The sequence below is a fragment of the Ammodytes marinus genome (assembly GCF_949987685.1).
Source record: "Ammodytes marinus genome assembly, chromosome: 2".
Lineage (NCBI taxonomy): Eukaryota > Metazoa > Chordata > Actinopteri > Uranoscopiformes > Ammodytidae > Ammodytes > Ammodytes marinus.
This window is the reverse complement of record NC_137231.1, coordinates 30,554,909-30,699,087: the sequence shown is the minus strand read 5'-3', so window position 1 is coordinate 30,699,087 and position 144,179 is coordinate 30,554,909. Positions and strand designations below refer to the sequence as shown.

Sequence of the window (144,179 nt, the reverse complement as noted above, 5' to 3'; positions counted from 1 at the left end):
ATCCACTGCATGTTAGCACTTGGATGTGTGGCTACAGGCTGGAGAGCTGCATCCAGCACTGCTGCTATCTTGTGGTGGAGAAGCGAGATTCGCCTTTGGTGGTCTGAAGCGAGGATGGCAGCTCCTTAACAACCCTGCTAGGCTCTGTGTATGTGTATGTGAGTGTGTGTGTCTGTGTGTGTCTGTGCGTGTGTGTGAGGGGTGGGGGTGCCATCTCCTTGATTACCCTGCTAGGCCCTGTGTATGTTTGTTTGTGTGCATTTAAGTGTGTGTGTGTGTGTGTGTGTGTGTGTGTGTGTTTGTGTGTGTGTGTGCATATAAGTGTGTGTGTGTGTGTGTCTGTTTGGCCTGCTCCTCCAGTTTATCACTTTCCAGCAGGACTGCACTGATAGAGGAGTTCATATACAGTACAAGAAGCTGCTCATTTGACTCTTGATATTCGACCCCGGGTTACAAAATCCAGTTGCATCCTCACCGGACCATTTGGCAATATTGATTATTTTAAACATTCATGTTGTTGAGCAGCTAGCGCTCATTAAAGAATCGGGTCTTCGTATCAGTTATTTATTCGCTAGGCACTTTGTTTCTGTTTAGCTGCTCCCTTGAAGACGGAACAAAAGTTATATAAATCATCTGTTTCGGAGACCAGCGTGTGAGCTTCTGAATACGTTTTCCACACTGAAACATTATTTTCTTCGCGCCAAATAGGCTGCAGTATACTCGGATACTCCTCCTCTGCTTCTACAGGTCCCAGTTCAAATGCTCCCATATGAAACTGGAGCAAACAATTTGAGAGAAGCTTGACACCAGCTACCATCTTACGCTAGTGATGTGCACAGATTTGTGTTGTTTAATGCATGGATCTGGTCCAAGAACACCCTATTAAAACACAGTTTGGAAGAAGAATGTGATCCCTACTTTGAAAAGCAAGGAAAAGTTAAGCTTGTACAAATTAAACTTCTGTGTGAGTGTTTCTTGCTGCCCTCTCTCAACTCTTATGCCAATTCAAAGGGAATTGACTGAAAAAGAGGAAGTTCTCTTTTAAACAGTGTCATTGTTTAGCACTAGAGCTTGTCTTGCGGCCTCTCACACAAAGTTTTAAGGGATGCAGCGGTATCACAGCTCACTTATATATTTCATTTCATTTTCATTTAACTTTTATTTATCCTCGAGAGACCAATTGAGGGGTGACCCTCATTTTCAATGACGTCGAGTCAAAACAAATTCAAAACAACAATACAAACAAAATATTCAATGCAAAAACATCAAATACACATGCAAAAACATCAAATACACATCTTTATAACACACCCACACTGTCATTATCACCTACATGTATGTTTGAACACTATGAGAGCAATGACTGAAATGAAAGTTGTAGTAACTTAGCATATTTCCAATTCTGAGGCATTTAAACACACAAAAAATAAATAAAATAATTAAACTAACAGCATGACCAGGTTGCCTTGTGAACAATTTGATCATATTATATTTTAGTTAAATTTTTCCCTGCAAGTTTTTTGCTTCAAAGAGAAATAGGACATAACAGCTGATCCAATATCATTCATACTCATACTATAGTCCACTACTTTAAGCACATTTAGCTATTGTGGTATTTCTTTTACTTGTGTAAATGATCGGAATACTTTAATGAATAAATCCACCGTTGGTTTTTTTCTCGCCCGTAGGAACAGCCCCGTGAGTGCTTCGTTCTCTTAATGAAAAAGCCACCATGATGTAGCCCTTGTGATTTGTTCTGCCATAAAACATCATAGAGCGCCTTAAAATGTAATAAAGCCGGGACTATAATATTCAGCCATCCACTATAACTGGAGGCAGTCCCGCACGCACTGTTCACTGTTCACTCCGTCCATATCCCATATATATATATAGTACTATAGCCTTGGATGTGAGACAGATGCCAAGGCCAGTGTGATTATGTCCTTGACACACAGAACTGGTGGTTTCTATGAGGGATGGACAAAGAATGGCAGGAAATTTCAAAGCAAAGATCCCCAAGAGGGAGTTTTTCACTCACTGTCATTAATGACACTACCTGCTATGTGTAAACCACTCCCTCATGGGCAATATGTTTCCCATACCTCATGCCATGTCTAAACAATGAGAAAATGAGAAAGATAGAAAAAGTAGCTCCCTGGATACGACTGGATTCGGGTACGGCAGCCAGACATGATTTAGTCTGTGGGAATTGTCAGTGTGTCTTTAAAGCAGTCAGCTGTCTGTCCTTGCTATAATTACCCAAAGAATGATTGAAAAGGAACATCACGTTGACACGAATCATGCAACAGGAGAGAAGATAACAAAGAGATTTGGTGTCAAAAGGGACGAAAAAGCATCAAGATAATTCATACCCCCATGACTTGAAAGTGCATGTGTGAAGTGATATATTCCATTTGCATGAATACCAGCACTTATGTTGGTTTAGCACATTGTGCCATGCCATTTGAATTGCTATTCTGAAAGGGACACCTTGCCTGAGAACACAACAACACGCTTTTTACGACCATCCAACCGTTCTAAGATGACCTTGGCTTTTTTTGTTTCTTCGAGGTCACATAGATTAATTTCACTCATTAGAAACTATTGTATGAATCTGAATTCATTTTTAGACAACCCCCCCCCCCAGCCCCCTCCTGACACCAATTGCCTTATTATATTTTTCTTATCGCACCACAACCTTTGAAAACAGCGAATGAATTCCAATGCGATTTTGCCATTTCAGAGAGCTATACTAATTATCCTTTCTGCTCTGAGTAACAACCTTCACACTGACTTTGGCGACCAGCTGGAAAAAGAGATCACTCTTCCGCCGATAAGATTTTTGCTCCGATAAGAAGAGAAGAGAATCTAGAAAAGGCATCTCGGTCCGTGCGCACAAGGTCCCCGAAGGAGCCAAAACGTTTGCTTCCTCTATAACCTCTCTACAGACGTCTCCACTTTCTGCATATTTTATTCATACAGGCCTTGAAGAGAAAAATGAGGAAAAGCTGGAAAGGGCTCTGGTGGATTGAAAGATGGACCATGCAGTCATCTGTTAATAGCTATTCAGAACAAGTTTCTGCATTCATGGGGGTTCCGTGGAGGTGCTCCATCACAGCAGGAGAGGCCCTTACCTTGAAAAGACAGATTGCGTCTTGCCTTGTTAGAGGCAGGCTGGCATATGGAATATGCCGCTTACATACAATTCATCTCTCTCCGTCGACCGGCGCTATACACTTTGGTGGAGCGACCTTAAAGCGACTTAACCTGAATTAAAAAAAAAAAGAAGAATAAAAAGATCCTTCTTGACTTTTCTGAGCTGAATCTGAATTTGATTAACACAACAACAATAACACACAAAAGATGATCAGTCAAGACTTTAGCTTGATGCCTGCATTTCCGACGAGGGAAGACCTGCATAGTGTGAAGATGCACTTTAAGGATGTTCCTATTACACTCTCACACATTACAAACAAACCCACCCCAAAGTTCATTGGGTGCTAGCTCAGTCAAAGTGTTGTTCTCACCAAATGAGAGGTGTGATTGCTCCACGGTTAAGATAAATAGCTTCAAATGTGCCAGATGTGAATCTACTGAGGGAACTCTACTCCCAATGTTGTACAATGCAATGCAACCAGTCAGGGATATCGGAAAAGATGAAGCTTCATTATTGAATTCACAAATTAATTATAATCAATTGCAACCCCAGTGACTGAGGAGAGCAGATTAAAAATGAATAAGATGAATGCAATTTAATGAATAACATAATTGAGCTTTGCCTCAGCAGCATTGCTTTAAAAAGAAGCGAGTGTGATTGTGTCGGACGGATATTTGTTGAAGGCTAAGGCAGAGGGTTGTTGTCGTCTCTCTTTTATTTTCCTTTACATATTGGCAATATGTTCTGCCTAGGCTCTGTAAACTGGTATGTAATCAAAGGGTATGTCAATCTAGGGGGCCCACCATAGCTAGCAACATTCCTGTTTACAGAGCCTAGGCTGTGTATCAACACTTGATTCTTTTTCAGCGTGGCCGGACAGGTATAGCTGATCGGGAGGAGATATTCACTGTTTCTACAAAAAGTGAAAGCATTTCTCCAGCATCGCTGATTCCACCTTTAACATTTTGACAGCAAAAAACTTTCAAAGGCGACATATGGTCACATTTAAAGGAGTGATGTAATATTGCAAAATCTATTTGGTGGAGCTCTTCTGTTCCAATCAATGGCAGCCTCTCACTTCTATCCCAACCTTACAATCTGTGCATGGCTCACACAGACCCTGTTCTAATGACCACATTGTAAGAAGTGACGGGTCATAAGTTCATCGTATTCTGCACTGTTCCCCAAATGCTGCCTGGCCCACTTACATGAACATCTTGCTCGCTTTCTGTGCTATTAGTGTCGATTGAGACATTTTCTCCTCTTTATTGCGGAGGGCGAAAAAAGGAGGAAAAATGGACATGATTAAAGCCCATTGATTGTGAGATGTCTTCACGAGGCATTGAGGAGAAGCTCTGAGTGCTTGCCGACGCCTCATTTGGAGCGGAGAGGAGGGGATAATGGATTCTATCTGGCCATTCTTGCCTTCTTTATGGTTCGTGACTGAGTCGGGGTGTCAGTGGTTTGATGGCACCGTCGTCGGTCAGTTGTGACTCTTTGGGAGCCTTTCTCAGTGCGCCACATTCAGTAACAAAGAGACACTCCAGCCTCCAGAAAGTCAAGCTAATAAAAGGATCAAATGTGCTAGACCATGATATGATCCCTCCGCGTCCATTAGCTTTATTAGAACTGAGTGCAAAATTACTTCCAATTAGAGTTTCCTAGACAACGTACTGGCTATGCATAGTAATAACATTCTTTGTCTCTCAACCCCCCTCCTCCCCCATCCCCCTACCCCCGCGCTTTTCACAACCCACTGTTTTTGCACTTGTCAAGAAATTGTTTTGCCTCTCCTCTGGCCTTTCAGAGGTAATTTTGTGTGCTGCTATGTCTGGGCTATTGAGAAAGGCAATTTAGTTTATTTTTTTCTTCCTTCTTCAGTTTTCTTGCATTTGCAGAGCAGAGAAACAGAAAAACGCACGACACCAATTTGTGTGCGTGTGTGTAGTTGTGATGTATTTGTGGATCTTTTCTTGTTTTGCACTTTGCCTCTGTTAGGGAGGAAGAACGTTATTTTTGACATCGTGCACAAAAAGGATTATTACTGATTGTAAAGTGAGTTTGGGGATGGGAAAAAGCAGCAAGATGTCTCTCCCGAACCAAGCACCTTGCAGTCAGCACGCTGTGCCAGAGATGCCATGTCCCATGGAACACAACATCTGTTTCCATTAGGTCCTATTATAGCAACACCACAGCCTCAGAATACATCAGCCCAGTTCAGGCGTTATGGGCGTCGCATGCTGATGACTTCACTTCCCATCTGCCGCGGTTTGAGTAATGGTAAAGGAAAAATGTCCAATTCATTGGAGAGTGAAATGCAATCACATAACCACTCTCACAGTGGAAGCACATCAGGCTGCAGTGCTTAATCTAAGATTTTTCTGTGGATTGCAAGCTACAGGGACACCAGCAGCCTCAAGTTCCCTGTTGGAGGAGTTTACAGTTGCCTAGATAAGCTTTTACACGACACATAAGTGTGGTTAGGAGCTGAGGGCGGAGAGTTGCTAAAGAAAATAAAACCTTGAACAAGCAACAACATCATGTGATATGAAAAGAAGTGGTATAGCGTATTTTCTGTGAATTTAAACGACTGCAGGTCTGTCAAGGTTCACATTTCTGCAGAGATGGTGTGAATTGGATTGTGAGTCCGGAGCATGATGTCCAAATGAAACCAAATATCAATAGTGTAAAAATAGATTAAACAATGTTTCTGACAAATTTCAATCGTAAACTCACAAGCTTACCATCTACATCTGCCATAGGCTATTTTTAAAGCCAAGTGCATATCATTAAGGGACACATCTGCATAGAAGTCATGATATGTCAAAATGAAAACCATTTAGTACATTGTGTGGGAGAAGGTCATAAATATAGCAGTGTTTAGTGAAAAGTTTTAGCAGCTTTGCCAGCTCTTTACTGGATAACCAATGGACATGTGTCCTAAAAGCCTTTTCTATTGTACTGTCAATAGTGGAAACATACACAGGCTGAGCGGCTGTAAAGTAAGCTACAGTAGTATTTTCTTTAAACTTGTCAAGCTACCGTTAGCTTGATTAGCTACAGTACCTACAGCTTATACAATGTGCTAGCGACAATTATAATTCCAGCTTCCAAAATGAACACGTCTACAAATGGGATTACATATCATTTTAAATGTTCCATTCAAGAACAATGCATAGGTGACTCACTCTTACTCTAACAGCAGATATTCTGTCTGTGTTTACAAAGGTATATTTCTAATTTCCGAATGGATATTTTTTTTTTATTATCTGTTGGATCCTTCCAATCATTATCATGCTGAAAAACTGTAGCTATAACCTTTGAACATGATGATGATATTATTTTGTAGGACAAAATGAACATTGCCCAGTTGTCTTTTTATAATATCTATAAAACCACATTACAGCCATGCAAAGGACAAACATATCAACAGTAGACCTCACAGACAGCTGCAGGCTTGAGAGTGTAAACCGCTGTGGCATTACGAGCACTGGCCAGAGGCTCTCTGTGGAGGTCTGATTGACCGAGCCAATGTTTAATGATTCTGCTGTGTAATGACGGTTGGCATGAAATTATGCTATTTATATGCAGCAGAGGCACTGAAAATACCAGGCATATTTTATCTCCCCAATATTTGGTCTGCTGCGTCATATAGGAGGACACAACAAAGACCCATCCATAGAGAGAAACAGCTACTAGAAATAACAACTGAATTTCAAGGGTTGTTTTGTAGAATGATGGTAAGGTAAGGTAATTTAATGACACATATTGCATTAAGACATTTCCAATGAAATTACCTCATTTGAATTCACCTCGGTCAGCAGTTGAAGCTGAAATCCGTACATTTGGAGCATAGAGCCACATCAAATGAAATCAAATAATTTTTATTTGTATAGCCCAATATCACAAAGACATTTGCCTCAGTGAGCTTCACATTCCATACAATATGACAGTATAAAGTAAAATAAGAATAGGGAATAGTGTGGATGCAGGTGGACTTCAGATGCTGCCAGAGGGGGCATCATTGTCTCACATTAGTCCCTTTTACACAGCCAGTGAAAGCCGGGAATATGCCTGAATTTCGGCCCTCCGCCCTGCTGTATAAATGCGACCGTTGCGGAACGGGGGAAGAAAGGTGCGAGAGATTGTTTCCGGGAATTTTACTACCTCGGGGGGTAGTAAGATTGCCGACACAATCAGTTCCGCCTCACTTTATAAATGCGGCCATTAACACTGTCTGAAGAGAAGTGTCTAACTGAATGAAACTTCAGATTCAGCAACTTTCTTCCTTTTAAACAATGTGTAGACTGGCTGGAAGAAGGCATTGCTCAGCACCATTAGGCTTCGAGAGGGCGAGTGAGACCAGCTATGAATGCACAAAGCGAGTATGTTAAGAGAGCAGGGACACGGAATCCTCGAACTATTAACAGTCTTATTGCTTGTTCTTGTTATGTATGGGCAGTGAAAAATACCACGCAGAAAGCAGAAAGTTAGCATACTATACTCTCCGTAAATGAACAACAAAAAGTGTGTGTGTGTCTACTTCAAACTGTCAGAGCTTCCCCATGTATAATATACAAGTGTAATCGTTGTGCTTCTCTCCTGTGACCCATGACAGCTTAACATCGATTACTGTCCATTGGTATTTATATGCCTGTTCAACGTCAATGCATTCGCCCATAATAGCTGCTTGCTGGTGTGTCCTTCTACTCACTCTGATGTAAAATATTTGTTTTATTGCTTTTTGGCTGAAGAGAACTGACCTGACACCAACTTAAAAAAAATCCCCATCTCCACACACACACAATACTTTGTTTCATCTTAAGCGATCAGACCTACAATCGCTGTATCATCAGCATCTTTAACATAGAAACCATCGGATGAGTCGGCTTTACATTTGTTTGTATAAAGAGGAATTACAACCGGAGAGATTTGAATTCCTTGTGGGGCCCCAGCATATACTGGTGATCTGATGATTCTGTTATTCACCTGGAGCTGTAACAGTCTCTCCCATTAAGATGTGTGGTCCCATTGTATTAAATGCAGACGGAAAGTCCATAAACATAACACGTTATTCTGGCTTTGGTTGATCAAGATTACTATAAAACACATTTAACTGTGTGCAACACATACAAAGGACCATCTACTGTGCTACTCCCCCTTCTACTGTATATGCAAATGGAAGTGCATGGGTCAAGTTTGTTTTGCACCTCAATGAAAACACAATTGAGCACCATTCTCTCAAGACTCTTCACAACAATAGACAGTTAAAGGCTACTGCACGGACAGGCACAGGCACTATAAGTAAAGATTTACAGGCTTTTGAAATTTGTGTGTTTTGGAACAATTGACCATGAACAAAACTGAGCTCTAAACTCCATCAGTACCATTCCAGTTAATCTACCAGGACCAGACGCCTTTCTTGTGGTAATCCTTTCAAAAGTTTGACAAACTCCCTCTATCTGTTAAAATAAAGTCCAGGCCTGTATTTGAATACAGCAATGTCTACATTTGTATTCATTAGGAGTGTACAGGAAGCGAAGTCAAACTACCATTAAAACCTCTCATGTTGGTGTCCTCAAAAATAAAGTCCTTTGCTTTGAAACCTTTTCTCAAGCATTGTAGACATAAAAGGTTACAGTGAAAAAGGGTTAATTGTGCGTGGGAGTGGATCAAGCCCTGATTTTCTTTAAACGATTCTCAACATTTACTTGCTTTTACCAAGTAGCAGTCAGTGCACGCAGCCAGACGACATAGAGCTTTTAATTAAAAAGACAGTTTCCTGGTAATGAACTGTTATGGTGTCAAGACAGATGGCACTCGAGGACTCATGTAAGTGTTCTTGTCAAAAACATATGGTAAAACTGTAAAAGTAAAACATTCTCACAAATAATAAACTCAGAATCTGCACATGATATGTTGGACTAATTGGGACATTAATAAGAGCTGTATGTGATATGTGTCAATCGCGTACCACCAGTGGCGGCTCGCCCATAGAGGGCGATAGGGCGCCGCCCTCCTTGAGCCATATCAGCAAAAAACGAAAATATAATAATGAATAATAATGATGTTTTTTTTTTTTTTTTTGTATTAATAATCATAATTTATGATTTCAATACAGTTTTTACCTGCATCTAAGTCTGAATATCATTGTACAATCAGCGTCTGTGCTCTGTACCGTCACTCTGGGGCGATGTCGGGCTGGTTGAGAATCGCCCCCAGCGCTCTCATAGACATCAATGTAAAACTTTTTTTTTTCAAACTGCAAGCCTCGCAATGCAATCTCTATGGGTTCCAGGGGTGCTCGCCCTAACGTGTTGTCGTCATACGTACAGTAAACAATAAACCAATTACAGTGACTGATACAGTCACATGTCCAGTATGCAGCCCAGAGCGGTCATATTCAAGACCAACACAACTTTATATCAACTCAGGCTAGGCTGGCAAGCTACTTACTTGATCGGACTCGGACTAGGTCTTTCCCAGACAAAATGTAACCATCAAGCAAGTATCTACCAAGATGGATTGGGGGATCTTATAAACGCGGATTTTCACGGGGCTCGTTTGAACGGCTAACGAGACTAGCAGGATGCTAATGCGCTAACGCTCTGTCCTGCTGCCGCTGCATGATGATATGGACTGTATACTGGCTTTTTATCCATCCTGATGGCAGCACAGAGACCGCATGGATAACTTTGGGTGTCACCCCTATGCATCATCTCTCAGAAAAGGTAAAACAAACATTAAACATCAATCTGCATATACGAGCCAGCGCCGTTCAACAGCTGATCGGCTATTGAACGGCGATCAGCTGTTGATCGTCGTTTAGCTGACAGCTGCTTTCACCGTCCGACATAAACCCGCCTACCAAGTGCTGTAGACAGTAGTAACCCAAACCAATGTGATGATTAGCACTGTTAATGTTGCACATGCTATGCCAGCATCCATTTTTGTCTCCTAACTTTTAAAGGAAGCCTATCTGAGGAGCACACTGGTAGATGACAAGTTATCTGTGATGGCCACAGCCGGATAATTAAATCATTTTAGAGCTAAAATAATTTTATTCAAGAAATTAACTAACTTAATTTCCAAAAATACTGTACAGTGCAATGCTTGTCTAATGTTGCCAGAGTGGTTATGCCAGATGAACAGGAAAAACAAACAGTTAAATGCAATATGACATTGTCATATGCTATCTGATTTAGGTTAATTTTGGGTCATATTTCCCATCATGGCAACAATTGCCCCCCCTGAGATTATTGTCAGGAGCCGCCACTGCGTACCACTTTACGTTACCATGACACCGCACATTCAGGGTAAATTCAATTGTCAAAACTTTGCTGATTCTTAGGCTTTCCATACATTAACATTTTATTTGGTCAAATGTATCACCAAACACCTATACAATTTCAACGTTCCCATGAGCCAAGACAAAGCCTCACCTGTACTTTGTGTTTTAGTCTTGGTTTAAATTGAACCTTCCTTCACCAGCCAATAGTTCTTGTTTGGGAAGTAAATGCATGCTGTTTAGACTAATGAACTTAGTTCCTAAAGAATTTTCAATAGAAAGTTTTCACTGGTAGAATAATGACTAAAGTAATGCTGATTGCCAAACTGCAAACCCACTAACTTTGAGTCAGATGATGCTGAGAGGAGGCAGAGCAGAATATATATCAATTCAAAGGTTGGAAAGCCGCCTGATAGGAGGAAGTTCATCATTGATGGAAGAATGGCCGCTATAAAACCCAGTCTAGTTGTAATGCATTAACTGTCGCTCGCCTAAAAATGATTATATTGTAAAAAAATGGGGGTTATTTTTCAATATGGATTTGTTTCCAGCACATTCATGAAAACTGCATGAAAAACGACCGGCAAACCCTTTCCACACGAGGCATTGATATTCAGCCTGATAATTAGGTTCATAGACCAGGCCGTAAAGTCTTCACAGGCAGTAAAAATGAAAATGATGCAACAGTAAAAATGCCATCCCTCCCTATGAATGATACAAGCTATTGTTCAGGTCCGTTAACAACAACATACATCATCTCTCTCCGATTGGAGCCATGGTGTGACAGTGGAGGCCTTCAAAAGGTTTCACATATTGGCCTTTCATTAAATTCCGTGAGGCTGATCACAGTAAAATATTGAAATGCTGGGTCACAGTTCATAGATAAACCATCTGAAAACTGCATTGAAATTGCAAGGAAAAAAAGTTGAACCAGAAAAATTTCACCTTGTTCTACATTCATGAGGAAACTCAGAAAAAGGAAGACTTTGTATGCCAGGTAACTTTTTATATTCTGAAGGTCACATGCCCTCAGACACATTTCTAAAAGCAGCAAAACTGCGAAAAAAAGCACAGACTTCAGGGAAGCCAATGTGAGCGGCCATTGGATTCCATGAAATGTATAGGGTTAGATGTTATTTGACAGCATGGTTTAACTCCAAACAGAAAAAAAGATTAACACACATGCACACACACACACACACACACACACACACACACACACACACACACACACACACACACACACAATCTCTCTCCTTTTACTTTCAAGACCTTTGAGTAACTTTTGTGTTTTGTTCCCACATAAGTCCCATGTGAGTATAGGCTACAATAACGGATCTTTGTCTTGGCTTTAGCAAGACTGATAGCATCTCAGAGAGTCGCCAAAGGTCTCCCTAATCACAGCTGCTGCGATATTGGAACATTTCTCACCTATCTGTGAAAAGAAAATCCTTTGTCAGCACAATCCCCCTTTGTGTTCCTTTTGTTCAGGTCTACAGGAGATTGAGATAGCTGCGAAGCTTGAGAAAAGCTTTTTTTTTTCAAGAAGGACAGACATGTTCTGGAAAGCACAATAACTGTATTGTATTACTATTGTCAGTTTTGTTGTGGGGAAGAAAAAATATAGTGTGTTACCCAAGGGAGCTATAAAGGTACTGGTAAATAACAGTTTTACTTAAAGTTAGCTTCATTCAATAAACTCCACTAAGCTCCAATGTCCTTCTATTGTGTATAGTATGTGTTACTCACACCTCTCCATCCAGGATCTTAGCCTTAGTTTTGGATATACAGTATGCTTGAATTTTATATATTTTTTTAGCTCAAGACAGTGGCCTATTGGATACATGATTGAAGTAGCTAGTTAAAAAGAATATCAGTTCAAACCATTAATGGATACATGGTTAATATAGACAGGTTAAAATAATGGATAAACAGTTGAAAGAGTTATCTAAAAGGTATCGGATAAATGGCTGAAATATAATAAGCTCAAAGTGAGGAATAAATTATAATGGATGCACAGCTTTAGCAACTTGCCTCAGCATTGTAAATTCAACTGAATCCATCCACATTTGTGAAAACGTTTGTAACACATGAAGGGTGTTAATGAAAGAGCTAGTTCATCTCCTGCACAATATACTTAGTCAGTATGATGATCAGATATTTAGAACACATTAATTAATTAAAATGATTTCTGGAAATATCTGCATGCATTATCCACGCTCAGACAGAGGCAATCCACAAGCCGATCATTAATCAAAGACGTTCGTTGCATATGGTAATTCTAGTGAAATAATGTGCGGTGTGTTACATGATTAAAGCAAATAACTTTACATGTTTGATAAGGACAATTAGTGCTGTGGGGCCCACCTGCTGCGCTGCCCAGAGGGGATGAATACTTCAGGAATACATAACGAGGTAAATCACATCCACCATTTTCTATTCTCCGCAATTGCCGAAACTGATCTTTGTATTGTGGAAATCCGCAGATTGACAATATCTGGAAGGAATATGACCCGATTTTAAAAGTGTACAATGCAATGAATGTTGGCATTATTTCTATGAATATTTCATTGAATTGATGAACACAGTAGGGGGCAGTGTCTGGGACTACTCTTTGTATGTGTGGCAGGATTTTTCATACTACCTGACTGACACTGCTTCTTCGTCACTTTTTTCCATTTGCATCTACACATCTGCCAATCCTCTGGAGAACTTATTTGAATAACATCTGTATTACGTCTGGCTCTGTTTTGGACTGGTGTGCTAAGCCAATTATACAGCTTGAGGCTCTGGTAAGTTTCAAATGCTCTTTCATTGCGACATTTTACCTTTGTTTAACTACTGTAGGATAACTCTGCCTGACTTGATTAAAGCGTTTAGCCAGGTCAAATCTGGGTCATCTTTAGGCCACCAGGATGAACCAGACTCAAGTTAGAATGATGCATAAAGACAATCTTATACTTTCTGGGTTCAGATCTCATTTTAACACCCATGGAGTTGTAGACCTGATCAGGGAAGCTACCATGCTGTAAAATGTGTCTTCAACCGTAATTAATTTGTCTGTTCACCCATATACTTAGTCTCCTAACGTTATAATTTGGCACGGAAGATAATGGTGTGTTTTACATCTCCAACTGCCGTATGAGCGTAAGTATGAAATTAACAAAAAGCAAACTTTTAACATGAGCGGTAATGGGTGAAGAAAAAAGAAAAGATGACCCCATATGCAAATTTAAATTGCTATGTAGCAGAAATAGGCCAGAAAACGGCAATTAAATACTCAAGTACTCTTACCATACAATTGTCTTAAAGCACATCACTCGAACAACTCCCCCACCTCTTCTGATAAAAGACTGTGCCACATCATCCGTGATAACATATGACTTTAGAAATGACAAATTTGTTCAATCTTAATTTTAGGATTGTTGGTAGATTCATACAGCAGGAACTACTTTTTAAGAAGATTTTGGTTAAAATGGATGTTCAGTGCACTGCCAGGAGGAAAGGTCTCACTTGTATTTCCACCCTTAAAACAAGAGCTGTGCGTAGTTTGAGTTGTACATTAGGACCGGGAGGCAGAGAGGAGAGCTTCACCCCACTCCAAGCCGAAGCTTTCAAAGTAATTGCAGCACCTTGGACAGTGACAAGGGTCCGCTCTCGGCAGACACTTGTGTAAATGCATTTTCTGCTTTGTGTTTTCACCCTGCTTTCATAAGTGCCTGGCTGCTTTCATGTCTCCAACTCCTCCACACAACAACAGCGCGTCAACTTCACAGCACCAGATGCTGCTGCAAAGCCTTGAAAACGTGTTTGAGGTGCAGATCAGTATGTACTTTTAATTTAAAAAGATCTCCGTGCACAAAGATTCTTCTGCCTTCAGTGGCCTCTCTTTCTTTTCTTAATTTACCCTTGAGTGTTTATCATTTTAATTATTAGTACCATGACAGTTTTGAAGATAAAGTTGTTTGCCCGCGGCTAAATGTAATTATCTCGAGGTTAAGGCTTCCCGTTCTGTTTTGTTGGTTTTATTAACGGGTTTGACTATTATAAATTAGTGCAACAGTCGCCTTATTAATAAACATATGTAGGACAATGATTCCCACACACGCAATTTGTATACATTTGAACCCACTTGTAATACAAAATGTATTAAACACATTACGGTAATGAAGATACAGTGCTCCGCCCGCCGTACATTGCAGATATGTTCCCCGCATAATAAATGAATCATCAGCCGTTGCTTTGGGCTAATTCCTCTGCCGTGCTCTCCATTATCCTCGGGGTTTCCATCAGAGGATTTGTATTCATAATGAGTTTGCAGTGAATTAACACGTGTTGTAGAGTTTATGATTGCCTTCTAGACTTAATGAGCACAGAGCCAACCCCTCGTGAAATGCAAACACTTTTCTTGTTGCCTAAGTAAAAGTTACAAGAAATTAATGTAAAAGTACTCTAATAGAACTTATACAATACAGTATTATCAGCTAAATGTTACAGAAAGATTTGGGTGTTATTTAGGTACTTTATACGAATGGTGTACTTTGTAAGCAGTATGCTACTGAATTGATGCAAAGCTAGGGTACTTTTAACTACTTTATAAAGAGTTGGGTGTATTCCAGTGGTTTCCCAAGCTAGGGCTCCCGCCCCCTATTAAGGGTCAATAGATAAACCTATAGATGCGATTAATGTGTAAGGGAAGTGATACAAGTTCTGCCACACAAATCTTCACTTGTTTTTTGGCCTGACTAAAATTGACTGAGTTTTTCTTACTTTTTACCCACGATTGTCAAAGATAAAATGACTGCAGCTATGATGGGTTTGTAGGGCAGTAGAATCAAAACACCAATGTGTAATCTCATGGATCTATTTCTCAAACTGGACTTCCTGGATCGTATTTCATCTACCCACCGGGCCTTTTGAAGCAACAAGCCCTTAAAGCAGCCACCTTTAGTTTGTGTGTGTCACAGGAGTGTTGTAACATGTTTTTTTTTATTGTTTCAATTAAAGGCACTGTGTGGCCCCCGTAGAGAAATGTTTGTGTACACCGAAGGGATCCTGTGTTGTTTTTTATGACTTGTTCTACCAGCACATGCACAAAGGATATGCTGCACACCATGAGTCCAGAGGGAACACAATCCACAATTTTCCTTACTTCAGAGGTGCCTCTAATGCAAATGGACATATGATGCTATAACACACAAAGAATAGATATAATACAACTTCAATGGATGAAGCAAAACAGCTTATGCATATTATGTGAAACATCTGTAGGACCTCACTCGATTTCACCCAGTTCCACATATCAGCTGTTGGTGGCAGTAATATTCCACATCATGTATACTGTAGGTAAAGAGGAGAGGAAGAAGAGAATACACACACACACACACACACACACACAACACACACACACACACACACACACACACACACACACACACACACACACACACACACACACACACACACACACACACACACACACACACACACACACACACACACACACACACACACACACAGAAAATAATTGCAGTAAATATATGATAAGCAACTTTACTGAGACAGATTTTCCTTAAAGAGGAAACTAAGCTTACATTAGCAACAGAATATATTTTTGTCATGCAATCCATGACAAATATTACATGAGAAAAATATAAGAAATACAAATGTTTTACACTCAGCCATTTAGGGTTTTGTGTGACCATTGTGAGGACTATTTCCGAAATGTCACTTCAACGATACTAATGCTGCTTCTCATGCTGTCAAGTATAACACTACCTGGCTTACAGAGGGTTTTTTGTGGGGAACTTGGACAGGATTTAGTCCGTATAGAATCCACCTGAAGCGTCATTACTGGAGCTGGCGTGTGAAAGGTTCATTGATTTGATCGCTCGTCTGACACTGGCCGACACCCAAGCCCTGTGATCACTGACTGTGATCAGCAGGGCACATCATTTATTCCCTGGCAGACTTGCTTGCACTGCACCTGCATGTCTCCTCCCTCCCGTCCTCCTGAACAAACTGCTCTGCCCCTTCACAGCTGTTTTACAATGCAAAGGCCAGACAAAGGGGAACGTTTTCCTCCATAAATTATGAAGCCGAACTCTCGTCTCATAATTTAGGACTAGGACGGTGACAGTGTGTATATTATTATTGTGAAGGAACTCATGAAATGATCCTACTGACAAGTGTTGTGTGTATATCAGAAGGATGTTATATAACTTTACATTCCATATTACTTAGCTGATGTTTTTATCCAAAACATCTTCCAATAAGTGTAAACAACCATGAGGTTACAAACCCAGAACATCAAGAATATTTTAAGTAGCTTTAAACTATAAAGTTCTACCAATAAGTGCCGTTTTCAAACATGTCCCCTACCACATGGACACTGCAGTTAATCTTGATTAAATTCCACATACAATACATAACATCCTTTTGCTGTCAATATTATCTGGAGCACCAAAAGTGTTAGTACGCAGCTGAAAGTAGTCCACAACAAGTGTACTTTATCTTTATCCTCTTTGTTTGGGGGGGGGGGGGGGGGGGGGGGGTGCCTGGAAATGGAACCACATCTAGAACGATACAGTGTCTGGCCATGATCGATAGACCTTCCCAACTCTTGGGGCGGCATCTACGTGTGCATTTCGAATACCACTGCGCGCAATTCGATAGCAATACAACCAATCAGAGCAATGAACAAGGGGACATCAGGAAAACAATCTTCTGGAAATGTAGCCAGCCATATGTGACATTGTGATGTGCTGTCCAGAATGACGACGTGCAAATGATTTTCCTTCCCTGTCTCTGCATGCAGTAATAGTCTTTATTTTGGAGATATGAAAATGGTCACACACAGTCCACATGTTATCACTCAAAGATGGCGCCATTTTAAGAAGAACCATGCTAGAAGAATAGTATAAAAGTGATGTTCTGAATGGTGCCTATGTTTTCTCCTAGGTCTTTCACTTCAGTATTTTTCTCTTGTATGTTTTAGTTGCTGTAGCTTTCACTTGCACCCACGGACACCACTTTGTTATCGAACCAACACTGATTTGATGGCCCGCACCGAAATTGAAAACCATGAAAATGGAACGGCGAAAACATGTAAGCTGACAATTGCTTTTTTTTTGTATCGTTTTGTGAGATCGTTGCAGTTTCAATTGTGTTCGTGTACTGTCTCTACATTATCTTTACATTATCTTTACCACTGATGCTCGACCATGTCACTTCCCACCAAAATGTACGCTGGGTAAAAAAAAATAACTGCTAACATTTATTTAGTTATTTTAGTTATTTTCACCCTGCTTCAAACTTCTAAAATAACCATTGGAGTGGCTTTTACTTAGCAGGTATCAAATGACTGCTGGCCTTGCAGGGACCTTTAAGTCCTCTGATGAAGTCTTAAGAAGTGACAGTGTGAAGCCGCAGAAAAGATATCCTGTTATAACAGCTAAGGTGCCTGGTTTGGAAGAAAGTTTTGAGCTTGTCTCTCTCAAAGAGGTGGAAAGATCGAGATAGGATAAAACTCTCTCTCTCTCTCTCTCACTGTGTCTGTCTGTTCTTGCTAAATAAGGAAACATCATCCATGCACAGACATAATCACTGTTTACCTTAAGGCGGAATACACGTCTATGCAATGATTTTGGTTGCCATTTTGTGAAATTCTCCCCACTAACCACTTCTGAACTTAATCAGTAAATGGCACCCTCCCATTGGATGTTTACACACTTCCTGACACAAATTCTGATCAGTCAGCTGATTGTTGAAAAATTGTTGATTAGGTATCAATTGTCTGGGATTTGATTTGTTTATCCTCATTGTGACATAAGAGAGAAGTTTTTTAATATGCTCCACATCTTCAAATGCCTCAATAGGATTATAATGAAGGCAAATAGCTTTGACAGCAATGACTTGTATAGCAGTAATACTTCTATTGTTTTTATTCTTTAATGTGACTTTTCTATTCTGTCATGTACTTAAATAGTCTGTGTTAAGGTAAATTATGAGAATCTTAATTTCTCTCTTGATTTATAATCAACTTTTTAATTTAGTCTATTTAAAATGTAGACAAACCTGGTGGGAATTAAACTAGTGTCATGTACGTTTTAGAGAATGGCTGTAATGACACTCTTCACAAACAGTAAGCTAAGTAGCCATAGCACCCACAATTTTTCATTCTTCGGTAAATGAATGTTGGGATACAAAAGCAAAATGTCTAATGCTGTATATACTGAGGGAATGTCTGTACATGGCAATTGTAATGTCTGTACACATTTTTTTCTGTTGCAGCCACTTAGAAGGATGTGATTAGTGTTTATATCTGGCCTGCGCTGTAGCATTACATGACACACGACCACATGCTGTTGTAATAGAACAGAATGTACCAGCTTTCTTCTCTCTCTCTGCATTTGATGAAGGGAAACAAAGTGGTGTCTAAAATACAATAAAAATGAACACGTATAGGTTTCTGTCACATCTCTAATGGCTGCATCGTGTCACAGCAGTTGTGTGTGTGTGTGTGTGTGTGTGTGTGTGTGTGTGTGTGTGTGTGTGTGTGTGTGTGTGTGTAGGAGGAGGACAGGGGGCTGGTAGCAGGTGAGGAGCAGCAGCGGGTGTAAGTGAGTTGCTGTGTAAGAGTCTAAACAGGCCACTTACTTGGTGTGAAAAAAACCTTATTGCCAGCGATTGGGAGCAGGAGACTTGTTTGTACCTTCTGGAGCTCTGCGGTGTTTTTTTTTCCACTCATGTCACTTTGCTTTTATGATTATTTTAAAGCTTGTGGATTGCTGCAGGCGCTGCTGTTGCCGTCAAGCTGTGGAGCAGAACGTGTAAATATTGTATTTGATCTGATATGCTGTCATCTTGCCTTTGTGTCAGTGGGTGTTTCATGTGGTTTTTGGTCTGTAATTCACAGCTTGGTCACAACGTTTTTCATCAGTTTGACTTAACAAAATGTTTTGTTCTAAAAACTTGGCGAAACAGTGACAGGACTGAGGCTAGTCGGTGAATCAGCTTAAGAAGCTAACACAGCTATAGTCCCAATATTAAAGCAATATCACACAAGAGGGAGTGATGTTGTGCATTATATCAGCAGCGGCTGTGATATGGTCGTATAGGCACGAGGCTGCAGGCGTCATAATATCAAACTGGATTTGGTATTCAGAGCAACGGATGTGTTGAGTAACATAATCTTTTGCCAGAAAAATGTATGAAACCTAATTTCTTTGTTTTGTCTTTCATTAAAAAAGTACGGCAGTTGTCCCACAGGTACTTGGTATTCAATGAAACTGCATGTATCGAAAAATGAAATTCATTCTGTTTCTGAAAAACAATAAAGCTGTCAGAGAAGAGAGGCAGGTACAGAACCTCTACTTAACTCCCTGTTTATATTTTGGGCAAGAACAAGAAAAACATCATTTATGTGTCGGATTTTCTTTGTAGCGCCGCTCCAGTTTCACTCAGAGCAGTCTGAACCTGTCTTCACTGTGAGCTATTTGTCCAAGAGAGACCAAGAAAACGTTTCCGCTCTTGTATATTGTCATGACTTTCTTCCATTTATTTTCTGAAATTTGTGGCAGAGGAAGACCCTTTAATGTTTTTTAAGAAACTTGCTCATTAAAAAACAGTGCCTATGGGGGGCGCCCTTAGCTCAGTTGGTAGGGCGTCCCCCCCATGGGCCTCGGCCAGCAGCGGACCCGGGTTCGATTCCAGCCCGTGGTCGTTCTCTGCATGTCGCTCCCCTCTCTGCCCCATTTCAACTCTGTCTCTACACTATCAATAAAGCATAAAAATGCCCAAAAAATATCTTAAAAAAAAAAGAAAAGACCTAGCTTTTTCTTTTTTTTTCTCTTCTTTTGCCTCTCTAAAACGCAGCACACAGACACACGCAGCTCTTTTTGGCTCACAGACGGATTCCTTTTGAATATTTTCCCAAAGTGAGTTCTTATGAAAGCCATAAGCAATCATATTCACTTTTAAGATTGTACTTTTTTACAGTTAATTCATCTCTTAAGGGGGGTAAAACACATTAACTCCAGCTAATCAGTTGAATGCCCTCACTGTATAGTTTAAATGCCCTGTGATATCTTTATGCAGGGGGTTTTGCTGATTGAGGCCATTGCTCTTAAATTCACCCACAAGAAACAGAAAAAAATTGTTCTCCTTTTGTACTTTGTGATGGTCTCATTTGCACACAAAAGCCCTTTCAAATTCCACAAATGAAAAAAATAGTCCTCGAAAAGGTAGAAATGTGAGCTTTTGCTGTGTGTTTGAGCTGTCATGTCAGCATCAGGCTTCTGACTGTGAGTGAGGACGGGTTGTCTTAATAATGTATTATATATGGCAACGCCTGATTATAAAAGACCATTATTTGTTGAAGGAAAGATCTGTCTCCCTGTCTACAGAAAAACAATCCCCTTTGTGGTTGTCAAACACATACTGTATGCCACCTTAAGTCATGTAAACAAAACCCTTTTTTGTTATAGGCACAAGAAAAGAGAACATGTCTGCACATTGTAATCATAACCAGTGCGCAGCAGCAAGTTTTGCACGGATATGATAAATTGACAGAATGAATACAAGATGAATTGCCACACCATGACATTTCTAATAGAAGAACAAATCAGGGAAGAAGATGATTTTTAGATGTGTGTCTAATACAATAAGGTCACATTACGCTCATAGCATCTTGAGTCATCGTGCAGAAATAGGTGAAACAACACAATCACATTAGCGACAACAAGGGAATGACAGGCGGCTGCACTGCAAATGGAAAACAAAGGATGAATTCTATCTCTCTGATTTAGGTGGAGCAAAGAAAAGAGAAGAAAGCTATATAGAGTTTTTCCTTCGTCTGCATGAATCATTCATCAAGGCGGTAACACGTGCGCTGGAGCGTGTATATTGGTAGAGGAGAATATCCTGAGCCAGATAAGAACAGGAACATGTCGAAGAGGATTTCTTTGAGCAGTATTGACTTCAGTCAAAACATTAATTTCATTTTTTTTTTCTAATTTTTTTTTTTTGAAAGTCAGAGTTGCCGGGACAATTATGGATTAATCCTAATTCAGTAACATTATAACACTGAATATTAAAAGTACCATTTGGAGTTATTGACCACTAATCGAGTGATGGAATTGTTTCCATAAAAGGATTTCCATTTTGGTTTTTATCCAGTGTTCTATGTGAATAGTTCCTCCTACCTCCTTTCGAGCATGTCTGTCTGTTTTTTTAATAAATATTTTTGCCTTTTGTTTTTTAATTATTCATCTATTACTATTTAAACTTGTTTTTTATTGCTTGCATGTTCGAAATAAAGACAATCAATCAATCAATCAATCAATCAATGCATCTAAGCAGTCTTATCAGCTACCAGCACAGAGGTTTATAATATCACAAGGAGGGATTTTACGACCCTGGAACAGTTATCACACTGTCAATACTTTGTAATTAAAAAACGATCGCAAGTTTAGCAGTAGAAATACAGCGTTGCTACTCAGTCATTTACCAGGAAAGTGTGCTTGCACATAAATAATGGCCACTGCAGAACCTTGTCCAATGTTGTTGGGCTACATAGCAGCAAAAGTTCTTCTTGTATGAACAAATAGTGGCCATGTAAATTATGGCTTTTGCCTTTCAAAAGACAGAGGGCGAGTGATGTTCACATAGTGCAGCAAAACCTCTTAACCTCTCAACAGTCAATGTTGTCTTGACCACGAATGTTACCAAGCCGACCTTAACCATGGTAGAAGACGAACATCTGATCGGAGGAATTACAGTCATATTGGTCATTTTAGAAGCATGAGACCAAAGCTACATATTGACATGGAGGGCTAATGGACCGTGATACGATGTAAACAATGATGGTTTCGGAACATTGAGAAGGTTGTTCTTTGTATAGATGTAATACCTACTGTATGTTTGCTTACAAGAGAACTCCACAGGTTGCATTTGAACTGGATTCATAACTGATTTGATTGTTTGTTCTATATAAAAGGTGCCTGATTGCAAGGTGAAACTCAAGAAGCCTGGAGCATGGAACATGTTGTTGACTATTCATACAAGCCTCCCGGTGTGTGGTGATTTGTGGTATGATTCTGCTTCCGTCAGCACCCACCAGGGACGTCTTGCACAAAGCTGTACTTATTATTTATTTCATGTCATTAATTAAACAATTTAAACGTTTTTTTCAATGTATATTTTGTAGTGTTTGTTCATCCTACCTAAACCCCATTACAGTGACTATAAGGCCAAGCACTCCACTACACCACCAAGTAAACACATTTCTTCAGTCACAGTTAAGAGTCTCGGATGCAAAGCAGAGGGTTTGAAAGTGGAGCGCGAAAAGGATTCCCCGCAAACATCCTTCACAAACAAACTTCTCTCCCCCTCCAGCCTTTTTTTCTCGCTCCCCCCTGCTGGGAGCCTTGGTAGGATGAAGACATTGCCTGAGCCCGGCTGTGGACCTCTGATAGATGCTCGGCTAATTCCTCATTCCAGCTCAAACTGTGTGACAAACACAGCCACGGACGGCCGGGGAGAAAAACAAGAATTTGACAAAACTCAGTTGGAGGAGTTTGAGTCCCATACACCAGTTGTGGCTTAAGAAATGTTTTTTTTAAAGAATTCTGGTAGTTCTTGGTGCCCCTTTTCAAAAAAAAAAAAATCCTGCAGCTGAATCGCACAGTTCCTCAGGAGAAAGACTTTATTCAGAATAGTCAAACAGCTTTTGGGTTTGAATGAGGTCAAGTGAAAAAAGATTTAACCTCTCCTTACAGTATGACGTCAACAATTAAAGCAATTCTGGAGAACACTTTTGTCAAAATCACTTTTTGTGAAATGAACTGAACATTTCCTCACAATCCGTTACCTGTCCATCCATACTACATGTGTGTGCCTGCTGAAAAAATAAACTGGTGTTATTACACAACGTTTCAGCTCAAACACACAGGTGGGTGCGTTACTCCTTGATGAAAAGAGAGGAGGTGAGTGGTGTTAGTGAACATACCAAGGGAAAGGTCAAAATGTTCATCTGAATTGAAGGGTCATACAAGAAAACAGAATACAGAGTGAAATTCTTCTTTTGTGTGCGTGTTTTATAACCTTGGTTGTTGTTGGATTCAAACATTTTCCGAAGAGAGGTTTGACATCATCCACTGGAATGTTTTTTATCACCAATGAAACCTGCAAACCAAAGCAGGGGGGCTGAGTGAAGGTTAGACTGACTGCGCAATGCAGTACAGAGTGGAGAACACATTAGACGTCGACTTCTTTCGGATTGACAGTTTTCCTCTTGAAATCACAGAGTTTATTTCCTTCCTGTGAGGGACAAGGGAAAATCTGAACAGTATAGTTTCTCTTTATATATATACTGTTTATTATATAATATTTTTCTTTAATGAACACAGCACAACTATGATTAGGCTTTTTTTTCTATATACCTTAGAAATGTGGGATCGCAGAAAGTCGCAAACCACAGTGTGACTCTGTATTTTAGTTTGCGTTGCTTGTTTTTCTTCGCTGTTCTTCTATTGGTCACAGTATATAAACAGTTTGATAAAAAAATAGCTTTGTGACGTCCCAATGTCCTAAGGAGCAGAGCTAATTGAACACACCTGTGGGTGATTGACTGACTCGGCACACCTGAGCTCACTCAATCCATCGGTGGCATATATGCCTGTGTTTGCTCATATATATGCAACCTTGGAGAAACACAGAATATAAAGCCTGTTGTCACCAATCATCTTTCAATGAAGTGAGACAGTGAAATGCTTTCAGCCATGTTTCACGTTTGTTCCCTTCATCCGGCTGAATGAATAAACATTAAAAAGTGACAGACATTTCGATCTTTTAGTGGCGGGGAGAAAAAAAATGTCCACTCTTCTACCATGTACTTTTCCTGTCATGCCTTTCTGGGTGTCTGCTGCAAAAAGGGAATCTGCTGGAAATAATAGGTGCAAGTTTGAAAAGTTGATAATGGCAATCTGAAAGGATGTCAAAGGGGTCGGGGAGCGTGTGCAGCCTTGATGGGCTAAATGCCACACATCCAGTGGTTTCATGACTAATAGTGCGACACGGAAGGCTTTTAAGATCCCTCTCATACGACCATTTGTCAAAAACAGTTCACATGAACAACCACAGAACGTGTGCTGTTTGGTTGAACCAACACAGATCCATAATTTTTCTAATATATAAAAGCAATTATAAAAAAAACATTCTCATTAAAAACTCCAAATGCTAATTTGGAACAAACCCATGAAATCTAGACTACTGCCTGTTTTTTTTCTCATTGCCAAAAAATTAAAATTGCGTGATTTTTGAAGAAAATTTGTTCGTATACCCATTCAACATGTATGGTGATTTAAGGCCAAGTAGCACAGCTCAGATAATTTGTAGGCTATTTGTTGAATTACTCAGAGCATCTGTTTTTCATATGAATTAGACAGTATGAATTTGAAGCAGGTCCCTTTTAACGCCTACATGACACTTAAAACATAGGACAGAATTATTTTATGACAGAAAAATGATGAAAGCCCCTTTAAACTCAAATAGTAATGTCACACACACACACACACACACACACACACACACACACACACACACACACACACACACACACACACAGACAGACTTTCAGGAGTAGGAAATACACACTTTTAGGGTGGACCACAGGTTGAGAACGTTGGGGTGGGGCTAAGTCTGAATATTCGGTTTACAAAACACCAATGTAACCAATGTTACCTATGCAAAATACAGCAGATGAGGAGAACTGCGTATTAAAACTGCATTTTGTCTTTTGCACCTGCGGATAGATAGAGCGCCAACACTGCGAGCAGTCACCGAGCAGTGGCTGTCACAAAGAGCAGCCATACATTTTAAACTATTTGTCACACCACTTCAAAGCTCACACCCTCCGAACTTTCTCAAAAAAAAAAATTGTTTTCCCCCCATGTATCGTGGTTATGACACACAACGTGATCAAGCCAAGCGGTTTGGATCTTGGTTACCAATCACCCTCTACTCATTTATTCAGCGATTCCTCATCAGTTGATTGTTGAGCTGCATTCAGAAAGTAGAAAAAAAAGCATTGTGTAGGTTGAATATGAGAGGCAGGGATACTCCTCTAAGCCTTGTCTGTGAGAGCTAAGCCAAGGGTTTCACTTCTTGTGAACATCATCTCATTGTAAATCACTGCATCACTCACTTTGATTTTCAATTCCGGATTTACATTTTCCCCTGCCTTTGGTTTCTCTTGATTTCAAACAAGTCCTCTAAAAGGAGATAATCCCATCACTCAATCTAAAGTACCAAATACTCCCACCATGTATTCTTATTCATGGTGAGCTCCTGTAAAGCAATGGGGGAATAGGGTTCAGCCGCCAAGGCATGTTTTACACATCGGTGTCTTAACATCTTCTTGGCGATACATCCAGAGCTTATGAGAGACACCCTGTGGAGGCTTCAACTGAATCAGGAATACGAACACACATCTGTGGAGAAGACAGTAACCCTTAATCAAGCGTAAAATGTGTCATAGCAAAGCATTTTTCCCTCTTTTCAGAACAGCTGCCATTTCTCAAGACGATCCGTCCCCTCTTGCCCGCAGTTCCGACTGACAGTGCACATCCTCTAAAAACGCTGTGAGTGGGGCTTTGAGGGCCACAAAACTGGATGAATCCTGTCTCTGTAGTGGCTGTTGCTCCGGGCCAGTGGTGGAGGGATTTTCTTGGGGGGGGGGGTCAGTGTTTTTGCGACTCGGCCACAATGCATTGGGGGGGGGGGGGGGCAAGCAGCGATAGAGACAGTGAACAGCTTTCCTAATGTCAGCTGTGATTCCCAGGCAGACATGTTTTTTATTTAATTTTATTTAATTTATCCTCGAGAGACCAATTGAGGGGTGACCCTCATTTTCAATGACGTCGAGTTAAAATGTAGGGCCTAATCGAGTATGGCACTTCACAAAAGCACCAAAGGGAACAAGGACTATACCAGCTCATCTTTTTTCATCATTATATGCATTTGTCAGGCACTGAAGAAGAAAAAAATGTGCCCACAACCAGGATTAAAAGCCTTGAGCTGCTCTTTGTGTTTGTCATTTTTGTTTAATGTAATTGTGACATATTGTCTAATGTTTTTTTTCTTCTTTCTTCAAGGATAGAACAACCAAAGACACAATGCCTTACTGGGCCAAGAAGGACCCTTTCAATGTGGTTTGAAGCTTGCGGGCGTATAACCTTTTGAACCTAGTGAGTGTGAGAGTGAAAACCTATCCAAGCATGAAGAGGCTGTCTTGTCCACTCACATTCTGACACATTGCTGATTCATAAACAGCCACGTTCTTTCTCATTTTTTATCTTCAGGTTCGAATGCTTGACCTGCCAACAAGCAGTCGAAAGACAGAACGCGTTTTCTACAATGTCATGACAGGGAGGAGAAGGACGGAGAGAGATAATACATAAAAAGGGAAAGTAGAATTTTCTTTAGGTCAGGTCCATTCCTTCTTGGAGTTATATAACGGCTGAGAATACCTTATGGTTTGGCTTGTTGTCCATTTCAGAGGAAAACAACATTTACACAGAGAAACAGCAAATTGGATTCTGAAGGAGTGAAAGCGTCTGTCTATTTCTGATAGAGTAAAAGTATGCCAACTTTGAAATGTACAATGTAGTTTTAAACCAAAGCTCCCTAAAGATTACAAGAGAGCGCAACAAATTCACGACAAATTCTCTAGGATGTGTTTTGATAAATTCTGCCTTCGTAGACAAGCTAGCAGTCAGTCGGTCGGTCCACTTTGGTCTGACATGTCCTAAAAACTATTGGCCATTAAACTTTTTAGATATTCATGACATTCTATGACTTAACTTGTTGTTCCCCTGTGAGTTTAACTTTTGGAAGGATTACCATGAAATGTTGTACACACACTAATGTTTCCTTTATGGTTGGTTACTAACCACAGACTTTTCTTATCCAGCGCCATCCTCGGAAAAAACTAATTATTATTAATGACATTCCCTACATCATTCTTGGCGTTTCGTGCTATTTAGAAAATGCTAAAATGTAAGCACGCTAAAGTAAGATTGTGAAAATGATACGCATCTTAACTGCTGTCATTGTGTGTATATTAGCACATTGACGTCAGCCATAATCACCACTTTGCACAGAGCCAATAACATGTCCGCGGACTCTTTCTGTCACTCAATCTTGACGATCAATTTCAATGTACATCATGTTCATAATCCCCCGCGTCTTTTATCGGGGATGGTAAACATTCTCATTTGCATGTCATTACTTCCAATCACAAGATATTTTCACAGGATTATTTCACAGCAGGGCTCCGATCAGTCACAAGGAAAAAAGGACCGCGGATAAGGCTGGATCGACTGTTGGCTTCTGACTGAAGATTAAAATGAATGACATGTCGTGGAGATCTAAAAAAATACGTTTTTGCCAACTGCTATCAACATGGACCATTAGTTCTAGCTCTTTCGGTGAAAAAAAAGTACAGTTAAATGGGAGATACTCTAGACATGTTATGATTCAACCAATTCAAAACCTCCCAATGGCACTTGTCACCACCGTGGCCACAGACTAAAGCGACAACTATTGGCATGTGAGAAAATGGATCCAGATGAAGAACTGTGACAGTAATCTGCTGTAAATGTTTTTCCTAATCCTCTCAAGCCTTTAAACATGATTGACGTGGACGGTCACAAAAGTCTCAATCACTAGCTGGACCACATTGCGTTTGAGCTTTATGAACTGTTTTACACATGCAAAAGTCACATTTCAATTCTGTTTTGAAATTTTGTTTTTGAAATTTGAACGATGAAAAATTGCCAACCATTTTGTTGTCATGACTTCAGGAGCCTCTGCGGCACACAATCAAACCGTTTGGGGGACAATTGTTCCTCTTTAGCATTGTTGGGAGTATAGCATTCGGTCAATGTGAAATAGATTTTGTGATTGTGTGTGTGTGTGTGTGTGTGTGTGTGTGTGTGTGTGTGTGTGTGTGTGTGTGTGTGTGTGTGTGCGCGCATGTGTGTGTGTGTGTGTGTGTGTGTGTGTCTGTCCTCAATTGCCAGCAGCTTTTTTGTCACACATCCATCCTTGTTCATTGCCAATCAGCATTTCAAATTAAATTTTGTTCCATGTCCCCACTACTCCTACGTGTGAGCGTTGGAACATTCTAATCAGGTTCTGTCGCCACTGCAGTTTCAGCACGGTGATTAAATTCCCCCTTATACTTCAAAAGATGACCCATCAGCCAGCGTCTCTTCTGTCACTCATCCAAAGTGTTTTTCTCCCCGCGGGGAATTACAGTAGAATGGGATGGATTTGGGAAAAGATGAGGCGTCTTCGGAATAGATTCAGTCATTTGTGAAGTGTGCCTCTTCAGCAGGTAATTTTCCTCTTGGACAGCAGATATCAACGAGGGAAGGTTCTCTGGTAAATTAAGCCGGCTGAGGCAGTGCATAGGAACTTGCGTAGAAAGAAGTTTGAAAAAAATGTATGTCTTTATTTTTCAACTGTTTACGTTGTACATGTGTATGAAATACAGTCATATAATGGGAGCATTTGACATTCAATGTAGTGTTGAGATAAGTAGTGGCAGACATGAACAAGTATTTCTTCTAATACAACAGCAAACCAAGTATTCTGCAACAAACGTTCACTAAAAGATATAATTGTGACTAAATTAATACACTGTAGAGAGCAAGCAGGCTGCAAAATATGTTTTTAAAATGTTTGAGTAATTTTACCCAGGAAAACCCTGACATGGAGCTTAAACTGAGGCGTGATATTAAACACAAAAACTGCTGAAACAGAATCATAAAATTAGCCTGGAAATCCAGACCCTGATATCTTGAACGATAGAGGGTCTGGCCACGATCAATAGTAATTTCCAACTCAAGGGGCGGCTCCTACTCGTGCATTTCAAATGCCACTGCACGCAGTTGGATAGCACTACAACCAATCAGAGCGCTGCACAAGGTGACGTAAGCCCCGTTCGTATAGCGAACAGCTGTTAAACTGTTAAATTAAACGTTTGCCGTTGTCGGTCGGCAAAACAGAACATTCCACTTACTTGCTAATGAAAGATTTGAGTGCCGTCTTCCAAATCGTAAAGGGTCGAGGCCAAAGCAGTCTCAAACTCACACAACATATCTGCAGCCATCTTTGATGTTTACTATCACGGCTTCGACGTCGCATGCACGTCACTGTCATCATCCGGTTACGTCCTCCCCAGAGTCAGGGCCACAGTGACTCATAGCAGCATCATTATACTATTCAAGTCCTACTACTAGTATGTAGCAGCTAAGGCTGTATATAGTATAAGACACTATGTACAGTATGTTACAAACTACCCAGCCATACAACTGTTTTCTCATTAAAATATACTTTAGTACAGTTTCGTATAGTGCTTCTACTTTACACAAGGATCTAATCAACTATTTCAAACATTTGTATATGCGCCTCACTCTCTGGAGCAGGGCCGCTGCTACGCTTTTGGGTGCCCTAAGCAGAAATTGTCAGTGATGCCCCCCCCCCACCCCCCCCCCCCCCAAAAAAAAAAAAACACCCAGAAGCTCGCGTCCGCAGGGCGCGAGCGAATTTTTTTTGCCCTTGCAAGATCTCTGCGACTGCTTTTTGGCACATTTGCCAGCATTTACTAACAGAAAGAACAGCTTAACTTGTGAAAAAACTGCCTTTGCAAAGGAATTAAGTGATAGGATCATAGACTGATTATGAGATAATGGGCCCCTGGGCTTACACTCTTAAAGGGCCCCCCACTTGTCCCTATCCAGTCAGGTACACTGAATGTTCTACACGGATACATACAATTAATGGCAATAACATATTAAGGAAGTCAGTGTTTCCCACAGGATTTTGGGGTATTGTTGGAGAGACCCTGTACCTTGTTGGGGGGTGGGTGGAATTTTTTTTACCTTTTTAAAGTAAAATGCATCAATCTGGTGCACTTTGTGAGGAAATTTTAGAGACTAGAGAGATATCAAATCCTGAGATGCAGAAGGAACATTATTTTTCAGATTTTTCTTAAACAGGTAGCACTCTTTACTCTGCAACTGTAAAAACAGTAGATTGGTCTGCAGACCCATGTTCTATGATGGAGGGGCCCATTTCAACAGATAAAGGGTGGATATGAACAATTTAGAATTCACACATATAAAGTTTATTTGTGTATGTGTGAGGGGGCCTTCAACCCCCTTAGACAGAGCTACTAATGCTGTTGTTTTTAACTTGCTTTTGTATTTCTCCCCTACTAGTTGAGGGGCCCATGATGATTTCTATTTTGTTACATTTTAATGAGTATTTATATTTAGGCTATTCCTTTTTGGACCCTGTTATTGACATCAGTGACTGAGCTCTTTGACTATGCAACATGAAAAGTTACTATCAGTATCTCTGGCTAAGGGCCCCCCTGAGCCCTTGGGCCCCTGGGCCTGTGCCCGGTGTGCCTGTGCAGTAATCCACCCCTGGATAGGTTACACAATTAAGAAAAAACAACGATGGGCCTGTTCATAACTAATTTATATATTTTTTGTAATGTAATGATTATCATGAACTTTAAAAAAAAAAAACTATTTTGGGGGGCCCCCGGACCATCTCTTTTTCCTTTTTAATTAAAAAAAAAAAAAAAAAAAATTATAATTTTTTATTTTTTGGGGTGCCCCCCCAGGAACTTGGTGCCCTACGCAGTCTGCGTACTCTGCGTATAGGGAGCGGCGGCCCTGCTCTGGAGTGATTCTATCTGGGAGCTCTCAGTGTAAACGACATTGTTTTGTTTTCTTATCACATTCATAAATTACCTCAAGCATAACACCACTTTTATGTCTGCAGTACAACCCAGTCTCCTTTGCATTATGTATATACAGTATGCTGTTCATTTTCACTTATATGGTGCGGTTCGGGTTGGCACGGTACGGTTCTGTTCAGCACGGTAACACTGAACCGAATCTAACTTGGTTCTCGCTAGCAACAGCAGTCTTACCAAATTGTGAATGTTGGTGCCATGAATGACTGACTTGTTGGCATCCGATGCTGCCAATGATTCCTGCCTGGACATCCTGACCAGTCAAACATATGTGTGAGCAACACACCTTTTCTTCAACATATTATCCTGACAAACCATGAAATGTCTGGTCGCACATCAATCTTTCTTTTTCTCCGTAATGCAGAAATAGAGGTTGTGGCTTTTGACATAATATGCAGCCTGTCTTGCGCCTGTAAGATGGAAGTCTAGCCCGATTTCAAGGTAGACTGCCCGGCTAAATTTAGGAGCTGTAATTCATTCATCACCCAGTTAGTGAATGCACCAGAGATGCCCATTCTTCTTCCTAGGTGTTAAATCTGTCCTTCAGGGCTCTCTGCCCGTGACTTTGAAACAGTCTGCTGAACAAGGTTTTTTCTCAACAAATCCACCTGCCACCGTGCCGCCGCCTGCTTTATATTACACACAGTTTTGTCATCACTTTTGATCTGTCCCTGATAAAAAAGCTTCCAAAAGATACACACTATCTGTCTTTTAATTTCCTGTTTTCCTTCTTCGTCACTAAGTACTAATGGTTCCCATTTTGTTGTTCAGGATTTGCAAGCAGCGAGCACTTTTCTGCAGCGTGTGCATGCATTATGATGCCAATTTGTGAGGACGGAACTCTGCATTCAGGGTCAATGCAGGGTATCGATCTGAGACGGGGTGGGGGAAAGTCAGCTTATTGCTGTTGTAAATCAACAGTGGGACTGAGGAAATCAAGGCTGAAGCTCCTGCTATTGACCCTGTAGTTAGTAAATCCGTCATACCGGCGAGAAGTGCATTAAATTACAAACAAAAGTATGCCATCAATGAAGCAAACATTAGACTGTCTGTTGAGGAATGTGGGCTGGTGCGGGTGAAGGGTGAATTGGATGGGCGTGTGTGTGTGTGGGGGGGGGGGGGGTGGAATCATTACAGGTCGACCATCTGTCATAAATTCTATTTCTCCATCCGTGGCTTTGTTCATTCATCAGTGCCAGCGCTAAAGAGGCGTGGTGATGCACCCTTTGGACAACAAAGATATTATATTTTTGAACGGTTCACTCCGCTCATGGAATAATAAGCAGATGGAGAGAGTTTTCTTTTACCATAGTGTATCATGAGTGCAGACGCAGGAACAATCCAAGGTTCTTTGAAATGTTTTAAACTTAGTCATTTGATGACGGCTGTAACCCTCAAAGTGTTCCAAGAGCGCACTCTCCTACAAGACATTTGGTCCAGTCAATTCAACCAATACATTTTTCTTTGAAGACTGTACGAAAATTCAGAAATCTATAGCTTACATTGAAAGCTAGTTTTGAATGGAAAACACGTCCCAAATGATGATAAAAAGGGACTTCTTTTTATGTATACTGTTGAAGTTTAATTGGTATGGCGTTTACAAATGACTGCAGTATAGAAGAGATTGTGTCATGTATTCATGCGTTTGGCCACCTACACATTTACACATTTGAACTGTGAATAAAATTAAATAGATTCAAGAAAATCACAGTTCACTAATCAATAACCCCATTGCCAGAACAGCAATTCATCTGTTGAATGAGGTCGACTAAAGCCGACTAATAATAAATGTAACCTTAGTTGACAGTGAAGCCCACACACACACACACACACACACACACACACACACACACAGACAAAATCAAAACATATTGTCCATGTATTTTAAGATTTTCCTCATTCACTTTCCTCTGCAATTTCATATCTATTAGAAATTGAAATGCTGATTAAAAAAAAGTCTGCAAGAATGTTGAGGCCTAGAAATGAGAAGACTGCTTTCATCTAACTCTGTTTGAAATCAAGAACTTTAAAGATTGTAAGTGGTAGATCTTCCACCGTGCAATATGTAGCTTGCTAGATTGCAAAGCTTGAAATGCGTAGAAACAGAAGCTATTGGAGGGCCAAACAGTGTTGCCATCTATTTCAACCATCTCGAAAAGTCACAAGAGCCCACTGAATAATTTGTTGAGAAACTCGCAGTTGGCAACACCAGGTCAGCTACACAAAATGTTTTCATTCTTGTCGGTTCTGATATTTTCCCCCGTTGAGCATGAGTCTGTTGTCATTGCCTATTTCCAAAAAGTAGAATTAAAAGGGGATATAAATACATGCAGGAGTTACTTTTTCCATTTCGAATTGCAAGGATTCCTGATTAAGATTTATGATGGGATCTACAATCACAGGCCCCTTAATTGCACTGAAAATGAAAGCAATATGGTGGGGCTGTGCTATGGTGCAGCGGCAATCAATTATTGGGTTTTCCCCTGAATAGCATTAATTGATGTGAAATTAGCATCCACGCCTTCAGCTCTGAGCCCATTATCCGGCGATTACGTTGCAGAAATAAAAAATGAGAGTCCATTCATTTGACCGATTTCACAGTCCAAAAAACACAGTCACAGATTTGGTTGGGAAAGAAATGATTAAGTTTGCTGCTGCTGAGTAATGATACACTTCTCAAGTAGCCTTTTAATGAGAAGGTTTGAGAAGTTAGTCAGCGGGTGACGATGGCGTAAAAAACTCACGCTTTTGAAAAGAGATAGAGAGATGGATGGATGGATGGATGGATGGATGGATGGATGGATGGATGGATAGATAGATAGATAGATAGATAGATAGATATATAGATATATAGATAGATAGATAGATAGATAGATAGATAGATAGATAGATAGATAGATAGATAGATAGATAGATAGATAGATAGATAGATAGATAGATAGATAGATAGATAGATAGATAGATAGATAGATAGTTTTATTGTCAAAACGATACAATACAAAGCACGATGAATAAAGAAAAACAAACATTTGTGATCACATTTGAAGCCAAATCATCACATCAAGTTTCAACACCGACACAAACAAGGACAAAAACATCCACAGAGCTTGTTCCTACACTCACTCACTTCGCCCATGAGTCAAGCACCTCATGGCAAGGAGAAGCACCAGTGGCACTTCTCTCTCTCTCTCTCTCTCTCTCCTCCGTCCACTGGGCAGGACGGGGCCTAACTAGAGGGTCAGTGGCAGTGATGGAGGAGACGGGCAGGGACCACCCCCTCAAGGGACGCATTACTCAACGCGTTTAATCGTCCCAATGGTAATCATCTGTGGCAGGAACTGCAGGGAAGCAGTTAGGGCCTATTTGCAGCTCAGTCAAAAGCGCACACTCTCAAATGAATGATATTTTGTTCACAGTTTGAAGGAGATGGGGAGGAGGTGAAGGGCCAGGGAGATCATAACAACCCTTCTCGTCCTTGATGGTGGTGACAACGTTGATGAGTTTGATGGTTACGACGGAATCATTATACGTCATTTGAATTATAAATCAAACTGACGGATGGGTCTGACCTTTGGTTTAAAGGGTATGTTACTCACTTTCTTCAATAGCTTGTCTTTAACTTGGCACCAGTATAATTCATAATGTATATATTGTATATAATGTGTTGAATTCCCTGGCAACACCTTCCTAAATCAAATAAATATCAAATACAAATCTGGTTTGTGTGATGGCCTTTTAGGACTAGTGTAGATTAAAAATAGAAATAACACAGCTTGAGGGCAGGGGGTAATATTAAGAGAAATAACTGGACTTTTCAGAGAAAAGCCGTAAATGTACTTTTGTGTTGAATACTTGGTTATTCTGTGTGATAGAAAAGCATAACATTTGCTTGTCAAAACTCAAAAAATGGTCTGATATTGAACTCCCAAATTCACAGATTTTACAATTTTTTCATCATCACACCACAGAAGGTATTTATTATGACGGCAGTGGATGACCTATTGATATTACATTTTTGCAATCGGATTTAGCAGCAAGAGAACAGTCAAGATGTTAGCCCTGCGTCAAATAGTATCATAAGCCTCTCTACTTTGATGAGATATTGGAGTGAATTGGGCCTAATCAGTGGAAACAACATCATTTGATCATTGACTTTATTCACATGACATTCATTCTGTGTATTTACCCTGCTCCACTGGCTTCAGTTTCAAACTCCTTACACAACACAACACTTTACTTATTGCAATAATCCATCAGTAGGAATTTACTTGTGTCCACTTCTGGGAAAAGTCTACTTCTAAGTCTTCTTTCCAAGCAATTACTCTAATAGAAGCGGCAATGAAATGTACTGCTGTCACTAATCCCTACCTGCTTCTTATCAAAGTGCTTGGCCAACTTTAACGAATGGGATTTCTTAATGGCAGCAGGATTGAAAAACATGGAGCTTCAAAGTACATTCACTCAAGAGCTGTCCTTAAATTTGACTGATTACCTTTCAAAGGTTCTTACTTTTTACACAAAAATATTTCAAAAATGAAGGTCAGGTTTCCCCAAAGGGTCCCATGATAACTCTGAGGGTACTTAAACATTTTTAAAGTGATAACAAGTGGGCTCACAAGCATTTACTCAACATTTCATTTCCTACGGGGATGCCTAAGTTGAATAACTTTCAAGCAAAGTTTAATTAGTTTGCGGAAATGGTTTAAAAAAAAAATTCTGACATATATTTATGTTGCGGCTTCTCTTAGCAGCACTTAGTCATAATTCTTAGAGAATCTACTCTATAAATGCTTTTATCTATTTCATCTTCATACGCCGTGGGATGCTGAAGGCTGAGCTCTTTGGCTTAGCGTTTTAACTCAAAACAAGATGTCTTGACACCACACATTAGTGCACAGACACTCAGACACACACAGACACACAGACACACACACACACACACACACACGAACACACACACACTTAAATGCCCGCCTTGACTAGTCAAACAGTGAAGTGTATGAGCTTTCATCGTGATAAGATGTCTGAAAGCCTCTCAAGCTATTCACTGAGTGAGCAATGGATGGTTTTCTAAATTAAAATATGGTGGCCATCAGATATTCTGGACCATTGGTTAAGACGAAGCACTCAGCTCTGATTTCTCTCCAGGATTCTTATTAGTTTAAAGATATGAGGCTTATTACAGTGTTGACAGTGGAGTTTGTAAATATTGCTTTGGCTACAGCAACGCATTGGATTTGAATTGAAGCAATAACTGCAGCTTAAAGTGCTGACTCTTAGCTTTACACAAAGTATGTTTGAGTTTATATTGGATGAACAGTGAGCATGAACCTCAGCCCTTTTACAGTAATATGTAGTCCTCCAGTTTTACTGAAGTGTAAATAAAATGGGGTGTAAGCATTGTACCATACAATATTTGAATTCTGAGCATGTTACCCTGCCGACATTATCATATAACTCAAAACTAATGCCACAATTTGAGACATCAGTATCACTCCCATATATTTAACACATCTGAACCAATATTTAAGTAAGATAATAATCAGTACAACTTGATGTTATCAGAAAAACACAGTTTTAATAAACACAGTAGTATCATCGCCTAGCAATCATTCTACTGGCTGGCGCGGCTCAAAGACGGAAGCAGCGTATCGTTCATACTCCTCCTCTAGTTTGAGCAGGCGCTTCTCCTGTCTCCTCCGTCTGTGCTCCTGGAACTTCTCAATCCAGAATCCAACGCTCAGTCTGCTCAGTATCCACCGCATGGTCTCACTGGATTTGCGTGTTTCGGGTATTTCTAAAACACAAAAGATCATACAAGTTCATTACAAAAAAAAAACAAGGTAAACGTAGGGGATAATATATGGCTCATATGGAGCAACGATACATGTCCTGTGGAATATAAATAATCTTAATCTAAAAAAATTGATAATAAAAATTGTATTAGTTGATGTCAACATATACATACTGTATATCATGGCAACAATTGACTAAATAATAATGTATTCATGGTGTAACACTTTAGGTCTTGATAAGACATACATTAATATAGGATAAAGGACGTGGGTACATACCGTCAGACTTGGGGCATGGCTTTGCTACAAAGAGCCGATAGGTGGCGCTGTTTGGGTTGGCCTTCTCTTGGGCAGGCTTACTGTCCTGTTGGTTTATTTCCTCTCCAACCCAGTTGTTGTACAGAGTTTTCTTTCTACCCTCTGCCTTCATCAAGTCAAAGGCTGGTCGCTCGGTGCTGGCTTCTTCTCTCTGCTTTTGCACACGGTAGAGCTCCTTGCGTCTTCTCTGTTGCTCTTTCTTCAGACTCAACATCCGCTGCCTGACCTGCTCCTCCTGCACCTTCATCGCCTCTAGCCAACAAAACTTCTCCATGTCCTCCTCCTGGTTTTTCACGGCGGCCTTCACTCCATTCGCCCTCCTCTCCTCCTTGGCCTCCTCCTGCCTCTTCCACTCCTCCATGAATTCACCTCTCTTTCTCCTCAGAATTTCTGTCACTTTTTCGCTCTCCTCTCTCACCTTCTTGCGCTTCTCAACTCTCTCCAAAGCCTGCAGTGCTTTCAGCTCGACATACTTGTGACTCCTGACCTCTGTCTTCCTATGCTCTGGGCTCGGTTTCACAATGTCTGTCACAGGCTCCATGTCAGCAATGAGGGAACGTTGATGTGTTTGGTTAATCTTGGTTCGTAGTAATAATGCTCTTTCTCTATTTGTGTACGCGGTTAGTCTAATGAGATGTCTACTCTTCAACAGGTGTGTGGTGAATGAGGCCCCAGAACAGAATTATACTTTACTTGTCAAGTCATGGAATCCTTGATATGACATCACAATGAACATTCTACACAGAGTTCTAACTGCCCAGTGTTCCAAAGTCCATATAAGGCAATACACGTGATACTGTTTATTTTTTAAATCAGGTCTGTAATAATAATTGATATAGGGGATACCCCCCCACCCCCCTCCCTCCAACCCTAAAAGATAATCATCATTGTTTTTCTGAATGGATATAAGACCAACAGTTCCTTTAGGCCTACTGTAATATAGGCGGACAGCACAGAATAATTTGAGATTAGCAATTTAAAAAAAATTAGCAACATTTAATAAAATGTATCAGATACATTCAGCAATTCGTATATAAATGTAACCTTTCAGTTTAACAACTTCCAATATATCATAAAAAATTGAATTTCTTTAGTTTTTTTTAATGCAAATACCTTCATCTAATCCTCAACAGAATATATCATTTTAACTTCCACCAATAAATTATAAAAATGGTTGATATCTCACTTTTATTCTTTTTCTTTTTTTTATTCAAACACATTTCCCTTATCCTCAGCAGAAAGATAATTTCAACTCACACATTGCATCTGATATCCTGCACGTTGACTGTTGACTGTTGACTGCGGTGACGAATTTCACATGTCAAAATGTACAGGGAGCCGCTATATTTTGCCTCACCCCGACTCAATCTCATGATATTAAATCTGTCAGGCATAATTGGTTTCCGACTAAAATAAAACATAAAACTGCAGGGAAGACACTGTTCCCATGCTCACCACCATCTGTGCTCCGCGATGTGACACTGCGGCAAGACTTAATGAATTATCAGGTCATTACATTGAATGTGTTTACGGGCCGTATATATAGCTCCTTCCACCACCTTAAACTCTCCATGGCTTGGGTGTCTTCTCTCGTTCCATCCCGCACCCTAATTCACCCGTGACACCCGTTGGCACCCTGCCTGCGCCTGTCCCCACAGATTATAGAAACCACTGGTCATCCAGTTTACGTGTTCTTCAGGTTCTATCAACCACAGGACAGCTGTTTTCACCCATTACAGCCAAAAGTCTGGCACCAGCCCCCAAAGCACACTTGAAGCCATGTTTCAGCTCTGCCAATGAGATTAGAGGGAGGTATTGTTTTGAATATTGGGCCGAAATCAACATAAGAAAAGAATAAACATACAGATATTTTGCAAAAAAAATTGAATCCTCTGGCGGAAGGATCCTTTGACAATTTGGGGGTGATGTAGAAGGGGGTAATTATTCCATGAAGTGATCATAATAACACACAGACACATCATTGGCTGTATACAATTGAAATTCCAAACCTGTCACCTACAGAATATGCTTTCCTCTGCCAAATACGCGCAGGAAGAAAAGTAATTACTGGCTGAATTATGCCCAGGCCCGGCACTAGCAACTTGTTTCCGATCCAGGAAGTGTGACATGACTGTACTACTACACAGAGGTCGGGCAAAGGTCAGGGTAGTACATTGAGCGCTGAGGCTGTGGTATTTCATCCTGCATGTCATATATTGGTGGTCGAGGCTTAAGAATGATTGGGGTTTTGGTTTCACATTTTTAAAAAAATCCCACAGTCTGGTGCTTCAAGGCAGAGTAAACTTCTTCGCTAACTAAACAAAAGTCTTACATTTCTCAGATTTTTGAGTTAGGGAAAGTGAATTGCGGTTAGTTTACTAAAAATAACCATAAAACACCTAATTATGCCCCAGTTTACTTTCTACGAGTGGATATTATAAAAAGTGAATGCAATATGTTTACAGTGAATGCTGATTCGGTTAGGGTGAACATTTGGCGTCTGCAGTTCGACAAAAACATTTTCTCAGTATGCTAAAAAAAAAAGATTAAGGCAACATTAATAACATTTTAAAAGCAAATTCAAATTGTATGTGAACATATTTTTAGGCGACAAAGATGGAAATCCAGGACCTTTAAATGTGTATTAGCTGTGTTAAATTTGTCCTGTTTTTTTCAGACTTCCGGTTGGAGTTTGAATAAACAATTCCATTAAAAAAAAATACTTTTAGATGAATTACCTGATTATCTATGTCTGCAAAACTGTCTGGGCGGATTAGTTCTTCCAGCAGAATTCTTGTAACTGTAAAGATATTAAATGTTTCATAATGGTCAATTCCTTGACTTAACCGTCTTCAACAAACAGATCTCACTTTTTCTTATCAGAGTCGGGTAGCAAAGAAAATCACTTGTTGTTTTTCCAAATGCCATTTTCCTTCATCCCACATTCTCCCTCAACCTTGATCGCAGACAACATGTTTTCCTGCTGTGGTAGACTGCTGAGGGGGAAGGATTGTACATGTCACAAAAGCTAGCTATGTCATAAACACCAGAGTGACAACAGCATTCACAAAACATAAGCTGCTAGCAGCCGGACATGTGTCGCGGTGGAGAAACAACACACTGCCTGATGCTTCTTGTTTTGTTTCAATATTTGATGGCTGACAGCGGGGGGAAGTAGGCCCTACTTGGAAAAACAATAGACGTAGAAGAAAGCCAAAAATGACCATGTGCTGGGGTTATTCTCTGCAGATGGAAAAAATTAAGATATTTTTACTATTTCTTCAGTCTGTCTCCAGATTGGCCTGTGTTGAGTTGAGATGAAGCTGGCACCAGTATGGAGCAGATGCCTCTGATTAGCTGCCATTGCCCGTCTGTGGCGCCACACAAACATATTTCCGTTTTCCACCATGGGCGATCACAGGTCCAACTTTATCTTTTCATCAGTGATAGGCCTTTCACACCAAAATGAACCAAGAGTCAGTTCCAGGCTGGTGTTGGGGTCAGTTCAAAACTGGTTACAGCCTTATCCCAGTTATGAACCGGTTGGTTTCACATCGACCGGAGACAGCCATGGAGCCGGCAAGAGAGCAACGTCATGACGTCACTGTAAACGTGTGTGTACGTCACCCGACGCCGCTGCTCTTGTGGCTAACGCTAAAGCTACCGCTAGCTTTAAGCACAACAACAGCGGCGAATACGTCTTATTTTTACACTTGTTGGCTCTCGCTTTGCTTTCTTAAGCAAACAGGACCCATACAGCGTATTCTCGCCGGTCAATTTGATCGCTACGTTCGGTAATTATGTTATGTTTACGTCTCGTAGTAGCGGTGTTTTTAAATATGGCGGGCATGAGGTTTGAGTTGCTCTGGTTGGTCAGGATAATCCCTCCCCCAACCGTTCGCGCAAGCAGTTCTTATCAAACCCTGCTCAATCCTGGGGTATGAGTTCCCCCGGTTTTTACGGCCCGGAGCAGGCTCTCTGGCGGTGTGAAACCAAAACACTGGCTCTAACTCCGAACAAGCCCAGAACTAGCTCCGATTTTGCGGCGGTGTGAAAGGCCTATCAGTGGTGTGTGTGTGCGTGTGTGTGTGTGTGTGTGTGTGTGTGTGTGTGTGTGTGTGTGTGTGTGTGTGTGTGTGTGTGTGTGTGTGTGTGTGTGTGTGTGAGTGTGTGGCGTGCGTGCGTGCGTGTGTGAGACACTGCAGGCCAAAACATTGCTTTTTCATGCACTTGCCAGATTTTTGGCTATTTTGCTTCAATAACATTTCTTCTTTCATATTAGTAAATCTAAAAAGGACCAAAATCTTCTTTTAGGTGTCTTTTTTTACAGGCCATAATAAATAAAATAAAAACTTTACTCTGAATGGAAATTCTCGACTTTTGAAGCACTTACATCAACTAAACTTTCCATAATCATTCTTAGCACTATTTTGAAAGTTAATACAGAGATATGTTTATATGTTAATTGTCTGATTTAAGATATATTTTCTTCTTAGAAACATAACGGAAAGGCATTTTTAGGACACGCACAGAAATGTTTTTTGATTCATATTTAATCATACATATCTGTAAACATTGTAATACAAAAAAAGTATTATTTTTCTGTAACCAATCAACTGGCAAAGTTTCATGAGGTTATTTATTAGTCAAAACATTTTGCCAATTCACCTGCAGTGTCTCAAAAAGGGAGAGATAAGAAAAGGGATGCACGACAAAGAAAACAACGGAAATAATTCTATTTGAAGGGAGAGCTAAAAGGTGTCCAAACCACTTCTCTCTTGCACTTGCTCTCTTTTCCACTGCGACACAAATTCAGTGTTGGATGTTGGATGACACCGCTAGGCCGGTCGGGCAGACACTGGTCCAGGAGATTAAAGCCGTGCAGCTATGGCTTTGAAGCTGGCTCTGCTGTGTGGTGAGTGGGGTGGAGCGCGATGTGAAAAGCTGCTTCATTGTAGTTCTGCCCAGTGCTCCAGCTCCCACTCCCTGGCTGCTGCAGGAAACACAAAGCTCTTCCACGCTTTGGACACAGAACCAACCAGCACTCATCTGCCTCACTCATGTTCGTAGTGAGAGCCTGTAACCACAAAGCAGGACAAATAAAAAGCATCTGTCATATCAAGTCCTATGGAAATAAATTATTATAACTGCCTAAGACTTTAAAAAAAAGGCACATTTATTTGATGTAACACCGTTTAGAAGAGAGGCATTTTTCAGAACTGTTCAATTAAGGGATACAAAAGCGTTAAAAACAATTATCAAACATGTAAGGGTGAGTGTAAGGTACCCTGCAAACATTTAGTTGTATGTGTTTTGTTTGCACAAGGACCTACTGTACATCGATGTGGTAGTTGCGACACACATTCCTTCTGATGATTTCACACTGGGCCAAAGGTTACAATAATGTGCCAAGAAACAAGACCATGCGCCAGCAAAGGAAGGGAAGAAGAAGACTGCCAGCCCACGAAGTAAACAAGGCTTTTAAGAAAGAAAGATATCAAGTGTTTTATGAAAAAGGAAATGCATTCAGAACTCTAGTATAAAGACCAAGGATATACATACAAAGTGTTCTGGAGATAAACACACAATGTTAACAGAAACGTTCTTCAAGAGAAAAACTTCATAGGGCAACTTTAAGGTCATTGATTGTATCATTTTATTGTGTCTTAACTGCCACTTAAGAGCCATAAAGGCATTCATAAGAACAGACTCCACATCTGTAATGATTGTAAGAAGAGCTTGAGAAATATTAGAAAAGCTTGACATTTATATAATTCCACTTTCAGAAAACTGACAGACTTTTATGATGTCTCTCTTTACAAACCCTCTGGGGAAATATTTAATGAAATACTGAATGACAGCCCGAGGTTTATTTTTGACTTTGAAAGTTGAAATAGAGATAATTTCTTTTACATTTTAATATAAAAGTAAGGGATAGGTAAGACCTCTTGTATAAACTATCTATGGGTAAGACATACTTTTCCATGTTGAGGTACTCTATCACTTTGTTTACTAAGTTATTTATGATGAAGGCTTCTCTAGATGACTCAATGTTGTCAAGCATGTGACAACGATGAATACCACTTGTAAAATATCAGCGCCTGATAAATTCATACGCTGTCCTTGTCAGACTGCATGAATCACCGCCAAGTTATTTGCACTAGACTCATTAATTACTGATACTTTAAGGAGAAAGTCACACTGAACGGTGTCATGAGCTAGTCACGCCTTGGTGACGAAATCTGCTATTTTGGTGTATGGTTCATACATGCCTCAATAATGGCATTAAAATACTCCAGCTGTTTAAATGTGATTATGGCTTACTCCGACCATGACCTTAGTCTGATTAAGGTGAGCAGAATCTGTTGGTCGGAATATGATCTTAAACGTGTTAATATCCGAGTTTTTGCGTTGCATGTAAACGTGGTCAGTGTTCCTTGTACGACTGAATCACCAGTTTGTCATCGTAGCTGTTGTTGTCAGGATTAATCACTCTTCCGTTGTTCTCAGTGTGTACGTGCTCTGTCTGCCTCACTGTTGATGATCTTGAGAGGCATTGGAGTCTGGGAAAATTAAGGCCATCAACGCAAATGCCACGCAGGCTGGCTGATTGCAGAATTCCCACATCAGGGAGCAAAGTCCATTATCGTTAGTTATCCGCAGATATATGCCGCTGAGAGTCAGGGATGATAGATAGAGGGAGGGGGATCGGAGGGAGGAAGGAGACGATAGGGAGAGAGAGACAGAAAGAGTAGGAGATAAGCGAGGTAAGACACAAACGAATAAGACAGGAGAGCTCAATAGAGCCGAAAGGGATTGAAAAAAGAAAATGCACACACGTAGACAGGGAGGGAGAAGGGACGATGAGGTGCGAAGAACAAGAGAGAGAGTTATTGATTTTGGCCCCCTGCACCTGTCATACTCAAAGAGAAAAGCACAAGACAAAATCAAATGTCATCATTTGGGGAGAGTCTGCCGGGTTCCCTGAGTCATCTCGCGCAAGGGCCACTCCGCCTGTCACCAGACATCCACTCAAACATTCATCAAAATTCACCGCGGCCTCTGCCCAAGGAGAGAGAGAGAGGTAGAGAGAGAGAGAAAGAGTGTGTGTGAGAGAGAGAGAGAGAGAGAGAAAGAGTGTGTGTCTGTGAGAGAGAGAGAGAGATCTGAAGCACAAACACATGCAAGAGAAATGATAGCGGATTGGAATGTGCGAGCATCAATCACTCGGGCACAGGAGAAGAAGAAGAAGAGGAAGCCGGTGTAATGCCTGTTCAGATATTCAGGAGATAAACAAAGAGCCTGGTGGCTGAAAGCTTTCTGAGTGAGTTGGATTACAGTAAAGGGGATACAACTGAATAATGATGAAAGAGCTTTCATTCATGGGGCCCGCTTTGGGTTTTCGAGTCCAATACTATGTAGACATGGATATGTTCTGATGGTCCTTTATAATCTATTTGTATAACAGGGCATTTTCAGACATATTTCCATAGTTTTTAAGTATTATGTATTTTTTTTAACTCTAAAGACATGAAACTCTGGTATTTTTCAATACAAAATATCAAAGGGTTTTCCCCCCACCCAATTTTTTTTTCATATTTTGATAAACATTCACAATACTAAACAGCGTGTACCACTACCAGTTATAGAGCTCAATTAAATCTATTTACAAATTGAATTACTTACACAATACTGGTTCAATCAATACTGGATTCTACAGTGATCACATGCAAACCCAAACCACTAGGGGCCATAACATGAATACTGTAGTAACGTCACCTGTTTTGCACTTCCTAAACATGTGTGTATTCATATCTATATTCCTGCACTCCTTTGATAGTCACTTCTCTCCACACAAAGAGCTCTTTGGTTGGGTGGCAAACTTTTACTCCGTCACTTTCAAGGACACTTTAAAGAAATAATGGCAAATGTCTCTTTCAAATCTCTGTTTGACTTACATTGTTTTCATCCTGTTTCATGACCCCCTTCTGCCACCAGATCTTCAAGAGTTTTCGTGTGATGCCTGGATGGGAAGATAAAGCGCGGGAAGGTTTTAGGGTATGAGGCCAATCAAACGTCCCCCACTGTCTGCTTCACTTGATTTCAACTTGGTTTCCATTGGTAACAGGCACTGGGCTGTGATAGTGGCGTGTGCACTTTATTGAGTTCTTTAACAGAGGTATGGCGCCTTCTCATCAGAGGCATCTCAGTGGCATGTGATTTATTTATTTTTGTAAAGAAAGGAGGAATTCAAGGTTTGCCTCAACACCTTTGAAACATTGTGAATCTTTATTAGCTTCATCTCTCTTGACACTAGACTGAATCTGCGGTTTTTGAAGCATTATGCAAACCCACCCCCTCAGTGACCTTCACTGCCTAATGTACTGTTGCAGCGCAGATGTTATGCACAGTGTGAATGGGTGTAGGTGAGGAGAGGAAGTAAAATTTTCTTTAAAGCAAAAGTAAGCGGTTGGATCTTTTTAGCTGTAACTTCCTGTCAGTGACTGCAGTTAGTGCCCTTCCCTCATCCCTAGGTCAACACCGTCATACAGTATACAGTCACAACATTAACGAGTAGCCTTGCGGTTCACAAAAAAACCCTTTTAGGAATAAAAATACACTACCCTATAGTATATCACGTATAACACTTTTGCTCTTGTGTATTCGGTTTCGGAAAGGGAACAAAAATAAATGCACAACCCCCCAGAATTTGAATGCTGTGTAACAATCTCACTACAGCCCCATGCTCACATCTTTCATATAGGGAGAAATCCAACGCTTGTCAGACATGCTGTGCCTCTTAAGGGTGCTGTTTAAGGAAGGAATTAAGGGAAAAGGATTTTACCTCTACATTTTATTTTAAGTTAAAAAAAAAACCTACACCTCCATGCTGCTCTTCCACAGCTGGAAATACTGCGGAGAATGCTCCTGCTGCTGCATCTCTGTCGGTTTGACATTTTCTATAAGTGTTGGTTGTGAGGTGCTTACCTTTTCTACGGACCTAGGCTGAGGGGTTTTCTGACTTCCTACAGTGCATTAGAATCATTTTCCGGCCACTTGTCTCTCACAAATGTCTTCAGTGGATTTATGACATTCTGTACAATCAAGCACTAAGAGTACTTCTGAAATCAGCTATTTTGTAATCCTGCGCATTGAGAATCAAATATATCTTGACCTTACTTTGGTGAGATCCACACAGTGCAGCTGAAAGTGAAGGCCGCAGGCAGGTACAAGGAGTTATGTTCTCATTAAGGCCTCCTTGACACCACAGTGACAGGGTGCTTGAAAATACCGCTGGTCAACTTCCAGTTGATCTTTCAGTTACCCGTGTGCTTCCAACAAGGGTGCCACGTAAAAGGTCATTTCACACAGCCAGAGGACAAGCAGGAGCAGCAGGCGGACTTCACAGATCCTGTTATATAACATCCATCGAGGAAATGCAGCAAAACTCTGAGACCTTCTCTCCCATTGTTCAGCCTGGGCTACTGTTACGTAGATGTTAAACAGTTTTTCACAAGTCTCTTAGATAAAGCGTCACACCGGACATGTACAGAATGTCCTTCGAAGTTCGTCATTCTTTATTTGCAAGTATTATTCTCATATGCCTTTGTAAAAATATATAAATATAACTGCATTGTATAAAATAAATCTCACATAGAAAAATTAAGTATTGTTCCCCATTCATGCAGCCATCACACCTGATCTCAAACCATTGTATTCATTATATTGATCATTTTTAAAGTGTGGTGGAAATTCATTCTCAAACGCTTCACTTTGTGATTACCCATTCAAAACTTTTGGAATAATTATTGCATTTTTAAACCCATGTATTCACAACATCAATTTATTGTCTAAAACTTTTTTTATAATGAATTGGACTGATACTGAGCTTCTAACACTGACTAGGCTCTTTTTGGCAAATTAAAAATTTTACTTTTTTTCCTTGCTTTATATTTTAGGCTTGGTAAGTTTGTTGTGGGGATAGTCACATGCTTGCTGCTGGAATCAGTTGTGAAACTACAGTATGTACTGTACACAAATTATCCTCAATGTCTCTCTCTCTCTCTCTCTCTCTCTCTCTCTCTCTCTCTCTCTCTCTCTCTCTCTCTCTCTCTCTCTCTCTCTCTCTCTCTCACCACAGATGGGAGCTGTCAGTCAAACGAGCTGGAGGGTGAAACAGATCAAGAAGTCTGGGCCAGAGGTGACGAAGCCGACAGACACATGTCAAGCTTTTCCAATCGGAAATGCTTACACCGCTGCACACACTTTGACTGTACATTGAATACACTTATACACTAACCAGGCAACACACACACACACACACACACACACACACACACACTCACACACACGCACAAAAATGCTGCTGATTGTGTGCTTAAAAAGCTTGAGTTTCACCAACTCTAAACATAATTTTTGCCTCTTCTTCAAAATGTAGATGTTTAAAACCTATATAATATTAATATCACACTAATTTTTTACTATAGTGCCACAAATCAGTTGAACCAGAATTGACATTATACATGTACTTCATATACATGTAAGACATTTTGTTTATTTACTGGTGATTTGACTATGTGTTTTGAGCTCTCTAGGCCACCGTACATTTTTGATATCAATGGCGGCTACGGGTGATCATGGTCATGAGTAAAGTCAAGTCAAGTCAAGTTCCAATTGCTATTTGCAATGTCCTGTGTTGTGCTATCTTTACTGACCTCTTCATTACATATTCAGTTGTTGGTGAACTTTTATGCAGCTGCGGGTGATACAACAATTTTTCCTAGCACATTATTTCATACATCAGCTTCTCCACGGAAATACCTTGGAAGCTGAGTTTGTGATACTGTATGGATGAGTGTGTGTGTGTGTGTGTGTGTGTGTGTGTGTGTGTGTGTGTGTGTGTGTGTGTGTGTGTGCGTGTGTGTGTGCATGCAATCATCCAGTGCACTTGCTCCGGGGAACAGTGAGGGCTAGAGGGGTGGGGCCCTGGACAGCCCTTGATAAGAATGCCCAGTGATGAAAAACCGCATGGCACTTGTAGATAAAATAAAAGGACAAAGAAAGGGAGAAAAGAAAGAGAGTCAAGGATATAAAAAAACAACAACACTGATTTTGTAACCAGGGCGACTCTGTCTCTGCAAAATCAAGGTTATAGTGCATGAGAGCAGACACTTTTCCAGACACTGTAACAGGATTAGTTTCACCATTGAGTCTGATGCAGCTCAGTGTTGTAGGGCGTGTGTGTGTGTGTGTGTGTGTGTGTGTGTGTGTGTGTGTGTGTGTGTGTGTGTGTGTGTGTGTGTGTGTGTGTGTGTGGTGTGTGTGTGTGTGTGTGTGTGTGTGTGTGTTGTGTGTGTGTGTGTGTGTGTGTGTGTGTGTGTGTGTGTGTGTGTGTGTGTGTGTGTGTGTGTGTGTGTGTGTGTGTGTGTGTGTGTGTGTGTGATGATGCAGCCAACCCCTAACACAAACACACTCAGCGGATGAAACAGCAGGCAGCTCTGCTCCCCTCACTTCACACAAGATACTTTATTCAGTTACTTACTGTAAGAATTTATTTCCGCCATTTATATTTGACGCCGCTATAGTTTATGCTTTTACAAGTCATTTTCACAAAGTGTGAAAATATAAAACATTATTTGAGGAAATGCCACATTACCCATTACTTGCCATGTGTCAATTTGACTGCTTCCTCCTCTGGCTCTGTTGGGAATGATCCTGTCCGCTGGCAAGAGCTTAATGCCGGCACATCTGCAGCGTCGGGGCAGATTAGAACATTCTGAGAATTAATTACAACAACATACCTGGAGGAAAATACACTACGAAATGTCATTTAGTTAATTTTGAGTTCTTAAGAACGTCTCCATTATCACCCTGGCATTTTTTTTTTTTTTTTTTTAAGAAAATACACCACGAGCGCCCCCTACCATAGCATTTTCGATTTCGATTGTGTGTGTGTGTGTGTGTGTGTGTGTGTGTGTGTGTGTGTGTGCGACTGAGCAGCCCTTTTCAGGGACCACACTGCTCACCCCTAATGGGGGCCCAAAAAATGGCCAATGCCTAGAGCAAAAAAACGTCATGTTTCTAGCTGGATCACAGGCTGAATGACAGCAACTTCAAGTTTCGAACTTACAAATCACTGACTCAATCAACACAGTGACGCTCATGGCTGCTTTCTGCATGTCTGGACAGTGTTCACTCTTCATTAGGTCCAAGGGGATGTCCGTGTTGCTTTTAAAGACATCTCCCAATATCACCATTATATTATTACTAGATTTCTGTACATTTCTTAATGTGAATTTCAACAATGTAGTATGTCCTGGTTGTAACGGCTGGATCAGGAGGACACAGGCGCGGAGACAGTATCAGTTTTAAGAAGATTTATTTTGGAAGTAACCAGCAGGGGGTTAGGACCGTGCTCCGGCGGGGAGGCTGGCTGTCATGGGGCTCCAGGGAGAGAGCAACGGGGCAAGTCCAGGGAGCTGAGTGTGAGCAGGCTAGAGCAGGCAGGCAAAGGGGTCCGGGAGGAAGTGCTGGCGGGCGAGGGCTGGAGCTGGTGGCTGGAGTCAGGCCGGGAGAGCTGTGGCAGAAAAAACAGGAGTTAGCCAGGAAAAATGCAAAAAGCGGCGCTGCAAACAGGTTAGCTTAGAGAGAGGACTGACTGTGTGGAAACAGAATCTACAATCTGGCAGTGTCTGGAAGGAAGGGCCGGGTATATGAAGAGCAGTTGATTGATGATTGATGGCAGCTGCGAATGCTGGTGATTGACTCCAGCACACCTGACTCCAACCCTGCAATTAGACCAGCACATAGACAAGGGTAAAAGGGAAAAAGGGAAAAACAACACAAGGGCTTGAGGCCCAAGCAGGATCATAACACTGGTGTGTTTGAACAGAGTTTGTCTGTACGGCAGCATTCTGGGAAATGTTGGAAATCATACAGAAAACCTGTGTTAACAAGCTGTTTATCTTCCTGTCACAGCTGGATTGCACTTCTGGGAACATCTGTGTTCCTGTTCAGCAGCGTCTCTTTCCTCTTCACAGACGGATTCTTCTCACAGCTCTCTGTGTGTGACTCTGTTGATATATTCTTCTGGAACAATAACAGGCCGATGGCGATATCACGCTCGGTTTTGGAGCCTGCAGCCCGCTGGATTATCGGTCAACAATGGTCAATAATGTCGTGAAATAAAGAGTATTTGGCATTTTGAAGACCGCTGATGAAGCTATGAGGTATAGACAAAGCAGAGATGGTGCAGATTAAAATCAAAACACCTAAGGCCTATAACACATTTAATTTTTAATTTATTCAACCTCTATTTATACTCGAGAGATCAATTGAGGAGTGACCCTCATTTGCAGTAATGTCGAGTCAAACAAGTGCAGAGCAAAAACGACAATACATACACAATAAACAATGCAAATACATCAAATACACAACAAGCTGATCAGGAGACAGAGCAATTGAAACATTTGGACAGCGATGTAGAATGGCTGCAATTCAAATGAAATGGATGAAAGTACAATCATTCAAACAGTTTACAGGTTAACGAGGAGACACCATAGGATGGCGCCCTCTGTGACATTACGTCTCCGTAACATATTTTGAAGTTAATAAGAAGTGATAGAGATCAAATGAAAAGGTGCAGGCCAGGAATTGATTTTCTTTCTCTTCCCGATGGTATTCCCAGGCAGCCACGGAGGCTGATGGAGATTTGACTCCAGTGATACAGAGGTCCCTGTCGGAGACGAGTCGGTTAGGAAGCTCGGGACGCCTTATCTTCTCCTGAACACCTCTCTGTTAAGATACCACTAACTGGCTCCCTCACAAGGACAAGGAGTCCTCTTAACAGTAATATTTTTGGATTTCTTTTAGTCCTGGAGTGCTCTACTGTTTGGGGTAAAAAGAAATGTCAATGGCATTGTAAGGAAAATCTTTTTTTTCTTCTGCGCGCAATGTCTTTTTAAGCACGGCGAGCACAGCCTCATTTGGCTCACAGCGGTCGGTGGGAGAACACTGATAGAAAACTAATTTGTGTCTGAGGGTGGAAAATTGAGTAAATGTTTTGTAACAGTGTAGAGCGCTTGGGAACAAATCCTAATGTTTCCCCTTATTTCATGACAATGTGCCCGAATCAAGAGCTTGAACTGTATGACTGATATTCTCATAATGAATGATATTAATACTGACTGCAACATGTGGCGCACAGTGCGTCAATTAAATTCATTCTGATAAGTGTTTCTGAGGGGGGGCAGCTTTGGTAAACAGAAAATGATACATGTTAGAACTCCACAATTAGTATTACAGGTTGTTAGGAATACATACTGTAGCAGAAAACTGCATGAATAGGCAGACTTATTGAGGGTCACTCGCAACTCAGTAGAAAAATTACTTTGAGAATGAGTCATTTGTTCAAATGTCAAAATGGACTATTCGTTTTCTAGATAAGGACCTCTTGTGTCTGAATTGTGATGGACGATCTGGCGTGACGTTGCCATAGCGCTGTAAGATGTCTTATGAAGGAGGATGGCTGAGTCAACAATGCATAAAGTCAAATCTACAAAGTACATTGACTCAAGCACTATACAGTATATATTTGAGGTACTTGGGAGTCCTTTTTTTCATGCCACTTTCTACTTCTATTTTCACATTTCAGAGAGAAATATTGTATGTTGTATTTTACAGCTGTATTGACAAGTTACTTTACACATTAAGATGTCTGCATAAAAGATAGGAACAATTTATAATATATTATGTTCTGTTATAATTCAATCTACCCAATAGTAAAGACAAGTCCAGCTAAAATGATTAGTTGATGTATCAATATGTCGATCGAAAGAAGATATATTGTCATCTATTTTGATTGCTAAGTCATTTTTCATGCAAACACATTTAATGGTTCCTGCTTCACGGTTCAAATTGGGTAATTTGCTGTTTCTCCATTTAATTACTACGGTCGCTAGAGGGCTTTGTTACCTGAACGTTAACATATGTCCTTTGAGTCGTTATTTGGCAACGAAAAACAACCTATTTTAATCTTTATTCGGGAGGAGAAGTGCTTTACAGAGAAACCAGAGGACCCAACAATACACTTGTGTGCGTCATACACTTTAAGGTAGCAGGTTTTCATCTATTCCTATCTTGCTAATTCATGAGCTTTATTGGTTAAAATGGTGAAAGTACAGGGATATGGTTGTAAGCTGTTTGCCATCTGGCTGTTATATGAAAGAATTGTCGTGCCTTCCTGCTTTCACTGATTATGTTTTGCAAGAAGACGCAAAGAGAAGGCAACAAATTCAACTGACGACAGATGATCCATACTCCTGTTTATGAGTTACTGAGTCTCCGGGTGAGAGAGGGGGGCCCGGATCGATTGGTTTCTGCCCTGTGATTGATTTTAATGTTGACCCCCTCCTGTCAACTTTGCCCTTCACTAGAGCAAACTGTGCGAGCGTGAAGGCAGCCGGCTCTTGTTTGTTGTTGATTCATGATTAGTGTCCGTGACGCGTCATGTGTTGTGTAGGTATTGTCTCACAGCCAGACCAAACTACAGCTAGTGGTGTGTTCTGTCACCACACACGATCATTTCTGAGATAGAGAAAAGCCCTGGAGGCAGCAACGGTGTCCTTGTTTTGGAGGAACATTTGAATGTGAAGGGGTTGGCCGTGAAATGGCTAAATCCCAACCACAAACACCATACAAAACCATCAAAGATATGTCGCCTGTGTGATGTTGGTTTTAGTTCTGTGAACTTTTACAAACGTTATGCAATGGTAATTGTACCGCTGACCGCAATTGTCGACCATCACCTTTACCGGCGCGATGCTCTGTGTGTGTGTTTGTGTGTGTGTGTGTGTGTGTGTGTCTGTGAGTGTGTGTGTGTGTGTGTGTGTGTGTGTGTGTGTGTGTGTGTGTGTGTGTGTGTGTGTGTGCAGCTAGAGTCCAATACTGACCACCACCCTGGGATTCACAAGAGCTATTTTGAAATTAGAATATCATCAAGGCGGCTCAGGAGGTAGATCGGCCGTCCGCTGTTGGCAGAAGTATCCCTGGGCAACACACTGAACCCCAAATTGCTCTTAGTGATTGGCCAGCACCCTGCTGCCTTTGGTGAGTGTATGAATGGGTGAAACAGAGGCAAACATTTTAAAGTGCTTTGAGCCTGATGAAAGTGCTATATAAATGCAGTCCATTTACCAACACATCTTTAGCTCCAGCAAGAGAAAACCACTGCTGCCGCCATCATTACCCAGAAACCAACACACGAAAAATACACATTCACGTTGATCAAGACTTTTGAAAATATTTCTTATTGATGACGAGCATAATGCACCATACATTTGTCACCTGTTAATTGTATTTTAGGTGAATGTTACGAAGACAATACGGACATAATAAGCGTTAATACAGCAAGATAAAGTGAGGGACATTACGCTTGTTTTTTTCTCCTTAGCCTTTTACTTTCTTTCTCTCTGAATAACTCTTGGCTACTTGAGTCCATGTGTATGTTCACACTCTTAAGAAATAGGATGGTTATTTACTGTTGCTGACTTTCCATCCCAATGCCACTGAACCAAGCATAAAAACACTTGCGATTGCTTTCTATTGTGAGTTCATTCATTCGTATTTGCTCATGTATGTCGATGTACATTGCGTAAGGTATTTAATTTTTTCTTAAAGGGCCTATGGAAACAGCGTGAGTTCAATGGAATAAGTGGCACATGAGTATTGTTGAATTATGTTTCAATTGCATTGGCCTAGATATCTTCAAGGTAAGTTTTCAAGTGTTGCCAGACTTGAATGTCAAATGTTAATTTTTCAGCAGCAAATCCTGCCTATACTTTACAATGTTGTAACCTGATTTACATCATTTCATTTGAGTCCAGTCTCGTCAAGAGCTTCGTAAGATTGAATTTATGAGTAATCGACCTTCGTTTCCACTGTCAGGTTACTGTCAAGTCATTAACTTATAAAGTTAGCAGAGAGCTGAGCACATTGACGAGGGTTAGAGCTCATTTAAGTATTTGAGAATCACCATCCTGCAGGTTTAATTAAGGGCACAGCAACAACTTATCTCTACTGTTATTAATATAATAACTTAGTTTATGCACTGCAGAAAGGATATTGTGTGTGTGTGTGTGTGTGTGTGTGTGTGTGTGTGTGTGTGTGTGTGTGTGTGTATGTGTGTTTGTGGATGTGTCTAATATATGCTTGTGTGATAGAATAATAAAATATCCCACTCACCCCTTCAGTCCACTAATCTTCTACTTTCCCCTTGAACCCTGTGGCTGTTTGCAGTGAATACATAAAGAGTCTCCTTTCAAAGTGTTGCATATTCACTTTGAACAATCATGTATCTGTATTCATTTTTTCCACCTTTGCATAAAGTGTGCACTAGATTAGTATGGAAGTCTCAACAGCTGTGGGCGCAACACTATTTAATCCTGTTATCTCAGAATCAAATTTGATTGATCTGGTTACCCTGAGATTAAAATACAGTTTACACTTTGTTGAGAGTAAAAATGATAACGTTTTGATGGTGATAATTATCTTATCTTGTGTTGTTAATGAGCTGTTGTTATCTCCAAACAACATAATACAAATTTGTTTTGAGAGAACCCCATATCCTATGCTAAACAATTGCAAGTCGTGATAATTTACTTACAGTTCATTTGATGATTCTGGAGAGTCTTAAATAAGGAAACCTCATCTGTAAAAAATAAAACAATGCTGCACTGCCTGTGTTCGACCTTGATTGAAGGGCTCTCAAATGCAATTATCAATCATTGGTCAGTTGAGGATTTGATTTTGATTTCAGCTCAAATCATGTGCAGCACTAGCCAAGTGCATGCTCCTAGGCCCTAGGGCAATGTTAACTTGATAACATTCAACATGTATTTTGATTTCACACATAACACAATACTTGAGGTTATGAGATGATCATTGTTTTATTGTTTTCTTAACAAGAGCAACATTTAGGTAATTGTCAAGAAGTTAATATGTTATCACAAGAACATAATTTAGTTGTTACCATAAAATAGATACAGGTGACATACTGTATATACTAATGTTAATACGATAAACATATTGGTATCGCTAACCTGTTTCTATATGTTTTTTGGCCAGGAGATATTTTGGATAATGATTTTCAATTGAGGTTACTTTGAGGTATTTTTCTGGTTTTCATTTTGACTGCAACAAATTACTGTATGAAGGTTGTAACCATATTAATGGGATATACTGTATACTTTCCCAGATGATGGACTAACTGGCATTGTTCTTTGGCCTGTGAGGGACCATCTTAGAGCTGATACACTGCCATTCAAAAGTATACAGTATATAAATCTAGCATATCACATCTTTGTGTAAATAATCAGTTTCTTTCTTTCTTGTATAGTCTTATTTTGGAATCATTTTAGGGAAGTTTGGCTACAACACCGACCCCCTGTCTCCAGAGTAGCTCCAACAACTAGTTTGATGACGTCATTGGCTGCAGGCAGCAGTCTCATGTTTTTTTTTTTTTTTAAGATATTTTTTGGGCATTTTTATGCTTTATTGATAGTGTAGAGACAGAGTTGAAATGGGGCAGAGAGGGGAGTGACATGCAGAGAACCACCGCGGGCTGGAATCGAACCCGCGTCCGCTGCTGGCCGAGGCCCATGGAGGGGACGCCCTACCAACTGAGCTGAGGGCGCCCCAGCAGTCTGATGTTTACCAACCTGTCCAGTCTATGATCCCTTCCCTCCAAAGAGATGAGAGAATAAAGAGATCCAACGTGGGTGAGCCTGGCTTTTCTGTGACCGAAGCGCCCCCCTCTGTGTTGTTAAGAAGACAGTATTTCTCTTTTAAGTATCACCCTGGAGAAATGTCGACTCACACAATTGTCAACACCATTATTTCGAGTGCAGTGGCGGAAACAACTCGGTTTAATTTAGTTGGGAAATAACATTGTTCTCAATTGCATTATTGCAGCTGAAGTTTCTGAATTTAACCAGGTAGCAAAAACCATTTTCTTTTAAATGTATAGCTATAATATACATTTTTTCGACTTTCAATTCATCCATTCCTACAAAATGAAATGCACAGTCCTATTTACCTATTTCACCAACATACTGTATGCTTCTCTGGTTCACCGCATGCTGAGTCGAATTATACCATTACATTTAGGCTCAATAATGTTTCCTGATAACTCAATAACAATTTCCTCTTCACTGAGAACCGCATGACCCTTCAGGGACAGAGATGAATCTTCCACCACAGATTGCAACCTCCTCCCCGAAGCCCCTCTTCCTCCCACAGTCACAATTACAGGTGCATGCAGTAAATACTGCGCTCAATAATATACACAGGATAATCTTATCTTCTCATTTCGGAGAAATACTTTACGACCGCCAAGAAATAATAGGTCTGGCCCCTGTGTTAATTGCATTTTGAGATTCAGAATTATCCACCGGTTGGAGCCTGAATTAAGCTATTTCCAAGAAGCTGCGGTGAGGATTCCTGGTGAATATTAAAAGGTAGGGTTGTATAATGTGTGGCAGAAGTGTGATGCATATACCCCTGGCAACGGTAAGCGGTGGGGGAGGTGGACTGCTTATATTGTGGTTGCGAATATTTGCTTAATCTCTGTTTGACTTTAAAAATGGTGATGTTTGTGTTCTGATTTCAGTTCAGAGCGTCTGAAATACTTTCGTACAGGGGGAACTTTATAAATATTTGATCATTACTCCCCTACTTACTCCTCACTGGATAACGCTTGTGGAGATAATGATATTTTCCTACCATGGCTATAACTGCCCATGCTACCTTTTTTAAATTATATTAAAAAATGCTGTCTGAACACAACAGAGAATTCTTGGCAGACACGTTGTGTTTAGAAAACCAAATGCGAAAGCTTTCATAAACTGTTGAAGAGGCGAGTCTTCACTGTGTTTTATCAGTCAGCAACAGTCACAAAACGCATATGTGATGCTAATATAAAAATGTAAGAAAAAGCCATGGAATGCAGAATATGATATGATTGAAAACAATTGAATTTATAGCATTCAGTAATGGCAGGTCACCAACAGAGTATTATGAACTAAAGGATTTGGATGATGTTAAAATTAGAGAGAAAGTTGAACCGTGTTCAATAATCAGGCTCCAGAGTCACTTGCCACCTGCCGTTCGTTCCCCGCTTCCTCAAACACAAACACAGTGCAGAGAGGAGCATTGCAAAGCAAATTGGGAAATGCTTATTTTCCATTATCAGGGATTTACACTGGAACAACAATGAACTGCCTATGCCAACTCAACAGGCGCAAAGCCAAGGAAATGTCATGGTGAAAGTTCATGGTACAAATAAACGAAAAACACCAAACACAGCAAAAGCTTTTTCTGAGGGGGGAAAAGAAGTTGAGAGAAAAATGAAAACACCTGTCTCGGTATAGAGGGGCTTTAATGTACAATTCATATTTTGTCCTACATTTTGTAAGTATTTTTACTGGTGGATTCCTTATCCTTTATTGAATGAATTATGACTGCACTGAATCATAACATGTTTTATGATGAAAGTTTAAAATGAAGCCACAGTAGTTTGTTGTAAATTGTTTCATCAATCGAACTCATTTCAACTGTTAAATAAACATCAATCCACAGCTGGGTTTGTTTACACTTTGAGTCAATGGATTTCACATTTGGTCCCAGCTTCAAAATGATATGGGCAGACAATTAATAATAAGTGTTATGAGAATGTAAAAGAGCTTACTCACTTGTTGTCTATATCCACAAGACAAATGCTAAATGAATAAATAAATGTGTTCACACACATATTGAATGCAAAACTAAACTCTGCTCAGGCCTTATTACAAATTTAATAAAGGCAATTGTTTCCCATTCATACACAGAAATAGTCAAATTTTCAACATTTTGACATTCATACTTTTTGATCTTTGTGACTCCATGGATAGACTTATTTCAGACCATATAATAAACACAATGTTGAGTTTAAATTCCAGTATAGTCTTGATTTAATTATAATAAGAGCCATCATTTTATTTTCTGAATATATACTGTATATATTCAGATTATGAGGTTACTAACACAAACAGCTTTTTACTAACTAATTAATGAAAAAGAAAATCTTCAAATATCTTTGCGCAAGTGAATGCAATCTGTGTGTGTACAGAGTAGTTGTTTACAGCAAGCCTGAAACAATCGTGGCGGTAATAATTTGAAAAAGTGTTTTTTTCTCTAAGTAACTAAAGCACACTGGTGATACATTATTATTCAAACTATCACAGTCCTTTTAATAAAAATAAATGATTTCCCTTCTAAATGTATCTGACACTGTACCACTGTATGCCTAGACTTTCTTATGTTTAACTGTTTCTTCAAATTGGCAAAACAGCGCCCCCAGGAGTCTTACTGGTAGTTACCATAACCGGTGATTCGTGTGGTCAGAGATGGTATTGTGCTTCCACAGAAAGGTCACGTTTACTGAGGAAAGTTCACATCCTAGTATCAAGATTTGGCCGCTTTCATGATGCCACTGCGAGACCGTCAGTGGTGAAAAAACTAAAAGTAAAACTAGCTGCGACTATGCATCGAAAGAAAACAACTATAGCAAGTTATAAACGTCCAATAACAACGGGGAGAAAGTAGCTAGCTTAAATATTAGCTTACTTTAGAGAGCTAACAAACATTGCAGCAACAAGTGCTGTAGGCTAGCTTACAGGTCGACCAACAACCACGACCACTTCACAGCCACCAAGGAAGCAATGGACTTGTGTGAGTAAAATACACGTTGTCTGTCTTTCTGTCTGTGCTGGATGCTGTTGCTAATGCCGAATGTGGCCATCATTTAGGCCAGTAAAAAGTTAACTTTATTTGTATTTAATTGTATCGTTTTAATATAACTATTACAGACATTTTGGTAGTTGCCTCTTGGGCGTTTTATCCCTACTTTTTTTCCTGCTGTTATGAGTTCTAATGATGTTATTATTGGCTACACACGCTTTTATTTCATTTTTTTCGAGATGGTTTACTCTTAAACCTACTATAAGATTAGTGTAGGCCTAATCTTAACAATAGGCCTACAGTTTATTATACAGTAGGCTATACATAGGCATATATTCAAATATAGGAGTGTGTAAGTCATTTATCGGATATGTGTATTATTTTTGTATATTTATCAACCTGACTCAATTTACTCCTGCAGTATTTAAACTTTGTTTTCCAAACTAAGTAAGAAGTTTTATACGAATAAAGTTTGATTTTACTTGAGTTCAATGATAAAATGGAAAAACACATTAAAGAAAATGCATTACACTCTTAATGAATAAGAGAAAAACCAAATGAAAAACAAATAAATCACAGTGTTTGGGTTGGAAGATACCTGTAGATTTATCGGATTTGTCCGATAATAAAGAATTATTGTTCTAGTTTTGGCAATGGGATAAGGCTAAAAATTATTCTTCTGTGGGCGAGAAGTCACAAATCTTATCTTTATAAGTGACATCCTAGCATTTAAGCAGGATAGAAACGGATCACTACGTTACTCGTTGAACTCAGTTGAAAATGAATCAAAATACGCAGCACACATTGCCCATTTTTGTTTTGCATTATTTCTTCTTGTTTCCAATTTATTTCTATGAAGTTCATATGAAGAGTTTTTCAAAGTTTTTTTTATTAATCATTTGAATCCACTTCTCTTAAAATAATATATTTCATGTGTGCGCTCAGTAACATTCTCACAGGGTTTATTGCAGCACGTCTCTCTGGGAAGATAAGTGCTAGATAGTAAAGGGACTGACTTATTAATTTCTGCCTTGCTGTGTGAAGACAAATGGAGCCCTGAGCAGTATTAGAACAAGGTGTCTGATAAATAGCAGAGCAGGAGTTCCTATAAGACTAGATAAGACTTGTGCACTGCAGTGGCATCAAAGAAAGAAAGAAAAAACACAGGATACGGATAAGCAATTTTAGTTTGTTTTGCATTCAGAATCTTAAGAAACTCTGGATGTGAAAAGAAGACAGCATGGAGATCTGCCTTTCAAGAAGGAGCACGTCTTTTGTCTTGCAAGTGTTTGCTTTGCTTCCCGGTGTGAAGCAGGGACAATTACTGGAAACATTTCAAAGCTATTTTGTGCAACACAGTCAGGGGTTCGCTTCGGGGAGGTGCTATTTTACCCCACCTGTATAATACGTGAAACACAGGGACCATTAAGCTCTCAAATAAAGAACCTACACATTTGTTCACATCATTGGTGCAGGTCCTTTGCCAAGTAGAAACAAAACAAACACAAAAGCAACAAGCCCCCACCATTCCGCTGCTTTCAGTGTTGAAGATCTGCAACTAGGTCTGCAGCTTTTGATCATTTTAGTAATGGAGTAGTCTACTGGTTATTCAATTGATCAAAACTGATTTAAACTTGGCTGTCACCTTTTGGAGAGACTTAAACCAAAAGTTACACAGGTGAGAAATACTGTAGTGATGTAGTATAAACACCAGGCAATTGATTATTTGTCTTTTATTTTATGCTCTTATTTTGTTGTAGGCATAAGATAATGTCAAATTTTTTTTCTTCACAAAACCTCCTGTAAAGTCACTACCCTGCAATCAATATGCCAGTGTGATCCTGTGTCCGGTGCTGTCCGAGCCTAATCAGCTATGTCTCGCCTCGTAGCTGGTTTCACCTCGGTCCTGGCAGGTTTGGCAGGGGGTCTGATGGCCATGTGGAGTTTCTGGTTGACGGCTAGACAAACCACAGCTAAGCCAAAACAGAACAGGAATAGTGAAGATAAAGTTGTTTCTCAATTGCAGTAGTAAGAAGGTGGAATCCAATCGCCACTTGTGTATTAACACCGGATTATTTTTCAGCGCACACAGAGTACATACAGATAGCCGATTATGAGGAGATATTCACTGATTTTGAGAATTGTTCTCCATAATCGATGACTCCACCTTTTATTATTGATAGCATGTTATAGTCCAATTTAAACCAGGGAGGGCAGAAGAGTTTGTTGTTGTGTCTTCAAGTCGTCGTAGCCGATAAACAAGTTAGAAGTTATAAATCACTTAATGCCCCTTTAATCCCAGAATAAATTACACCATAGATGTTCTCCTTTGTTTCTGCAGAAGTAGTAACAGGCACAGTTTAGAAGAAAGAACATCAATCGCTTTTGTCATTTGGGCTTTACTTCCCTCCCTTAGCATATTCATGTGTAACTTGTCCCGAGTGTCTGGAACAAGGATAATCATATGCACACTGTTATTATCTATGAGAAGACTAGGCCCCCTGCTAGGCCTTCTGTATCTGCATTTAGACCTCAAGTCGTGTAATTATCCATGTAGATTAGAATGAACCCGAGCAGAAGAGCTACTGAGGCACTGAGGGAGGTGGACGTTTTGTGCACATTGGAATGATGTAGAACCAGGTTGGGTGTTTGCTAGATCATTTCTCTTCTCGGTTTGCCAGTTATCTTTCCTGGATGAAGCTACATATCTAATGAGCTTGGCAATACATCATACACATGGTCGGCATCTGGTGGTGGTTTCATATCTGTCATTTCAGACAGGCCATTCCTCACCTGTCCATTAGCGGCCATTGCTCTTGCTCATCGGCAGAAGCAATCGCTTGGCTGCACAGCTGCTTCTTGTTGGCAATCACCGGCATCACAATTTAAAAAAATGGCTCGCACTCTGTGGTGCCTAACCATTCAATTTTTCTGTGCCTGTATCAGATTTTTTGGCTGCATTTTAAGACTTTTTACATACTCTATGTTCCGAGTCTCCATTGAAGTACCATTACTTTCAAGTGTATCAATAAGTTAATGTATTAGTGTCTCGTGAATGCCACATCCGGTGCCCACTTACAGTTTTCAGTCAGGCCTAACATGTTTTGCTCATTGGTTGTGCCGCTGCAGTCATCTTAAATTATAGTGAAATCCAATAAGGCCTGGTCAAAATAGTGTATGAATACATGTTCTACATTGCACAGAAGGAATCTCGTTTAAAACAACATGGCACCCAGTGACAGCTGTGTGTATCACTGTTTACACTTAACCAGTTGGTCAGGTAAAGAAAGGAGAATAGTTCATGTATATACGCTTAGACAAGCCATCTTTACACACTGTGCATCCTTGACTGTAATATGCTTTTACAGCACTGCAAGCTCAGCTAGTCTCACACTTTAGCACATCCTGAACCATAGTCTGATGTCTATGGGGAACAGATAGGCTGTGCTTATATAATATGTTGTTTTTATTACTGTGCTTGAAAAAAAGTAGCTTCTTTGTTGTCCAGAGTCACAGTCTAGATATATTTGCGTCGTTAAACCTGCTGTTTACTGTTGGTTTGTTGCAACACCTTGAGAATTCATACCGTTGCTTTGAATTCAAGCCTTGTGTAAAGCAGTTAATACCAAGGCTATCCATCGCTGAAGAAAAACTCTCAAGCAGCTCAAAAACACTCCATTTCTTCCATGCCCTAAGAGAAAAGAAAGGCAATCTAAAGCTAATTATAATGAACAGCGTGCAACAATGGCATTAGACTAGTTTTTTTTCTGCTTTTCGGTGAGCTACTGCATATCATTAATCCCATGGCAACTGATACAGCGTCAATGCCAGGCGCAGCATGACCCCACTCACGTCTCTGAACCAATCACTACACAACAGTTGAACTCAAGTGAATTCCTTCATGGCACAACCAGCAAGTTAAGTAAACTTTCCCGGCTTCACACATAGAATAGCACTGCCTGTATCTAAGCTAATAAACTACATACAAGTGATTAATAAGAATTGGTTGCATTCGCCAAATCCGTCTTGGGCACATGTGAAAATCATTCGGCATGTAATAGAAAATCTGCCTTCTGTACGCATGGGAAATGTAACATGAGCGTTAGCCTAAATTGCTTCTGTCCAAATTAATTTAGAGTTCAAATATTTTACTGAGAATTACTAAGATTAAAATAGTTAAATATGAATACATTTTCCGAGTGTATTAGCACTGGTATCGGCATTCCACACAATCAATGCAGTAGTTGTTAGCAGCTTCCTGAGGATCTTCATCCACATAGGTTTCCAGGGGAATTTTCTCTATTACATCTGACAGCGTAACATCGCCTGTACTCTAATTTCTCATCCCATTGCTTTGGCAAATCATGCTATTTGGCATCTAACTTCATGTCAACCAAAGTCCATTCTAAATAAAGACGGAAAAAATTGCTGCATGCTGCAAGTTTGCATACCACAGCTGGCTAATGCCTCAGAGGGGCGAGTGAATGAAGCGCTGATTCTACTGCATGGCACTTTTTGTATCTCTAGTTTGTTTTAGTGTTATTGTTCAATTGTATTATATAATAGTGTGAGGTGTTTCTTTTATTTTTCTGTTATCCTGTGTTAATGTTATACTGTATGTAGAAAATAACTGAAGGACAGCTTGAAGAAATCACATCATAAAAAGCTTAATACAGTTTGTTGCTAGTGAGTGCCAAGGAGTGCTAATGGCCAAATAAAAATGCTCTCTCACATATAATTACACTATGTCCAAAGTGTTATAGGAGAGAAACTTTACTCCTCAGTGAAGCAATGTGTACAGTTTCAGAAAGGAAGATTAATTTCAGTGTAACATATTACCTAGAAAGCACCAACTTTCTTTTCAAAAGTATCAATTATTTAGAGATTTGAATCTGCTTCTGGATCTTATGACTTCTTTGGAAGAGGTAATAACCAAACCATAAAATTATACTGCTTGAATATATGGGTGGCTATTAATATAATATGTTGGAACTCATACAAGTACACATTGTTAATTCCAAAATGGCACACGAGTGCTTGCAGAAAATGACACATCTCCTGCCATTTTACAAGTGTGAATTATAGCTAATACGATGTAGAAGTGTATAAAATAGCCACACAAACTTGTGTTCAAGCACAGCTTTACAATCCACCCAAAGTGTTTATTTAGGCCTCGCACAAACCATCATAAATGTGGATTTGATAGTCCATTTTATGGATAAACACTAAATGAATTATCAGAAGATAAATCAGAAACATTGGTGGCACAACGGCTGTTTTCGACTTCTCAATACTACTCTCATTAGTCAACACCGTTTGTATTGACTTTTCTTAGCTGTCAGCTCAGTGTGTAAGCCTGAGAGTATGTATGTAAAAATAACCTATCTCCACAACACAGTGATGGTACACTGGAACATGTTGTCGTGTTGTAGTATTGTCAGGCATGGCTACGGTAATCATATGTATGTTTTCAGAAAATTACTTTGATCTGAAACGGAATGATTATTTATTCTACTAAACTCATGCTCCCTCCTGTTTCTCAATCTGCGTGGGAACAATTCAACATAAGGTTGAAAGGAAGCTGCTCCCAGTCAGACAAAAATTGCACCAAAATGTATGAAATATTAATATTTTTTTCTTTTAAATGTGTGTTCTAGATAAAAAAAAAGAAACTTTCTATGATTTACTTTGTAGGCATAAGCGTAGAGCCCAATCTGTTGTATAATGACTTTGCCATACCATACCCTTCAAAGCCTCTGTGTTTCTTGAGTGAAGTCAAACATAACTCTTGCCATTACTAAATTCCAGTTACATTCAAGCAGTCAACCAACTCCACTCTGACGGAGAACACCAGTGGGTTCCCAAATCAGAGTTTTCCCCAGATCCAGTGATAGAGTCACTGTTAGTCCTTTTTGTCGAGCAGTCCAGCGATTAGTGATGTCTAGGGGGGTAAAGGCCATTTGAGCGGAGAGGAACAAAACCCCTCATTGCCCATGATGCATTTCAATGACAAACCACACATAAAACCGATTTGCCTTCAAATAATTTTTTTCTTATGGGGCCATTTCTTGTAAGTGGCCCCTCCCATCGAGTTCTTCTGGCATGCGAGCTCCATTACGATGATTTAGCCCGCACGGAACGACTGTGTGCTTTAATGGGAGCGCCCACAAACACATATACAAGGCCATACATATGCACTCACGCCTCAGGCCAAGGAGCCCATCAATTAGAGTGGGTTCAGTCAAGTCATCGTCATCTTCCTCTTTGCTTTTTTTCCTCTATCCCTCAGTGCACAGAAGTGGCACAAAATGGACTCTCGGTCAGCCCCTCAGAGTGCTTTAAATGTGGAGCACCTGTGTAAGGGTCTATTTTATAGACACGTAACGAAAAATAAATCCTAGATTCCGCCAGGGTACTGAGAAGGGGAACTTGTTTTATTATTGGGGACGGAAGGTGTGAAAGTCAGCAGGGTATTTGTGGGGGAGCAAAGACTGGCAGAGTGAAGCTGAAGCCATCACATCCTGTTTGTCTGCTAGTTTCTGTTTTGCTTTGTTCCGCTGCTATTGGCTGTCCTGGAGACGAGGGCTGTTGTTCCCGTCAGGGAGCTACATTTACCTTGTGCTGTCAGATGTCATCCTGGGAAGATGTCGGGAACAGAACAGACGCAAAAACACACACACACACACGCACGCACACGCACACACTCACTCCAACCTCCCACTGCTGTCTTTGATTTCAGGTCCTATTTGTTGCCAAGCCTATGCACCACTGTGATGGCCATGTAGAGTTTCTTACTGGGGTGTAGGTTTTTCTTTTTTCAAAGCAGTGTACACCATGATGGTGCAAAAAACTGAAACCGGCTTTAAGTACATAGACTAAAGCTGCAGTTTTGTGCAGATATATGCTGTATATATATATTCATGGGTAGGGAAAGGCCAGAAAGTGCTGTGTGCTAATGTCATGTAATACAATTAAATGTATCAGACCAAATTTAAAACAAACAACCCTCCAATAAATCCTGATAAGTGGTTGTATTCAGCTGCATGACTTCAGTGAGCATGACTGCATTTTAAAAGTGATGATTTACATTAAGACAATATATTTTTGTATCTCCAAACTGAAAAGTATCCCATCCATCCTGCACTGAGCGTTGCCCTTCCTGATAAAGCTGTATAGTAAGTGAATCAGCTGATTGTCTTTTCAGCCCTGGGGTGAGAACTGGGGACATATTGATTTAGCTTTTTATAAAGACAGTAGCAAACAGGGCAGACTATGAATGCCAACAAGAGTGACGGGAAAAGCATAGCCCGGAGGTGGTTGTCTTTCTCCATGGTTCCGCCTGCCTCTCTGTTTACCGGGAATGCATTTTACTCCCTCTGTGCTGTCACTCGTCTGTCTCTCTCTCCCTTTATCTCTCATCCACATGTTCTTTCCTACATGGATGAGTCATTTCAAATAAGATAAACAAGAATTATGATGATCAAACAAACGCAGCTGTTATGAAACGGGTCCAGTAGAGTCTGTGTTTGTTGTGGGGAATTCTCAGCCGTCCAGCTATGGATTTCTCTGACAAGTTGATAAGTAATGCAATTAAATGGACTGCTCGCTGCAGAACAGGGATTATTTATTCACGGCTAAAGCCCATTACATCTTTGTTACAAAAGCTTCCTCTGAGTCTTTTTATGGCATGAGTATTTCATGTTATCTCATTTCTCCGACTTCCTGAGGCATACAGGAAATGTATGAAATATTGCGTGGTTTCCGATTCCGATTTGTTAATTCTCCTCCCCGGCAGTGCATCCAAATGCAGCGGTGGTTATTGCATTTTTTGTTTAAATGTTACCTTTTTTGACTTTATTGCTGAAACAGGTATTCTCTACTGCAGACATGACCTCATAGGCATTGGGAAATTAAGCTTGGGGTTTGGATTTAGACCAGCAGACCTTGATGCAATCACCAAACGAGACCAAGCACTGCAGCTGTTAGTGCAAATATGATTGCAAAGTTTTGTTTTGTTTTGTGATTTACCTGCGAAAACACTGACTTGTGCCTGAGACATCTTGTTAGGTCTACCTCTTCTCTCCTCATTTAAAATAATCAGCTACAGTATATCTCTCTTTATGGATAGCTGGATTGCTAAATGTAATGACTGGAGAGTTTCATCATCAAGGATCGTGCTTGTCTACGTGGCTGATGATGGAAGTGCAGCAAAATCACCGTATTGACTCTAGCCCAGTCCATGAGGAAGATGAATGGGAAATGTAAATCTGCAGGACTTTAGAGAGAGTTTCTTGGAAATATAGTTTTTTAAACAGTCATATTGATTTTATTTTTCATTTTGTGCATAATTTGGGTCAGATCTGTTGTTGTGTGTAATCTCCACATATTTGAATCGATTTTAAAATATTGGTTTATAATCACACCCCTGATATGTAGAATATAGAGATACTTATTACTTGACCTCTATCTAAATCCCTCTTCTGTATTAATTGCCGAAAACAGCAAAATGCACAACAAAAATACTTTCATGAAAAAATACTGATCTGAGAGTGACAGTGCCTTGGCCTGTGTCAAGGCAGGTCCTTTTGGGGAAGCAGAATGTCTCACTCTGCAAATGAACATCAGGCATGTGGCAATATCTAGCACCTTCTGTTAATTGCCAACTGTATTTAGAGAAGAAGGACTAAGCCATGAGGTGATGGATGGCAGCGCTTAACATCAAAGGGTGGACAAACGTGTCAGCTGGATCTTTTCCATCTGTCAAGTGGGCTGGATTTCAGAGCAATGTCTTGGTCATGCCGATTAGTCTATGAAAAGGTAACAAGAGCATGAAAAATGATATCCGATCATACCTCAATTAAAATTCATAACCTTGTAGTATCTTGTAATAAAGTAAAACAATAGTACCATACAATAAAAGTAAATCGGTTTTGGATTAGTCAACAAATTTAAGGAATAAGGGATTTGACAACTGAAAGTCATTACCGGCCCATTAAAAAGCAGCGGTCCAGATCTTAATTTTATTTTTTATTTTTTTAAGTAAATAAATCTCCCTTTGTGCCAGAGGTCTGTACATTCTGGGTGAGCCTCACAACATGGCCGCTTGCCTCTTGGGTGACAGCGTGAGGTGACACTCGGCTTGTTGTTCAACCAAAGCGGCACAACGCTAAATCACCACGGATTAATGTTATTCTGCATCCTCTGGGCCAGGGCGAAAAGCAGATCTGCTCCACAGTCTTCCCCCAAACCCTGCGGTTTATTTACCCTGGCAGAGACTTGTGACTTAATTTGGAAAGATGGGAGTGTCCTCTTACCCTCTCTATTTCCATGTGCAGCTGCCCTCCATGGCTGTTTTTTATTAACCTCCCTGGCTATCTTACACTGTCATAAAATGAAATATTTTTTCGGTCTGCACGTCTGTTATGGAATGCAGGGAGGGACTTGCAGATGTTACCTTTACCAGACATTATCATCATTATGGGATATGTATTTCCTTGATGACTGCTTACCAGTGGCCCTAATCTCATAAAATCCTTTCGGTAGGATGATCAGTAACTAAACATGTGCCCTCCTTCAGATCCATGGAAGATGCAGTTTCCCAGGTTTTGCACCCCACTATCTCTTGAATGCCAGAAGCAGGATTGCTGTTCATTGATCACAGTTCAGCTTTCAACAATATAGTCCTTAGCAGACTCTGACCCTGTGTGCCTGGACTGTCTGACTGCATCTTTATCATTTAGTCTGCAGATGACGCATTACCTGATCCGACATTGATGAGAAGGCAAACCTGGAGGCCTACCTGACTAAGGAGATTGTTGTGGTCTACAGGTAGACACTACACCTGAAGATGTACACTGTGGATAAATGGGCCTGTTGTGTAAGGGTGTGCAGATTTAAACACCTGGGAATCCACATCACAGAGGATCGACATAGACAACATACACTGGCACTGTAGTGAGAAAGGCAAGGCAACACAGTACCACCCCAGGCAGCTGAGGAAATTCCGATTCTCCTTGAGGATCCTTCAATGCTTCTACTCTGGGACTGTTTGTTGAGAGCATCCTGACAGGAAGGATTACTGCCTGGTTTGGCATCAGCTTTTCCCCTGGACAGGAGGGCTCTGCAGACAGTAGTGTTCTACAGTAGCCACACACCCGTCCCTGCATGATTTACACACCTCGAAAGTCCAGAGGTTGTAGGATTATGAAGGATTGTCACCCCCGAGGTAATCATTCAGGCAAGTTTCCACCTTTCATTTCAATGCACCTCCTGCATGTTTATGTGATGAATTAAGTTCTTGAATCTTGAATACACTATCAACCCTTTAAGCTTAATATGAAAGAGAATAATGCGATAACTATCAATGCCCTTATTGATTCTGAGTAAAGGTTACTACTAGGGATGGCCATTTAGAATTTTTTCTTTAACCGGTTAACCACCAGAATTAACGTTATTAACCGGTTAACCGTTAAGATTTAATGTAGCCTATTTATAGTGAAATACCTGAAGCATTCTAGCAGGGCTCCAGACCTTCTTTGTGCAAGGACCGGCATATTAATTTAAAAACAATTCAGGGACCAGTAGCCAATGTAAATTCATTTTGACCACCCAGTTCACATTCTTACATCCAGTTTAGCGATATCAAAATAAGAGTCTGGAGTTGAGAGAAATTAAGATGATTGAATTTTTTTTAACCGTTTAACCTTTAGTATTAAATGGTTAAAGATATTCTTAACGGTTAACCAGTTAACCATGGACATAGGTCAGAAATCTTGTGACGTTTCATCAAGATGGTGGAAAACGCAAACTTGTGTTTTTCCATGTTCTTAACTTTGGCAGGCAGCAGAATTATTTTAGCACTAACCAGTGCACCTGTGTTCATTGTAAGAATAAGGGCAAAGTCATTAATTAGGGAAAGTACAGGACAAAGAATTCCTTTTTTCCTGCATGCTATTAAAAGAAAAATGTTTCGTATCATTGCTGACTTTTGTAGGACAAGTGGAAATTTGTCTTTGTTGTGTATCCATCAACTATGATATTATCCAAAAGAGGTTTTGTGGCACTATTAAAAAATGTCACAGTCATAGCTCATTGTTGTAATGTGACTGATAAGTTCAGGTTATTACCTTTTTTCGCTTGCTTTGTCTAGAAAGCAAGGCAAGGCTGATTTTATATAATTATATATTTATTTTTAGGGCATGTTTACACCTAAATATGCAAGATATTTGTTGTTTGTATTGAAAAAAATCTATGTTCATGCACTAGAGTTAGATGAAATTGAATTCAAAGCCTAGGGTTCATATTTTCAGGCAATCTTCTGTAGCTGCTAGTTGCTCTCACCAATTTTGAAATGCCAGCTTCGACAAAGTAGACTAATTTTGTATGAATTACTTTCTTTCATACCTTAATTATTAGTACTGCTTGGCACACCTGGAACATATTTTTACTTATCATTTTCTTCCATACAGCTCGTGGTTATATGTGGTTGGTATGTGGAGGTCAGTTCAAAGTTATGTTTGCTGTCTTCGGCCCTGAGGAAAATGTAACTTTTTTTTTAAGATCATCTGTCGGTCATGTCATCTTAACGGCTTGAGGGAGTCGGTCAATTTGTTTACCTGGACAACAATCTTTGCTTAGCAGGGCAATATGCGCTATTTATTTAAGATGTATTGATTGCTGATATTGTGTGCAGATGTCAATCATAGGATGATAAGTGGTTGATACTATATGAGAAAAATAGGCTTATTTCTTATTTTGCAGAAAGCTCTTCTGATCTAAGGAACATATTGTCAATTGTGCAGCCTTATTATGCAAGTTCATTGGTTCCTCTTTGCACACTGCTTATTTTTCGTACTTTGGTTAAAGTGCACATTTAAATTGGCAGATTCTCACACTTTTATTTCTCTGAACATTTATCAAGCTCCAAGTTTCTATGGTGACAACCAGCAGAGAATTAGCCTGGTTGTGAGGGGATTATCTTTATTTTATCTCTTCATGCACTGAGAGGGAAGACGAGGAGCTATATGAGCTACGGCATGATGGGTAATTACACTTGCAGATTGACGGCTTTTCTAGTTTTATCAAATGTTTCTAAGGCTGAGCCACTTTTCTACATGTATCCACCCCTCTCTATGTGACAGTGATGATGGGGTGATGAAACTAATGGGAATCTATTTATATCCTGTATGATATGCTAATAGTAAAATTCCGTAAAGAAATGTATCCCATGACGTTTCCAGTCGGTGTGAACTGGATTTTATTGTGAAGCTAAAACAAGTCATTGATCCAGCGGTGCTGTTTTTTCGTCTGTGATTGGATGCACTGCTTAGATTAATTATACCTTTATCAGACATCCTTCTTACACCTTGGCCCTCCACTGCCATGTCACACAATAGAGTCACATTATTAGGCGTATTTACTTTCCAAAACTACAATAGCCTGAAAATGAAATATCTTATCAGGTTTAAACAGCCCGAGCCAAAGCAACTAGAATTTGGGGTTTACATGTTAATGAGGGGATTCTGAGTAAACCGTTAAACAAATCGAAGAGCCTGTGTCTTTGTTGGCAGCCGTCCGACAACACAGTAACGCTGCATCCCTGGCTTTATTCTGTAATTTCTTGGTCCTTTTTTTAGTCATTTAGTTTATGAATAAAAAAAAAACAGTAGCCTCAAAGTTTTATGGGAAGGAGGTTCATTTTAGCCAATATTCAAGAACTCTGTTGGTGTCATCTTGAGGTAAGGGACCACCTTAATACTTGTGTACTGTATGCACTAGGGCTGCAGCTTTAACCATCGTCGGTATCTTTATTTGAAAATGTCCGGACCGTTACACTCTGACATTATTATTCCAACCTTACTTGAGCCAATAAGAACCTCCATATCCTGGACAGTCTAACATTAAAAATTAGAATCATATATAAGTAGGTAGCTAGCTATAAGTACGTAAAGGTACGATGCATAGAATTTGCATCAATTTGAAGAATTGTCTCAGACATAGTAGGCATTCATCCACTGATTGCATTGCTAAATTATCAGTAATCTTAACCAGGGAGGGCCATCAGGTGTTTAGGGACTGACCACCTGCCTTACTAGAACGAGCCATTCTGAATATTAAGCCATTTTTCTAACTTTATTTTTATGATAATACTGTTGTACTTATCCTTTAGATATTAAAAGGTATGCATTTTACTTTACACTATGGTATTGCTACTTTTACTTTAACATTTTTGGAGCACTTCTTCCAACATTAAGCTCAAGGTTTATTCTTATTTTGTATAAAGCCGAGCAACTGCAGGAAGAATAAAAGTGGTTCACAGACAAACTTTTTATTGATCTATTTACCATTTTATGAACACCAATTCTGCGCAGCACGTAAACAATGGACAAGATATTGATTACAGCTGTTCAAAGCTCTTCAGTCTTCTAAAAAAAATTCTGAAAGACTGCCGCAATAAAAAAAAAAAAGGAATATATGCTCCATAGTTGGGATCAATTATATGCTGTGGAGTAGTTCTTTAATCCCACATACAAATACACAGTCAATCTGAGAATATATTGACGCGTACAACAAATCGTAGAAGTACATAGCTTATTTTTCTTGGTCAAAACTTTATGTTCACATTTATTTTAATGTCTGAAATATAAAAATCTGTTGTTGGAAATTGATTAGCACTAAAATGAATACTGGTCGAAACGGTCTTATACAGAGAATATAACATTTCTTTTCATTTCAACTTTCTTAATGTAATAAATCCTTTTGTTGCTCCCCTACTGATCCAGAGGCTGTTTTGCACTCGTATTTTTTCCCTGGCAGTGCTTTTATGCCATTGTTTATCTCTTTTGTGCAAGCAAGGGCCTTTTTTCAAATGACTGCAATATACTACAATATTCCCCATTTTGACATCTGGTATATCTTTTTTTCTCCTCAGAGAATGATGAGATAAAAAATAATGCAAAGTACAGCCTAAGTTGCAATGTGTTGGTACTGAACTTCCTAAGGCAGAACCCCAACTTCAACAGCTGTTGTGATCAAACCAGGGGAAATAAGCATACAAAGGCACAAAAGCATTCGATTACTCATCCTGACAACAACATTAATCACAAATGTTCAAAAAACAGAAATCTTTCAAATATGGAGACAGTTAGTTTTCAAGGCTCGTTAGCTGAACTATAAAGTTTACAGATAAATTCAAAGTTACCACAACAGATAATAAAGTCAATACATGTTATTACATTTGCATCAATACCAAATCCATAAAGATCAATCTACAACCACTGGTTAACTTTAAGCATTGATGTCTGCAAATCACTTTGCAAATCGATCTGCAAAAAAACGTTTTTGTGATTTACTGAAAACATTCACATGAATCTTAGTTAATCAGCCAACCCAGATACATTCATTCTCTTTAAGTTTGTAAAGACACGTAGAGCTAGATGAAAAGGGCTTCAATTAGAAATGATTCAGGTGTTTGATGTTAACCACAGAAAAATGAAAAGTACCAATAATGAACAAAAAGTATTAAGTTCCTCAGACTGTATGTATGTGAAAACATGTACAACTTCAAAGCCAGTTACTGTCACAGCAAGGCTGAAGCATAAAATGATTGTCTGTTCGCAGTTTAATCTTTATTTTCTGCTTAACAGCTCTGGGTCCTTCAGCTTAACTTTCCATATAGAAACCATCGCTATAGCAAAAGCACTTCATACAAAACACTCGGCAGGAAGAAGTCCACCCCACTGCCCTCGGCACAGCCCTCCAATATAACCTCGACTTCATCTCGTGGCAGAAACGCCTGTTTGATATTCCGCACCATAAATGAAACATATTCCCTGTTTTGCTGGACCGGCTCGTCTCTGCCCTCTGGTTTGATTCGACAGAGCCTCCGCACTATCTTTATGCAAAGCACACTGATGAAGCAGCCACTTATCATTAAGTGACTGCCGTTGTTATACACCAAGGCTTCATGTTATCAGCTAATATATGCATTAATAATCCAGACAAAGTAATTTTGCTGTCTTTATGCATACCTATTAGCAAGGAGAGATAATGAATCCTGCCCACGCAACTCCTCATCAGTGGAAACAAAAGTTCCCATGTTATCGGGGAGGGAATATTGTGGTATGATGATGCCCATAGTTATAAACAAGGTGGTGCATATACAGAAATGTCATGCCTGTGAAACATATTAAAGGAACATAAAAATAATTTTCACCATTCAACTGAAGGATTTGTATCAGGGCTGAATGATTTGGAGGAAAATATCTAATAGCGAAATATATGATAGATTTTGACATTTAAGATAAATCTGGACATGCAGCTAGCTGGTCCCCCTTTGTTTACAAATCCTAGGCTGTGTATATACTGGATTTATTTTCAGTGCACACACAGTACAGACAGGTAGCGAAGCTTCCCAACATTAAGTCTGTCAATATATCAGCCATGTTTTCTGTCTTAGGGGACAGCTCACTAGCAATTCCAGAAGTCTTAACATACTGTTTATCCTTAAAGTGTTAACACGGGCTGCTGTCTGTTGTAGCCTATACAGGGTGGCATTCCTGTAGACATCAATAATCCCTACCAAGATATCCAAACCGTGAGTCCCACACGTTAGAGCATCCCCTGATATGCAGCATTACAGACAGAGTAAAGTAGAGGGAGGGGTGGAGACTTGTTGAGCTGTTGTTCCGTGTTACGTGTGGTGTAGTAGCAGAGTGGAGAGGAGAGGAGGAGGTATCCGACGGCAGGGAGAAGCTGAAACCCCCGGGGGTAGTTTGTGTCAGCCCTATACTCTGGCTGCTCCTCACTGAGCCAGGCCTTTTGTAATGCTGATTTACACAGCCTTTTGTCCAAGGCACTCTGATTCTGATGGTGTGTGTGTGTGTGTGTGTGTGTGTGTGTGTGTCAGTGTGTGTGTGCGTGTGCGTGTGTTTGAGAGAGCGAGAGAGAGGGAAGAGGACAAGGAAGAGATTATAGAGTTTACAACATAGGGCAGACTGTGCACAGTTGAGTATCTATAATCGAGAAAATAATAGCAGCACTTTACAATATCTTATCATCCTATTCAGCACTTACTCAATGGATACAACTCATTCATGAAAGTGAAAATGTTCAACTATTGATGAGGCGGTGTCAAAAAGTTGTTGATCCAACTCTTTGGTAAGTTTTTCTGGAAGATGTTTTGTAGTTGTGCTGGATCGTAAAACATATTGTATTTTCTAAATCGTTCTACAGTTATCATTCAATATTCAATAACCTTGGGGCTGCGGGTGTAAAGAGATGGGTTGTCTTCACACACATTGCTGTATGATATGACGATGACAGTTATTGCTCCGAGTAGAACATTTCACTTGTTCACCATCAACATTAGTCATGTTGATGGTGACAGCAGGTTCAATAGAGCAGACACAGAAAAAGGCAATGAATCGCAAAAGCAATAATGAACAGCAACACAACACATTACGGAAAGGCTCACCTGAAGGCGTGATGTTTGGGGAAACAAGACGGAGGTACTAGCTGATGGGTCTGTATGTCACTCCCAAAAGAGATGAGGAGGCTGAGAGCATGGTGATAAATCAACACCGTAGGAACTTTCTAGTGCTTATTTTGTCCCCATTATTTGGTCCACCCAACAGGGTCCACCATAGATTTCAAACTTGACAAAAGACCAGAACATTTTATAATTTATTGAAACAACTAAAAACCTCATTCATTATTTGTATTCAAAAGTTAATTTAGATCAGCAACTTATTTTCATAACCAATTCTGTGTTCAACCTTTTCAAATGTCCGATGAAAATTGGAGAAGACAAATACACAGGAGGTAATATCAAAATATCTTGTTTTGTCTGACAAAACATAAGATTTTTTCATTAATCATCAGCAAGCAAAGCAAATCCCCACATTTTAGAATCTGGAACTGTGGAATATTTTGGAATGTGGGCTTTAAAAATTACTCAATAAACGAATAGATTAGCAAAATATCCATTTCCTCTTGATCAACTAACCGATTCATTGACTAACTGACTGTTGCTGCTCTAGTATTTACCGAAAGAAAAAAAGGAGGAAAAGTTCAGGAAGGAATAAAGGGAGGAAGATTCAAACAAAGACACAAAGGTTGAAAGAAACATATAAGAAAGAGAGACGCTGGTGCATGCACACGTCAGGATAGGAAGTGAACCTAATCAAGGTTATAGCATAGTGATACAAGAAGAGAGAGAGAGAGACTGAGAGAGAGAGAGGTTGACAGAAGATTTTCCTCTCGCCAGCGTCCAACCCCCCAACGACGTCACAGGCTGTGTGACACAAAACAAGCCGCTCTCAGCTGAGCTCCTCACTCGCGTCTCCCTCACACACAGAGACACACACACACACGCTCTCTCCAGCGGACATTCACTCCTGCCCTCTCAGATGCGCCGCAACACTTGCTTCAACACCTGCTTCAACACCTGCTCAGTGACACCCTGAGACGGTGTGCGTAGGCTCCACAGTCATCTCTGCGCTACAACGGTGAAAGTCCAGCAAAAAGAAAAACCACTTTGTTCTTCTCGGGACTTAAACCAGCTCTGTGTCTTGTGAGTGATGCCTAGTTCTTTGTGAGGCTACTGACGGGAGATCCAGAGAGAAAGGAGCGCTCTGACATCCAACCCCTAGCCATGCACCCCCGTCCCAAAAAGCAGCAGATGTGACAGAAGAGGAGAGGCGGAGAGAGCGAGAGAGAAACACAATCTCCCCCCACCACCCCTCCTTCCCTCATCTGGGAGAACAATACCAAGCCTCCAGTTGGAGAGGGTCAGCTTTTGTCCCTCTCCCCACGCTCCCCGCATAAAAGGAACGGCAAGCAGACAGACGCGCTGACACATTGACCTGCTGCTCTGAGAGAGAGAGAGAGAGAGGAGAGAGGACGGAGCACAACAGTTGCAGCACTTTGCTTTGATTCAGTACTTGGGACAGCTCCTGAGAGGCAATCGACGCGAGTGTGTGTGTTCCCATGAGTTGGTAGACTTCCCTGGTTCAATTTGGAGACTATAAGAACCACAGAATGCAGCCGGCGTGTTCGCTCCAGCCCTGTGGCCCCTCTCCGACCCTGGCTTCGCAGGGCAGCACGGCCGGTATCTATCAGCTGGAGGAGAAGCAGCTCTTTGAGAGGTTTTGGAGGGGGACTTTCAAGGCTGTGGCCACCCCCAGACCGGAGAGCGTCATCGTGGCCAGCATCACCGCCCGAAGGAGGGTGACCAAGTGAGTTCAAAATGCTTTGCGATCGCAGTCAAAGAACAAATCATACTTGTGTTTTGCGCCCCCATTGAATTGTGTTTGCGGTCCAGTGAGTTGTTTTCTCTTCCTTTAGGAGTATATCTTTCAACCCATGCTTGTTGATGCAAAAAATCAGCAAGTGGTTGTGGAGCGATATTATTCTCTTATCAACAATCTTCTTCGTTTTCTGGTGCCAGAACCATTAAACTCATCGTTTGTATAAAAAACAATATATCCTTGCTGTGTGCTCATGCCAAGACTCTACAATACTTGACATTGAATTCCCAAAGCTTCTAACACCTATTTAAAATACATTTCTCTTAGAATTTCAGATTTGGTTTTGGGGTTCACTCACGGCACATGAAGAACAAGTTGACCGTATCTCATATAGTCAGTGTAGCCCCCAGACCATGCCTTTAGTTGTTTACAGAAGACATCCAGTTGTCAACTTGAAACCTGGAGTAAATTTGGTTGAAAAGTAATCATTTTAGATGTCCATGTGGCGTATTAACGTCGTTTCAACAGCATTTCAGGGACTATATATATTTTTTTTTTAAAGATAGTTTTTGGCATTTTTATGCTTTATTGATAGTGTAGAGACAGAGTTGAAATGGGGCAGAGAGGGGAGTGACATGCAGAGAACGACCGCGGGCTGGAATCGAACCCGGGTCCGCTGCTGGCCGAGGCCCATGGGGGGGACGCCCTACCAACTGAGCTAAGGGCGCCCCAGGGACTATATTTTAACCCATTGTTACAACCTGCAATTCATTTGAAATACAGTCAAACAAAATGCTGCTGAACCAGCAGTTATATGTAACGCTCCTTTAGTTCCGACCTAGAGACCTCTTATCACCCATAAATCAGTGCTTTCCAAGATTTTAAGAGCCCAAAATATGACTTTGCTGTTGATTTATCACCAAACATTTGATTTGTGTTCAGTCAGGCTAAGCCACACATACAACCAAACCCAGCTGGCATGACAAGTGTGACGTTGGGTTAATTGTCCCCTGTAAAGGTTGTGTGTCTGCATCGTCTTTGGCTCTAATGTCAGTCTTGTCCCCCTCTTCCCCCTGTGATATGGCTTGGTGCCAGTGTCTGTTGAAGGAGCAGCATGTCACATGTTTATTCCCTCACTTTCATCCCTGCGAACAAAGGTTAGCTGTAGCCTTGATATGCTGAGAGTGGAAGAGAGTGAAGGATGGATGTCTTCTGCCCTTTTCTCCTCCTCATCTCTTCTTTTTATCCCATCTTGGCTCCTGTTTGCACAATCAACCATCATCTGCTAGATTTGACAACCTTATCAGTTTTCTTATCCATGCTCTGCTTTGCCTGCTGTGCCTGTTTTGTAAAACACTACCCAGCAGTGGCAATGACACAGAACAGTAATACATGTTCAAATACATAGAACATTTACACAACCACACTTACAGACATGCACATTTGCGTATGTGTACTTGCATAATGATGCAACTTGCTTGGGTGACCTTTGAATGGTTTTGACACCCACTATCAACTTTCTGTTATGTGAAATTAGCTATGTTAATGAGGATTAGAATGGCCCATTTCACCCAACATCGGCACAAGCAAAGGAAAGACACACTGAACCAGCTAATGTGTCTTTAATGGGTTCTATTACAGCGGGACCATAATGCTGCCCATGGCATGGTTATAACGAATTTAAGTAGCTTGTAGGATGAAAAACTTCATTGCAAGAATGAGTCCAAATATGCCTTTTTTTCCCTTTCATTGTGCCCCAGCACAGAGATCTTGCCAAATGACTGCAGCCTCAATTTTCTCGTCAATAAACCATCGCCTGGTACAGACGATTGAGTCGAGTCTATTTGGAGAAACTGGCAACAAAAAAAAAGAAAAATAGAGAAAAAAAGAAAATGAACCCACAAAAAAGTTGAAATGCAATGTGGCCGTCTGCCACACACCGAGCAGCCTTTTTTGGAAATTGCCAGAGACTCTGGAGCAGGGCCCAGCTGTCTCTTCAGCTTGAGCCTCTCCAGGAAGGAAGCTCTCCTCAAGTGGCTCCATCCCCGTGACAGTGACAGTGATGACAGCATGGCAGGCAGGGGCAGGCCAGAGCCAACGTCCCCAGAGAACAGACATAATGTTGCTAATTCGCCCGGGTCTGTTTGTGTGAGAGGACAGCAGAGTCTCCCAACGTCCACTGTTCTCTCTCTCTTGACCTGCCTATGTGTATATTTGCAGGATGGTAAAATGCAGATGGACTTTTGGGTGATACAGATTGTGAATAATGAGTAAAACACAACAAACAAACACAACGCCCAGAGAGTATGGAGGCAGGAGGAGAGGCTCAGGCGTCCTCCCTTCCTATCTCCCTGCATGCACTGTTGATTTTTCCAGAGCAGAGTTTGACTGGGGAATGCTTAGACCATCACAATGCATGGCCTTAGGCACGCTCCTATGGCTCGGTCTCTCCAAGAGGAAACATCATTATTCACTGTGGATAACTCGGGGGGTGATGAACAATTACAGTGAAAGTGAGGGGGGCTTTATGCACAACAAGCAAGAGAGGAAGATTGAAGGGTACTAGCCACGGGGAGATGTTTCATGTTCAATGATCCCGGGTCCTCTCCTGTCCGTTTTGTTCTCCTCCTCTTACTCTCCCTTGTAGCTCCTGTAATACAAACGCTGGAGGGGCCCGGGATCCACAGAGGAGTAATTAGTGTGTGTTGTTCTCCCTCCGTCCTGTTCAGGCCAGTCACACAGAGGAGAGGGGAGGAGTTCTCTGGCTCTGTGCAGCGGGGTGGGGCTCTGAGGGCTCAAAACCCATTATGACCCTGCAAGCTGTCTTGTCCATGGGGGGCGGGGCGCTCCTCATTAAATATGCAGCCTGACTAACTTTGGCTTGTGTAGTGTGCGCGCGTTTGAGTGTGTGAGTGTTTATGTGCGGTCATGTGCAGCTGTACTGGAAATCTTTTCCAGCAAAATCAAGGGTTTGATATGAGGGTGGAAGCGTGCATGTGTGTGAGTGCGTGTGTGTGTGCGTATGGCTAACGTGTTGTGGGTTCTTGTCCAACTCTGGCAGATGGCAGGCTAGAGAGAATGAAAAGAAAGGGAGGGGGACTGTGTGTGTGTGTGTGTGTGTGTGTGTGGTTGGGTGGATGTGTGTGTGTGTGCGTTGTGTGTGTGGTAGGGGGTATCAGGCCTCTTACCTCAGCAGATGCTGGTTTAACGAGGAAGAGAGGAAAAGGGTTTGGAGGAGCTTGTACACTGACAGCACCAGTGGGAATATGAAGTCGGGTGGACAAAATAACAGAAACACAGAATACAGTGCAATTCAATACAGCCTGAAAAATGAACAGAAATTCCAATCAACACATATTTGAATTAGTCGGAGCAAAAATGAAACATTATACAAATGTTTATCTTTCCAAATTAACAATAACATTCATACAAACACATGTATTCCCATAACGTGTTCTAAACAGAAGTGTGCTTTAACAGATAAACCAACACAGTAAACAGCATATTACAAGTATGCTTTTTATGTAAACACGGAATGTAACAGTAAAACAATAAGGAACATGGAAAAATAAAACCAAAACATGATGCGAATGTATTCACAAGTCAATCAATTAGTTTTTAAGAAGTTATTGAATAGTAGCTACAGAGTTGGCAGGGAGTTTGAAAGCTGAGGGGCCCCAGTGACCTTCGATTATAAAGCAGTTGGAACAACTAGGAGACCATTTCCTGAGGATCTGAGGCTGTGCTGTGGCTCATAACAGATTAGCATATCAACAATAACTAGAGGCCAGCTTTAAAAGTTATAGGCTAAATCAGTTCTAAAACTCTCAGGGAGCCAGTGTAAAGATGCAGGAGTGGCAGTGATGTGATCTGATTTCCATGGGTTTCTCAAAGGCCCTGTGTTTTCAATGAGCTGGAGGCGAGCAATTGACTGATGGCTGTAGCCCAGAGGAAAGAGAATTATTGGGGTCCAAGCCAGAGGAAATAAATGCAAGATCCGCAGCTGTCAGAGATGCTTTAATTTGAGATATCACCCTCAGTGGAAGAAAAGATGATTGTACCACCTGGGATACTTAAAAATAAAAGTATATGTTGGAATCATATCTATTCCCTAGTTTTCAAACTGATTTATCTGTATTAGATAATAAACAGCCGTGTTTTGAGTGTAGAGGAGCTGACAGAGAAGGTGGGTAATTTGAAATAACTTTTACATTTTGATTCATTCAACTTCACAAAGTAATGCACCATCCATCTCTTGAGGTCAGAAAGACAGCAGAGAAGTGAAACTATTTATGCAGTCTTACCGAGTCAAAGCAGACCATACAGCGGTGTATCATCAGTGTATTGGTATTTTGGAGAGAAAAAAAGAGGACCTAAAATTGAGCCCTGTGGGACACCACAAGTAAAAACGATGAGGTTATTTCTGTGTCTTTTGGTGTATGATAACCAAGTGGGTGGAAAATCTGGGGGCAAGAGGAGGATACCATGGACGCGATTGCTATTTTCAAGCACTGACAGCCTGATTGGTTTAAAATGTCTTACTTACTACAAAAGAAACTGGTCCCGAAGTGACGTGGATCCCACGTGATGTGACAGAGATTTATATCCTGGTCTGTTTTGCTGAGAAACTCTTCACATCTTGTTGTGGTAACTTCTGGGAATTGGTAGGGTTAGGAGTAGGACCGATCAATGAGTCTTTGGTCTCAAAAGGCTTTGAGTGGCAATAGCCTTGTCTCAATGTGTGTTCTTTGCTCCTTTTAAACTAAATAGAAATATTTTTCATTGGACTTCTGAGGGAATAAAGAGTTAATCCGTTTTTTTCTACTTCCCTGCACTTTCTTTTAAGGTCCCTTATGTGATCATTTAACAAGGGAGAGGGTGCAATCTTATCTAAAATGCTGCAACATGTACTATTGAAACCCCTGCATCATGGATAATGGAGGTTTATTATAGCTTATGTGTTAGAATGGCCAGTGTCTTTTCTAACACTGTAATCACCAAGTTAATAGATGTAATCTGCGAAGAGAGCTACAAAGTCTGACAAGGCAAGAAACACACGTTCAGAAGATCAGACGAGTTGTGAACATACCAAATATTCTTAACCACTTTACTTTGAGGTTAAACCGAGAGTGAGAGTCTTCAAAATGACAGTAATAGAGTAGGAGGAGCAAGTAAAGGGAATGTAAGTGTACTGAAAGTTGGAGCTTTTCTACAGCTTGGATCTGAATTAAATTCTCCTGTTTGGAAGTTGTTCTGTAACTGATGAATTAAAAGTTTGGGTTATCATTTTAAAGTTCACCTTTTGTTTTCCCTTCAAAACTAGTCCGGCTTACATTAGGGTCTGTTAACAACCTGTATTCTATGTCTAACTGCTTGTGTTCCTTGCACCACCAGAGATAATTTCAGCTACAGCATTAAATACGAATTATCCTTTAAGAAACTATTCAAATGATTTGTCTAGAAATGGTTTGAAATTGCTACGGTGATCACGTCTGCGCTAAAGCATCCTGGAGACTGTCCAAACATACACACACAAAACACAAGCATGAAAATGTTCTGAGCCTGGGAATAAATGTAGAGGGATATAAAGGATATAGATTCTCAAAAAACATCAAAGAGTAGCAGTCAGAGCTCCCCCTGGGACACACAATGACAAACATGATTCAGTGATGGACGAGGGTTTTTTTCTAGTGTTGTACATCTCCCTGTCGGTGCTTCTGCTCTTGTCTCTTCACTGAGTATCTCTTCCTCTCCTCACATCGTATATCTCCCTCCTTCCTCCTCTCCATATCTTTGCAGTGTGTGTGTTAACTCGCCCTCTCTGTGTCTGTGTCATGAGACTCGGTGCGTACAGGATGCGGCTACTGAGGCATGCTGACAAGAGAGGAGGAGATGATGCCGACTCCCCAGGCAGGAATCAGACTTATCACAGAAATGAATTCATATTTAGTATTGATTCCCCCATAGCCAATCCATTCGGAATAAAACAGGCTCTAGCGACTCAACAATTGATGCACTGTTTCCAGTCTGTTTTACAGCAGGAAGCATTGTTTATGTCATGGGAACAGGTCTATAACAGAAATGTTAATTGGTCGATTTATATTTTGCATTGATTCTTTTGGCACAGGCGTTCCATTTGCTATTTGAATCTTGATCAACACCTGATAACAACATACAGTTGTGCCTTCGGAGGCATTGAAGGAAAACCAAGATAATAAAATAGTTCACAATATTCAATGTAGAAGTAACCTAGAAAAAAAATAATAGAAAAATCTCTCAAAATAACTGCAAACAGTGATTTGGTGAAAACGCAACCCAGACAGCCATGGTAACAGTGAGACTTTAGAAGCCATTTGAATCCATTATGACACAGGCAACCTTCAATTTGTTGAGCCAGACATATTGAGGAATTGGTTATTAAACGTTAACACTGAAACAAAAGCAGTGGACTACAACGTAAATGGAGACACTTTGTCACAAGAAAAGAAAACATCTGATATTGGTTCTGCAGAGATATGAAGTCATTGCGGCACATTTGTACTCCTCAAACATCTTAATCTGTAGAAGCCTGCAAAGGGTTTATTTGTCTTTGTTTTGGCAGCTAGAAAGAATACTATAGCCTATAAAACCCATCACAATATAATCTAATACACTACCAAACCTTTGGAGGATGTCTTGTGCCTCTATTTGTTTTTGAATTGGCCCTTAGAGGAACAAATACAACAGAAGACATGTGCATAAACAGCTTACTACCTGTATACAAGGCAAATGCATGCATCCATATATGGGCATGCACATATAGTACATATGGACACACACGCACACACACTGTGCCATAGGGGGATTCCAACAGGATAATTCCCCAAGAGCAGCAGCAGCATTTTTGAAAATGAATGCAGAGGGTTGAGAGTTAACCCTTTCCTTCAAACGTCGGCCTAAAGCTACTGTGAAATTCCCCCTCACGGTCCCCAGCCTGCGGTCCAACCCCCGTGAGGAAAATGCACTTCACCTGGCAGCTGCTGGCCATTGTGAAGTCACAACATAGCAAATGATCCTGTGGATCATTTCTATGTGAGGAAAACACACCTTTGAAGGTCAGGTTTAATGACAATGTGGCGGGGACAGGCAGTTTCTGGACATGTAGGTCAGACATCAACTGACACCTCTGACCTTTTTATTGACAATTGATATGATATTTGAGGTATATACAATTTTGAAACATAAATAGACTCAAGATCGAGTGTTTTTTGGAATCAAATATTTAGTAACCGTTGCTGTTCAGTTTTACTTCTTAAAGAGGACCTATGATGCTTTTTGACTTTTATGACCTATAAACGTTCTTATGATGATTTTATAGTCATGCTTAACCATACTAAATTATCAAATAATGACTTACATGCATTTCGACGTATTCCCTGCTGACCGTCTGGGGTGTCTGTGCAGAGCACTAGACACTATTCTAGCCAGTCGAGAAGTCACGTGTTCAAAGCGGCTTGACGCTTTGTAACTTCGTGACGTCGCATGTAACTTCGTGAAGTCACCACGCGGATGTTTCCATGTATGGTAATGCTGTCACTTCCCTGTTCGCGTCTGCCTCGCGCCCTTATAGGTCCATGCTCGCGCTTCCCGCCACTGAAAGTGTTCCGGAAGGAAGGTAACCAATCACAACGGAGTGGGGTTTGCAGGAGGGGGGAGGGGAGCGGAGATGGCCGAAGCACAGGCGGAGGGAGCGGAGATGGCCGAAGCACACACTCAAGTGTTGACAGGACGTGCTGGATCGCCAAAATAAGAGAGAGCTTCCCGAAAATCTACATAGTTTTTTGTGATGTGATTCGTGTCAGGTTGCTCTATAGCAGTGTAAAACAAGAAATTAAGACCAGAAAAGTAGTATAATAGGTCCTCTTTAAGATAGCTTAGATAGCACTCTTATTTGAGTTATGGTGTCCTGAGATATTTTAGATTATAAAATGTCTACCTTATACTTAAGGTTTAATGTGAGAAAGATCCTTTGTTGGGAAGTTACATTTAAGCATTTAAGTATTAATGCCTTGAAGTAAAAAACCTAAGAATTTCCAGGCCCAAGAATAAAGTGATTAAATCGAGTACAGACACTGAGGGACTGTCCTGACACATATCCGTCTGTCACCAATTCAAACGTGTATTTCTCTATCATATTTCATAGGACCACAGTGTATTTTGCCTGTAACACTGACACCACATAAAACGTGTGAATGCAGTGGAGAATACTTTATCTGAGATGCCCGTGGAGCACGTACAGAAGTTGTTGATTGAGTCTTCTTTCCAACGTTCTGCAGTGACAATGCCAATAAGCACACAGCACGATATGTTTTATTAAAGTTGCGTGCAGAGATGTAGATGTTCAATCAGCAGCAGTGAAACATAAGGTGAGAATGTAATCTCTCGAGGCGCGAAGAGACATTTTCTGCTCCAGTGGCAGAGAAGGGAGAACTGATTTTGGTTGAGCTCTGCTTTTTTATGCCTGAGTTGGTTTCATTTCATAATCATAACAGGGAAAATATAACATTAGCTCCATTTCAAAGTTTATTGTCTGGTTCATTGGAAGTTGAACTGTTTGTGTATACAAATCCACACTGAACCAGTGCAATGTGGATCCGTTCTGCACCTGGCTGCACTTATTTTATGTTAAAAACGAGTGCTCTGACATTTAAAAGACTCATGGCATTCAAGTCCATTACCATGGTAAATTGTGGTGTGTGCGTGCGTGCACACTTTTTATTTTGTCAGTTTGTCGAGTGCAGACTGCAAGAATAAATATAAAAGTTGGAGACACAAAGGCGGGGGATCATTTGCAATGCTTAAAAACACATCTAAAACACTGCTTTCCCCTGTAAAAAAAATATTTTCTTAGTAGTTTGTTTGACACAGACTCTGAGGGTCTGTCAAGAATCACTAGCTGTAGTCTTTCAAACGCTGTTAGAGATGTCTCATCTCGTTGAGCTTTGGCCCTGTAATGTTATAGCTACTGGTCTTTATCTGGGGATGTTAGTAACGCATTCGGACACATGCTGCCTCAGATACTTCATTGGACTTGCAGCTTTATTATTTTGAGGCAGCTGCATTGAGCCTTGTTTTAGTCAAAGGCTTTATCAGACAATAATGTAGTGTACATTTTTGACACTGAGGAACCCGTACACAATGAGGTTAAAGCTGACACTGAACAATAGGGTAAAGAAAAAGAAGACAACAAAACAATCTTTGCTTTGGTTTCTTTCATGTTTGCCTCCTGCAAAAATGAGTGCATGTTTATGTGAGAAACAGTGTGGATTGGAGTCTGTGCAGCAACAAACTTTATGCTTTATGTAATTGGCTTCTGTATTTTGTGAAAGAAACATAGTGAAAGAGAGTGAGAGAGAGAGAGAGATGGAAAGGACAATGAGAAATGAAAAGAGAGAAAGTGTTATTATTTTCAATAAAGTGTTGGGATGGGAATCAATATAACAGCGGCGCAAAGCATGGCTGTAAGAACTGTCTATAAAAAGAGAGAAAGAAAGAAAAATAATGATAGTGGAGACGCTGTGAGTGACATTTTGAGATTGTCCATTTCAGGACACCGAGGCAGCCAATGTTATTGCATTTTATAGTGAATATCATATTCCAACCCATGAATAGAAATCCTTCCTCGAGGCTTGGCCAAAGGAGAATTGAATTATATGAAGCCACATAATGTACAACATTGAATAATACTTATAATAGACGATGAGAGAGAGGTTGAAACAATCCTTTGTCCTTTGCCGACTCTACATGAAATGGACGGTAGTAAATCTTGCAGACAGTCAGAGATGACCTATTCCTCTGAGCGATTCATTTCCAGAGAGTGTTGTGACTTGGAGAGAGGGACGGCTCGCTCATTAAGACCTATTAGATCTCCCCTAACCAGGGATGTCCCAGAACATTTGAGCCAACTTTCAACTTTAACTGCTAATCATCGGGCCTGCGGCAAGAGGCACCACACCGAGGGATCATACAAACACAGACAGATGATAGTGCAGATAATAATGAAAGATGAAAATGTAATGTAGTTTTTTTAATCTTAAATTCCAAATTTATATATTTTGTATTCTTTGAGAATATCATAGACTACAGCAGAGTTATATTGGGAAAGATGGGTTAATAATTAAATTAATGAATACTACCTCTGTTTCGGCCCTGCGTTCCCTCAGAAGTCACAGTCAAGACGGCTTGTTGCTTTGGAAAGATCCACTGAACGCAGCATTTCTAATTGATTTAATTAATTATCTGTGAAAAATGTTCATGCTCTGCCACCACCTTATAATAGCAATATGAATACAGTATGAACCTTCTTACATACAATAACATGGACTGCTGTGTGATGAGCCCAGACAAAAATGATCTAATGTGAATATGCAGCAGCTGAAAAAGTCATAATCGTAATAACATCAGTGATGCTTTGGGGGAAAGAAGGATAGTTATTGCCACATCCAACTGGAGTGTGCCATGAGGAAGCACAATCAGTCATAACGACAGTAGGCTGAAATCTTCTTCAGTCGAACATTTGCACCGAGGCAAAGGCCTCATTTAATATGCATACACACCCCAGAGTTAGCATATTGGAAAATCTGAAAAAATCCTACATAATAGGCCAAAGCCCTTGTCCCCTGGCAGCAAATTTAACTCCGCAGCATCTTATTTACTGTAGATTGCCCCACACACACACACACACACACACACGCACACGCACACGCACACGCACACACACACACACACACACACACACACACACACACACACACAGTATACTGTATAACTCACAGAGGATATTCAGACATGGAGCTTCAGCCTCAGTTTTGTCTTACAGGGCATGACTGTCAGCCTTGTTCATCTATTTTCCTTTTTAAATTTTTTGCCGATGTATGCTACTTCTTTGTAACTGGAGCCCTGAAGCGGTCATAGTGTTCATTATTAAGATGCAAACTTATCAGAGTCAACTCCCCATCACTTAAAATTAAATAATTTCAAGGCTGACTGGCTGACGGCCTCCTCCATTTTTCATTTTCGCTACTTGCCCATCCTCATTTCGGGAAGACAATCTGCCATTCATGTGAAATTGCCACCATTTGCATAACTGATGCAAGGGTAAGGGTGAAAACTGTGGCGGTGTTGGTGTCACAAATGCAATCGGAGATGGGAGCGGAGGAATTAATTGGCCCGCTACGTTACTTCCTTCCTTCTGCCTCGCTTTCACCTCTGCCGTCTTTTTGTGACACAAAATGTCAAGCAATGACAAGTGATTCCATGACTATGGCAACTTTAAGGGTTCAGACCAGGTGAAAGACAAGTTCGCTTTGCATTCGTGGAAACTTTCTGGTGAAGTTGCGTCAGATAACTTTTGCTTTGTTGAGGGTCGGAAAGGTTTGGATTTCATCCTTTATAATCAATGAAAGGGAAGATTTCAAACAGCCATTTATAGATTAAGAATCACACTTGAGCCTTGTTACGTTATTATTCCTTTTTTTCCAATATTCAGTCATAAATAATCAATCCCTTTGACGTTGTGTTTTACTGTTCCTATATAAGCATAAAGATTGTGTCAATCAACCAGCATTCATTTAGCTACAAAGCGATAATGTTATTTATAGCAGTAAAAAGGTTATATTATAGGGAAGGGTTGACTGGGTTGTTGATCAATGTGTCTCCCATCACAAGACACTTCCAGCACATAACAACTAATCATTAGTTTTAGTCGCTCTGGGAAAGATTTTAATGGTAACATGGACACTGTGTCACAGACAGTAAAGCACCCCTCACAGTTTTGCATTATCAGAGAAAAAATCTATAAAATGCATTGGCTTGTTTCCACAAATTTGTGTCCGATTAGTTCAGCTTAATGGGTCGTCCTTGAAGTTGTCACTTTAAAATGTGCCACTTCTTTTTTTGGCTGAAGCTGTTATTCTCAACATGACAAATAAAGACTTGTTACTAAAATGGAATAAGAATGAAATGTGAACAGCAACAGAATGGGTCAGGATGGGCGAAGAGAGAAAATAACAGAGACAGCCCTGTTATTGATGGGCTGAGAAGAAATCAATCGTGACCTTACATGACAGCATGATACATTTACTCCTGTTTCATCCTCAGATTGTCTAACTAAGTGTGCTACTTATAGTGTGAGAAGGCAACACATAAAGGAGTATGCCAGTTTGTTTTAGTTTATACATCCAACGGCTCAGTCACATATTTAAAATGGGGAGATTTTGTGGCAAAATCATTTAATCTCAGTGTAATCAGGAGTAACAGGGGATTTGCTCAAGGTGACAGAGTAAATCTGTACAAAACTTTAACATCAAGTTCAACTTTGGTGAACTTTGAGATGCCAATTTGTGCAGCTAACCATTAGCAAGCTTTCTTGACAGAGTTGACCCAGTGAGCTTTAAGGTGCCAACACACTGCACATCGCTGCGCGGCGAGTTTACATAGAAAGTCAATGTATTTCGAGCGGCGGCGAGCGGTTCGCGCGGCCGCCGCAGAAGTTGAAAATATTGAACTTTTCGCCGCCGGCCGCGCCACGATAGCCAATCAGCGTTGAGCTCCTCCCGACGTCACTCGGGTGAGTCTGCTGAGCTACAAGACACGTGAAACCTGGCTGGCGGTGCTGTCGGGAAAGGAGGGATGAAGGGAAAAAAGAAGGAAAAGACAAAGAGAGAGAGAGAGAGAGAGAGAGAAAGAGAGAGAGAGGGAGAAAGTTCCAACACATCGATAAAATGTATGACAGCAGTTTAATGAGACACCTTTTAGTAAAAGGAGCAAGGAATAGACTCACATTATAGAAGAGAGAAGGAGAGAAAGCCAGGGAAGATGTACTGCAGATGAGTGAATATGCAGAGACAATGCAAACTAAATACGACAACTGACACTTCCAAACATTTCCCTAAACATCACAACAATATCAGAGGTATTATGAAAACAAATCTGGAAAAAGGGAAAATCTGTTTGGGTTTTCTCTAGGCCTACACGTTGATATGCCGGCGTGAGTGTGTATATGCACGGCCATGGATACATATGTGCGTGCGTGTGTGTGTGTGTGTGGGCGGGTTGTGTGTGTATGTGTGTGTGGGTGCATGTGTGGGTGTGTTTACGAAGCTTGGGTGGCACGTGGCGGGGAGAAATGTGCAGTGAGACTAATACAAGGGCCGATGGCAGAGATGATGAAGGCAGAATAGGCTACAGACGCTCCCAACAAAAACAAATCAGTGAGGATGACGACGATGATGAGAGAGATGTAAATAGCGGGAAGAAACTGGGCGTGCACATTCAATGAGTCATCGGGCGGCGGCCGGCGGCGGACACAAATGAGCCAAAATGATCACGCGGCGTGGAACCTGCGATTCGCAGTGTGCAGTGTGTTGGCACCTTTATAGTCGCCCAAAAAAAGAACCAAAAACCATCGTAGCTTATCAGCTGTTATACGTTGCACCATCCACCTTCATTTAACCTCCTAAAAGTGCAATCTACGAAAGAGGAGAGGTTTTCTGACAGTTATGAGACAGGAGTCCTGTTCATGAGCTTGTTAAAACTGGCAAGAAGCTACTGAGTGTTCTAACTAAAGTTGGAGAGTGTAAAAATGTGAATTAACCCATTGTCATGTATATTAATTTAATATACATGACAAGATTGATCAATATCAGTTCTTGTTGCAATTTTTCCACCATTGTGTATAGCGCCTAGGCTACAGCTGCCTGAAAGAGCTTCCAGTCAAGTTTCACAGCCACACACTAGGTAATGCCACACCGGATGAACATAGATCAGGTATGCCGAGCAACAAGCTGGTTCTTCTGAGCAGTGGAAGACGCTGCTGTGTCAAGGTCAACATCAAGGTCCAAGATTGACAGTGTGGCTGATAGGGAGCTGTGCAGACTAAAGGGTGCAGAATGTTGTTCAAACGCTCATCTTCTCAGTGTGTGAGGATTATTCTCGATGGCGTTCCAGTCGCCTGCATATCCCACTGAGAACTGATTAGGACAAATGGAGCTGACAGTTTTGTCGCTGTTCCCGGAGTGAGAGAGAGAGACACGCTAGTAAAGTACAAATCTACTGTTCTGTCTGGCCAAATCCCCCTGAGAGGAAATAGGAGATATAATCCTCTTTTAGACTGATAGTAGCCTACCGTTTTTCTTTTTAATTAATTGTCAGGAAAACCTAGAGTTTCTTAGCTATCGCCACCCCAGCCCCAAAGGACTAACAACAAAACATATTTGCTGAAGTCATTATAATGTAAGAGATTGTGTACTTATTTATGACAAAGAGAGGCAAAGTAAATGTCTACCATCAGGGCTGTACAGTGCGACAGTTTTGATCGCATTTGCTACTGAAATTGATCACGTGCGATGATGAATGCGAATCCATTCGCACTCGTGCGACAGGTTGATAATGAGAAGAGGCTGTCTTTGAAACACAGAGGAGAGATGCACAACACTGCTTAGAGGGCTCTACATTAACACTGCGGGTAAATGAGTCTTAGGCAAGTAAGTTATTGAGTCCACCCTCCACTTTGGCTGGTGAAAGATGTGTGCTCGTGCAGCGATTCTAGGTGTAAAAACTTCACCAACGGTAATAACCGGAAGGAGACGGCACATTACCGCAGTTAAGTTAGCGCGTGTACAAACAGAACATTTCCTGTGCGCCTTCACATTAAAAGCCTGTTACTAGCCACACGTGAGTTGACTTTTATTTTGAAGCCGATAAGAACAGGAAGTTAGCGCTTTTTTCTAGCTTGAAAGGCAACTCCTTCAGTTGCAGAGAGCAGTCAACCTAGTCTATTTAAAGTTTTAAATAAGCCACTGAAAAGCTACTCCCAACACATTCACAACAACCTATTTAATTTATCCTAAATTGTACCAATATGTATACTTATTTATTTAATAGGCTATGTTTAATGTTTTAAAGTTTGGTTTTAATTAACAGAAGGACTTTATAATAATAATTCTGAATCAGCAAAAAATTGCAATTGGCAGGTTAGATTCTTTTTTCTAAATTGCAATCAGTGCACCCCTATTCATGTTTCTACAATTATTACTGCACACACTAGGATATCATATTAATTGTGAATCTCAAATGAGACCAGGATGACATGCTCAAAGGTAATTAGAGCAAAATGCAAGGGTTAAGGTTATGTAAGTTTTCAATCATAGCCTACTTTGTGTGCTACCAAATTTATTTTTGTGCTACTGAATTTTTTTGCTTGCTAGCACCAGTGCTACCACCTAAAAAAATAAGCGTACAGCCCTGACCATGCAATGTTATATTGGCAGACTACAGAAAAGCAAAACAAATTGCATCAGCTAAAAGCCCTGCCGTGCCTGTAATACAGCTTTACAGAGCGGTTAGCATGGCCGTTGGCACTTTAGTCTTGTTAAAATATTAAATTATCAATTTTTTCTTATGCAGTACTTTGGTATTTTATGTGTTTTCAGTCTTCGGTCTTCAAGGTCAACCATATTCGTCATCACAGAGACGTGATCTCCTGTTCTTTAACTATAGGCAGCCTTTATGAAATGAATCACAAACTCGGTGATAGACTTGGCTTGACAAAAACAGTTCAAGTACAAGTCATCAGATGTGTCAGAATGCTGGGAATATTTAGAAAAAAGTTGAGTAAGTGAGTTATGATCACATGGGGTCATATACATGTCTTTGAAATGCTACAGTTACTCATTATTTTTGATTCGGTTGAAATCCCTTCAAAAAATACAATACAGCTTTACTGCCTGCTGTGATGAAAATTTGTCTTTGACCATACCTTCACAGTAAAACGAAAAGAAAAACAGAATAAATCTGCCAGCCTCAGAAGAAGCCCTATGAAGATATGGACACTGCATGTACCGTTGAATTTGTCCACTAATTAAATTTATCTGGCAGGGAATCAGGGTGATCTGGGGATATTCTGCATAATTATAAGAAATATAATTATGTCTCTGGCATTTGAGCTCATTTCACTGGCTTCCTATCACTTTTGATAGAAGCAAGAGGACTTTTTCCCCCCGGTTTGCATCGATGAAAGAAGTAGTTATCTCAGTGTCCCTGATTCATTTGGAAAAACATGAAAGCCTCTCCGATAGCCGCATAATTAAACGGTTATTTTGGGGCATTCAATTTAAACTTGGGCTCAGCAGTGCCCTTGTTGGAGAAATATAATTGCTTTGTCTCAGTACTCTCTTTGAGTCTGAAGACAGTTTAAGGAAGCCTGGTTGCAATAAAACACCGGATCTGACTACAACAGGAGGCTCAGTATTAAGGATCTGCCTTTGATCCGTGCAGGGCGATGCAGGAGCACCTTTTGTCCTCATCTAAATGAGTTCCTAGTTCCGTGGAAGACTGCTGAATTATTGAGGCTGTCCTAGAAGTTAGACCTTATTTCCTTTGTTGAATTCCAAGAATTCAAAAGTTCAAACGCTAAAAATAGAAAGAATGTTGATCCGTGTTTGCATTAAACATGATGCCTTCAGCGACTGGAGTTTCAGAACATCTGCCTGATCTAATTAACTTGGACATGAAGCTACATTGTCTATATATCAAATATTATTTCAGAACTTCCTGCAGCAGAATGCAGTACATTTTGTCATGTCATGGACATCGAGCCGCCGGCTACAATTTTACCGCAGTACGCCTTCATCGTGTTTGATATATTCAGCCAAGGTAGAGGGAGAGGTTGGCCTATCAAGTGATGATTTGCGTAAACAAATAGTTCTTGACTGGTGGCATAATCCATCTCATGATGGCCGCAGGGAAAACTTAATGCACCGAGATATCAACGTCAATGTCAAAGAGCAGAAAGGAGTCTATTTTTAATCCACTTATCTGAGTCCTTGATTTTCTGAACAGTCGCCTCGTTATTCAACCTGATGGAAAATTCTTCTGAAATGCAGTACTTTTGAAATGCAGGTGGTGCATTTGAATCAAACAAAGCGTGTGTCTGTGTGTGGGTTTGTGTTGATAAGGAAACATTTTAATATTTAAAGTCATTCTGCATAACAACTCTCAGGCAGACGTGTGCTCTGGATGTTAAAGACGGAAGAGAGTCGGCCTGTTGACTTTCCTCTGCTCCTCTTCAAGGAAAGCTCTCAGCACTTCGAGTGATTGACATATTTACTCCTCTTCTAGCAAAAGTCCTCCAGCATCCCTCTCTCCATCTGTCGCTGCCCTTAACGACACCTTATCCTGTTGAGAATGGGCCGAGAGAGGCAGGAGATTAGGGGCTAATATGGTATTGGAAAGGAGGAATAATCTCGCAGAAACCCTATCTTTTCTCATAAACTCCGAGGCAAGAGGACAGTCCTCTAGCCTGACTGACAGCCGCCAAGGTTAAGGTATGACAGATAGCACGAGTCAAGTTTAAAAGGCACTTAGCATGGTGGCGTCTTAGCCCTCAGGTCATCATGGTGGATGACCGCCTGTGCTATCAGCTCTAATCCTGGCGTAAAGCCATGTTCCCCATCACCCTCAGGACCAATATTTTTTTCTGGGACGTGAAAAGGTTTTGCAAAAGTTCCAAAGATTTGTGGTGATTTTAAATTCTATGCAAATCTACCGTGTCTTTAATTTGTTAAGTTGAGTTAAAGGTGAATTTCTGACTGTGTTTAGAACAAAGACAGAGTTCCCCAGAGGAAAACATGTGCTCTCAATCAACATAATGAGATGATTCTACAGCATATCTGTAAAATAATGTATTTAATTTGTTTTCCCACAATATCCACTCACAGGCATGATTAACACTCTTCATTATTATGTTTATGAGTATGAAGCACTTTATTGAGGTTTGAGTACCATCGTTTTTAATTATGAAAAATACAAATATTTACAAGCACATTTTTTGTTGTTGCATTTAATCAAAATAACAATAATTCCCTCACCTTTACCACAGTACTGTTGCTGTCTAAACTAAACCAGGTGCTTAACTGCTTACCTTTAACGCCCATCAGCAAACCCAACCACCTTTCTTCGATGTGGGTGCGATACACATACCGACATAATAACACACAATAAAAATGTCCTGCCAGCAATTACTTTTCACTCAAAATGGATTCAGCGCAACACATTAGTAGTAGTAGTGTATAAATGCAATGTAAATAGTTGGTTTTTTAAAGAGTTTTTTTGCAATACTGAAAAGAGGGAGCAGAGGTGGAAACAGCTATTTATTGTGCAGAGTCAGACACATGACTAACCGGGTTGCTGCGGATTTCCTGTAATAATGTGATTTCTAAATGTCATGTACCTGACAAACCCAGTTTCTGTAATTAGTGCAAAGCCGGATAAATCGGATTTCTCAGCATTTTTACGAGAACATGAGCGTGACTGAAACATGGAAAATGTCAACGTGGCAGTAACACAGTGGGAATAAGAAACTCCATTAGAAAAGCACATGCCTCTATCCAAATTGATTCATTCAAAAGATTAAAATAGAAAATTACTCTAAAATAAATATGTATCTTACAGAAGTTTAAATAAGTTATTTTCAGAAGCCAAACAATGGAATAACAGTCCTGTATAGGGTAGAAACCTAGTTTTTGACCACTTGTATGTTAACAAAATATTTTATAATAACTATATTCTGCAATTTCCTGACATTATCATAATCTGTTTTCCTGTGTACATGTAAATATACGGAGATTGTGCGATTAGACTATTAAAGGGACACTGTAACATTTTAAGTAATTTATTCGCTAAAATCAATATCCTCATTCATAAACATGTCCTCATTGGTGTAAAATCACCTCTGCCAATAATCTGAATTATCCTCCTGAGCGGAGAATTACAAATATTAATATACATTTTGTACATTGAGGGGTAAGTCTTATGGAGGCATCCATGTTGGTTGGAATGTCATCAGGTGCATTGTTTAACATTTTGAATTGTTCTTGTCCTTGAAGGCCACTGTAGCTTCTGTTATTATTCAAAAGGGGTGGGGTTACCCAGGGAGCGTTGCATTCTAGAACTTTCTAGAACTTTCTTGATGATGTCATATTACACAGTGCCCCTTTAAATGAAAGTTTTACTACTGTAAATCGCACGCAAAGTTTTAACATTCATATTTCGATTTTCGCATTCAGGGATACAGAGGTTGACAGGGTAATTCATTGTGTGAAGTTCTCCACATAATGAACTGCAGTGGCCTCGTGTGCATAAGGTATTACCGTAGTCACTTTTCATAATCTCGTTCCGCTCAAAACACTACAGAATCAGACTCACCTTCTTCTAAACTGAGTGGACTCCCAACGCCTGAGTCAATTTTACGTTGCCATCCCCCTATTATTTCGTCTCTGGAAAATGGGTTTATAGGATTTCTGTGACAAAAGGGAGAGTTTCAAGTTTACATCTATATACACTCCTCGGGGCTCCACTGCTCTTCTGCTGCTCAGAGAACCGCTGCCTTTTCCCCAGCAAAATGACAAAAAGCATGTTGGCAAGGCGCTGACGCGATTGAAGCAGCTGACAGGCTTTGCACCAAATGCTTCATACATGCCTTAAGGGATTATTTTAAACATATCTTATTTCCAAATACATCCTGTGCTGTGGAAAGGGATATGAAATATGCAATTTATAACATCAAGCCTGCTTACCTATGTTATGAGGCATTGATGCTTTTCCATAGAGCTTTCAAAATAGATCCGATTTAAACATGCTCGCTATGCCCACACACGTTTCATGTCGCAGTGATGTAATCTGATTTCACCTTGAGAATTACTGAATTAGAAATTGAGACATATTGTGCAAAGGAGCTTTTTTTATACAAGTGTCCCGATTAAGCCTTTTTTAACAGTAGTTATATTTTTAAATTATGAAACCTTCCCGCAATGGGTGAAGTCCGTTCTATAATCACTAGTTGTAATGGCCAAACAGCTGTGACCCTTATAATTCATTTGGCTACATTTAATAAGCAACAAAGCAAGACCATATGTGAATGTCGCTTTACTCATTACATCCACATTAATACAGTACAGTATGTGCAGCTTGACTGCGCTGCACGGTGAGTCCTTTGAACGCGCACCTTTGACTTTGAGGGGGATTATCCTTTAATAAGTTTAAAGCCAAAAGTAACAAGACAGTTTAATTAATTCAATCATTTTAAGCATTAACGCTTCTCTTATACATTTCATTCCAGTTTGTTTCCAATGTGGAATAAGGAGAAAATAAAGACATTGATCTAATATCAGTTAAGTGTACATTTATGTGAATGGACAACAATTGAGTTAGACATTTTTGATATTGTATTGTTTTCATGACAAGAAACAGGGAAAAGGACAAAAAATATTTGGAAAAAATGTAATTGAATATCAATAACAACTTTACAGTAATTTATATTAAAAACAAATTGCATCAATAACTGCTAAAACCAATTAAAAATAGCCATGACTAAGCATGAAGGAGCTTATTTGTGACTTATTTCATTTACAGTCATTGTTTCCTCTTGAGGAATAGAGGTGACATAGCTTAATAAATCCCCTCAGGACCTTGATGTCTTTTGCCTTCTCACACATTAAAGATAATGGAATAATTCACTTGCCCTTGAGGCCCTCGCCGTGCATCCATAGAGAACTTCTTATTGGCCCGCCAGCAAATTGAATGAACCTCCTTATCATAAAAAAGGTAATGGACTCCCTCGCATAGCCCTCTAAATAACATGGAGGTGAGATGAACCAATTTATTATCTGACTTTGGAGAAAGTGCGCTCGGAGGGGGAAGGTCACTCTCTCATTGATCACAGGTTCCCCTGAAGGGAAATGGTAATTATGTGTACCAACATGGAGCGAGGTCACCTCCAGCCATCACCAGCAAGGGTTAGAAGCTGAGAGTATAGAGCTGTGTTGTACTGGAACCTTATTGTTTTAGTGTAGATTCAAACTACTGTGAGTCACTCGTTTGATTTGATAATGATCTGAAAGTCAGATCAAAAGATTTGTGTTACAATTATGTGATGGTATGGTTGAAGCCAATAATAAATTGCTCAAACATTTAATTTTTAAGTGCAAATGGTGCCTCGTTTTATCTTTTGTTACTGTTTTTTCCCCCTTTTCTAGTATGTATTTAAAAATATGGCAGTTTTAGTGTTTTATGTAGTCCCACTCTTCACATGGGCACATTTTTCCCCAATCTCTTTTGCTACCTTATAATGGTTTGTTGCGATAATTTCTTCCATAAATATTGGCTTCCTCAGGTTGCTGTTCCCTACATTTCTGAGAGCCAGCAAAACACTCACTGTATGAAAAAGGGATTTCAAATGTACGATATGCTGTTAAAACAACCTGCATCAAACATACTTGTTATGCAAAGCCATGTCTCACCAACGTGAATCATGACATGGGGCTGCAACCGAGATCTCCTCATTAATTGAGAGGCCAGATAGGCAGTAAAAATGTCCATCTGGCATCTCCCTCTAGGAATACAGGTTCAAACATAAACTAAACCTGTGATTTAACATGTAGGATAATGGTGACTTGGCCCATAGAACTGCAATCAATGATTTCCCCCCTGATCAATTAGTCTTCTGCCCTTTTCAATAAATCGATGATTTGCTTAGTCTATAAATTGTCAGAAAATAATTAAAAGAGTTCATCACGATCTCCTAGAGCTCAGGTGATTTGACCAGATGTCTTGTTTTGTCCAACCAAAAGTTTAAACCCAAAGAAAAACATATTTTGGAATCTTTACTTAAACTTAAATAATTCATTTATTATCAGATACATATGCAATAATTTCTTTATCAACACCTGCTCATGAAACATTACTGGACCATCACTGGACCAGCATGTCATTATTATACTGTACTGTGTAGCTGTAGAGCATTTTCTGTCTCAAAATCAGATCAAGTCTCCCACCAGACAGCCGGTAGCACCCACACTGATTAGCATCGAGGGGGAGAGGTGGGTGGTAGACGGGGAGTAAAGCCAGTGGGTGTCTTGATTGCTTTGTGTAGTCGTCACATTCTGCACGCCCTGCCGCATTTTTATGATGATTATTTTTTTATGTGAATGCCATGTTGCATAGCTGATTTAAGTCTTCTCAAGAGCAAACAGTGATATGTAACGGCGCTTGTAACCTAAGCCTGCACAGCACACAAATGTTCACATACATACTTTACATGAGAGTGGGCAACATGGTAATGCTTACTCAACAAAGCGGTAGATGCAAGGATCACTCCCTTTCAAATGGTGTTGTCTAATAGTAGTGGACATGGTGTTGGGGTGTTAGGAAGTTATAGAGATTATGCAAAGAGTGCTTTGAGGTCCCTCTGACACATAACATTTTAAATAGTTTCTCTGATGATCCTTTAGTGGGATATGAGCTAAGATAATGTGAGGGACAAAGATTGCCGTGTAGTAAACGGAAAAGAAAAAAAAAGCAGAGAGACGGAGAGATGAAGATTGTACGGAGGATATGACACCCGTGGCCTATGCAACAGCCCGTAGCAGTGTAGCAACAGACGTGGGAGGAGGACCTGACTCTGATACACCACAGACAGCAAGTGGCAGGGGACTGTAGAGCGGAGCTATACTCGCAAGATTCAGCTTCTTGGACAAGACTCAAACAGACAGAGACAGAAGGTTAAAGCGGCAGCGGAAACGAAGAGGAAGCAAGCCCGCAGGTCTGATACAAGCATATGAACGGAGCAGGGAGTGAGTCGGCTGTGAATCCCATATGACGCCATGCTCAGAGGCACATTTATAGCGTCAAAATGCTGAGAAAACCACTAGATCTGTTGGATGCTGAGCACCCATCTGCCCCTTGCTCCATACCTGGTAGGTGGTGAAGACAGAGTGCAGGGAGAGTTTACCTGTTTGTCTCTTAACGCCCCAAACCAGCAAGATAAGACACAGTGCTTCGTGTGAAACGGTAATGAGCAAAGGCAAGCGGAAAGAGACAGGTGTTCTTGTGTCAGGTTACTCAGTTATAGTGCTGAAAGTGTTAGGTTCTGGGTTAAAAAATATAGTTATCGGAGTTTCTTGGTATAAAAAAAGTTGCCTTTGCATCCTAATTTTAGAAAGTTGTCTGAGCATCTATTTCTCTAGGCAGCCAGCCCAATTCTAGGGAACAATTTTGTAATAAATTGAATTTCCTGAATCCAATCATCCACCCCACTTTAACCATTATCTGGCCAAGAGGTGATTTATTATAAATATGTATTTTTAAAATGTACAGGAGATAGTGTCGACTGCCATGGGAGACACATTACTATCTGGGAATCCAGATGTTACTTCTAATTTCATTTTTGAGCCTCAGCTCTCCCTGCACACTGCTCCAAGGACAAGGGTACATATAGGCAGGAAGACATGGGGGAAAAACCCTTTTTATTCCAAATTCTGGTCCGTCTTATATTCTACTAACATTGATTATCTAATGAAGGAACAGATACTATGAAACATGGTCACAAGGTGGCCTTCGTGAATAATTCACATTATTGAGGATGTGGTTGAAGGAAAAGAAAGAGAAATGGGAAGTGATGGAACATCTTGGTCCATTCCAAACACGTTGTCTAATTACCGGCATATATCCAGATCTTGTCAGGAGGTTCCCCAAGTCTCTTGTCCTGCAACGAGGTGTCGATTGGCCCATTGAGTTTCATTCTGCCTGTCATGGCCCACTGCAAATCTGATATGTTTACCGACACAAATTAGTGCGGAACTCTAGCAGCTCATTAAGGCAGGAGGGCGGAGATTGAAATAGCAAAGTACAGGGTCCCAATCTGTTTGCATGTCGATGTCTGTGCATCCGGACAGCTTTGGGGAGAAACCCTTAAGTTATGCGAGGAATTATTCCCAAAGAGCAAGGAAACGTGATGGTGGATAATTGGAGGCAGAAGTGTGGAAAAGGCGGCTCAGAAGGTCCTTAATGGCTTCTGGTCTGTCAAAGTGGGCTCTAAATAAGCTTCAGTGTCATGGAAAAAAAGTTATGTGCACTTTGATTTATAGTTTCTGGTAAATATCACTTGTTTAATTGGCTGATCAAGTTTCAGCCAGATGGTGGTTTTATTTTTTTTGTCCGTTCTCTCTCCATTAATTGGGAAAAGGTTTGCTGCAGAATTTGATAACGTTTGTTTAGTTGCTCGCAAACTGTTTATTCCGACGCACCTGAAATGTCCAATCCTGAACCCACCTGTCAGCTGCAGTGTGAGTGAGCAAATTAGACTTCACTGGGGGGAAAATAAGACCCCCTTTCATGGCATACGACTGGAAGGCCCCATTTCTCATCATCCAGTTTGTTTTTGAAAGGCTCTCACCTCTTTGTCTCGCTTCTTTTGTCAAACTCGGCTGGAACTTCTGCCAATCTTCCACTTGCTTTTTCCTCGCCATCTTCTTCCTCCTTGTGCGTTGCTCGTCTGTGGTGTCATAGCTGTGCTAATTAAACACAGGGTGCGCAATGATTACGGCTTTCTGCACTCCACACACATTAGCGTCTGCAGAAGGCTCTTCAGTAATCTCCTTCACACAGGAAGAAGTGCGCGGTGAGGAAGTGTGTGCCTCACAAGCAGCCAATTAAACCCAACTATGCCTGCTTCCCTCCCCACGCCTTAACACAAAGAACCCCTCTAATCACTTCTAACTCGATTTGGAACTAAGTAATTGATGCACATATAAGGTTTATGATGCGTGAAAGAGCGAGCAACACCACCAGTTTAGATGTTAACAATCTGAGCTGAGAGGACCACGTGACGCCAGAGTTATAACCTCCTAAACGCCTCTGAAATAGCATCGTTGATTTAGGCCACAAAGGGAGTAATGGCTGTGATAGCATGATGATGACAGTGATGATGATGGCAGCACCACAGTGTTGCCATTCAGATTAGCTTCTCAGGCTAATCAAGACTAGCCAGGCGAGTGTTGCCGTGCTTGTTGCCATGTGCTTGCGGTGCTGCCTTTATGTCCATGTAAAAATCCATTTTCTCTGCTATTGGAACTGAGCCGCTGCTGATAACTCAATCGGCTTTGGCTCTGTGCTCCAAACTGGAATGGACTTCATCTTAAAAAAAGCAGCTTGCAACAGGATTGGAATGTAAAGCGGCAGCTTCAAGGAATGGTGCCATTTCTTTCAGAGCCCAGGGCTTCAACCTTCAATTCACAGCAAAGTGGGGCTGCCCTTACTCTGACATTTGTTCACTCTGGCAAAATATTACCAGGCAGACAGCACTGACACATTCATATGACCACATTTGACATGTCAGCCTCCAATATGACATTTTCAACTCAAATCACACACTCTGTGCAGCAGGCAGCATGTTGTATGAAGACGTTATTCAAATATATAGAGCCACAGTGCTAACAGCGCTAGAACAGGGATTTGATTTGGTTTTAGCCCTACAAAGGCCAAGCAAATAGAAAGAGCTGCCAATAACATCCAGCAGCCCAGGGCTACCCATGTCAAATGACGCCTTTAGGCTACGATTCACTGGCGAGAGAAATTAATTTATCTTCCAAAGGGGCTCTTCTTCCAGTTGATGTTCAAGCTTTCATTTACATAACTCTAGAGAGACATGTCTAGAGATATTTTAATATATTTCAGTTATTAAGATGTTCTGACTTCAGTCCCAAAGCTCTGAGACCAGCGTTGGGGAAAGAGTGCTCTGATATATCCAAGTTAATACTTTGTCATACCTGCATTTGTCATTTTTATTTTATTATCAAAATGTGGATTTATGAATATAAAAGTTGATAAGCTGGAAGGCTGGCTGTATATATAGAAACATAAAATACTGTTAGAGCTGGCAGTCAGGAGGTTCTATCACTGTCGATGTAGTACGTTTTTCCCTCAAAAATAAATTATACGGGTAACTTCTGGAACATTCTACTGAACAATTTAATTAAACTTTTGGCAGTATTTTTAATGATTATTTGATTGCTATTTTACATGTCCAATTTCTTTCTTGTGGGTATCTTAAAAGCACAGGATAAAGAGTAATATTGGGTTTATGGTTCATAGCTATTTTGTGTATCTATTTAGGTCATAACTCAGACATCAAGATTGTAAACCATATCACCATTACATTCAGAGCTAATTATCGGATTGCCAGAGAGAATTAAAAAAAAAAAAAAAAACAGTGATCTCTCAACAAAACCAGAAGGTTGTTGAAAAACATGTACTGCTGCTCTGATGGTATTTCCAAAATTGTCAAAGATTCTTTTTACCAGCTGGGTAAACATAATTCCATCTGTTGCAAGAAAAGAGGAAGGTTTTTAATCCGTTTCTTCTGTGCCTCTACTATTTTTTTTTAAATAAGCTAAATATTAAGAAGTTAGGTTGTAGGAAATTCAACAAAAAAAAAGGTGAGTTGCAGATCTACCAAATTTCTTTCAAAAGCTGGTTATATCTGGTATGGTGACCTAAACAAATTGGGAACATAGCTTAATCTTCTAATTAATCAAGCAATGATTTCTTACATAGTTTAAGTTAAAAAATTGATTATTAAATCAATAACCCCTCAGGTCCTGCAGGTGCCCTATTAGCAGCCATGTAAGGACTGAGTGCTGAGGTTAGAGGTCACAGGTGTCTTCCAGTATCGACCCCACCCTGAACCTAACCAGTCCAGACCTTCACTCAGGCTGCTGAACAATTCTGCCTCATAATAACAGTGAACAGAGGCAGTGAGCAAAGCAAAATACTCAATCTGAGACTTATGTGACTACACCATCAATTCACTTTCATATAATAGCTGATATTATAGGAATTCATCATTTTGTGGTAGATGGTCTTGGATCTGATTGGAGGTCGTGGGGGCGTTTTTCCTGTGTAATTAAGCTCTGGCATTTGATCGCAGATTCACATTTATACTAATTATTTTTTGCCGGTTTGAAGCGGTCCATACCCGACAACCTATAATTATGCATGTACATTTTCGATTAAGATTTTGGACATGTACGGAGCGTTCCAATCACCCTGAGTAACCTTTGCTCAGAGTTACAGTTCCCGGGTAAACACTTGGCCCGGCCGGAGGCGGAGGACTGAGCCAATCGACTCATTTGTTCTGTTTGAAAAGTGATTGCTGCCGAGTGGAGACTGCCTTAATTTGATTGATGTGTGGTTCGCCAAGCGGTGGATTTGGTTGTAATTACTCTTTGTGCTCACCGTGATAAGGAAATTAATCAAGCCATTATGTTGCTCCCATTATATCATCAGGACACAATAATTGAATAAACCAACCTCACTTGTCTTCAAAGTCACTCCGGCTCTGGCTCACACAGCGTACTCAGCCCGCCGGAAGGGGGGAAAGGGCTCGCTACTGCTGATTGTCTGATAGAGAGGCGAGGGATTCTTCAGCTCAGACAATAATCAGGGCAAGTTGTTCTCCAAATTCAATCACAAAACCCACGTTATGGCTCATATTATAAACATTCGTAGGCGATAGATTCAAGTAATGTGGCTGTTTACCACAAATAACATTTAATTCCTTGGCAGTGGTAGAAGAAGTGTTCAAATCCTTCAATGTCACAATGTCAAACTATTCTGGTACAAGTCCAATCTTACTTTAGTAAAAGTATAAAAGTATCCAAAACAAAAATGACTTGAAGAATCAAAGTTAAATGGATATGACATAGATATGTATGTTCATGGTGATGAATCAGGGTGTTAGAAGCATTTTATTGTTGCAGCTGGTTTAAAAGAAGCACATTTTATCTTACCTTATATAGTTTGATATGTAGTCCAATGGTTCCTGTAAAAAGGTAGGGCAGTAAAAAGTGCAATATGTTCTTCTGAAATTAAGTGAAGCAGGAATATAAAGTAGCCTAAAATAGAAATATTCATTGTATCCACCATTGTGAAGCTCTCCAGTTTGAACTAATTCAAAGATAAATCATAAACCTTGAAATTAAACTAGAAAGCAGAGAAGGTCCTCCCCTTGTTACATTATTACTGCCTAATGTACTGTCAAGGCCTAATGCTGGCGTTGGATGTTAGATTTGGAGCAAACTGGCAAAGACGGGAAATTGCCTGGAGCCACTGATACCTCCTAACTGGGGCTGTAAGGCTATTAAATCTTTGATGTTCACTTCTATCATTCTCCCTCTTCCATCAAGTATGGAAGAGGGAGGCGGCCAATTTGGGGGCTCATCTCAGCCGCCCAAAAGGATTTACATCTATTCTTGCTATTTATTATTTTTGCACGAGTAGCGTCACCAAAAATCTATTACCCATCTGCACACGTTAGGTAGCACCTCTGTTGGGAAGGGAATTCATGAAGTGATTTTCTAAGCCATAAGAAAAAACACACATCACGTTTACATGAACAGACTTGTTCCAGGGGACATGACAACCCCCATAACGTTTTCACAAGAGCAGCAATGCAAACAAGATTAATTTTTGTCGTAGTAAGATATCTTGCATTACACTTATGAGGCTCATCCAGAAGCTCATTTGAATTAAATTACCTACTAAATTTCTGAGTGTCATTTCAGGAATCACAACTTTTACAGACATTAATGACATTTTTGCTCATAGGTTTTGATGGCAGCTTTAGTGAACACATCATTTGATATTTTGCTTATGTGCCTTTTTTTATCGTGACCTGCTTGATTGCGTGCATGTATTTGTGTGTCTACGACATTTCACATTTAACATGTATCATTCTTGCAAAAGTATTTTTTTCCCCGTTACTCTATTGTCAATGTACACAAGGCCATTTAAATTTGTCTTTCTGTGTATCCCTTCCAGAAGGGGTGATAGCCCAGGATTAGCCAGTCACAGTGCAGCGTCCCAGGAGCAGTTTTGGGGTTAAGTGCCTTGCTCAAGGGCACATCGGTTGAGATGATGGGCAGCGTAGATGTAATACCAGCCAATCTCCAGCTGCTAATTTACAACTCCATCCACTTTGCATTGAAAAGTTTGAGCAGGTTTGGAGCCTCATAAAACAAAGCCTTGTAAGGTTCACTTTCAATGGGTTTAATTTCTCGCTTGTGTCCTTTAGTTGATGATGAAGTTGTCCGTGACTGTCTGAAACTTGGATAAACACTCTCAGTCAGTGTAAATCAAGGCAAAGTGCCTTGGGACCACCCTGTTTGGGTTTTAATTGTGGCAGTAGATCATCTCTTTCCCCACTAATTATCTCAACTAGCATCACTCCTGTAATAACTATAATCAATTGTTCCTGGTGGCTCTGACAGGGATAATGAAAAGTTTATTAGCCTCCCTGAACCTCACGAGGGGCTCGAGCACTCTTAAATCATCTGTGGAAATGGAGAGAGAGAAAAAATAAATGATTCCCGCTTCTGCAGACTCCACTGTCTCTGACACAAATTTCTCCTCAGAGGATAAGGGTCATGCAAGTCCTTCCTCATCCTACATTATGAGCGATTAAAGCATTGTTTTGTTTACAAGGTTGTAACCGAGAACAGCTCTTTTGTTTTTTAACCTTTATTTATACAGGTATATCCCATTGAGTCCGAAGACTCTTTTGCAAGGGAGACCTGTTCCCATTTACACGTTACCATTCACACACACATTCATACACCGATAGCAGGCTAACTATCGACATTCACACGAGGCAAGGTGGGTGAAGTGTCTTGCCCAAGGACACAACAACTATGACACAGGTGGCAGGGCGGGGATCGAACCTCCAACCCTTTGATCATCGGCCGACCCGCTCTACCAACTGAGCCACAGTCGTCTTTAAAGGTGGAGTCAGTGATTCTGGAGAACACTTGTTGACAATTTATTTTTTGTCAAAATCAGTAATCTCCTCACAATCTGCTACCTCTCCGTACTTTAAACTGGTATGTTTTTACGGTGGGACCTCTTTACATACCCTTTGTTTACGTACCAGTTTACAGAGGTAAAGGTTGTGTTTTAACACCAGATTTTTTTTTACTCACACACAGAACGGAAGATAATAACTGATTTTGTCAAAATGTGATTTTGTCAACAAGCGTTCTCCATCTTTATTGCTAATATGGCAACTTTGAATCATCAAGATATTTGGATTGTTAGACCACGGAGCCGTTCTACTTCCACTGTACAGAGTAATGACACTCTGAGGAAATCTTTTTTCCAATATACTTTATGCTGATGTAAAGTTTCTTTCCGTTCTGCAGTTAATGTCAACCTTTAAGTAGCCAAAGTTGTATCGGTATGTTCAACACGACTTCTTAATCGAGATTGAAATAATGTGCGTCACTAATGCGGAGGGAAGATATTGAATGGAACATTATTCTTTGGCTATACAGATTCCCCACTCTCTTGTTAGGACTTCTCAAAGTGACGTTTCGTCCATCGATCCCCTGATGCTGTTTTCCTGTTGTTGCCTCAGGGTTAGCTGTATTGATCCTCCCATGTATATCCTCTAACTCGTTTGCCACAGTTTGTTATTCACTTGAGCAATTAAGCGCGAGCCAGCAGGACAGAGCACCTGTGAGGATGGCATGGCAACCGAAATGACGGATTGGTCGACCAATATGGATTTTTGGAGGCTGGAACATCTTTCAATATTTTTTAAAATGTCCATAAAAAATAAAGTTACATATCTTATTGATAAGTGTCTTGACATTAAAATAGTTTTATACCAAACAAATTCTTAGCACAGTTGAAAGAAGAAAATGTCCTTCTTTTAACTGTTCAACTGTGCACAGCAAGCCCAGCTGTGTCCACACAAATATGAATATAGCAGTACCTTTAAATCTCATTAAAATACAGGTTATATAATTTCATTATTTTGTGCAAAAATAATACATTTGGTGTAAGGGTTGCGTTCCGTTCCTTGTACTGTAACTTCCCAGAGTCTGCACTATTTGACCTGGCTTACTATTACCTAAGGTAATCACAAGTCAATAGTTTAATACAGTATTGTTACATTATAATATGAATTTGAATTAAGAATATGTGGATCATCATGTACAGACATGAATAATGGAACACAAAGAATTGAACTGAGAATAAAGGTTGCAAGGGTTAAACCTATTCACTGCCAAGATAGTGAAACACAGCCGAGATGGGAGTGCATTTGTCTGTTTGTGCTTTAAGTAATGGATGAGATCACAGGATATAAAATGTACAAATAGCCTTGGAGTGCTTCTTAACTCCTTATCTAGTAAGATCTCCCTCTGTCACTACGGGATATCTGTAGTCACAAGAGTAAGAGGGAAAAGGTTGCATTCGAGTGCTGCGTGTTTTGTTGTGTCCCCATAGATAGCTCTAGCCTCATCCAGCTCTGCACACGCTCCAACGCCCCTTAAGACCACGCTGAATCAAACTGTCAGGCATTTTTTTCTCTTCACACGCTTTGGGTAAACACTTCATTTGAAATAGCAGAGTGCAGATGAAAACATGTCTTGCAGAATGTAATTGAGGCAGCTGAGAATGCAATCTGTGTTAATCGCTGGTTTGATTTTGACAAAAAAAAAATGTAATGCAAACACCGCAGCTGTGTAGAGACTGTTTTGCTGGTTAGTTTTATTGGCTGCCTGCAATGCCTGGCGCACACCTGTACAATGTCAGCTGACGTGAGTTTGTGAAGCCCTCCGACAGAGAGCTGCGGTCGTGTAAAGCAGCTGGCAGATTATACAGAGCGGCTCCTGGCAGATATTGTAGCAGTTTATCTCAATTTAACATCGTAAATGGGGTGTGTGGACAATGAAACTGTACACAAACCATGATGATCCTCCTGTGGCTCTGGCAGGCAGCAATGTTTTATGAATACATCAACACAAAAGCTGGAAGTTCAACAGACAAACAGATGGTTGGAAGGAAAAAAAATAAACATAGTCTGATGTTCTCATGTCTTTTATCTTTTTTTTTTTTTTTGGACCAAAAAGATCTATTGATAAAAAGTATATTCTAACTTTTGTAAACAAATTACTTAAAAATATAAAACCAATAATGGTTTGTTTGAGGCTAATAATAAGCTAAAGCAGCTGGGCACTATAGTTTTTAGAAAATACTTTTCCAAGGGGAGGGATTTTGAACCCTTTAGTAAGCAATGGCATGTAGGGCATGCCTTAATGGCCCTGCATCCCATCTTCAGCACTGGAGGACACTTAACCATGTTTCATCAACCATAGAATCATCCAAGGGGGCAAGAGGGCACTTTTGCTGCATTTCTTTTTAAACATGGTGGAACAGGGGGGAAAATTCCAATGGCTTTGGCCCGATGATATGTGGAATAGAATACATCACAGAAAATACACAGACCATACTTGCTTGAAGAATCAGATAGTTGTTGTTCGGGGCATTTTGACATAACCATGAGGTTATTATTCATTGATTGAATATGAAAGATATAGAATTTCACCTTTTAAATAACTTATTTTTTTAGAAACCTAAAACTAAAACACGGACCCCATCTCTGGATTCAAAGTCCAACAACCCTGACCTCCTCCCCATTATTGTGCAATATATAAGTCACTTTCCAATTTAGAAAAACAACTACCGGTAGTTGAATGAATCCAGGCAGCAATTACCAACATGAACTTGGAAAATACATAGCATATATTCTAATTATATTTAGCAAGAGACACCATTGGCACACACACACTATGTCTCCTGTTAAAATCAAATCCTCACACTTCCTACTATGTTTTCAATATGTGTTTGTTTGCCATCTGTTAGCATTTCTTAGCTATGTGAAAGTGAACTGCAGAGTGAGATGCTCATGTTGTGACACAGTGTCACAGTGTGGTCGCTCCTCTTTCCGAATAGCTCATACGACACGCGTGAAGAGAGAAAGAGGTGAAAAAGTCAAGATGCAGCAACTACCTGAGCAATAGTTTAATTGAGCAGCTATTCCATCATGCCGTATTTCAGCAAGGATTGTAACGTAGCTGATCCCAGGCTGTGACTATAGGACGGTATGGCTTTGGAAAAATGATCCAGTCAGGACTTTGGAGGATTAGTGTCCCCGTCATTTTTCATCGTGAATTTACTCTCTATTAATCTTCTCAGTATTTGCATTAATTTTGCCGGTTTGGTGCTTTGGATTGTCCCTTTAAACACCTTCAACCGCTGCCTGGTTATGAATTATGACTACAAAGGGATTGTCCATGCTTGAGGGACTGTGTGTGTGTGTGTGTGTGTGTGTGTGTGTGTATGTGTGTGTGTGTGTGTGTGTGTGTGTGTGTGTGTGTGTGTGTGTGTGTGTGTGTGTGTGTGTGTGTGTGTGTGTGTGAAAGTGTGTGTGAGAGAGTGTGTGTGAGAGAGTGTGTTAGAAGAAGAGAGTTGTTTGACAGATACAAACAGCCTGTCATAAATCTAGGTGCTTATAGCTTGGAAATTTTGGGCCATAAATTGCAGGGCCGGATCGAGGCAATGTGCATCCCTGATGGCCCAATCGATTTCATTTAGAACTCATCAACCGCAGCCCTTAGAGTGACAGAAAATAACAAAGAAGAATAGAGAGGGAAGGGGGGCAGAAAAATAAGAAGCTTTTGGGCCACTTTCCACTCAGCCCTACTACTATAGGACACTGAGCAACAGCGCAAAATGTTCCAACCTTTTGTTCTCCTGTGTCAAGTAAATTGCTTATGTTGTTCAAATCTTCTCAGGATGTATTACCACCATTGGCTGGAACATCGATATCTTGTCACACTAAATGTGTTCAGCAGCAAAAAAAGACCTATGGTATATGTACCACAAAGGGCTACTGTATAGTGTGCATTGAATGGGATTTGATCAAACCTTGTGTGAATTTGGATTTACAATGTAACATCAGATACATTCATGATCATCCATTCTGTTGTCAAATTGCAAGAATCAGAGCTTAGTGTTGGTGCAGATTCATGTCAAAATTACCATATAGTCTACCAGCGGTATCAGACCCAAAAAAAGATTTTCTTTTAAGATGGTTATTGTTTCAAATGAGTTAGTCATGCACGCATTAATTCCTTTAAAGCCTCCTTGATCAGGCTAATCAACCTTCCGGGTGGCTGTCTTTATCTCCATATCACCTTTAAGAACCCGCGGCCATGTCGGAGCACCCGTTCTACCGCTTTAAATGATTAGTTCTCTTGCTGGGGGGGGGAAGGCCTCACCTCAAATGAAGGGGAGGAATATGTAAAGCGGCGGCTCATGCCTGCCTGTCACTTGGGGGAAAGAGGCCTCCGACGTTGACGGCCTAATCTCTGGCTCTGATTATCTTCTCTTTACAATCAGACGGGAGGCACTCGGAGAAGGAGAGAGAGGAGAATATGTGATTACGCTCAAATCTCCCATGACTAAAACAGAGCATTAATAAGCCGGGCTAGAACTGTGTGTGCTCACATCTCATCGTTCAGTTTATTTAGTCATTTGTTCTGCAGCTGCGTTTGACTGAGATCTTTGGGGTGGTTAAGGTGGAAGCGGTTGAATTAGTAAACACCTGATTCACAGCAGACATAATCGGCCTCCATTTTAAAACCTGCCGGATAATGCGTTTAAACACTAGGCTGAGTAGGTGACTTCTACTTTTCTTGGTTTTGCTTTTATCCCTGTGTTAATTCACATGTATTTACTATGTATATGAATATATAAGCTCTGGTTTATTAGAGATAAAACTATTCAAGGACATCTTCGACTATTCTTATGAACATCCATCATCCGTGGCTGAGATAGAAAACAACGCATTCCCCAAAATGTCAGAGCAACTGAAGCATGTAAATAACTGAATTTCAATTGAAACGTCAATTTGAATGGTAAATGGATGACCTCCAATGTTGCTGGAGGATGGCACTGGCAGGCAAGGGAGAAATGGAGGGGAATCAAAACACATATCCAGTAGAGCAGAGGGAATGAGGCTAACCAAGCATGCTACATCCTCCTCTCTGTTGTATGATGGAAGCGCTAACTTTGTGGACAACTCGAGAAATCACTCTTAAAAAGTTCTCACAAGTAAACTAAACTATTTCTTTCTCTGTTTCTTTCTTCCCTCACAGCTCGGAGACGACAGCCTGTCTGCCGCTCAAGTCCGATGAGGGCAAAGTGTCGGACACCAGGGTGGACACCGCGGACAGAACTGACTGCATCAGAGGGAAACGACGTAAACACCACCACCACAGCCATCGCAGGGCCAGGAGGTGAGCCATGCAGTCTCAATGCTGTCACTAAAGACTAGTTTCCACTGAGCGGTGCGGTGCGGTTTTGGCATGCATTTATTTGCGTTTCCACTTTCAAAAGTTGGAAAGGGTACCAAAATGAGTAGGCAGAGCTGGGCCTATTTTTGTCACCCTTTTCGTTGGGGGTACCAAGCCATCCTAAAGGGTCCCAAAAGGGTGGAGCTACACACTGCAGTCCGTTTAATGGATGTCAGAAACATAATATGCGTGAAAGAGATAAACCACCGTGTTAAGTCACCTTTGCAATAGTGAAGAGTCTTGTGTTTAGAGGAAAATATCGTCGCACAGTTCTTTGTTTGTTGTTTTTCATTAAATTAATCGGCGGGCTATACTTCTGTCCCATTCCTACGATTGTTAAGTAGCTGCACTGCTCAGGGTAAACGAAGCACAATGCCAAGCACTTGAAAACCATCAAGAACATTTTCTGGTCCCAAAGAACGAATGCAAAGAAACTTCAAAACACACTGATATCTCAACTTTTTTTTTTCTTTCATCCGAGGGTTTGTTGACCTTTTCAGATGATGAATGGTTTTAGTTTTCATTTGTTTTTGTAGATGTAAGTGCTTGTGATAAAAAACCTTTTTAACAATACACCAAAACTCCTCTGTGAGGAAACAGAGCTAATCTCTATATTCTGGTGCGGCGGGTGTAAACAGTGTTATCAGGTTGGACCCAGTGGAGAAATACAAACACAGTTGTGAGGAATTCTACACGGTCATTAAGATCCTATTCTTTTCAACAGCACCGTCAAACAAAAGTCTCCTTGACACAACTCTTTTCATTGGGGTTTTGAAAGTTGGAAATAGAGGTGAAAAAATTATTGTTGGAACAAACATACTGTATAGAAACATCCTTTGACAAATAGAAATACTCATACTGAGTTGTTATGTCTGGTATTACAGATAGGTGCACTTAATACATGTTTTCACTTATAAACTTTATAAAGAATAAATGAAATTATGTAACATTAAAACTCAAAGCAAGAAAAAAAGGAAAAATGTAATAATATTTTTTTTATGATAAATAAATTTAAAGAAAAGAAAAATATATGGGGGGGGGGGGGGTTGCTGTATTCAGATGGGTCGATATGCCCTTTAAACTTCAATTTAAACTAAGCTACTTATGGTAAGGAGTTAGTTGTTTTTCTTTCCTTATTTTTTAAAGAAACATTTGAATGAATCCGAGACATTCAAAGCTTTTGCAGCGACACAGCAGGGAAGCAGACAGTGAAATGAAAAACACGACGGAAGGCGTTGAAGAGAATCATAAAGATGAAGGCTTCCTCTCTGGATGAACTTTACCCAGCGCTGCTTCTCTCTTTGTTTTGGAGTTTAACAGCGAGTGCAGAGAACACAGAGAACACGCAGACTTCTCATTATATTTTCTCAGCTTTCTGCATAGAAGAAAAAACACCTATTAGGAAAATTACGGTGAGAAAGATATATGGTGTGTTTTATCCTCAAACTTTTTTTGAATTTCCAGAGTTGAATTTACACGTCTCTGTTCAGTAATTCCAAACAACAGTGAGATATACAAAATGGTTTGAAACTAAAGAACAGAGGAATTTCAGAGATGTCTTCCATACACACTCACGCCAGTTGTATTACTAAGGAAGGCTATCAAGACCATGCCATTGTCTCATCTTGCCTTCCTTATTATTGTAGTCACACCATGGCGATGCAAATAGTGACTGTGCCACATCAGGGGTTGCATAGAATTAACTGCAGATACACAGATACCTCGCCGCCACCATAGGTTCACAAATCAGACACAAATAATTAATTGGTCAAATGGGTTAAAAGAAAACTGAGGAAATCGGTGGAAAAATATTTTGTTTATTCCTTCTCACTTCGTCAAAAGTGGCCAATGGACGCGGATTCACTTTCTAATTTTTCGTCTCATTTACAAAAGACACTGCGAGCCACTGCCTCAGAAAAGTCTCCTGCGTTGATATAGTCAGTTTGTTCTTTGGATTGCTATCTTCCTAATTGGCCCCGGCGGAAGCACAGTTTAGGACAGCAACCGGTGTTAATTATAGCATGAAAACACATACCTCTGACACTGGTATTCCTTTAGAAGCATTATAAGCTACCGTTTTTGTAACCAAATCTGATTCACTAGGAAAAAGAGCCACTTGAAACCACAATACTGACTAGAGCCAGACGCCGAGCGAGTGATGTCATTTTTATATAATATCTAGACTGTAGTTACATTCATATCTTATAATATTCATGCCATGTGTAGCAGTCACAAAAAGCATCATACTCTTCAGGAAAATAGGCTGCAACGAGCACATTCTAATCAGTCCCCAAATCCCTTACTTCATACATCTTTTGTTTCACACGATCACTAGTCCCAGTGTAGCTGGCAATTGACTGATCTCTCATTTTCCCTTTTGCATTCCCTTAACCTCATCAAAAGACACTGTTTCTGCCGGCAAGGGCTGGAAATAAAAAAAAAATGCTAATTATTTTCCTTGTGCTCTGTGTTTTTTTTTATAAGGCCCAGAATGGCGGCGGTGGTGTTAATGAGTGACAAAGTGTTCTCATTACCAGGAGAGGGTACTTGGGCCTGGTCTGTCTAATCAGCCTTAATGCATTCCAGTTCCTAATGCTCCCAAACTGCCGACTCCACCAAGCAGGGCCATTCATTAGAGCAAGACAGTCTTCTGCATCCAATGACACAGACACACACACACACACACACACAGTCTCCAGAGCCCTTTGGTCAAATACAGCCAGAAGGAGCGCAGTTTGTCACTGTCTCTGGATCAGTTCAGATCACGCTCACCTGTTATATAGAATCGCCTGCTCTTTGTGTAACATTAAGGTTCATTTCCTTTCATATTAGCATCAATGGCAACAATTTATCGTCCGTTAATCATGGATTATGTGCTCATTCTGCAATGTGAAACTATCTACTATCTTGATATTGATAATGTTATTTATGAAATTCCGTTTATCTGTATTTGTCTGTACAATGAACCTAAACACATAAAGACATTACATTTACAATGATATAAAAGGATAAATCCATGACATTTATTCCATTAGAGGCATTGAAGTCAAGTTCAACTCATCAAAAGAAAAGCTGCCTGGAAAAATGATGAAGTTATTTGCTGTGCTTCCCAAAGGGATGCGTAAAGCTTTAATATGTTTGGTACTGGATGGAAATGGGTTGGGGAGATTCAAAGCTTAGTCTGTTTCTGCCTCGATCGCCTCGATGGAGGATCAAGTAAAATAGCCTCAGAGGTTTAGCTTGACGGCACGATGGAGGGAAGAATAAGAATTAAATAGTAAACGTTTAGAGTAGTTTTTTTTACTCCATAATTTGAATATATACCCATAGATTTTTCTGTCTGTGTGTGAGTAAATGTGATGTTGATGCAGTAAGTGTATAGTGCCAGCTCCCCTCCTCTGCCTTATTTACTACCCTTCATCCCCCCATTAATGATGTAAACACTCCATCACGCCCACATGAAATTCACATTCATTCTGATTTAACCCGCGCCAGACGCCCTTTCGAGGTTTTTCCCAATACGGCTTATTTCCACATCCTCGTAATCAAAGCCAAGGTGAGGCTGCCAGAGTGAGTTGCATCTTCTTGCTCATCTCTCCTTTACACTGTAGCACCTATACACTCACTCACTCACTCACTCACTCACTCACTCACTCACTCACTCACTCACTCACTCACTCACTCACTCACTCACTCACTCACTCACTCACTCACTCACTCACTCACTCACTCACTCACTCCTTGCTCTTTGCTTCACACGGATTTCAGTCAGTCTGCACTTGAAAAGGCCGATGCTTCAAAAGGCCTTCATCTCCTGACCCACGTCAGACTTTTTTTTTGAGAGAGAGAGAGAGCAAATGAAGTGGATCTCTGGACAGTGTGTGTGTGTGTGTGTGTGTGTGTGTGTGTGTGTGTGTGTGTGTGTGTGTGTGTGTGTGTGTGTGTGTGTGTGTGTGTGTGTGTGTGTGTGTGTGTGTGTGTGTGTGTGTGTGTGTGTGTGTGTGTGTGTGTGTGTGTAAAAGCATCTAGATAAACACACCACCACACATTATAGTGGGTCATAGGTGAGCATTGAGAACAAATAGTTTGTATGTGCCATTACACATAGTTATTTAAGGAACATGTGGCATTGCATGTGTTTAACAACAAGGTTTAGTCTCAATGTAGAAAATAACACATTCAAGATCTATAATTTGTTCTGCCATTACAATCAAATCACACATACACATGCATAGAGTTAAGAAATAAATAATTACAGGATAAGTTGCCAATAGGGAGGTTGAAGTGACTGGCAGTATCACAGATACTGTGTTTTCATTGCTTTTGACTTCTATTAAAAGTCACTGGCACACAATCTGTTCTTTGTACCAGTCCGGATCAGATTTCATCATCCTGTTGTGATGGGATCTTCTCATACGGCAACATTTGGGCTCACAGATAATCTTGCGTATGTGTGTCACCGCGATCAATCCGGACGCAGAAATGTGCAGTTACCCGATGCCAATGATGAGTCATGAGGATTTATTTTTTACCCTCGCCCATTCTGTTGGGGTTATTATTTGTCAGCAAGGGATTAAAATGATATTTTATTTATAGATGGAGTCTCACACTTTGCCTGAAAACACCTCCTGTGAGATTGTTCACACAAATAAAAATAGGTGAAGAAAACTGGCGACTCATCGGTTAGTACTTGGAAACTGTGAACATTTGAGTTATTCATAGTTCATGTTAAAGGGGAAATTCACCCAAATCATGAATGTTGGAGTTCTGATATACTTCTGTATTAAAACTGTTCAAGGCTGTGTTGCTCAAGCCTGTATAACCTTACACATAATATCACCTCTAACACATTTTCCTTTACAATATTTATCAGTTCGGACCGTTATTGTCCGATATCCAAAACCCAGATAGTATCAGAAACAGATTGGAACTAAAGAATAGTGGATTCGGTGCATTTCTATATATAGATCAAATGTCAAAAGTCCACATATTGTGATTCAGAAACTCACTCACAACCGACTGAGATTTCACACTCCCCTAACCCACCACTGTGCTCTGTCTCTGTCTCTGTCCCTGCAGCCCTTCCTTTGACCAGGAACTGTCCCCTCGGCCCAAAGGGAAGAAGAAGAAGAGAAAGTCCGAAAGAAAGAGGAAAAGGAAAAGGTCAGTTCCCCCCCAAACACTGAATTGCCTCAGCAGCACTGCGTTGTATTGTTGGACAGCTTTTGTCCCTGGAATAAATCAACTTGAGACCGCGTACGGGGAGATTGCTTGGTGCTCTCATGGAGTTCATGTGTATTTGTTCTCCCGCTTCAGGTCTCCCTCATACAGCCTGTCACCGCCGAGAAAGAAGAAAAAGAAGAAGAAGAAGAGCTCCAAGAAAAGCAAGCGGCACAGGTAGGTCTCGCTTACTACAACAATATCGTCAAAATGCCATGACATGACATTTCATTTTGAGGTGACCGAAATCATCCCTTCTTTTTTTTTCATTATTCCAGGTACACCTCTAAAAAGTCAAAGCACAGGTATGTATGAGATACTTATAAATTGTTTGAGCATCATTTCAGCACGTCCCGCGGCTGTGTGTGTCTGATATTTCTAAAGGTTAACATTTAACAGTCAAACACACCGGGATACATTTCTGTCATAAATGTGGTGAAAGATTTAGTATCTGCTTTCCATAAGATTTCCAAAGGCAAGACACTGGTAAATTTTGAAATATCTGGCTATTTCGCTTCCATGACATGTCCTCTTTCATACTACAGTATCAATAAAAGGTGCACAACATCCATTTAGGTGTGTATATAACTAAACAATTTTCTATCTTATATTTCTCTTATACAACCATCAGGCCATTATCTGCATTTTTTTTTGTGTTACTCTATTGACCTGCAGTGTTTAGCCTTGAACACCCTCTATGCATCAGTAGGAGAAAGCAGGCTGTCGGTTCAGGCTTTGTAAAGTCTTAATTCTCCTCGCTCATCCTTTTATTCTCTTTCATCCCATCAGCTCCTCAAGTTTAAAGCACAAGAGGAAGGATGAGCGCAAGCACAAGAAAAGGTCAGTGTGTGATTGTTGCATCAGAATCGTGTCCTCTCCAAATCCTACACACACACACACACACACACACACACACACACACACACACACCATGGTAAACCCATCAACCCATAGCCGAGGAAGATGCTCTCATGTAAGGGCACGACGGGTGACTACAGAAACACGCAACTTTTATTTTTCTGAGCAAAAGCGTGAAAAAAAAAGAAGAAGAAGAAAATAGATTGAAAGCCAGAGCCACAAAGAAAGAAGGGAAAAAGAGGGTGAAGGAGGGTAAGAGAAACCAATTTCATGCTGTGATCCCTCAATGTTTTATAATTTGACTTTAGATGAGCGGGCAGTTGTTTTTACGCACAGAGCCCGGTTCAGTTATGGCCGCCGCTTTCTTCAAGAGAAACCACTGCATCCCAGCTCAATGCATATTTTTTTCCTCTTTATGCATTTTCTATTCCTTTGTACTCTCACCTTCACTGACCCTATTTTTCCGACGCCGCTCAAATAAATCAGGACCCGCGGTCGATCATAGGAAGAAGCTGATTGAAGAATTGTGTGTTCAGGTTTGCCTTTCACATATGTAGAAAGAGAGAGAGAGAGAGAGAGAGAGAGAGAGAGAGAGAGAGAGAGAGAGAGAGAGAGAGTGAGATGGAGACAATGCCCATCTTGAGAAAGAAACCATATGAACTTTATACAGGCTCTGATTGGACCTTTTTGATCTTAAACAGTGCAGCTTAGAAAATGAGATCGAAACATTTTTATAAAGCATTTTTCAGGGCTGCAAATATTTTATTTAAATGTCTTTAATCCATAGTATCAGCAGCAATAGATCAACTATCCAGAGTCATAGATTATTTGGGTTGAAGGATAATCCTGGTTTATTTCATCTTGTTACACATACCTGTTATGATTATACTTTTAGATCTCATTTCATCTGTTTCACCTCTATCAACCTTTGTGTTCATGTTAACCAATGTTTTGGTAAGCTGGTAGCGTACCTATCTTCTACTGATGTCGTTCTGAGTTGACACAGACTGGTCTCTACCGGTTGCTATGAGTTTAACTGCAGTTCATAACATTTGAAGAAATGTGTCAATGTTAAAGTTATTGCTTTTCACAGCTGTTAATCTATATTGTTATAAAGCTACTAAATTAAATCAAAAACAGACTACTATGTCATTGACCTCAAAGCAAAAATGATACACACACAATATGTGTAAGCTACACAGTCCTACTAAAAACCATTAACTGCTAATATAATGCTCTATAATGTAATATAGCCTATATATAATATTTACGATGGCATAGAACAGATAGAGCTAGCACATCTTCCCATTTTAGAAGCTGGAATTTGTTTTTGGTTCAGAACATAACGGAATGACTGAGAAAAGTGCCTGTGTATTGATTAATCACAGCGCTCTTAGCTCCTTATCAACCCGTGTCTCCTCTCGTCACCCGCTTCAGTTCTCGGACTCATGCGCGGAGGAGACGGCGCTACCGGAGGTCAGAGTCGGAGAGCTCCTACTGCCAGTCTTCTGCAGAGGACAGGTAAGGCCCCCCCAACCCCCCTACACACACACACACACACACACACACACACACACACACACACACCACTTTATCTCATCAGCCCGAGGTGTCTGCCGAGCTCCTGGTCGCAGTGAAGCGATGACTGATAAGGAGGCAGAGGTGACTTCCCGATCTCAGACACTCTGCCTTATCACAGGAAACGGCCCCAAATTCACTGCACAGATCGATGCACTCAATTATAATGACAAATCCCGGACGTGTGATAATATGATAATGTGTTTTTCACAGGTTTTATGCACTACACCGAACAGGGGCTGATAGCGTGACAATACGTAGTAGCTATAGTGGAATAACTATAACTATAATCCTTGAAAAAATAAATCAGTGATCACCATAGAAACGTGGCATTTAAAATGCAGAATGATGGCTCAATTAGGGGACCTTGACACAGTTTGAACTGAAATGTATGGCTCCCATTTTCAAACTGACTGAAACTGCTTTTAAATCGGTCTGTTCCTTATTATGAGTAGAAGGTTACTATGAGTGACCTTTGGATATAAGCATAGTTAAACCTCTTACGCAGAATGCTTAAATGTTTATGAAACTCATTTTTTACTCTGATGATTATAAATGACCTGTGAAAGCATACAAGGCCATCAGTGAAAACAACTGTGTTTTTAGATAGTTATTATTAATGCCTTTGCTCGGTTAAGATTTCCTAGACCGGAACATCCTGTGTTTAGGAATGGTACCAAATCTAAAATAAACCATCGTCATATTACCATTATTAATCTGAGATAGTCACATATAAATACATTGCCTCTTCGTGATGCATCCTGCCGTCTCTCTTTCACTCGCTTCCTAAATAAGTGCATATGCTACCGGCACATGCTAGTAAAGATCTTTAGAATGGCGGGTGCTGGTGTCATGTAAATACTTTTGTCCAAAGAGGCCGCTAGAATGAACAAAAACCTTGAAGGTTCCTCGTAGCCACTTTACTCACAAGTTAAATGAAAGTTGATAGGAAAATGAAGCTTTAAACTGCATTTTAATACAGCTAGAAGTCAATCCTTTATCAGCTAATCTTCCCAGGAAGAGTAACACTCTTATGTTTTTCTATGGTATAACATAACAGATCGCAATAATTTTTGAAGATGGCCAAAATAAAACAGTGAAAAAAAAATTTAAATGTTGAAGTTCAGATATTCCACCTGCGTCACATACGCTTAACTTCACCCTTTTGTCACATTCTCTAAAGTTCGGAATCTGTTGTAAGTAATAATGTCATGATGCTGTGTCATTGAAAACTAAGCCCGGCTTTCTCCCACAGACACCATCTGCAGAAGTCTGAGGTGCATCAGACATTAGGAGACCTTGAGGTCGTTGTCGAGGAAACCAACGGAGTGCTGGGCCACACGGAGTGGAGACCTGCAACCAAATCAGTCTGTAAAACGGCTCCAAAATATCGCTCCTTCCTCTCGACCGCCACCGTAAGTACACACTGCCACTGGTTCAGTTTGATCTCTCAGTTATGGCCATGTAATAATAACAGCCCCTTTGTCGCTCAATATAAAATGCCTGCAGCGAGGCGATACATTTCCTTTCTTTCTCAATATTGAGATTGGGCGACGTCCTGGTGTTTTTCATTTAAAAAAAAAATCTATTTTCCATTCACGTTTTTCAGTCAAATTATCTATCCAAACCTATTAAGTTTCCTCTCGGTGAAGAATAATTACCAAATCGAAGAAAAACAACAACATGGCCTTACTCTGAGCTAACTTTATGAATTCCATATTTTTTGCAGTAATTTTGTCTGTTCTAGTTTATTCTGTTTTTTTCAATTAACGGCATCAAGCGCTCGGTAGAGGAGACTCACCATCAAATGATTCATTCCACTGGAAAAATAACACATTCTCAAAAGCTTGTTTCCCCCCTGTAGAGAAAATAACGTGTCAAATTCAAATGGAAATTAACACCAACAACAAATATTTTATTTTCAAGAGCCAATTCCCTCTGCACATTTCTTTTTCCTTCATCTTTAAAGGTGTTATTGAGACGCAATAAACATTTTGTTCTGTTTGTTTTGTTAGGATAATGAATATCCGTTTCCTATGTTTTTAATGAATTAACAAAAGTTTTACTTTTTTTTCCTAAGTAAATTCGATTTGTATTTGGCTCCTAGAGGAAGCAACAAAGCCTATAGTTTAGTTTGAGAACTTTCAGAATATCCCATTTTTACCTATGTCGTACACTGACACAAAACCTTTTACGCTGCATAGAACGTGAAGCATTTTTTAGCTTATTTTCTGCAATGAAAAGAAATTATAAAAACAATGTTACCAATCTGCATTTGTTTGTTGAACAGCGGGCAGGAAGTGCTTGTCTGTTACTGAAGTAGGACATAGAGCTTAAAGGTTAGGGACTGTTTAAGAGAGACATAAACAATAAGGGATAATACTAAGTACATGTCTGCTAAGCTACATAGACGTCACACTGCCTCCTGTGCTGGCACCCAACCATGGCATCATGCTCGTGCAATATCAGCACGATAATAGGGAGATTCCTTGTTATATACAGACAGATATGACAGAAAAAACATGTATCAATGCAAAGAACACATTTTATTAACTTTCATAGTGAAAGCTTTGTGGTTCACTATTGTGTTTCTCCTGTGACTTCTAAATACTTGCACGTAAGCTGCTCAAATTCCAGACATGACTTCAAGCTAAAGCAAAACTAGCACAAAACAAACATCTTTAAACAGTGATTAACAACTTCTGGCCGACGGACTTTGAATATTATAAATGATGCAGTTTGTTGCTCAGGTTGAGCTTTCCTAAAGAGCCGCCTTAAAAAACAGCCATGTCCTTAAACCCGCTGTCTCCTGCTTATTGGACTATAAAATATATTTAGTTTCTCTCCAGCAATCATTAAATTATGCTAATTGCACAGACAAATGTTTTTTAATTAAACACCACAGGGTTTTAATTGAAATTCAATAAATGAATCCATATATTGAATCATGCCTGGCCTTCACTATCCCCCCAAAGTCTTTTGGGAGGTCTTCACAGTTGCTTACTGAGGTGCAGCTTTACGGGATCAGAATTATTCATTGGGCCTTGGATTTATTTATGGGTTTAAATCAGGTGAGAAAAAGCACACAATTTCGAAAGTATTACAGAATGGTCTTTGTTTAATATCTTTTTCCCCCAAAAAAAGCAATTCAGAAAGGCAAAGGTGGGTATAAGTGGACAGAAAAAACCCCTCACAAATATGAATAATCTACATGAATGTGGTTGATTAATTGGTGGTATGATTTAGTCAATTTCTTTTGTGGTGGAATCATGAGAAAAGTTGTGGCAACAAAAAGATGAGAAAGCAACAAAAAAAAATACTAAAGGATGAAATGTTTATTTGAAGGAAAGCCTTGTCAAAAATATCTCCAGGTGACATTGAAGAATGTCTCTGTTCAAAAATGTTTTTCCATAAGTGAAATATTTTTTCATTTGGGTGTATGTGCATTGATGCAAGTAAAGACAGAGGGACGGTAGAAGAACCTAGATTTGTTTAAATTTCCCTCAGGGTTGCTCTGTTTTGTTTGGACTTTTGGAGTAGATAATGGGGAAAGCTTCAGGAGGACAGACTGGATAAACCTCTTGAGTAAAGAGAGAGAGAGAGATCATAATTGAATGAGATTAGTCCACTCTGATCCTTTGGGGAGTCAGTATCTTTTTCCATTTCTGCAGTAAAAAAATAATAATTCAAACAAAAACATATTTTATCTGTGTGCAGTAGTTTTACTCCCACACCGGCACACTTTGTACGTTTTCTGGGACTTTTCGCTCTAAAAAACGTCTTATTAACAACACAAATTCACCATTTAAGGAAAAGAAAAAGGAACATGCCGGTAATAAGTCTAACTGGCTCTGGGTTTTTGAAGAGAGGGGTATTTGTCTTTTTCTTGCAATTTTCGAACTCTAATGATGCACTTATGTTGCCCGCTCTTCCCTTTTTCTTACACCTTACCTACTTAAGGAGGAAATCTTGATTGGTAAGTCGATGCTATCCGCAGATTTAGGGATATTTAACTTGTAGGTCGGTGCAGGCTAATTATTTATGACTTCTTACAGGAAAAAAGAAAAGAGCACATTCATCTGTCCTACTCTGAGGGCTTTCTTAGTTCTAGACTGATGGGATCTCTCTTTGTCTGCAATCCTTTTTCATTTCTACATAATACCCATGTTGTGATGTTTGTCCAATGTTCTTTAAAATGAGGCTTTTTCAAAAGGGGGCTATTGTTTACTCTTTTTCTCTTCACTGGAGTTAGAGTCTGTAGAACTTTCCACGCATAGTTTCTCTTTCTTCTCTGCTCTCCTGTTGTTCCTTTCATATTATTCTTTCAGTTTAGACTTATTTTATATATTAAATTAGTTTCTTGTTTATTTCTTTGAATTTAGTTGAGTTCAGACTTTCCTTTTGAGGTTAATCGCATGCTTCAAATTTGCATGATGTCTTTATCTTTCAAAAGTTTTCTGTCCCGAGAAAAGAAAAAAAACTCTTCTGTTTTCAAAGGGGGAAAATGTGCCTTTCATACTAGAGTTTACACAGTACATAAAAGCAGAGATATCAGGGTTCCATATATCAACACGCTTTGTTTTAAGCTGCAGCCTATCTGTCTGTTTGCAGATCTTATCGTCAAAACCTGGAAGCGAGCTCTTGCACGGGAAAGTGTCTCAGCATTTACCCAGCCAGGCCGACGGTCCGCAACACGATTACGATTCCGGGAATGACACGTCTTCGCCGCCGTCCAGCAAAACCGGCGTTTCTTCTCGGGCGAGCGTCACCGACAACCAGAGGGGTCACTGTAAACGTCTGGCCTCGCTCACCGACAGGGACAATGTCTCCGACTCGGGGAACTCTGTGACCAGCTACGCTTCCCTGTGCAAACCTTACGGGGACGACAACTTGTCTGCAGCCATTTTCAGTGGAAACGGCAAGAGGTAATAATTCTGTGTTCATCATAAATACTCCATCTGAATGAATGAATGCCCGGGAAAAAATTGCAAGCTGTTTATCTCCTGTCTCCACGCTCCGTTTTCCCTCCTTTTTGAAATATTCATCGTATGAGTGAGAATAGGCGAGAGCGTTTCTTACCCAAAACAACTTTAGGATACTGTTTGGGGATTTATCACTCAAAGCGCTGGAACTTGTGAATGTGTTTGTTCTGTGCAGAGAGCAGATAACAGTGGGGTGCAGTGTGGAGGTTGTGAGATCTCCAAAGACTTCCAGCTGCTCACAGACGCTGATAAAGTCGTCTAGAAAGAGAGTGAAAAGGCACTCACCCAGCAGCAGGAGCCGGAGCAGATCCTCAGGGAGTTCCAGATACTCCGGACGCTACTCTAGAAGCCTCTCGCTGTCCTCATGCAGGTGGGTTCACTACCTTTATGTTGTGCATCACTAACATCCAAACATACCCAAGTTACATCAAGTACATTTCCACACATGTGCTTCAATTTGCATATTAAAAAGTGGCCTAGTGATTAAAGGTGAAGTCAGTGATTCTTGCAAATGTTAGTTGACAAAATCGCTTTTTGTCAAAATCTGTTTATATCAATTCAAGGTACACGACCTGTCCGTAATCTGTGTGCGCTGGGAAAAAAATCCAGTGTTAATACACATCCTAGGCTCTGTGAACTGGTATACAAACAAAGGGAGCCCACTATAGCTAGTACCTTGACTTTAATAGTACCACCAAAAGGTTTATTTTATTTTTGAGTGAAATGTCTCGAAACCCTTTGGGGTTGATTGCCTTGAAATTTGGTACAGACATTCGTGCTCTCCTCAGGATAAATTCAGATTACTATTGTGATTAACTTTGGCCACTTTGGCCACCATCATCATCATGGCCAAGATTCAAATGTATCCATTTCTTTGGTCTAACTAATGACATTCCCATTAGCTATTACTTTGTTTTTAGTGCTTATTAGCAAATGTTAGCATGCTAACATTTTGAACATGTCATTTGTTTCGTTGCCAGCTCGTACTCGCGCTCACCGAGTTACTCTGACGCTGATGTGAGGCGACGAGGCAGCGTGTCCAGTCTCAGCTCTAGAGGAAGCTACTCCAGACACAGCGCTGACAGGTGAACATTTATACAAAGTGCTTCAGCAGCTATAAAGTACTTTTCACTATGGCTGTACATTTACATTGTTGGGGAATACATTTTGATATTATAATGTTTGCTTTCTAGACTTCGAGGCAAACAGAGAAAGCCTAGCTCCAGAGAGAAAAATCCGAAGCATGCACATAAAGTTAGTGGGAAGAGACGAAGACGCAAATCCTACTCTCCAATGAAGAAACGGAGGAGAGACTCACCAAGCCATCTGGAGGCGCGCCGAATCACAAGGTACACACCTTCCCCAGGCTGCTTATTTATAGCTACAAAATCCATGTTTTACCCCTAAAGGCGGCACAAATGTACAGCTGGTCCCAGTCCCACCCTCCATCTCCTCAACTCCAGTCCCAAACCTGCAGTTTCTCCCTCATGTGGATGTGCTGTGTGTCTGTGTGTCTGCTCATGGCATTCAGCCAGAGGATGAGATAACCGTCAGCTCGAAAGCCTCCACAGGTGCTAAAGAAGCAGGTGGCAAACGAACGCAGGCAATCAGAAATAACAAGCGACTCTGATTTTTAACAGGGTAGTGTTACTATCCTTTCATTTCCGATTGAAAATCATGTCCAGAAACACGACTTCACGTGATGTTAATGCTAAATGCTCCACTATGTTCACCAGCTAGTCACTGCTTGGTCTGTCCGTTTGGTGCTTAGTAGGTAACATGCGGTGGATTTATTCGAGCTAAAACTGTGAAATTGTCGCTGTGAAACCAAAACAACGAGCTAAAAGATGCTAAATTACTATGTAGAGCTGAGGGGAACATAGCGATAAATCTTATCCTTTATCGATAGCAATCATGCTAGCTACGGTGTGTTAGTCTGACTCACTTGTATGAGCATGGATTTTCAGCTTGGATTATGAGATATTCACTGATTATGACAAAAAGTGATTTTGACAACAAGAGTTCTCCAGAATCACTCACTGCACCTTTAAGGTTTATTGAATGATGGTACACATTGACATACTACTACTGTTTTCTCAGTTTCACACCACTTCCCTTTCTCTGTGTGTGTCCATAGTGCCAGGAAGCGACCCATCCCTTACTTCAGACCCACCCCCTGTTCCAGCAGTCGCTCCACCAGTGTGTCCTCATGGAGCAGCCTGTTCACACGCAGCCGGAGCCGCAGTCCCTCTTCCTACCGCGACAACAGCCGCAGCTCATCATGGAACTCCATCTTTGGCACACGCAGTCTCAGCCGAAGTCGGAGTCCCATTTTGTTGAACAAACGCAAAAAACACAGGCATTAATGAGGTGTTCTCTGGAAACATCAAGGGGCCGAAGAGTGTGCCGAGCCCGAGTGGGTCTTGTTCCAAGTCTAAAGTCGGGACATTTGGAACAGTGGAACAGTCGTCTGTGAGCGTCTGTGAGCGTCTCCGAGCTCCGCTTTGACGCTGGAGTGGAAAAGGTCCCAGAAGGGATTTGACCACGTCTCATTCTTTGATGCAGACTTGAGACCACTAAGGGAGTTGAATGTCTTTCTGTTTGTTTGTTTGTTTGGTTGGTTGGTTCTTGTACTACACTGTCTTGCATCAGCACTCATAATGGCCCGAGACTGTTCATCTCTTTGATATTTACAATCCAAAACTGCACATGAGAAGGATACAGAATTCCTGGCTTTTATCCTTTTTTTTTAATGTCAATGCGCTTCTCATTAAATTATTATTTTAAAATTGTTTAACCACTTAATGTTAATTTTAAAATGGATACTTAGTTGCTGCATAACTAGATTGAAATGGCTTGTTCCAAATCATTTTATGTTTTGGTAATATACAGTATGTGTTGGCTAATCCAAGTGCAGATGAGCCATTTAAAAAAAATTCCTAATATGTTTACTTTTCTCTGTGTCAGGTCTGTACGTTATAGATTTTCCTGAAGTGATGTATTGAGGTAACATTTGAACCGTTTGATCCGAAGTGTTTACAAATGGCTTCCGCGGGATCGTTATCAGGAAGAAGGAAAAAGGTTTTGTTGCTTCTGATCTCGACACTTCACAAGCCGGAGAACAAACGTGTTTTTTCCTCTGAAAAATGACATGGCGAGGTTGGCCTGACAACGAGCAAACTGCCTGTCAGCTCAAATGTCAAATTAATTTATCCCCTGATCAGGTGGAAAACAATTGAAATGTCAGGCCCCGTGCCACACAACAAAGAGCGATCAGAAAACATTGTGTAGAGACAGGGAGGGGGGGATTTCTTTTTGACAGAATCTTCATGTTCAGTCAGAGGAGGTATTTCTCCTTGACAGTTCACAGTGATACAAATTTGCTGTGGCTTAGTTTCGGGAAACAAATAATGGACTTCTTATGATCTAATCTACTACGATGCTTCAATTGTAATTTTTTGCTGTCTGTACTTGAATATATCAACCTTTGGGTATTTTAATTGATAATTCTGATCAGAAATGATGGCGGGAAAGAAAAGGCTGTACCTTCTTGCAGCAGTTTAAACATAGATTGAATTTACCATTGATTCTTATTTTACTTGAATTATAGTTTTCTTGCTACTACATTTGAACCGAACATTTTTGTAAATTTAGTTTTTTTTGTTCATGAGTTGTATCAGAACCGAAGGTACAGTTTTGTATTATGCAGCACCGTGCATATTTATTCATTATTTAATATGTATTGCTTTGTTGTCCCTCTCAGTAGTGGTCAGTCTTTCTATGCAACAATGTCAATTTATACTTATTATATAACGATACTGCTGTCATTTTTATTTTTTGGATTGTTTTAACTTATTCTTGGGTTTTGCCACCGTACTCACACACTAAGCTGAATTTGCTTTCTTGCCGGGAGTAAGATTAGATGATCAAGGCTGCCTTTGTATCTTGAATATGAAGCTACAAGCTAGTTAACAAAGTCACCTCAGAGGCTCAGTAAATAATTGATATCACGTGTTTAATCTTAGAAAAACAAAAATGTGTGTTTATAGGTGAGGTCTTGGGCCATACTATTTCTTTGCAAGGGGCAAGGAAATCCTGACGTATTACTGGAAACTATACATTGTTTTCATACAGATGAAGCAAACAATATTAAATGTTAGATTGCAGGTTAGCTGTTCTCAATGTTTCCAGTATTTATGCTAAGCTAACCAGCTAGCTACCAATCATATCTAAATATATACTCTCAACAAGAAAGCAAATGTGCTCATTTTCCAAGATGTCAAACTACTCCATCAAGTTAGTTTCGAGGCCACCTTTGAATCTGCAGACAAAGTTTGAAACTGCCTTTTCCATATAATTAAGAGAGTTATACTTATACTCAATCATTTCAAATCCATCACCTTGTCTGTGCTACTGCTCGGGGCCTGACAGACTGCTCTCTATGCACTCAATACTCAGATTATTTCCCTGAATGTCAAACTAAATAGGACGAATGTGTCGCTTGAAGGGGAAAGAACTCGGCACTAAAGTCATTCATAAACTGGAAACTAATGACGGCTTGTGTCAGACTGTGTTGATGAGGCACATTTGGAATAATTGTGCAGTCCTGTTGATACATTTTCAACATGTGAAGCCAGTGACCCTCGTCCCCGTTTCACAATGTAAAGTTTGCATCAACTCCTGTGCAAAAATCATTATGAATTATGTAAAATGATGTGTTGTAAATATGTATCTGCATTGTATAAATGACAAATATGTTGTGATTATTTGATTTACATAATATGATGTGGGCCTTGTTGGATGTGAAATTGTTGGTATATGGATACAGTGAAAGAGGAAAAGAAGACGAAAATGCCAGTCAGGCATCAATCAACTGACTCTTTCTCTTGCTAAAGTTCCCTCTGATCACATACGGTATTTTAAATCCCAATAACAAAGTCGCATAGCAATAGTGATCCAGTGTTTCTGTGTTGATAAATTGTGCATACTCTCCCTCTTTTCCATGTGAAGGAGCATATTGCTAAAGCCTATACGTTTTTCATACACTGTCACATTTGATCTTGTGTCAGCGTGAACTCCACGATGTAATGCCGTGTCACCTGGAAATGGAATGGTCCCCGCCATAACCCCATGGAATCAAATTTCCCCTCTCAACTGCGTGTGTAGAATAAACTGTATAAAATCCTGTTCAGAATAAAAACGCCAATGCAGTCGTTGTTTTACGTTCTGTCTGAGGATACGCACTTATTAACGAGCAGTAAACAACAGGCCATATTTACAGAGTTGACTCCTTGGCTGGTTTGTTTTATCCGTACAGTGACATCAGACTGTCTGCTCTACGTTATCTTCTATTAAAGAGCCATTGAGTCACCCAGAGGAGGGAGTTCCAACTCTGCGCGAGCGACAAGTGGACAGCGACTTAATTTGGTAAAGAGGAGGCTGGTCTTTTGGTCAGCTGTTGCGCCTGCACTGCAAAAAGTATTCTCACCAGCAAGTCCTCAGTCCATCTGAATTTAAGAATCAACTCGTTTTCGACCCTGATAATTAGCCAGACCAGTTGATTCGGATTAGAGGGAGCTATTACCCGATCCGGTGCTTTCTACTGTAAATATGTGAGAATCTTTTAGGGCCTACAACTTCTTGGATTGATATTTTTTGCAGCGGTCTCAGATCCTCCCAGCACTTTCCCGATCCTTGCTCTGTGTCGACTCATCGTCTGGGAAATCGCAGCCCAGTATAAAAACCCAGGGCCAAAGACGAAATTCACTTTAAGGAAAGGCAGTGTAGGCTACGTTTAGGAGGAGGTTGTTGTTGGATCAACGAATGACTCATTGCGTAACGGTGATGCGCGTAATCCAAAAGAGATAACGGTTTACCACACATAGACATAAGTTATTTGTTCTTACTTTTTTTTCCAAAGTAAAAACTTTTTAGTCCAGGGTTGTTTGGCACACGAATAGAAGAACTTGAACTGGTTTTGATCTCAGCTGGACATGGCCGAGGGAGACTTCTACACCATGGGAAGCCGGCAGAGGTTTAATCCCAGGGACCCGTTTGGAGAGTCGTCTCCGTTCAGAGAGCAGCAGTCCCCCTTCAGGGATCAGCTCACGTCTCGGTTTATGGACGATGACTTTGGGATTCCACCTTTCCCCGAAGACCTGTCAATGGACTGGCCGGGCTGGGCTAGGCCGGGCCGGCTCAGCACGCGCCTCAGCTCCTCGCCCTTCAGCAGCAGTTTACGCACAGGTTTCCCCCCGCGTCAGTCCACGGGAGGCGGCCCCGCGCTCTACACCAGCCGTTACGGCGAGCCCTCGTCCCGCAGCTCGCCCACCACCACCGGGGGGGAGCCATGGAAAGTTTGCGTGAACGTCCACAGCTTCAAACCAGAGGAATTAAACGTCAAAACGAGAGAGGGGATGGTAGAAGTATCAGGTGGGTTACACTCAACTACTTTGCAGGCGAGTTTAAAGGCCTTAAAGGGGACCTGAAAAGTGAATCTTCTCTTGGTACATTTGATGACTCATGATCCAGTCTGGATGTCACTTTATTTCCCCTACTGTGACAAACATCATCATATTCACATCATGGTTACTTGGTCAAGACAGTTTAGCTGTTGGAGAAAACTTAAACACAACAAACACCGTCAAAAGTGTCTTAGTTTAGGCCAAATACATTATTTGGATTAACATTACACGTTTATTGTAAGGCATATTACACCTTTTATAAATATATAATGTAAATAAATAGGCAAAATTATATCACCAGCTTGTGAAAAACACAAAAATGGCAGTGTTATAGCTGCCATCGGGGACATTAAGGTCATGTCCTCAGTATTGCTCATTGGAATTTAATGGAATACATTATGTAATTGCATAGAATTTACCATTACATTGTCTTAAAGGTGATGTCTACATTGTTGTAAAGCCCATATCTACAAATCTGACTCTTGAGAAAATAATAATCTAAAATTAAAACAAGGTTTATTGTTTTCTCAAATAGACCCACATTTATGGAGATATAATTGAACAGTTACAGTATAATATAACAAAAATAATGTAATGTATCATCAAAAGCGAGAATTACTCAGATCTTTTTGAAACAAAGCATTTAAACAAAACCTCACTGAGTATCTCTCAGGATATATGCACTTTAAATTGGCCAATAAAGATGATGAAGCAGTGGCCTACAATAGAAGACCAAGGTGGTGTGGTGTTGTCTCCGCACTAACCAGTGTCTTTATGGAAGACCTCGACAGATTTTGAGGACTTAAGACTTGGCAGGCAGATCCTCAAGCTTAGACACCTGTTTCAGATTCCTGGAGAATCACTCCCTCACTCCCTCAGTCACCCATGAGCTCGATTTAGATTTAAGGCAAGGCAAAGGCCCGTGACAACAGTGTCTGTTTACAATACGGAAAGCAGCTCGCCGCCATTAAACACCAGGGGAGAATGTTCTGGAAATAGGATCACACTTTTTTTTTTTTTACCCAGCAGGCCTTCTGAACGTTTGGTATCTCTGCTGGTGTCACGCATGGACATATAAAGAAAGGTGTCACGTTTCGGCTCAGTCACTGGTTATGGGAGTGAATTGTAGGAATTGCTTCCTCATGTAACTGCCTTTTAAAAGACAGCTGAATTCCAGGGATACCCGCGTGTGAAGGGGGGCACAGAGAACAGCAAGGGCCCCCATATACTCTGAGTTTTTTATAAACACGTTGTTGGTATGCCAGTTGGGTCATTCAATCAGTTGGTCCCCGTTCTAAAAGTGTGACTAACGGGGGTGTTACAAGATTGTTTGAGGTGTTCATTACATGAACGAACAAATGTTTAACACAGAATCCTCCAGATGAACTGACTGTGGCCTACTCATCATTCAAATCCACTGCTTTGATTTCACCTGAGCGCCTACTGTAATCGTCAGCACGGCCATGAGAACTTGTTTCCTCTTTGTACAACTTTACTGAAAGTACAATTGAAATGTGATTGATTTTTGAAAGCTGTTTGGTATTGATCTTTCAGGATTTTTAATCTGCATTAATACCTAATATAAATAGTGCTTTTATAAGCTTATGATACTTGGACTGAGCATTATATTTTGAACTAGCAACAGACTAAACCTAAATTCTAATATACATTCTGAAGCTACATTTTTCATCTCTACCAACCTATTTGGGAAATATACAGTACACTGTGTTCAGCTGTAAATTGCTATAGCTTTGCTTAGCTGCTATTTTTATGCAGGGCAGATAGTATACAGCGGCTTTATCAGAGCTTTTTCACTGAACACAACTGCCCGGTGCCATTGAAAATGATGACAATGCGAGTAGTAAGAGGGAAATTAAAACAGTATAGTTGTGGGCTGTAAAACCAATACACTGAGCTGAGGAGAACTTTGTAATAACTCTTTATGGATTCCTCATTACGAGCAACACCTTTTGACATTACACAAAGTTATTTGACACATAATTTAATTATACAAAACTATTGATTTCTGCAGCTTCAAAAATAACTTACAAACTCCATAGATAGTGACATGCATTGCTCAACTGCAAAGTGAATCTTAATGTCCACTTTTAGGCATGGCCTCGCAGAAGTAAACACTGCATATGCCTCCCACAATGACACGGTAACCAAAGTATCAAACGGCTTTATCTGCAAATGTGAACACTAGATCCCCGTCCTTGATACTAGACACAGGCAAAACAACCCTTTCATCCCCTCCGCTAACTCCCAGAACATACAGCATTACACAGAGGATCTGGAATTTGGCATGTCCGTCATAAGAGACTTGAAAACAAGGAGAGGCAGCAGTGCCTTGTGGGACGTCTCTATGAAGCAAACCTCCCTTGTTCATGGCATATCTTTGGGAGATAATCAGGGGAACAGTTTTTAAAGTCTTAAGTCATGACAATGTTTACATAATAACATTGTGACTTCACCGTTGTTCTTAGCACTGCTCTCTCTCTCTCTCTTACTCTCAAGTTCAAGTCCAACATTTTGAGGCAGGCGGAGACGTCACTGTGGGGGTATAGGGTAGCACATAGTCAAGCCTGGAGTGCAGACAAGGGGTTGAGGGGTGGGGCAGGCCACCCTGCTGGCGGCGGCAGTGATATTTAGCAGCCCCAGAGCAGCTGCTATAGCAAGCCCGAGAGATAGGGCAGTTACAAACAGTAAGTCTGGTGGAGTTATGGTGGAGGAGGGAGGCTCTCCATGGCTTAGCTGTTCTACCCAAGTTCAATATGTAGTCAGTCTTGAGTCAGGAGAGTCATTCTTGGAAGAAAGTAAAGAGAAAGAAAAGGGTGTTTTGTTTTCATAATTTCATCATGTCCTTTGCAAGCCACCCGCCCAGAGGTCCCAAACGATGCAGCAACTGCGCAATGGAAAAATCGTGTATGTGCCAAATGCCAAATGTTCTCCTCTCAGTGTCCTCAGCACCTTTTTGATTTACATCCCATAGTGCAGCTCACGGTTAAATGTCAAGGTTTAAAGCGCCATGATAGCTATCCATATAATATAAAATGTTCAATTGCAATTGAACTGCGGATGAGGACACTCGTTTATTATCTACAACCTTGTCGAACTATTGCACGACGTTAAACGTAATCACGTCCCAAAGTAATTTCAGGTTACTGGACTCACTCACTTATTTGCTGTTGTTTCCTTTTCAAACAGGAAAACACGAAGAGAAACAGGAAGAAGGAGGCATAGTGACAAAGAATTTCACAAAGAAGATACAGTGAGTATACATTCTGAGATCTCTATCCCAATGAAAGATACTGTAGCTGCACACATTTTTCTTTTGGATTATCCACAGTGTACATCAAGGTGACAGTGTTACTGTTACTGCTAACATGTTATTGCCTTGAAGGTCAGTTATGGAGTCTTGTAGGGAACTAACAGTGAACTTGTTTACAGTCATGTGTTATTCATTAATATACATAGTGTGTGTCCTTGAGGTCTAATAAATGTGTTGAATTTCCCTTCCCATAAACCATTTGCTAAGGCAATATGTTTCGAGAAACCTTCATTGTATTCATCCATGTTTACTTCTTAGCAGATCTTCTTCCTCCCTGCCCTTGATAGTGCAGTGTTTCATTTATTGCTTTAGTGACTGCAACCTGTTGATAGTCTGAAACCATTGGCTCAAGTGTCAAATCACACACAAAATAGACTAAACAAAAACTGGACAGGGCCCATACATAAAACGTTTGTCTTTAGTGCCACTAGTGCTAAGAAACTCCACATGGTACCTTTTTAAGATAATCATATCATTGTTGGGGACCCCAATAAAGGTTAATGAGATGGATCTAAAAGATGCTACATGAATACCTGACTAAATAGTAGCATAACACAAAACTATACTACATCGAATTGAGTTGATTTTTCCGACTTTCTCCATAACTTTGTTTATTTCTTGTGAAATATAACAGTTTAACTTCTAAAACCTTGTAAAAGATGTTCAAAAGAAACTTTTCAAATCGGCTAGTCCGAGGCGATTCTTTTAAAGCTTTTTAACTCCAAACAACTTCAACTTCCACTTTCAAAAACTCTTATCGAGTTTCTTACTTATTCACGAGAATACTGAAGCAGAAACTACACGGAGAAGTAGCCCGACACTGCACAGATGTCTTGCATATTGTGGACTTAACATATTGTAACCGGTCCAAGCCAAACAGGCCACAGAAGTTTCCACAACCTGCTCGTCTCTCCGCGTCTGCTCCTTTAATTGGGTTGTGGGAAGAACATCAAACAGCAGCGCTAATCGCTAGTGCGAATCGCCGTCTCACTGGCGCGTCACTACAGTCCCAGTAATTTCCAGTTGGCTAATTAGTTAGCAGTTGTGCTAGCTCCGCAGTGTTCATGTCACAATCCTTTTTAATTGGAAAGCCCCCGGATCAGACCAGTGCTCCTCGGCACAGCAGCACCTAAAACCAATGACACACTTAATATCTAGAGGGGGGGGGGGGGGATTCTGGGGGTGGAGGGGGTCATATATAAATAACTGACCTCGATACCCATATCCTCTGGTTGTATGGAAGCCAGAGATAGCGCGGGGAAGTGACACAACTAGTTTGAAGTGCAGCTACTTTTTCAATCGGTTTCTTATGGTTATAACTGGTAAAACATGAATTCACTGGGGGGGAGTAACAAAGTGCATCTATAAAGCACTATACTATATTATATCAACCTTCAGATATCCAAGAGAGACATCTGGAAGTCCCAATTATTTTCATTTGAATCAAGATTTGAGATTTCAAAGAAGAAAAATTGTCCAGTATTTCACAAGTAAGAGAAGTCAGAAGGATAGCAAATGTTCCTGCATTGAAAACTTTACTTTCGTGACATAGAGTGGAAACGTTTGTAATGTCAAATCCTTGTCCACAATGTCACATTAACCAAAAGCTGTCAGATGAATGTCAAAATTCAAAACTAAGTATAAAGAAGGATGACATGGAATCAATGTAACGTTACTTTTAAATGTAAACTAGGGTGAATGAAGATGCTCTTTTTAAAGTAAACAGTTAAATACAGCAATAATAGCATACCCTGATGATGTAAGTTCAACGGGGTCCAAGGGTGGCTTCTTTTGTATTAACACTCAAAAACAAGTGAAAAATGTGTCAGTTATTAACCAAAATGTTGTTGTTAAATCAGTTCTGAGGGCAAAGGTAGCCCCGCAGCAACACAGTATATCTATTTGTATATGTGAAAGCCTGCAGTGTGAGTCTTCTGCTATTTATGAAGCTTTTGTTCAGCTTCTGTTTCCATCCTTATGACACACATCACATGATACCAGTGCACTGACTCAGTCAACATGTCCACTGTGTCTGAATAAGTATATCGGTTATACAGTACTTTCTTACACACACACCTCACACATACTCCATGCTCAGCCTTCTCCGGTCTCAGGGTGTATTCACACATGCCGTGTTTAGTTCGGTTGAAACGAACTCAGGTGCACTTCTGCCTTCGGTGCGCATCTTTCAGGCAGGTGTGAATACAGCAATCGCACTCGGGGGCGGACCAAACAAGCGGACCGAGACCCAGCTGAAGAGGTGGTCTCGATGCGCTTCAAAACGCACTCTGCTGCAGTTCGTTTGTGGTGTGAATTTGGCCGGACTCGATCCGACCCAATTGCAGGAAGCACTGCGCTTTTGATTTCTTTTCTTTTCTTTTTTTTCTTTAATCGCCGTCAGCTTCACATTATGGGAAAGTGTTGTTGTCGCCGTTGTTAGGAAGATTAGTTGTGGTTTGACCGGGAGCCCCGAGCGAAAATATTACAGTTGATAATGACGCGTACACATGCTGATATGTTCAGCGATCAGATGGAGAGGGGAGCGTCTCCCGCACAGTGCCAACAGGTTCACGCTGCGCTTTGCATGAAGTGTGTGTTTTTATTTTTCTTCCCAACGTGACCGTCAATACTGTCCCTGTGTCAGTTTGGAGCTGAACTGCGCCGAACTGACACCCAGCTGATACACTGCTTAATCAGCTGTGTGTCAGCTTGAGCCTATTCTTCTCTCGAGCCGCACGTCCAACAGCAAAAATACAGTAGGCTATACTGTTTCACATCGTAGGCTACAAGCCACATAACGTGGCATTGACATAGGGCTACATATTATAACCATATGAAACAACAATAATTAGATGTTCTTCTTCTTTATGTATAGGCTAGATGTAGGCCTTTTTATTATTTTTAACCCCGTATTATATCAATGATATATTTCGCAGTTTTTACTTCGTTCTTCCTGCTTCTCTCCACCCCAGAATGTCTGTCCAATGAATGAATGACCTCTGATCACGTGTGGTTTTGCTTCGTAATGCTGGTTCACTTGCAAAAGGGGCAATATGAAAGTGGACCACACCAAACAAAAAAAATCTAAACTCTATTTGGTCTGGACCAAAGCAAGTGAACTAACGGACTTTCCATGTGTGAATACACCCTCAGTGTCTTGTCTCTCTCTCTCCCTCTCTCTCTCTCTCTCTCTCTGTCTCTCTCTCTCTCTCTCTCTCTCTCTCTGCCTAAACCTCTCTGCGGGGTGAAAAGCATATTGGACAGGTTTTTGGCAGCTGTGCAAAAATCAATGAGTAAGATAAAACGTGTGCCTGCCAGAGGTAAATAAACTCCCCCGAGCAAGACAGATAAGGCTTCTGCCAGATTCCACGTAATGGGCTGGCTGAGGGATTTGAGTCAGTCAGAAGGGGCAACCTTGCCTCGTAGCAACGCGGGTCCTTAAAGGAAGGTGTGGGGGCATAGATACTGAATCATGTGTAGGCCTGTATGTGTGTGTGGCCAGAACTGGGATTTGATTTGAGAAAATATATACATGTGCTAAATAGGCCAACTAGCCTTGAGCAACTTCAAAAACAAGCTTTAAATAATTTGTTTTGTCAATGTATTAGCCATACTTATATATTACACTGTACGGAAGACTAAATTATTATTAGCCATTCTTGTTTTATGACTCTATGGATGCCCCCCCCCCACTTTGAATGGATTGCGTTGAAATTATTTACAGAAACTCATAGTACCCAGAACGGGAATCCCTGATGATTTTGGTGAACTCGCAACATTACAAATAGCGCTCCACTTAATGTAAAGTGAAATGTAAAAAAAAATAAAATAAATGAATGGATGGATGGATTGCTGTTTCATTTAGTGCAAACATTCATATTCCCAATAGACTGGTAGTTGTTGTTAAAGTGGACCTGTAAAACTCAATAAGGCTCAATAATATCACTGTATGTGATAGTTGGCTTCACAAATAGTCCTGACTCGCTGTCTTGTCTGTTTCTGTGATGCTTCCAGTCCCTTCTGACTTGTATTTCTCAGCGGAGTGAGAAAGCCAGTGGAGGGTCCTCTCTAATTAAACGGAGGGTAAACCCCACAGTCTCAACACTGCAGCCTGATGTTTATATTAGCTCCCGAAGACACTTGGCTGCGCACACACAAAACCCTACCATACCCATATTTGGCCACACTGTCTGACAAAGAACAGAGTTTGCCTGGATGTCTGTGTGTCTGCCTCTACAGCAGGAAGACTTTCGTTCCTTAGTGACATGAATTATTTTGAACACGAATGCAAGATTAACTTGATACCATGACACTAATTAACATGAGTAAATAGCATTGTCCCTAATTTGTATGTATCGTTTTATGGAAGGGAAGCCTTACATAATGAACCTCTGGCTGAATTTCTATTAATACCATGTCTGCCTGCTGGTTTTTCGAAGGCAATTATCCTATTCTATTTCTGAAAAAGAAACCATTTTCAGCATGAGAAGTGTCAGACAATTAAGTGAATAGGGAAAAAAATAAATGCCAGGGACCAAACTAGCTTTTGCCTTTTTATTGTTGACAGACGAGAGCAGCGGGTCAGGAAAACATTCACAGATGGAATTTACAGACACTCTCATTAATTTGAATCAATTAATAATAACTATTTGCAATCCTCCACTGTGTGTTGGAGCTGGATGGAAATTTCATGGACACTGTCAATGGCTTTCAGTTCATTTCTTCCCTATGAGATTGTTTTTGTGAGTCTAGAAAGAATGCCATAGCCAAGGAGGACGGCGTGAACCTTGAGCCATGTCCTTTTCCCCCCTCCAGACATACTGCGCTAAAATCATCCTAGCATTTAACAATGTTTGCAGAGGAAAAAATTTAGAGTTTTGCATTACCTCCAAGCTGTTTTGCCTCATCACTCTCCTTATTGTGTTCCTCACACCAGTGCTTTTAAAAACATGCCGAACACACACAGCAATTGACAGATTTTCCACCAAGTAAACCTTTTCTACTCTTAACTGTAACATATACATACAGAGTGTGCTTGGGGGTATTGCTAAGTTAAGTTGGTAATGAAGGGGGCAAAACATATGTTTTCAGAAAGGTGGAGAATAAAAGAGGGTTGTTTGTTCTCGTACTTTGGGAGTCTCTAGACACACCGATATTAATGTTGAAAAAACATGTAAAAGTGTGTTTTGCATAATAGTTTTATCATTTCAAATCTAAACTTCTATCCTTGTTAAAAAAAAAAACACTAAATACCAAACACTCTTTCTTGCCTTCACCAGGATCCCCATAGATGTGGACCCTTTGACCGTTTTGGCTTCCTTGTCCCCGGAGGGCGTCCTCATCATCGAAGCCCGACAGACGCCTCCATATCACCTCTTCAGTAACGAGGGTTCCCAGAGTGGAGACTCACTGGAGATGGATTCCCCCAAACCCCAAGAGGCCCCTATGCTCTAAACCCCCGATCGCCCGACTAACATAACAAATCATATTGCACAATTGATTACGAGTTTCAGATGAATTGTGTGGCCTTTCGTCTTCATCTTTTATAGACAGAGTAAATTGAAAAAGGTAAAATATGCAGGGTATATACAGTGTAGGCCTATATACTGTAAGTCCTGTCTGATATCCTCATTAAAGCTGCACATGGATAAACTCTTATGTACGCAAGCAGAATAGTGACAAGCCTCCTCTCCCTGGCACAGATGCTATAGATTTTGGCAACGTTGCACAAATTAAATTCTTGTGTCACTTCACTTTCATGTTAATTGAAACACAAAACACAGATGCCCAGAGAAACATGAAAGTGAAGCCCCTGTCACAATTGGGGTCATTTATGACATAGTGATTACAGACAAGCTGCTTTGATGAACATGAACTGATGTCCCATGTCATCATTTCTGCTAGCCCAGTTTTTTTTGTGCCCCTCATGTATCGCCATCGCACTTGAGTCACTTAAGCAATCTGATTTTATGAAGATTAAAATGTCCAGCTTTATGATAAATGAAGAAAAATGTATCTTGTTCCAAACAAAGGTTGTAGTCAGAAATCTCCACATCGTCTTACCCGATTTGTACAACTGGAACCTTAAAAAATATTAGTCCACATTGATGTACTTTTCTATGTTGTTCAAACAAAATAACAAATTTATACTTTTCTTCTATTGTGCATGAAGAGCCAAAACATGTTATTTTTCCAACCACCTAAAGAGAAAATACTGTCACAACTTAGGAAAGGGGGAAACTGCAGTGAGATTGAAAGCTCAGCTCTTTGCGTGAAAAAACGGAGGCCAGCGATTTGGGTCATAACGATCCCAAATGCTCAAACAGCTTATGGCGCCCTCGGTGTGTTTAACATGTGCAGCTTTAATATGATATGTTGGTGTGTGTATCCTGAAGTTATGCAAGAGCTGTTGGGCCACTGATGCATTATAAGTCAATATGTTACAAGCAAGTAAATATGACACTGTATGGGAACTTCTCAAGATCAAATTTATATTTGTATTTATATAAACATGCAATTCATTTAGTTGAACAGTTTTTGTATCGAAAGTGTTCTATGTCATTTATCTGGCTTTCAAAGAATAACAGATTTACTTGAGTGCCTTGACTTCCTTCAGTTCAGTTCTACAGTTGTTTGACTTTTAAGTTAATGAATGTCACTTAAACTGACAAGAAACGACAGTAAGTTACTATTTGTGTCTTTATTACGGGGTGAATTGTGTGCGTTATAACTGTATCCTATACCAAAGAGTATTGTAAATATACTTTCATATGTGCCAATTTCATTACAATTATCAATCTGAAGTGTTCCAAGTTTTGCAATATGGTTTTGGCATTTGTCTTTTTTTCTATTTTAGCTTTTAGGAAAGATGGCTGCATGATTATCGGAGCGGACAGACGGACTTGTATGCCAAAGACCTTTTGTTTTCTTCTTTTTCTCTTTCTGTTGATGTCTTTGTATTTGGCTGATGCAATAAAAATGTCCAACCAATCTCCCAGTGTGTCTTAACATCTGTGTCTTTTTTAGCTAGAACCCTGCCACTCACGGGCCTGTTTCCCACCCATCCCAGGGAGCCCGTGGTGTTATTGTTGGGTAACAGAAGGCATTGGGCAACAGATTAGCAGAGGGCTTAGTGCTGGGTGAGATTGGCACCGCTCTGTGCCACAGAATGGGCCGAAACACACGGACACAGCACTGCCAGAGCTTTTGTATGCAAGTGCTACAAAAAAAAATTGGGCCGGTTCCATTGCATGTTGTGTGATGCAAAATAACATAATCTGCTCTATGTATTGGAATCAAGAGAGATGATCAGTTTGAGTGTAGAAAAGTTTCCAAACTGGAGCCCCACTGTGGATACAACAAAAGGGCCTCCACTGTTTGGGTCCTGCAGAGTGCACCGCTTTTATGTGATGATGCCGGCTCACATTAAAAGTTGTATTTATTGGTATTATATGGCATGTGTGGACTTTTGCTGCCATGGTAACAGCATAAATTAGATCCAGGCCATTTTCTCCTTGGGCAAGTTACTCATGTAGAAGTGACTAATGCACAGCTGTGCAAACCTATAGTATCTAATTAATGTCAAAACCTCTTGCCTGGAAAAGCATCATAATTAATCCCTTTTTTAAATGTTGAACTCAGGTGAGCTAGCTACAGATATGATGCTCATGAATGTGATGACTTATTAAGAAAACGGATGTAAATTGATCCGTGCCAAGTAGTTTACAAGGATACACTGATTATATTCTGGAGGTCAAGGGTCAAGGTTACTGTGACCTCAAATCTTCTAAACACAATATTTCAAGAATTGTCACATTTAGCACGAACTTACACTTGGACTACAGGGTGAACAGAATGGATTTCAGAGGTCAGTGGTTACTGCGACCTCACATATTGTGCGGTCACAGTAACCTTAGACAATACTTTAGCCTCTCATGAGCTTTACCTTCTTTTAAGAATTTCAAGATTTACTATAAAAACCAACCAAGGCATTCTTCTTCACTGCAATTTGCATGCCTCACGGAGACATAGCCTATATATGCCTGGGCCAGGCAGCACTTAAAGCTGGGGTGGAGGATTTGGGGAGAAAATGGCAGTTGGGTTAGAGATTTGAATCCAAATACCTTAACCGCTCCACTTGTTCTCTTTGGTCCCTCCCCTATGGTCCCTCCCTGACACGCCCTACAAAGTCGTGCCAAAGTGAATGGACAGTCCCAACAGCCAATAAGAACAGAGAATCAGAGCCTCGCTCTGATTGGTCAAAGTGTCTGCTCATGTTAACTTTGACCAATCAGAAATCACATACCCCAGCTTTAAGATTTAGAGGAGGTCAAATGATATAGAAATAACAAGTAACACCAAAGCAGTATTCAATATTTTCAAATGCTATTGCTTTATTGGAGCTCCAAAGGCAGCACTGTTATTTGGCTGTTTCAGCTATTGACTAAAATGCATCTGTAGAATGGGTGCAAGGCAAGCAGTGGTGGCTGTTGCAGAATTTGATGTTTTGGTTATTATGTGTTTTGTGCAACATTTTGCTGATATTTATGTTTCTACCCTTTAATGTCCGAAGCCTCCATAAGCTCCTGGCTCGGGACCTCGCTCTGTGGACTCTCGCCCAGCTGTGGCTCTTCGGGCTGGGCCATCTCCTCAGCAGCCTCCCCTGAGCCCACCGTTACATGGATCTCTACTTCCACTTCTGGTTCTTTGTGCTCTGGCTCTTTGGACGTGTCTGTGTCTGGACTCTCTTGGCTTTCTGGGGCTTCTTGGTGCTCAGAAGAATCTTGAAAACTCGCCATGCGTTCGCCATCTGCAGGCGTTGAAGTGTGGGACTCTCCAGCTGGCTTTTCATGGGTCTCCTCCTCTTGTTCCCGGCTCTCTTCATGCTGTTCCAGTCCAGCTGTGGTGCCTTCAGGGACAGGGTGGGCCTCATCACTATGGACCTCTAGTGGAGACTCTTTTGGTCCCTCAGGTGCTCTAGTGCTGTCTGGGTCCGTGTCAGCAGTTTCCTCTTCCTCCTGTTTCTCTGCAGTCACTTCCATCTCCACCTGTGAATAAGAATATAGAAAAATGTCAGCAGTGAAATTAAAAGAATGGTTTTGATTAAAGGTTAGCTAGCACACAGCTTTCATCGGCCCCACCTCCATAATACCGAATTTGTATGCCAGTATTTTCACAAGTGGAAACTCAAGAGGGATATGGAATGGGATGCAATCAGCAGATATTGTTCAGGCCTTGGCCTGAAAATCAGTTTGAATG

General features: G+C 40.5%; 2 protein-coding genes across 2 annotated transcripts; both read left to right on the top strand.

Annotated features, from left to right (window-relative positions):
- Nucleotides 1-77,207: 77,207 nt before the first annotated feature.
- On the top strand, nt 77,208-127,492 carry srrm4 (serine/arginine repetitive matrix 4; the record flags this gene model as incomplete). The annotated part of the gene is made up of 13 exons (XM_080035951.1): nt 77,208-77,404; nt 112,291-112,431; nt 117,568-117,651; nt 117,805-117,885; nt 117,987-118,013; nt 118,498-118,548; nt 120,004-120,087; nt 121,400-121,559; nt 124,756-125,069; nt 125,302-125,496; nt 126,107-126,211; nt 126,320-126,475; nt 127,264-127,492. 13 exons carry the CDS (start codon nt 77,208-77,210, stop codon nt 127,490-127,492), a joined length of 1,824 nt encoding a protein of 607 aa, XP_079892077.1.
- Nucleotides 127,493-130,909: 3,417 nt separating this feature from the next.
- Nucleotides 130,910-141,887, top strand: hspb8 (heat shock protein b8). The gene is made up of 3 exons (XM_080052042.1): nt 130,910-131,558; nt 134,798-134,861; nt 140,201-141,887. The coding sequence occupies exons 1-3, from the start codon at nt 131,120-131,122 to the stop codon at nt 140,373-140,375; spliced, it is 678 nt and encodes a 225-aa protein (XP_079908168.1). The 5' UTR covers nt 130,910-131,119; the 3' UTR covers nt 140,376-141,887.
- Nucleotides 141,888-144,179: the final 2,292 nt, after the last annotated feature.

Coding starts and splice junctions, on each gene's coding strand:
- hspb8 (XM_080052042.1), top strand. CDS start 131,120: ATGGCCGAGGGAGACTTCTACACCATGGGAAGCCGGCAGAGGTTTAAT. Junction 131,559..134,797: donor GGGGATGGTAGAAGTATCAG/GTGGGTTACACT, acceptor CTTTTCAAACAG/GAAAACACGAAGAGAAACAG. Junction 134,862..140,200: donor AATTTCACAAAGAAGATACA/GTGAGTATACAT, acceptor TGCCTTCACCAG/GATCCCCATAGATGTGGACC.